This window comes from Rissa tridactyla, chromosome 9, assembly GCF_028500815.1.
Source record: "Rissa tridactyla isolate bRisTri1 chromosome 9, bRisTri1.patW.cur.20221130, whole genome shotgun sequence".
NCBI lineage: Eukaryota > Metazoa > Chordata > Aves > Charadriiformes > Laridae > Rissa > Rissa tridactyla.
This window is the reverse complement of record NC_071474.1, coordinates 19,320,002-19,464,180: the sequence shown is the minus strand read 5'-3', so window position 1 is coordinate 19,464,180 and position 144,179 is coordinate 19,320,002. Positions and strand designations below refer to the sequence as shown.

Genomic DNA, 144,179 nt, shown 5'->3' with positions numbered 1-144,179 from the left:
ATGAAACAGAAAACATTTAACGAGGAAACCGGTGATATTAAAGTACATCTTAAAACACAATTACTGACCTCCTAATTTAATGAAGCGTTGCACCTCATTGAAACTAGCAGTCTGTGCAATAGAAAAGTTTAGGAAATAAACCAAGGCCTCTTTATATGTCCCCTGAATTTAAAATGGTTCTAGAAAGGAAAAAAAAAAAAAAAAAGGCAAGGCCATACTGATGTCAAGCTAACTTTCCAGGTGAGGAGGAAAGATGGTGGAGTTGCTGATTCACGACGTGCCTTCACCCCATGATTACTTTCTCCTCTGCCCTTCCCCCTCCAGTTTCTGAGCCTCTCTATAGTGGCACCCGTAAAGTTTTGCATATTAATGACTGATAAATGTAGCAGAATTCTACTCTGTATGTGTGAGTGGGAAGCAGGCAGCCAGCCTCTGCATCCGTGCTCAGCACATATGGAAGCAGATTCATAATTTATGCTGCTGCTGAGTAAATCCAGGCACCAGTGCATTGTCATGATTAATTTAACAAAGCTTACTTAGAAATGACACTACAAGTGATAGCTAATGGCATGTTGTTTCACTCTTGTAAGTGCATATTAGATGCTACTTTTAAGGAAGAACAAAGGAATGAAAGCCTGTTTTTCTGAGTCAACCTGACAGATAAAATGGGAAGTTGCATATTTCTGACTTTTCCCACATTTGTACATAATTGCTCAGGTGTTGTGTCAGCTGCTTGAAGCAGCTTTGGCCTGCAAAGGAGGGGATAACAGCTTCCCCCCATGCAAGATCAGGGATTGAAGATCAGTACAATGTACAATTGGTATGAATGTTTACCTCATTCATGAGCCTACGGTGGGTACAGACATAGCCTAGCCAGGCTGCCAGCACCACCAAGCTTATTTGGGAAGTTTTGGAGTTACCTGCTGCATCACATCTGGGGTGCAGTATCCTGCCTCCACATGAACCCTGGTCAAATGTATTGAAGAACACTTTGCAACTCTAACTGTGTGTCTGTCAGCCACTTAATCCCATGAATTGCTGATGTTGGTGCAGCTTTGACTTACCAAACAGGTTCTTGAGGGACGATTGGCAAAACAGTTTGGTTCAGCAGCTCTGCATTTAACATGCTTCCCAGACTGCATCAAAACTGTTGGACCATTGGACCTGCCACGTAAACATATGAACCCGATATAAAACTGCTTTTAACCTGTAATTTAATGTTTTTGTGGGGGAAATTGCCGAATCCTCATTTCACATAAACAGATACATGAGTCATTACAGTTGAGTATGTTTATTGTACATGGCAGTTCTTTTCAAAACAGACATGTTTAAACAGATGGCTTATGTTGACTATTAATGCAGTTCCTGCAATTAAGTTCAGCCTGAACGAAGTAGACAGAGACTGACATTCTATTGACATCAAAGCTGGTGTATTGCATCTTCTTCTTATGAATGTTCAAATTCAGATCTGCTACTACAGCCTTACTGAAATGTCAACTGTGATAAGTCACGATGTAACTGAAGAGGAGAGATAAGGTACCTGGCATCTTGCTAATTTTACTTTTTGTCTGGGATTTACTATTTGCATATTCATGCTGTTATGTTTTAATGGTGAAAGTCCATGTTTGAGCAAATTACTATAAAGAAACATAGCAGTAGGGTAAAACTTGGCTGTCTCTATAGATGTGGTGGGCTCCAAGTACAGGCAAGCTAACTTCCACAGTACCGGGAACCCAAAGGCATGGTGGTGCCATGCTCTGCTCACCGTGCTGCTCACTGAGGCAGCTGCGTGGCCCACAAACGCTGCTGTCAGGTTATGGTCCTGCAGGCAATGCAGCTGTGCCAGAAAATAGGAATGCCCATATACCCATGTACTTCTTCTTTAGGAAGAAGTTCTTTACACTGAGGGGTGGTGAGACACTGGCACAGGTTGCCCAGGGAGGTGGGGGAGGCCCCATCCCTGGTGACATTCAAGGCCAGGCTTGATGAGGCTCTGAGCAACCTGATCTAGTTGAAGATGTCCCTGCTTACTGCAGGTGGGTTGGACTAGATGGTCTTTAGAGGTCCCTTCACACCCAACACATTCTATGATTCTATGAAAATCCAAAGCTCCTCTAGTGCAGTGTTGTATTGATGCAGGATATCACAATAGTGACTGGCGAAGAATGACTGTGAGAGCAGCTCAGGTGACACAGTCCTGACTACAGGGCTGAGGCTGGTTTGGGGCTTCCTGACCTGCAGCCCATTTCATTGTGCTTAATAGTGCCTGACAGATTTCTTCTCTACGAATGTGTCACAGAGTTTTTGGGTATTGAGGTAAACATTGATTCCTGTAGCAAAGTGTTTCATACCTTAGTTGTGTGTTATGTGAAAAAGTGTCTCCCCTTCTTTTGAACTTGCTACTAGCTTCATCTGATGATCTGCAGGTCTCGCATTGGAACAGTGAACAATTGTTCCCTATTCACTGTCTTCTTGTCACCTGTGATTTCATAAGTCTATTCTATCATCTGATGTGTTTTGCAGCCTGAGGAGCTCTATGGTATTTCTGATATGGAAGGAGTTTTGTACCTATCTTTACAACTTTTTCCTCTATTGTCTCATCAGTATTTTACTTACTTGTCTCAGTCATTTCCAGGTAAACAACTGCAGCAGGTAATGAGTTGGCCCTGAAGCTGGAGTGTCATGGCTGCGTTTCAGGAAAGAGGGTCTTCAGCCCCGTGTGACCTGTTTAGATGTTTATAGCTTCTGGAGTGATGCAGAAGAACAGGTTTTGTTAGACTTTGTGAAGTAGAGTAGCTGTTAAAACAGCTTAACAAGCATATCATGTCTATTAGGTACTGCTTACCCTTTCCTCCTTCCTTGGTACTCTCCTAAAGAAAATGTCATCTTCTGCTACTTCTTCTATTACATTCTTCACTTAAATTTAGTAGTGGAAAAAACCACCACAACATGAATTTCGCATATGTCCTTTTGTTATTCAGCAGTAACTTCCCAGACATGCATGCATGGGAGTAACTTTGTTACAGCACAAAGCTGCGTAGCAGTTATGTGACTTTGGTATCTGCTTTGGCAGGGCCTGTAACACGCATTCTTGGAAGACCTCCAAGTGTCACTGCGTGATGCTGGACAAGGCTGACGTTGAAGCAGAACAAGGTCTCTTTTATTTCCAAGTCTGGCACATCTTCAGTGTTCCAGGGCTGGCGCTGCAGGGCAGTGAAACACTGCCTCCGTGCTGAAATACCTCCGGCTGCTGGAGAAGAGAGCTCATTTTCAGTCACACTAATGCAAATACCCAGAGAGCTATATTCAACAATCTAATTAAGCCTGAACAAGAGGAGAAACTTAATACCTGCAACCTAAAAACCAACTAATCATGCCCCTTTGAATGGTCATTGCTGGAATTACAAAAACAACTTACAGCATTTCTGGGAAAGCCCTAGGAAAGCTCTTTCAGGAAAAACATGCAGTGCTTAAATTTCTTCCGATTTGTTTTTGACTAGCTTTAACAGAATTTACACAACAAGAATAAAAGGGACAACTATATCTCCCATTACAGAAAGTCTGTGAGCTTTCATTTCCGTGTAAATATTGTAGTAAATATGAACTTCATGGAGTTATTCCAGCACTCTAGAATAGTATTCTGTTAAAAAAACCCCCAACAAACCAAAACAAAAACAAACAAAAAATAATCCAAAAAACCTAACTCAAACTCAACATCCCATTCCCACCTCAAAGCCTCAAAAAACCAAACCCACCCTTTCAGAAAGGCAGCGAAATAACCCCACTATAGTAGATTTACTCTCTAAAAAGCTATAGTTAACATTTTAGTCGACACAGAGCTCCAGGAAGGAAGTCCTAGACCCAAAGGGATGAACTGCCTGGATGCTTTTCCAGTAAGGGGTAACTACAGCAACCTCCAGGCACGGCTATTAGCTTTCTGCAGAAAGACAGAAGTAAACTTAATTCATGCTGCAGCTTGATTAAATATTTGTGAAGCTGATTTAACGTCCTTTCACCAAGTGAATGTCTAATGCTTTAAACAGCTGTGTAAAAATAACCTACAAAAACAGATTCTTTTTATAACTTTTCTTGAAAAATGGCTCCAGAGCAGTCCAGGTGAAGCACAGACACCAGAAACATTAGGAAGCTGATTACAACTGTAGGTCATAACACTAGTAATTCGGATTGCTTGACACTTCCTGTCATCGGAGCTGGATTTCAGTCCTTTGTAACTTTGTCAAATTATAAGTGTTTGGCCTCATGTTTTCTAGCCTGAATGTTAACCTCAGGCTGTGTTTTAGTGAGAAACATTGATCAAAAGGCACAGCCTTCTCTAAGGAACAAGTTTAGGAATGAGATCTTGGTTTTTCATTCTTGTCTCCAAAGGCTTGGAAAAATGATTCAAATACAGCCTTGGCACGGCTCCTGCAGCAGGGAGCGACCTCTTGATGTTCTCATGCAAGCTAGAAAGCTTTGATGAATTGTAATTTGCACATGATCCGTGCAGACTTAGATCTTAGTTGCTAAAATCTCGGTATGTTTTATCTGGTTTATACATGCTCAATAAAATTAATTTTTCTTGTTTCTGATCAAGCCGTGTGTGCATGAACCCTAAAGAGTAATTAAGCCTGATTCAGCCCGTGAATACAAGTAGAGTCAGACTTCCCCCATTAAAGCTGCTCTGGTCCGGCACAGAGCTTGTCTATTTTGTGTTTACATTGTTCCTCCTGCTAGAACTTAACAGATGTATGAGAAGAAGGAGTGAAGGGCAAGGGGAGGGAGGGCTCACCGCAGGGAGCTGGCAGGACATGACAGCCCTCTGCAGCAGTGGGTAATGACACTGGTAAGATGGTGCTGGCTGGGGGGGACCAGCCCAGCTGGCCAAGGAGTCAGCGGGAAAACAGCTTAAAGAACCGGGGCTCTGAGAAGACGAAAGAAAAGAGCGGCAGGGAAGAGAGTCAATCTAGAAGAGGCAAAGCAATAGAGATTTGGGAGGGACCGTAGCTGCACTGGTCAAGGTGAGGAAACAAACAATAGCAGCAGTTTCTCAAGCAGCAGAACCAGTTTATTGGTGCTGAGGATAAAATTTCCCAGGTCAATAGAATTTTTTTATTTTTTTTAATCTGTGTTTTCTGAAAGTTAAGTTCTAAAACAAGGTATTTCAAAATAATAATATTAACCATAGCACGATTGCTGTGATAGCAGGAAGCATCCAGATCTTTTATGGAGCAGGAGGTTCCCGATTTATTTCTGAAGGATATTGGGAGAGGGAAACGGTTGGCCAAAGTGCTGGGAGCAGGTGGGAGGAGGCAGCCCGGGTAAAGCCACATTATGGCTGTCACTATTTCTTGAATTTTACCCCCTACAATGTTAAACAAATGATATAATTTTGCTGGTGCCTTATTTTCAGCTTCCTGTTTCTAAGATTATTGGCATTTCCTCGTGCCATGAAAAGGTAAAACTAATTTACCGAGAGATTATAAAGTAGTTAATGTTGGTTTAGGCAATGATTCAGCTTCTGTCTGACATTAAAGATCGATCTCTACTTCCTTTTGGTTTGTGGATAAATGTGACAAACTTTCCACAGCCACACAGGTAAGTTAAGGTAAGTTAAGGAGCCTTACAGATAAAGCAGGCAAATAAGAGTGCTACTCTTTAAAAAGTTGTATCATGCTTCAAACCAGCAGCTATCAGTCTAACCTTGTGACTGCTGGGCATCGGTGGGATTCCTGGGCTGGGATTCCATGTCCTGTGCTGCCAGCTATGAGGATGGGGTGTCTTCCTGGCACTGGCCCTAGCAAACCGGTCAGCCATAAAGCTTGATACTCAGATAGAAATAGATGGTCAATGGTGATCAGGCGTTTGTTTTGTTGTGTCATGTTTTGTTTTTTAACTTTTCCCTCAACATTTGTTACAAGTAAATAGATTTTGCTTTTTCCATCTAGTAACAATCTGTCTGCCTGTAACAAAGCACCAACATTTTTTTTTCCTTGCTTGTATGCAGGGTATGAACTGTCATTCAGAGAAAGACATCTCGTCAGGCAGCCTCTCCAAGCTGGTGGTTTTGGCATCCTGGAGGTGCCCTCTTTCTTCTCGATATCATTTGGCTTTGGCAACTCTAAGCGCATACAAAGAGACGTTGCGAGCAGGATACACACACCTTCAAGGTACAAAGCGATTATTTGTTGCCTTATGCACTCAGTTGATAGGTGGGACTAACAATTTCCCAGGCTAAGGAGAGCTGGCAGGGACCTGGCAGTGAGGGGGGGACGACCGTGGGCCTTCCTTGTTCCCTGGGACAGGCTCACCCTTGGAGTTGCTGAGTTGGCATCCTTGATTCCCTGTTTTTCCCTTAGGCCTTTATGCCTTTCCAGGAAGTGACCATCCCTATCTCAACAATCTTGCCTCTGCCTTTGACTTGTATCTTTCTTACTTTGTTCGAGTCTAGCTGATATACTGTCTCACAGGTCTTTTCCATAATTTAGTGGTTTTCTTGGAAGCCCGGCTGAGGATTATGCTGCTGTGCTGTGTAAAACAGAGCCTGAGATTATGGAGAGCTGAGCCAAAAGGAGGACGGTAACAGTGGAGGCACTGCCATGAAGTCTGCATTTCCGTGGTTGTGTCCTGAGCAGGTTGGTCTGGGGAATCCGGCATACCCCTCCCACTCTTGTGCTGGCACAGAGCTAAGAGCCCTTAGCTTAGATTAGGTATGATTGCACAGAAACCATTTTGGAGCATCGTTAGCGAAGGCCAAAATTAATTCTCTCAATTGTCTAATATTGAGACAGCCCTATTTATCAGGGTCTAAAAAAAGCCTCATACTGGACAGTTTCCGTTTGCATTAGCAAAAGAGTTATTTATAAGTATCTTCCAGGAAAGTGCAGATCCAGCATTCCTGATGGAGCAGAGAACAGAAAACTTTCATGGCTAAGCACTGCAACTTAGGGACAAACCTGAGCTCACAGAGAAGGAAAGGCGATCGGAGGATGTTACAAACCTTTTAGGTATTGATGAATACATAAGAATCTATGCCAAATACTTCAAACTCTAGTTTTATGTTATAAAAACTGGTAAGTCTTGTGGGTTTTTTAGGTTTTTTTTGTTGTTTGGTTTTTGGTGGGTTTTTTTGTGGCTTGTTTTGTTTTGTTTTTTACTGCTAAGTATGTCAGCACTGAAATCCTATGAATTGAAATGTTATGCTTGAAGTGACGGGAGCTGAGGTAATATAATCCGTCATAAAATCTGAATGGTGACCATGAAACAATAACAGATGTGAGACTGAGAAACTCGAACTGTGTGGACATATTGAGTAAATGCCATGCTGGGAACAGGACAGAGTAATTGCTTCGCTCTTCAAGTAGCCAGAGACCCACAGCACGAGAAGTCAGTCCTGACATGCTCCTGACCAGTGTGCAAGATACATAACAATGAATGAATAGTTGTGATTTGCAGTAGAGATCATCATCAAATATCAAGCTTGTAGGAGGAAAAAACAGATTCACTACACAAATTCATAAGGGCAGACGAATGAGGAGGCTTGCTGAAAGGAAATTTAACTTAAGCTGTGCAGAGAGCATTTAAAGAGCTCTTATCAGAAACTTGAATGCATGCTCCCCTATCTAACATGCTTTCAAAAAGATCAAATCACAAAGAAAGGGGTATAGCTAAACAGGAAAGGGAGCCTTGTCAAAGTGAACAAACATCCTCCAAAAAAATCACATCCAAATCACAAAACCAGAGAGGAGCATAAGCTCTGGTTTTAGAATCAAGTTCCCCAAAAAAGGAAGCCATAAGAACTAGTAAAGAAACCCAAATGCACCTAAAGTATAAAACCTGCCAGAGAGTCTATAGGATTCATTGAAGAAATGGTATATACAAGATGGCTCATGAAATAAAAGGTTATTCCAAAAAATCTTTACAAATGGGTCAGGCTGTACAGTGGAGGAGGAGGTCAAGAAGAGCTCTACATGAAGGTCTTTCTTTACAGGGACTTGGTCAGAGGAATTGTCTCAAATGCTAGTGTCCAGAGGTGCTAACGTTTGAAATGTATCTATAAACTGAACTATATGAAATTGTCAGGATCACGCAGTTCTCAGTACTCAGCTGATGACTGGAAAGACTGGAAAGCAGATTGCTTGGAATTACCATGTTCCATTTTCTGCCATGCCTCATGGCTGTTCTTTGCCTGTGCTCTTTGGCCAAAAACAATTAGACAGCACATCTGGCACTTGTGGTCATCCTTCTATATTGGAAACATGTAAAAATATCTTACTTTTAAGACTTACCACGTCAGTCATGCCAGTTAAAAATCTTACTCACAGGTTAGTCTAAACATTGCCTCTTTTTAAAGGAACTTTTTCCTTTCAGAGCAGGTGCATAAGCAGTTTCTTATCAATTGCCAGTGAAGCACAGTTCCTGCCAAGCTTTAGGTTAAGAGGATGTTCGTAAATTGCACTTATAGTATGAATTACGTCATGTTGCCGTGCACTTGAACCATTCAGGAAATATTCCCTTTCTCTCGTAAAAGCCTTTGATCTGCTTCCTGGGAAAAGAAATGTTTTTTAATTTTTCTTGGTCGCAGAGCAAGAATTTTTTATTTTTAATTCAGGTTAATTAAAAAGCATGGCAATTTATCTGGTATTTCCAGGGAAATTTATGGCTTTAACAATTGCAAATCAGAAAGGTAAATATTAATATCGCAGAAGCACATCATATAGGCTCAACTACTGTAAACTTAAAATGAACAATATTATAATCAAACCAAAATGACAGTTGAGATTAGATCATGTGTTACCAATTATATTGGCTTAGTTCACCAGTTTATGAAGCCATAAAGCTAGTACAGTGTGTAAACACAGTGTGTACCCAACAAAAAAAAGAATTTACATTTGTTAATTTTGCATCAGGTGTTTGAAAGAGGAGTTGCTTCCTTTTGGTAAAAGCCTATCTCTGATAGAGGACTTTAGCAACTTGGGGATTGCCAGTGCCAGGTTTACTGAATAAAGGACACTGCCTGGAAGAGAGGATAAAGCCTATTTAGCTAGTCTTAAGGAACTACAGAGACCTAAGCAGCCCCTTTGCAGTTTTCTGCCTCAACGCCTTCTCCTGAAAATTTCGTTGCAGTTGCAGAGCTACTCTTTGCCCTCTTTAGTTATTACTTGCCTTTACCCATATGAGCACAAAGCTTGCCAAGGGTTTTGCAACAAGGCTAATTTCTGGACCAGCCTTAGGACTAAGAATGGTAGGTCAATATGGCCTCCTTTCATGTGGCTCTTTTTTGATCTCAATTTAAACAACAGGATTATGAGCTGGGGTTTGCTTTTCAGGTAATTATGGAGTCTCTCTACAAACCAGTACCGTCTGATCTTCTGCACTGGCTCACAGTCAAGTTAGTTGTGCGCTTTGGACACAACCTGTGTGACCCAGTCCTCTTCAAGCTGGAAATCTTCAAACTTAAGTGCTGTTCAGAGCTGATCTTCATCACTCTCTGCTAAAGAAGAAAATCTCAGAAAGGATCTATCTATCATTTTTTAGGTTAAGCACTGAGAGTCATACAACTAAAAACATTTTTTTTTTATTTCATCCGAGAACATATAATAACTTACGTGACAAATGTGTTTTTCAAGATAATTCTTCTGCCTCCACTGAAGTTTTTCAATTTCTGGGTAATTTGAACACTCATTTTCTTTAATTTAAAAAAAAATAAATTCTAAAATGTTGTAAGTGTATCTTTCTAAGTTGCCTTCTCTTGTCTTTACAGTACACGAATAGGTTGTATTTTGGAGTGTGACCTATTTAGATCCTAGTCTAACATTGTATGGTTGTAATTCTTAGTGCTTCTTAAATATTCAGTAAAAAGAAGCGTTTTTCAAAATATTTCATAAGCAAAAAAAAGTATTTTTATAGAGCTTAATAGCATTAACTATGAAAGATAAAAATTGGAAAAAATTTATTTTTCCAATCACAAAAACTCATTTATGATTGAGCTGACTGATGTCATTATTAATTATAATATGCTTTTATCCTTTCCTGACTACACCAATTCCCAGAAACATTGTAAGTGGTGCTTCTGCACACAGTTTAACTCCCTAGTAAACATACCCATCTGCTCAGTGTTTTCCTTCCCACATAACTTTTACCTCAGTAGTAAAAGCAGCTGACTGAGGGCATTAGGCAAGAAGTACGTCTGTTCCTGCAGATTGTCTTGTTATAATGAAATTGGAAATCAGGTGATGTTAGTTCTATCAGGCAATACCTATGTTGACAAATGCCAGCTAGAGTTCAAGGATTTGAGTGACAGGAAGCTTCAGTGCCTACTACCTTAAGTATCTAAGTGCCAAGGAACATTTTTGTTTGCTTCTAGCTAGCTCTGCCTTGGAGAGTGTTTCAATTTAAAACAGCTTTTCTCAAAATTGTATATTCTCAAAGTAGATAAAATTTGATGTGGTTATGGGCCAAATCACTGTGTCATGGAAAGGGTTATAACTCCACTGACTTCAAATACTTTTCTTGTTCTCAAGAGAAGTAGCATCATCTTCAGATTAGACTATTTTAATGGCAGAGGTATACACAGAGTGTTCATGTGAAGTTTAGGATAGTGAAAGGATCTTTCTAAACTCTGTTAGAGACTGGAGGTGGGTTCCCTTTCATGCTGGTGACAAGTTTCAGCAGCAGGATGCTAGCAAAATTCAGCTCATCATGGCTATGTACACTCACTGGATCTGTACTTTGTACATATAAATCTCAAGCTGCCAGTTTTACCCCTGGGAATTTTCTGATAGCAGCTCTCAGTTTCACAGGCCCCACAGCCTCTGTAGGGAAGACATCTCGTTGCAGGTCAGACAATTTCAACACCACAGTCATGGTTTGCATGTTACCCTTGTGCTGTTATACTAAAATGCTGAATAGAGAACCTGATCTGCTGGTTGCTGTAATGGCAAGTATTTGTTGTGGTCATATCATATCTCTTCTCATAAAGTGAAAATGGACAAATTATGGAGAATGATATGTGTGCAATTATATGTTACTTACGAGTGCTCAACTGCCTTGATCCTTCTTGGAGAGCACTGTCTTGCCAGGGAGTTTGTCAGCTCACAAGTTGAATTTTGCTTGGAGGCTGTGCATCTCCATGCTGACTTCAGCTTCTCTAGGAGAGAGAAGATTTTTCTTCAGTTCAGAGGATCAGGAGATATCTTCCACGTTTGTCAGTCCTTGGTTTTTAAAGTGAGGACTGGCTGTTCTATTCTTACTAATTGATTCCCACTTAATGGGGAATATGCTTTTGGAACAAATGAGTGTCTAATTTAAACCCAGTGTAGATCTTACCCTGTGCATTTTAGAGGAGGGAAAATTAAAAAAAAATAATGAAATGACAAGGACTGTCTGCTTCTCAGAGTTGCATGAGAAATGTTTAGTGTTGGGACATAACACGTATCTAACCAGGACAGAACTTGGAATAATATAAAGGTGAATAAGTTGAATAAGGGCAGCATGGGCAAGCAGGTTACAAGATGTGCTGGAGATTACCATTTAGATATTTCAGCTGGAGCAAAACCATTTAGTTTGGTATTTTAAATTATTTTTAAACTGAGATGAAAGTAGAGAAAGTTTTGAACATGGGAGGTTTTCAATCTAGCAGTGGAATTCAGATGGATCCCTGTGCCCATGCAGTTAACCCATTTATGTCACTAGGATTTGGTGTAACAGGGCTCTTGATGCGTGTCTGTAGTTCAGGATTGCTACTTTGAATCGATAAAATGCATAAACCAAGAGATTTGTCATTCAAATGGTCTGATTTGCAAAGACTCCTGCAGCACAGCATATGAGTGCTTAATTCATGTACGTGTTTAATATTTAACTGAGTGCTTCTTTGTTATAGTAACAACAGGAAAAAAAGTACATATGGTTCACTGCTGTCAAAAATAAAGACGTAGAAGCACGGTAAGCAGAGGCTCTTAATTTCTATCTCATCTGCCAAGTACAACCTTTCACCTAAAAACCACAATCACCTGTAAAAGGTAGTTGCTATGCTATTATTTTTATTAGGCATTATTAAATAGCTTTTACTTCTGATAAGAGACATCTTACAATACCTACAACAACTTAAAATACAGTTTGTATCCATAAGCTTCAGCCTTTCCAAGTCATGTATGCTGAACTGTTCAGAGGGCTAATGTTTCATGAGAAAGGCAAGCTTATGAGATGAGGCTACATCTAGAGATAGTTTTATTATTGAATGCTAGTTTTTAGGGTTGTGGAATACGCCGAAAATAAAGGGGTTTGTCTCCCAATATTTTCTACAAATAGTTAAAAAATTATGTAGTCTAGGCCAGCTTGCCTTTACTGCTTCCTAAGCAGGATGCAAGAGGCTGTGGGAGAAATTCCCTTTTTACCTAAGAAGTCAGGAGCATCACAATACAGCTAGAACTGCCAAAAAATCAACTTGAATTGGATGCTGCCAAAGAACTAGATTCTTTGGGATTTCTTTCTCTCTCTTTTTACGGAAAGCTTTTTATTCGTATCGTAATGAAGGACAAGGAAAATGAAGCGGCACTAATTTGTAGGAGAGGTGTAACAAATAAGGAGCCCCTTTGCTGAGAAGGACGAAGGTAGGGAACAGAGTAGAGGAGATGGTTTCCCCGGGTTTTCTCTGACCAGGGCGATGTAGTTTGATGCTGAAGGCAAGTAATAAAGAGGAAACACGACAGCTGGCTTTGCCCCACAGCAGGGGGGGGCAGTTAATGGAGGGGAGCAGAGGCTGTTGTGTGCATGGTCTTCTTGGGACCACCGAGGCAGAGCTCAGGGAGATGCTGTCATTTGGCACGCTCTTCTTTCTCACAACAGCCACTGGGATCGGTGATGAGCACCCAGGTTAGTGCTAGTGTATTTAATAATTAAACTCTGTACAGATAGAACATCAATCTGCCTAGACTACATTGTTGTCTAATCCTTCCTGAATGATAAAGTAGCCATTGCTGGTATTGGCCATACCGTCCAGCTTTGGCTTATCTGCAAATTTCCTAAGTACCCAGGTTGTTCTGGAACTTTAGCTCTCCCTACGATTAAATATGAAGCATAGCGGACATCAACAGCAATCCATGAGGAACACTGTTATTATGAAAAACTATCATTTATGTGATGGATTCTTTTTCCATCTTTACAATTTCTCTTTGAACACAACCTGTTAAAATCTCCCCTTTATCCACTTTATCCTCATATGTGTTCTTGTCTTCTCTATTTAAAGGCAATGATTTTAAAATAATTTAAGTATTTTGAAAGTATAATCAAACTTCAAGTAATATTTAAAAAATAGTGATTTGCCACTGGGTCATGTATCAAATGCATTGCTTACATTTACCTAGATTAGGTCTACTAAATTATTCTGGTCTGTGAAGCTAGTTATCCATTCAAAGAAAGATAGCAACTGGTATGATATGATCTACTTTTGATAAATCTGTTGCAAATTATTCTACTCTGAGGACTCAGGCTTAATTTCTTTGGATATCTACACTGCATTCTCAGCCTAGAGTCTCCTCTCTAGCTCCCATTCGCTCACATCCTAAGCAAAAGCTATGTTCTAACCTAGGACCTGCCTGGCTTGTAGTGCTGGAGGGGAACAACACACCCAAGTGGGACGGAGTTTGGATTTTAATTTGATGTGGTGAGGTTATGAGAGGCAGTGCTGTTAACTACAGTTTGGGGGTTCCTCCTTGACTTTATTGCTGACTAAGCCAAGCAGATGAGTTTAACAGGAGGAGTAATTTGAAGCTAAACCAGAGAGAGAGGTGCTCAGCCAGCCAAGCACCAGTCTGTTGCAGGGAGTCACGTCACCTGACAGAGGTAAGAGCAGATGCTATTCCTCCTGCTTGAACTTGCCACACACATAATCTGGGCAACACAGAGTACAATTTGACATAACCGCTGTGAGATATTCCTTAGAGCTGTTGTCAATTCTATAGGCGTTTTACCTACTTACATCACTTTTACCCTGGCATTTTGGTGCTATACTTCTTGTTCTGAGATTCACGTTTGAACTGACAGCATAATCAAAAATCATTGCTGCAGGACTTAAATTTTTTTGTTCTGACTCTTTCAGTGTTCTGTCACAGAGATCACCAGGGACAGCTCACGTCTGGACTCCCCCTGAAAAACTGTGATTTCTGCTTCTCTGTACTTGCTGACTTAGGTAGTGTAACATTATTCTCCTGCACATCCTTATCCTTACTAAAAACTGAATTGAAGCTTTCCTTTGTAGTTTGGCCTGTATTTACATTGCCCACAGTCTCCTCCATAGCTGATCACGCCCTTCTCCAGTCCATGTCCTCTTTTTAAATGATGTCAGCTCTCGGAAGATTTAGCTACTGTAGTTCAGCTTATGATGTCTGATGGCCCTTGTATAGTGAAACATTTCCCTTGTTGACCCCAGGGCAAGGAAACAGTTTTTCTGCTTCAGTCACATTGTGCTGACATGTGGCTTGGTCACACTGTAGCTACAGATCCCTGTGTGAAGTCATCAAACAGTCTGATGAGAGGTGAAGGCAGTCTTAACAACATGTGCAGCAATAAGAGCAACTCCACCAGCTTTGGGGGATCAAAAGACAAAGCAAAGCTGTTCACAGGCGTTCGAAAGCATTTTATAAACCTTCATGTGGAATTGAGTGATTTTATTAACATGTATACCTGCAAGACAAGAATTATATTATAACTTTCACAAATGAAAACTGTTGTACCGTTTCACACACCTTTCTTCTTCTGTGGTCTCTCATTGAAGGATGCTGTTATGTTTTAATGGAAAAATGAAAGGTGGTGATAGCTTAATAACTGCAACACTCTAGTCCCACTTTCTGATTTGGCACAATTATATTACAGCATTGAAAAACTTCGGATTTAGCACCATCTGAGTGTTAAACCTGACATCTACAACAATTTTATGAACTATCGCTATTAAAGTTTCCAATGGAAATGAAGTCTAGATTTCCCTAAAACATTATCAATATTTATATGGATCTGCTATTTGGGTAGTGGCAGTGCAGGACTGTTGCATTGCCTGTGGGGAAAAAAGTTGCAATTCTTGGCTACAACTTCAAGTATCTGAATGTCAGAAGAAGCCAAAGAATACCAAATAGAGAAGAGGGGGAGGCCAAATACAAGAGTAAACGTTGCGGCAGACTTTTGCTCTTAAAATCAGGTTTCAGCTGCTCAGTATCCCTTATCAGTTGAGAAGAACTAAAAAATAAAGAATTTAAGGGCAGATATTACATGTCTGAGTTCAAATACAGTATTTGAATATGTTATATGTCGAGACCTAACCTTCAAGTGCCTTACTTGTGAGATAACTGATAACTTGCCACTTACATTCATGTACATATATACTTTCTATGTGAGAATTCTGGTATAATGAATACTCAGATTATGCATATAAAACAATAAAGTTGGAATGGTAAGCATCTTTATCTTCAATGGGTATTTAAATACGATAACCTCTGAAATTAGATAAGCTTTAAAAATGCTACTCAGAGGTTTGTTCTCATATGAATAGTTAGTCTCAACAGTGAAATGGAAATATAAATGAAGACCATGTTCTTCTGCAATGAGAGATTACAGTAACCCTCAGACTGTCTTTGCACTCCTGCTGAGATGTGTGGAAAGACGTATCTCCAAAACTAGCAACTTACCTGCTGATGAGTATGCCCTTGCAGTGCAGGGATGGATTGCCTCGCAGGGTCTGCAGAACTGATGACTCACTGGGGAGAAGTCTGCATAAGTTCAGCTTTGAATAATGGATTTTGAATCCCTTGAAGCACGCAGCCTGTGTGCAAGAGGAGCCCTGGGTCAACTTCATTATTATGTGTAAAGGAGAGAAAGAACATATTTGCATTAAGAAGCATGGATCTGCAATAATGGAAGAAACACAAAAATAAACTGGTAAAACATGCTATTGGTTCTAACAGTATTATAATTTCTTATAAGATTCCTCCCATATTGCACCTGTGCCTCAACCATTTGAAATGGCTGACATAACAAGTTGCTACCATTTATACTGAAGTTGGCACTTTCTGCAGGCTTCTGTCTGTGTCTTTCTTGCTGTTACTGTCAAAGCTTCAACCACCAGGAGCAACTAATATGGAAACCTTCTTTTTTCTTGAATGGAAATATCTTTCTTTTTTTCTACCCCACCCCTTCTCTATTCCTTGCCTGTCCTTCCTTTCCTGTTGTTAGAACTAGATCATCACACAGAAATATGGGAGATCAGGTCACATCCTTCCCCTTTTCATGTAGAATGACCTAAATGAGAATTTACTGTGTTGTGTAACTAGCACTTTTTGTTGTTATTATTGACCTAACAAATTTTTGTTGTTATTATTAACCTCTGCTTTTGAAGACATTTTGGTGAAATTTTGTGTGGTGAAATTGTGTATAAAGTACAATGAGAAATGCAGAGTCTTCTTGATATGTCTATAAATCCCTTCTGCCTCCAAGAACAGACAAGCTTTCCAGTAAACAGTCCCTTTTCAGGAGTGTCATAACGGCTAGGCTCAGTATATTTTCATGAACAAGTCATCATGGACTACATTTTCGAAATTTTGGAGGAACTTTCAACAAACAGGTATCTGAGCCCCACTTTCCACTTAATTAGTTAACATTATTAAGAAATATGATTAAAGAATTTATGTACATCGTTATGCATATGTTACAATCAATGTATGTATTAAAAATTGCTTTGCTGAATTACATTGTGGAAGAAGCAAAATCCTCCAGTAATCTCCATAACAGTCTATCAGTCTGTCTATCAACCAGTATCATCACATCTGACTGTTTGCTCTTGCTCTAAATGCTCAATATCTGTTCTTTCCTTATGGTAACTATAACGGTAACTCCTTATGTATCATTGCTCTTTTCCAGATCTACTCCTACAGGGAAAACCTTCCTTTAGCCACTTCACCAGACCTGACACCTTGCTAAGACTGTACAGACATCACGTCAGCATACTCCTATGGTACAGGGAGAAAACCCTCCCCAGGAAAAGGTGGGTCCTTGCAGCCTGGGACAGAGGGAAATTACCTGTTACCATATCTAAGTGTGAGTGGTGACTAATGGTGCAGAAGGAAGCAGAGTTCAGCATTGCATAAATAAGACACATCTCCACACACAACTGATTTTTAGAGTGAATTTGAACAAGATAGTAAATAAATAAAAACTAATCCCAAATAATATCTAACCAATGAAATTAATTATGGATGGAATGAAGTGAAGTTTCAAATGGATATAGGGAAAACTTCCACAGTGAGAATGTCAAGCGCTGGAACAAGTAACTCAGAGGCACCGTGCAATCTCTGACCTTGGAGATTTTTAAACTGAACTTAACAAGGCCTGAAGAAACCTTATTTCACTCTGAAGTTTGTCCCGCACTGAGCAGGGAGTAAGACTTTTTTGAGATCTTTTCCAACCTATGAACATTCTGTGATTCTAAGTTTTCTTTGAATGGATAAGCGAAATGGTGAAGGGCACTTGACAGGTTTCTCTTGGAATGTAGAGGAACATCTGTAAGTTTTTCTTGTGACACTAGTTTGATTGTCGCTATCAAAAAATTGTAGCAATCATTTAATTTCTGTTGATTGTCATGCTGATTTATAAAAAGCCATTTCGAATAAAATGAAAAAGATAAAGAATTCAATTCATTTCTGTTGCCAATAAACAGCTTTTTTTCTGGTTAGTGCCTAATTCTACTTCTTTTGGGGTCTGCTACTGGAAGGACAGCCTTTGCCAACTTATATCATCTGGAAGGAACACTGAGGTAAGCATCCAGGTAGTCTTACTGTGAGTGTCTCATCTTGCGTTGCAACGATGGACAGCTCTCAAAGTCTGCTGTAGTCCTGCAGAAAATAAAAAGGTAAGAACATATTTTCCTGTTAGTGCACAGCCTCTGCAGAACTTATTGCCTGCCATAGGAACGTGTTGCAAGTCCCACCTTAGTCTTGTATCCAATAATTTATCATGTCTGGCAATCTAAGCCAGGGCTTGCCACTTGCTGCAGGTGGTAATTTGAAAAAACTAAAGGTTGTAGGGTTTTTTATTCCTTGGACTTTACAAAACAGCATTGATATATCTATGCAAATGGTTAGAGTAGAGCGAAACAATTAGGGCCTTGTGGTGGGACTACTAATTTTTAGATTAATAGCAAGTGCTTTGTCCAAGATGTCTGTTACTCATGTTATCTGTATACTGCACGTAGATTTTGTGTGATAAATGTAATTCATACCATGCAATAAAGTATGAAAAGTCAGAATCTCCAAAATTTGACGTTTTCATACATTACAGATGATGCCGTATGCAAAGAAAGTAAATGTTAGAAGACAAACGTGGGATTTTCAGTGGAAGGAACAGAGCTCCACAAGGCAATCGTTTCAGACTATGATAGAGTTTATGAAAAATTGAGATCCCTTGAACTTTTTTTTAGGTATTTCCCAAGTGTACTTGTGTTAGCTCTGATAATACTGCTACCACAGCTCCCAAGCACATGCCATCTGGATATGAGTAATCCCTACTTTATACAAAAGGTATTTCTCATTAACTCTTCAGACGTTGTATTATAGACATTTTTATGTGTCCTGAAAACCTTTTCTGAAGTCTTGTGAATGGTGCAAAGGCACAGAAAATCATAGAAAAACCATAGAATGTGTTGGGTTGGAAGGGACCTTTAAAGGTCATCTAGTCCAACCCCCCTGCAGTAAGGAGGGACATCTTCAACTGGATCAGGTTGCTCAGAAACCTCAGGTTCCTCAGATCAGGTTGTTCAGGAACATACAAGAAAGGGTTTTGTTTTGCTTTGTTTGTTTTTTTGCATAATGTCAAATGAATAAAAGTTACACACCGTGTTTGTTTTTTCCTGACTCATCAATCCTAATTGATTTATGTTTTTGTCTTACACTTTTTGGTAAACATCAAGAGGTGAGAAGGATACTGTGACACACGAAATGCTGGGAATAATTCTTAATGCATGTTGGCTTTGTATATTGATTCTAACAGAGTTAATACAGTTTTAAACTTACAGAAGAGGCAAAAGAATCACATATGGTGTTTGCTTTGTTATGTAACATACATGTGTTGCCATGAGAGATAAATATTGCCAAGAAGAAACATCTGCAGACAATAGATCTTTGGAATAATACCTGCTGTTTAAGATTTATTTTGAAGGCAGGTAGCCCATCTTTATTCAGAGATCTTTTTTTTTCAGGGTTTTTCCTGTGACTTAAGTGGTGGCTTTGCTAGGTGACCTGCTGGCTGACTGTGCAGTTGGCATAATGCATTAGCAGCAAATAAGGTAACCTATATTCATGTTTTCAGCCTCTGCTAAGATTCTGAAAATTGTAGGGTATCTTATAAATAGACACTGTAAAAAGTAGGTCACAGTAAACATTTTGTATTTCCTGTTGCTTAGATGTTTTTTTTTCTTTAACTAAAAGCAACACTGTGTAGTTCAGCAATGTCTGGACTTATGTGAGAAGAAAGTAACTCTTAATATTGATTTTTTTGAGTTCATAGTAATTGGGACATTTGGAATTTTTCTTTACTGTATTATTTAAAGACTGATCTCCACATCTGGGAATTCACTAACTCTGTTAGTAAACAGTAACTGTGGAACATCCTTATTGTGTCCAGCTCTGGAGCCCTCAGCACAAGAAGGACATGGACCTGTTGGAGCAGGTCCAGAAGAGGGCCATGAAGATGATTAAAGGGCTGGAGCACCTCTCCTATGAAGAAAGGCTGAGAGAATTGGGGTTGTTCAGCCTGCAGAAGAGAAGGCTCCGGGGAGACCTTATAGCGGCCTTCCAGTACTTGAAGGGGGCCCACAGGAAAGCTGGGGAGGGGCTGTTTGCAAGGGCATGTAGTGACAGGACGAGGGGCAATGGTTTTAAACTAGAGCAGGGTGAGTTTAGATTAGACATTAGGAAGAAGTTCTTTACACTGAGGGTGGTGAGACACTGGCCCAGGTTGCCCAGAGAGGTGGTGGAGGTCCCACCCCTGGAGACATTCAAGGCCAGGCTGGATGAGTCTCGGAGCAACCTGATCTAGTTGAAGATGTCCCTGCTTACTGCAGGGGGCTTGGATTAGATGATCTTTAAAGGTCCCTTCCAACCCAACACATTCTATGATCTTACTGTTCTTAACTATTTCCAAATCAGTCTTTGGCTGATAATAAATAAGTGATTGTACTACCTTCCAGCACGCCAGTTCTTCAATATCAGTCAGTACTTTTCCAGAAAAGCCACTCAGAAAATTTATCTCAAACAATTCTATCAATCATTTATGATTTAGTAGGTTTTGCTAGAGGACTGTTCCAATGTCCAAGTGAATGTGCAAGCGACTGAAATTTTTAGCAAGTGAAATGGCTTGGCTTTGGATTAATAGATATTTACACGTGCTTTCTCAATAAACAAGTTCAAGTTCTTATCAAGTGAATGAACTTACACTTGTAATTTAAAAGCAAATGTGTTTGGTCCAGACTATATTATTTTTGCTTCCTTCCCCACTCAAAGGCAACATGTTCATTAAAACAAGTGCATTTTTATTTCAACCAATTTTCTTACATAGCTAGTGGCTTTTTCATCTTCACAGCACATCACTGAAGAAAAAAGCTACGATTCTCAGAAATACCATCAAATAAAGCCCTCATGAAAAATTAAGTTAGATTCTTCTTACGATAGAACTTAGCTGGTTTTTGAAGATTCCCTGGCTCAGGATAAAAGATAGCAATGTAATTTATATTTCAAATCTCAGTTGGTATGACATGCATATGATCAATACTGATCAGATAGACTAAGCCTCTTGGCTTAGAAATTTCATGCAGAAATTCAGATTCTAATTAATAAATCTCTTAGATGCAGATAAGGTGTAGCAGATAAAGGAAATGATTCTTCAAACCCCCTTGAAAAACACCTGCCACAGTCAGACTGTCTGCGGAGCTATCCTCATTTGTGGATACAGCATTATTTCTTACCATGTGTTATCTACACTATGCTGTCCTTGTTTTTTCTAATCACATGAAAGCCATGAAAAGCTTTGGGTCCAGGTTTTTAACAAAGAACAGTCAGTGAGAATGCTGTTTTTTCTCTAGATTTCTCTGCAAACTTGCTCACAGTAGCCAGTGAGGACAATTTTATGTAAGGTTTGTCTTGGGAAAGGGTGCACTTTTTTTTAATTTAGAAACAGATGTGGCATTTTTTATAGGGGAAAAATATAATCATTGTGTTAGAATTTAGACAACATATCTGGCTTAAAATTATCCTGAGAAACAAACCTGGGGTTTCTCCAGATGCTTGAATTTATCACTATGAATAAAGATCAACTTTGTCCCTTTGTAAAATGGCTGTGCCTTGGCGTTAGTAGCTGAAGTTAACACTGGCTTCGTATACTGTCACGCTTACATTTGTGTATCACTTGGTTCTTACATACTTGTGCCTGGGAAGCCTTTTATATTTTACTGTTCCACCACAGAGAGAGAGGACACACACTAAAACAGTATCATAGCTTTTTGCAGATGTGAGTTCTTCAAGGCTCTCCACTGAGAACTGAGAGTCTCCAGCTGTCACAGGGGAAAAGGGAAAGCAGATTGCTATGTGTCGGCATCTTCTTAGTGCTTCAGATATCTTAATATATCTTAATCTGTTGGTTTTACTTATTGCTAGTGTAATTGAGTAAGTTTTGCAAAAATTTCTAAGAATGATCTTAATAATTATTACTTAGCCATTTTCTAACTGCTAAGTAATGGCATTTATTCTAATTATTCTGCTATTCTAGTTCTTGTAATGTAATTTGGGTCGTTATTTTAGTATTTGACATAATGGTTGAGGCACCTTTTGTTTTCCATTATTTTCTGCAAATGCCTTCAGCGTTAATGAAATCTCCTGTGTGCTACTTAGAAACAAGCTCAAAAACAGTGAAAAATGAAGTTACTATAAAAATTTTAAATCAAAAAGTAAATAAAATTAAAACCACTATCAAATACTACTGTTTACACAGAACACTGAACTTTTCTTTAGAAAAGGCAATACGGCAAAATCATGAATACTGATCACTTCCATCTGTTAAATCCAAAAATATGTGCCTAAAATATATAGTTACTTATGAGACTGTAACAATCAAAAATTGCAGCAAGGGAAATTCTCAATAGGTAAAAGGAAGAGAATATCCCTCATGATCAGAGTGGGTAAGGAGCAGGTTGCTCAGAGAGGCTGTGGCATGACCAGTTTTGGAGATTTTCAAAGCTTGTCCAAATGCGGCACTTGGCAACCTGATCTAACTCATCACAAAGTCCTCTCATCTTTGTGATGAGAGTTGATTCCACATTATCTGGCTGATTTCCCAGCTGCTAATAGGCATACACTGTTTAGTGAGGTACAGTGGATAAAATTTGCCATCTGTTCACTAGCCAACAGTCAGATGGTAGGAGCTGGAGATTTTGTAATATTAATGCAGTAAAATAGGAGAAGAAAGCTTGGTTATTGAGCTATCAATCCATGTACCCACCTCAGATTAGCATTAGAATTGCTGTGACTATTACTTATTTATGCATGCAGGATTGTGTAACAGGCAACACTAAACAAGTATTTGTTGTTGCAATGTGTATTTCTATTCATGAAACCGAAGCTTTAACTGATACTTTCAGTGCAGATTTCCCCGGTTTTTTTTTAGGTTTCATTTTTTGTAAAGGCTTCCCTAAGAGGTTTGTGCAAATCTTGATGCATAAATAACAAAACCACAAAGTTAAGTGTTACAGTGTTGTATTTATGTTTTCTTTTCAGTAAATTATTATGCAGTGATGGAACCATCAAATGCTCTTATTTAATGAAGTGCTACAATAATAATACAGAAGGAGCCTCTATACATCAACGAAAATATGTTGTTTTTGATGACTTTCAGCTGAGTGAAACTACTGATTCCATTCGTATTTATCAACCCAGTCATGTCTGTTCAATGTTGGTATTTTGAAAAAATGGGCAAAATGTATGGGTTTTTCCCTGAGGCGAATGAACATTACCCGTGTATTCAATGAATGGTAAGCAAATTTTCTGTTTGTCTTTGTATCTGTTCTTCTAGATACAGAACTCATACATCATGTAACCGTGTATGAGGATTTTTTGGGGGGTTGTTGGTTTTTTTGGGGTTTGTTTTTCCCTCATTTTGGAGTGTTTACCTTTTTCATTAAGAACACACAAGGAATGGTACCTACCAACAGACAGCTGCATTAATGTCATTTTTAAGTGGCATCCTATCTACAAGGGAGGCTCAGGAAGACTAACAAAGGATTGTTTGGTAATAGAGGTGCAAAAATATGTATCTTAATTTTCAAGTAATATCTCAGTACTTAAAGTAACCACACATATGGTTGATAAAAGATCTATTAAGACTGCTGCCTTCACAGTTTTTCCATTCTTAATTCCGTTCCATTTTCTTTTTCTTAAAAAAAATCTACGTAGGTTTTACTGAAACAGGATATATGACATAGATGTGTCTTGCTGGATTCTTTTCCAGGTGAAATCCCATTACTTCAGGAGCAGTTTTTTGATTGACTAGGTCATTATTTATGTTTGTTTGGAAAGCATGTTTGTAAAGTGCAGTAGAAATTTCATTTACTCAAATATATGCTATAACAAGATGATTTTAAAAATTCATGGAGTCCTTTAAGTTTTTTAGGTAAACACTTTAGTCAATTAGGAAATTATTTAACCACATACAAACTATTTTCTTATGGTTTTCAACATCCTTTATAGTTGTGATTAACTTTTCTTTGTTTTTTGCTGTGTAGAAATCATTACGATGGTTATGAAAAACGAAGTAGAAAATGGATATATCATCCTGGTTATATTGTACAATTGTTATATGTACAACATTTAATGCCATTGATTTGAATGACTGTTCTTAAATTTAAAGACACTAAGAGCATGAGCTGCCACCGATTAGCCATTACTTTTGCTCAGATCTTAGTTATTAAGCTGTGGTTTGTGTATAAAAAAGCATAATAAGTGAAATTATTTTAAAACTTCATTAAAAAAAATCACAAATGAAAGTTTGTTACCTAACAGAATGGCAGTGGGAGCTCTGTTCACAATTTCCTGTCATGTTTTCTTGCATTGCCACTTCCCTGTGATAGGAGTGGCTTAGCACAGCCAGCACTGCACAAAAGAAGTAAACAAATAAAATATAAATTGCTGTTTTCAGTAGTCTCTATAGTATACCTAATTTGCAATTTGTCTTCTTGTCTAAAGTTAAATAGACTGTAAAATGAGAATTCAGTAATTTTTGACTAAAACTCTCTCCTTTTTCTTCAAACACTAAGATATGCAGAAATCAATTAAGTGGCAAAGGACTTGTAAGGCATTATAGAAGATAAGTTGTATTAACATGTTACTTGAGGTTAAAAAAATTGTCAGGAATGAATTTGACTTTGGAAAACAAGAAAGAATGGCATAAAAGCACTTGTTCAATAAAATTAACACTATGTTGGTCAGGTGTTGCAGGAAACACTTCTCTAAGAGAGTTGCTTTATTCTAGGAGTCAGTGCAACCTCTTCTTATAATGGAAAGAAACAAACCTTCCAATGTAAGTTTGTATCTGTGACAAACATTACTGCTAAGTCACTAGCTAGGCTATACACAGAATACAGTTAGATATGTAGAGCCCTTAGCTGTAGAGATACACATAATGGTAGTGGTCTAGGTGTTGACAGCTCTAATCGCGAGGTGAGAAATAAGGAGATTTGGGTTGATGATTTTGGTTTTCAACTCTGATTTAAAACTCTAAAAACTTTACATAACGGCTGGTCTCTTCCTATTGCATTGTTCCCACTTAGCGGGGCAAAAGTGTGCTCAATTGGCAATAAGCAACAACTCCTGTCTTCCAGTAAACAACCTGGCATTACTCCTTGGCATGCTGTCACATAGAAGCTGTGTGGGTTGGTACGTGGCATTCACAATTCCCTTCTACCCCTAACTTAATGACTTATTAGAGAGGTTCTAGTCAATGCTGCTTTTTTATATAGCTTTGTTTAAATCATTTAAAGCATGCCTCATTTTTCCATAGTTCAGATTATTTTCATGCCATCCATGAATAAAAAACCTGTAGTGTACTCTCATGTGTTAAAGTAATCATGCCAGAATCACAATGTGTTTAGTTCCAAGGTACAGAGACAGACTTATGGTCCTTGAAATCACCTCTGGGTTGCCACAGTTCTCATAAAGAACAAAAACAGCACTAACAACTCAACATAAAACCAATTTATCCACATTCGGGCATAGACCAGTTTTGCAAAAGGGCTAGAATGCACCCTGCTCAGGTGAGTTTGAGTAATACTGTGACTATTAGTAAAGCACGTGACAGTGCTTGTGCAAGAACTGCCACAGAACATGGGAGGGAAAAGGCTGCCAGTGTGCATTGGTACACGTCATAGCCCTTACTAGTGGCTGCTTACAGAAGAGCCCAAGGAGAGACTTTCCACCGAGGAACCTCCCCAGCATTTCCGTGCTTCTCCAGAGTTCAATAATATGACTTCCCCCGTCACACCTGCATCCGGACCATCGTGTTTAACAGCCACTGCAGGCCTGAACTTTGGTCTTTGTGGCATAAGGTCTGACTTATCCATTGAATCTTCGATGCTAAAAATGCTGGCTGGAAAGGTAGGCATATATATGTACGAGTAACGGGGTACAGGTATGGCATCTGCCCTTACAATGTGAAAAAAGGTGCTAAATAATGAATCTACTTGTGCTGCTTGCACGCTCTGGGCTGGATTCTATGTTTTATCACATATTTAACAAGCTGAAAATACACTTAACACTTCATTATTTGGATGAAGGTGATCTCATGTATTTGTCCCTTGTACAAATAAAGTCAAGAGATCCAAGTAGAGCTCTTTGGATTTACCACAACTGCAGCAACAGGGAGCTTGCAAGCCTAAAATGCAGGCTGTAACAGAACCAGGGAGGTTCTAACAGACCTTTCCTTTATCAGTTTACTTAAATCTTTTCCTTAAACTATTTGTGTCTTTGTAACATCTTCTTGTACTAACCTCCACAATATATTTGAATGCCACTTAAAGCAGTATTCGTCTCACCCTGTTAAGAGTCTCTCACTGATCACGTTCACGTGGTCTTCGTGTACTTTCATATATTTTTTAAGGTTGAGTCCTATTGCTAATATTAATTTCCTTTCTCTAGAACACATTTGAGACTGAAAGTGTCATTTTGAGCTTCAAAGTGTTGTTCTTCCATGAATAATGGTGCTCCTATGAGTTCAGAACCACTTCACATAACTGGTTTGAGATCAGTCTCTCCGAGATTTAAAAATTTGTTCCTGTGTTGACGTTGCTACCTGCAGGTTCACCACACAGAGCAGCACGCTCTGACTTTCTCTGCAGCGCTACTAAACCTAAAAAATCCGGGTTTTAGTCATTCTTACTCGTGTTGCCTTCTCTGTGAGTTTTCATGTGACATAACTGGATAGAATAACCGATAGTTTTCTTATGACCTGTAAGGCTGAGCCACGTTCCGCCTAATCCCAGCAAAACGGAGCAATTAGGTGTTCATCCTGGAGGCGGCATTCAGTATCCTAAATAAAGAGCGGAGTAGGAGAGATGGCACCATCGCACTGAGGCCTAGCGGCTGTATGTACACGTTACGGGGCTGTACCTCAGGGGTGACACAGCTTTTGGCGGGAATCACCTCGGGGGTGCCCAGGCCGGGCGCCCTCCCCGCGCCGCCCGCCAGTCTCCGGCCAAACCCGCCCACTTTCCCGGTGCGGAGACGGGATAGGGGTGCCGGTAAGACACAGGAGGGTTTCGGTGGCCGCCCTCAGCGTTTCGGGCCGGTCCCTGACCCGGGGGCCGCCGCGCAGCCGCTCCCCAGCCTTCCCCCGCCCGCCGCAGCGCCCGCCCTGTCACCTGACCGCCGGGGACGCGCCCGCCGCCGCTTTACGCCGCGCCCCGCCGCCCCCTCCTCTCCCGGTAGGGCCGCGGCCGGCGAGCGGTGGGGCCCGCCTCCGCCATGGTGCTGGAGTCGGTGGTGGCGGATTTGCTGAACCGCTTCTTGGGCGACTATGTGGAGAACCTGAACAAGTCTCAGCTCAAGCTGGGCATATGGGGGGGTAAGGAGCCCCTTCCCTCTCCCGCCCCGTATCCGCGGCGCTGCGGGGCCGCCGCTGTCACCGGGGGTGGGCGGGGAGCAGGTCTCGCTGGCTGCGGTCCCCTGTGGAGGGTCGGCGGGCCGTGGGACCGCCGTCCCCCCTGAGGGGCGGTCGGTCTGTGGGTTTGCGGCCCCGTGTGAGGAGAGGGTGAGCCGCGGGGCCGCGGCCCCCCCTGAGGGGCGGCTTGTCGGTCTGTGGCCGCCGACCGACCCCCCTCCCCTTCCCCGCCGTGAGGGGCGGTCGGTCTGCGGGCCGCGGCCCCCCGTGAGGGGCGGGCGGTCAGTCAGTCTGTGCCCGTGGACCCGCCTCCCCCCTCGTGGTGGGCCGTCGGTCGTTCTGTGCCCGCGGCCCTCTCTCCCTCCCTCCTTCCTCCTGAGGGGCCGCCGGTCGATCGGGTCGGTGTGTGGGGCTGCGGCTCCCCGCGGTGGCCGCGCTCCCCCGATGGCGGGCGGAGGCTACGGCTGTCGCGCCGCCCTGAGGCGAGGGTCTGCCCGTGAGGGAAGCTGGGGCGACGTCCCCGCACGGTCACAGGCTGTGGAGGGAGAAACAGCAAATTTTATTTATTTATTTAAATTCTTCTTCTCTTTCTTGAGAGGAGTACTGGGTGGAAGGACGGGTGTGCGGTGAAGCATGGGGTGGCTCATGCATGGTGGCCCCAGGAGAAGGGGAAGCCTTGGTTGGGGTGCTTGGGGAGCTACATCTTCCACCTGCTAATTTATTGTTGTAATTAATGTGTGTTAAACAGGCGTGATAGTGCAATAATGTGAAGTAGCTATTCTCAGTGAATATATCAAACATTTCGGTTAGCTACCCTGTAGGCATGTAAAAAAGCAATTGAAGTACTGCCTAGAGGAGGCTGGCTATTTTAGATGCCTTCCCGTACATAAGGGACAGGCTTTTCTCTTAATTTTGCTCTTGCTATGGTAGTAAGTATTTTAACATTTATAAATTATTAATGCCTATATTAAAAGTGGAATATAACTCTGAGGAATTTGCCATTAAAGCACTAAGAGGTATAGCATATGTGCTTTCCTCAGGTATAATTCTGTGTGCTGGCATTCCCATTGCAAATCCTATTATGTCACCTGTGTCAGGAAAGGTTAATGTGTTTGTGAAAATAGGCATGTTTTTTTGTGGCTCTATGATTGATGATTATTCTGTTATGTAAAATCATGAAAAACAAGGTACGATTTTCCTAGTCTACCCTATTTTGATAGAACTGTAATTATCATTCACAACAAAAGAATAATAGGAAAGATTTCCTATTATTGTAGGTGTATTTAATAGAGTAGAAACATGCAGATGTCTAGGTTGATGATATTTCTGTAATCTCTTCCACCATAAAATTTTGTCTGAATAATCAATGTTTAGTGACTCTTGCAAATTAGACATTTATTGTGCTATTCTGTAACTGGAATAAGGTTCTCAGATTTTATCCATGTGTACATGGGAGGGTTGTAGCTGTGTTCCTTGTTCCAACTTACATAATAGTTGAAGTCACTTGTTCTGTACTTCCCTTTTTCTTCTAAATAGGTAATGTGGCACTTGACAATTTACAGATAAAGGAGAATGCATTAGTAAGTATTCTAATGATTTTAAATTTTTTTTATGGGTCTAAAGACTAAGTCATAGGATAAAATATTTCTGTAGTCTCACGTTACATGGTATGCCTTCTTTGCTGGTTATTGGAATTTAAGTCCTTGGTTAGCTGCTTCTAATTTTCCTTGTGTTACTGGAACAGAAAGAAGAGAAGCTATGGGCGAAAAGGTAAGTGTGCTCCTTCAGAAGAGAAAAATAACTTCTGAGGAGTTAGCAGTAGGGTTTTAAAGTAAGTTTCCCAGTGTTTTAGGCATATACAACCTGTCTTAGCATTTGAGGATTGACATGATAAAACTTTAAATAATATATTGGTGTGTTTCTGTTACCATTTTGGTCATCCAGTATAACTTAAAGGATTTAATTTCTGTGTGACTGCTACTGTATAATCATACTTCTGTTAAGTCATAAGGTTTTTCCTCACTTGTATGTCCATGCAGTAGATGTTTGTATGTTTCTGAGTGATTTACTGGATCTAAAGGGTTTGCATAGGCCTACGTATTTTTTTTTTTTTTCAGCTTTGGTTTAGTAAATGGATTTTCAAGGCCTGACTTCTGCAAACTTACTGATCTCATTGAAGTATTCTGAAAGACTGTGGTTCATTTCTCAGTTGTTGGTGTGGGGATGAAGAGGGAAAAAGTTCTTCCTTCTACATCAGTTGATGGGATTGAACCTTATGTTTATGACTTTCTGTGTGAATTGGTGCTTATTTAAAACTGGCATGGAAGACATTTTTAAGATGTGTACTCTCTGAAAGGAAAAGCAGTTATCCACATGCTCTGTTCCTTTTAAAATAGGAGTGATGGAGTGAAGTAAAAACAAGAAATAACTTGCATTGAGTACCCATATTCTTGTCTAAAAAAGAAACTTGTCTGATTTTTATGTTCTTTAGCCAAGCTAATGAACACCTATACTAGTGAGAGAATCTTACTACAATCTTTAGCGTGCTTCAGACTTCACTAAAGAGAACTGTAACTCTTGTGTGAATTGAAAACGTGTTGGATCTTTGTATGACCTAATCATTTGTTTCTCTTCGTAGTTCTGAAGTTTCATATTTCACCTGGCCGTTTCATCCACTCCTGATAACTTTATTGTACTTTAAAACTCTTGATACAAGTATCTTTGTAATCTGGTAGTTAAAAAAGGAAGGAAGAGCATGTTATCTACTTTGTATGTGTCTTTTCTTCTTATGATGATGGCAACCGTTGATTACAGTTCTAGCAGTTCTGACTTAGAAAAATGCACAGTCATGTATGTGACTGACCAGAACTGCAAGAGAGCTAAGACAAATTCAAGAACTGAAAACAAGGGATGTTTCTGACTGCTTTACAGTTGCAATATGTTAGATTTCTATGCAAAAGTAATTAAAGGAAGGTTGATATTGAACACCATTTTGGGAGAACCTTTTTGAAAAAGAAGGGGTTAAAGTAATATGATATGGGCCAACTTTTTCTTTTCTAGTTTACCTGTCTTCTGTTGCCTGGATTGTTTTTGTTTTCCTCTTAAGGTTTTCCACCAGCAAATAACAAGCTTTTAATTTCTGTATACAGATACAGTACTTTTCACATGTAAGAAAAGAAAGCCCTTAGAAAAAGAGAGACGAGCAAATAGTTACTTTTAGTGTTAAGACTGCTGAGCCTATTTTTTTCCTTAGTCATAGTGAAAGAGTATTTAATTAAAATGGAAGTTTGTCAGACCTCAACCAAAACTTAGTCTTCATTTCACGCAAAATCAACTTAAGAAGACTAGTGTATGATTTCTAAAATGAATTTGTACAAAATTATTTTACAAATGAATTCTTAGGCACCTTGAAAATTTAACCATTTTTTTCCCCAAAGTATGTTAGAAAGTGAATTTGCTGACACAAAGTGCTGAAGTGTCATTTGTGAAATGTCTACTTTGATCTTTTGAGGCTGCTGTTTTGTTTTGTGTGACTTCAGCTGTAAAGATACAGAAGTATAATGGGGCAGCTGCTATTAATGTTCCTTTTTTACTTTGTTAAAAACTTGTAGTAGTGATAGTAATGAAATCTTTCTGATGGATTTCTTCAGCTTTGTCCTATTTTTCAATGATAATGAAAAATGACTGATCACAAACTATGACCTAAGCTCTTTAGCAACCTGTTACACGTTTCTCATCTTATATTGTTAGAGTCATTACCATCAAAAAGCTTGAACTCTGAGCTTCTTTACTTGTGAATTTGCATCCAGCTTGTCACAGCTCTTAATCTTCAAAGCTAATACTGCCAGTTCCTTCTCATTTATAGTGTTGAAGTATTTTCAGTAAATCATCTTTTTCATGTTAAGTTTAAACCCCAATGCTCTCATGGTTTTTGATTTTATATTAATCTGTTGCTTTTACTCAACAACTTTAAAACGTCTTGAACTTCTAGCCTTTCCTTCATTTCTCCCCCCACCTTCCCCCCACCCACACACCCCTGGAATTTAATCCTCTGAAAAATTAATTTTTCAAGGTCAAAACTCATACTCATGTCCTTTCAGCAGGCCAAACTGAGCTGTTCTCCCTTACAATTCAGCTGTGGGTTATAAATGCAGTATTAAATGAGGTGGATTTGGTTGCTGGTATTTGCTTCTATGTGACAGCTCCTGCTCTATCAAGAGCAGAGATCTTTGCTCTCATAATTTGTTTCAACCTCAATGCATGTTCTTACTACTAAAAACAAAATTTGGAGATCAAACTATTTTAAATGAGTCTATTTTCTTTTTCTTTCCTGATATATTTCAATGAAAAGTAAAAACTGAGAAGAAAGGTTTCAGCTAAGCATATTGACTAGATTTTTAACATGCAGCATCCTGCAAGAAGAAATATTCAGGAGGTGCTGAAGAGCAGTTGTCACCAGCAAGAATTTAAAGCATAAGTTTCTAGGACTACGCGGTTGTAGCCAGGAAAGGGTTAAAGTATTCCATAGCTCTTGCTTTTCAGTTGTTTCTTCGAGGTGCTAAAAACGAACAAGCCATAGAAATATTGTCACTAGTTTAGTAACTTAATTAAAGTTGGTTAATGTTAGGCTCCTAATTGAAGCTCAGAATGCTTTTTAAAAACTGTGGAAATCTGGCAGAGATGTTAATTTGCATATTAATCATCTTTTTTGGAGCAGCCCTGTTAAATGTTTTTAAGTTATTGTAAAAGTAGCGGTCAAGGTTGTTTTCTAGTACATGGGAAGAGGGAAGCAGTTAATATCTGTCTTATTTGGGAAAATGGGTTTGCTTTTCATAATCTTTGAGATTAAGGATTCTCTTCAGGTCTTTGAATTGTGGTTAACTTATTTGACAAGAATACTGAAATGGAAGACAGTTCTGGGATCTTGGTGTGTTTTTTTTTTTTTAATCTGATTTTTTAATCTTTCCTTTTATTTATTTTCTCCTACTTCCTCTTTACTTTGCCCCTCTTACGTTCATGATATTCCTGTTGTTGTATTCCTGGTTTTGCTGTACACTATATAGGAGAGATACTTCGTAAGGTTTTAACTGAGAGTAGTAATAGTTCACTTGTTACATGTTCCTCATCTTTATGAGCCTATCTTGTTCTTTATGTTTGGCAGACATTTTGCAAAGAACTTCTCAGTTCTTTAGTAGATAGAACTTCTCTATCTTTAGTAGATAGAACTATCTACTAACTATATTAGTGAGACTTTTTATATGTTTGTAAATACTAAGTGCTATTACCAAAAAGAAAATACCTATGTGGCAAACTAATAAAAATGTAATATTAAATTCTTGTATGTAGATAAAAACGTTACTTCTTAGTAATCTTTGGAGCAAGGCATTATCATATTTGTAGGAGAGGATTGCCAAAACTGTGTAAATGCTTTCTTTTAAGGCTTTCTACAAGCCTAACCATGTTTATGGATTCCTGAGTTCACACGAGTATTGCTAAATAATTAAATCTCTGTCACATGGAGAAGTGTTTCTGTTCTGGACCTTCAGTTCTGGGGAAATAGTTTTACTGGAAGTAAAAATGATAATTTTGCTGTATAAACTTGCTTATCTTTAAAATACTTGGATCTGTTTAATGCTTAATTTTTTTTTCTTCACAGAGTGAACTGGATGTACCTTTTAGAATAAAAGTTGGTCAGATAGGTAAGTTTTTGTTTCAATGTAAGTATTGAAATGGAAATTTTAGTACAGGCCTTAAGGTCAGTCCTGCCTCTGATTTTCTTTTATCAAGCTTTCTTAAGTGATCTCTGTAATTGTACTCACTGTTGAAACTAGCATAGAAGTCTAATGTGACTGCCTTGGGTAAATCATAAAATGTTATCTGGCAAATCCTGTTTGTGTTACTTTACAGGCTGGTAAGAAAAACGTGTCTGAGAGGTTCTTTCCAAATACATGGAAGGATCAAGGGATCTGTTTAGTATAGGCAGAATGCGTGTGGCTCTTTAAAGGACAGATTAGGAATATGGAGAATTTAAATAAAATTCTTGAAACTGTCAAACATGCCAAGGGTTTAGGAACTCTTAGATATATGTTTTCTTACAAATTCCTTTCCCTGGTGGTCAGCATTGCTTTTTCATGTGAAACATTTGTTGGACATGCATGCGTGTTGTAGTTCTTCTACTTCCCTGGGAAAATCACGTTCATCCCAGAGAACTGAACTGCAGTCATGATATCAGGTTTTGATCTGAAGTCTTCTGACTCAAACTGCATTATCTTGCTTAAATCTATGGCTTATATTTTCTCTGCATGCATTTTATCACTTCAAGGGCTTTATAAAATGTTTAGGCCCATATGGTTTCTCCTTCTAAGGTGTTCAGGGCATCAAGACAGAGGTCTAATGCTCTTCAGTGCCTGAGGTGTTGTTTAGACTAAGCACAGTCTAGATTTTTGTTTTGATGTAACTGTATCTACTTTGTTTAGATAAACTTACCCTGAAGATTCCTTGGAAGAATCTCTATGGCGAGGCAGTTGTTGCAACTCTAGAAGGCTTGTATCTTCTAATAGTTCCTGGAGCAAGTATGTAAACTCTTCAATAACACAGTTAAAAAATGGAAGAGAAATATATCTAATAGGAAGTAGTTCATGTAAGCTGCCGTTTTTACATTCTGTTTCCTCAGGGAAATTTCTAGACAAATACCCTCAAGTTGGTGGAAGAAGGGTGGGAGAAAATAGCACCTGTTGCTTTATGGAAGTCCTTGGTTTTGTCCGTTCCAAGTTAAATTCAGCAGCCAGGTTTCCTCCGAATTATGCTTATCCTGAAGCCACTGTTCTGGCAAGGTTTAGATCTTTTGGCTGTAGCATGATATTGTTCATCTGCTTCTAACTGACAGCAATCAAACATAGTGCATTGGAACTGTTTTTAGGGAGAGGGGAGAGGATCAGAGAATTTGATTAGTTTTCTCTGAAATCAGAACCTCTGATATGTTAAGAAAACTTGCGAGTTTCTAAGTGTTAAATATATGTGTAGTAGAACTTAAAAACCTGCTTTATATTGAACAGACCGCACTTAAGGGTCTGAATTTCCGTGGAAAGGTTCTCCTATGAAATAATGCTTAAATGTTGGTATGATCCTTTTGTGTCTTACTATGTAAAAATAACAATTTCAGAGGCTGGATGCAGCTTTCGGCTTTTGAACTGAGAATAGCCTTTATCTCCAACAAGATGTTTTGCAACGTAATGTTGACTATGGTGTTCATTGCTTGATTATGCATTTATATACTGGAAATTTAGGATTAAAGCTTTCCCAACTTGGCTTACAGGCATTAAATATGATGCAGAGAAGGAAGAAAAATACTTTCAGGATAATAAGCAAAAGGAACTGGCAAGAATTGAGGAAGCCTTGCAGAAAGCGGCAGAAAAAGGTACTGGGTTAATAATACACATCTCCATTGGAATTTGAGGATTTAGACTGTGCTGTGAAAGCAAAGTCCTGTTTTGCGATTGGCTTAATAAATTATTTTTTTTTCAAGTGTCTAGCTAATCTCACCACAGTGCTTTGGGAAGCCTTTTTTCTCTAAGACTTGAAAGAAATGTTATTTGTTGTGTTTATTATTCATTTATCCAGTCAGCTTCCATTGGAAATGGGGATTTGATAATCTGGTATGTCTTTTTCTTTTTCCTTTCTTTTTTTTTTTTCTTAAAGCTGTAGGGGAACAAGACCAAAGATAGAAATTGCATTGCATGAGGCTAACATTGCTATCTTGCTTAAAAGCTGTAGTAATAGATGTTTGATAGTGTGTTTTAGAGGTGCATGTGACAGGTTGTTCTTGTTTAAAGGGAACTTTAAGGAGAGTAGTAAGGCTTGTAAATCTTTCAGCAATAATGCCTTTGTTTCAGTTTCTGCTGTCCTTTTATGAAGGTCTGTGTTTTCACTGGTTTGGGAAATGAGACTCTATTGAGCAGCAAATAATTCATGACACAAGAAAACAATTGAACATAGGAAACATAAACTTTTGATCTAGGTCATTAAAAAATTTTAAACCTTCAATTATAGGTTAAAATAATCAATCGTTTCAGTCCAGTTAACCTGATTTGCGGTGGGTTTTTTCTTTCTCTTTTGTTGTAACAAATGTCTTTAGCAAAATTATGGTGTGAATTAGGTGTGTTTGGACAGAAGGCAAGCTCCAAACCAGATAACTACATATGATAGAGGAAAGAGTTATTACTGAAGTTTTTGTCTGAAGCGAGACCTGTTTGTGGGTGGTATGATGGTTCTTAAGATACATCTTTAGGATACCTGTAATGCTGCAAGTCATTTGCCTTGGAAAAGTTACTGAAAATTAAATGGTGCTTAGAACACTTGGAAAAAGATGGTTTAATTGTAATCTCTTTGCTTATTTAATTTTCCGGTTACAGGAGACTCTACTGCCTTGTTCTGTTTTGCTAGTTTGAGATGTACATTTGCAGTTTCCTCCAAACAGCAATCAGTTTACAGTGAAGAAAGAAGCCTTGGTTTATTTCTTGTCTTTACTATGCCAGAAACTGAATGAGAGCTAAAACAACTTAAGTGAATTCATTTTGCAGCCATTACTTCATACTGGGGCAAAGGAACGTTCATGGAGGTTTAACCTTGGTTATGTAGGACTTGGATACTGTAAAGCAGCAGTGTTTCAGCCATTATTCTTTGCACCAGTAGCAATGGGATGAAGGGTAATATAACAAGAAGAATTTAACCTAATGGGCACTGCTTGAGGAATTCCAGTTCTGGAACTTTATATAATTAAGAGTGATTCTGTGCACCTACAGCACTTGTCTCTTTTTTTTTTTTTTTAAAGAAAATTACTACATCCAGCTTTTGTAAGGCTTTTGAAGAAAAAAAAATCATAAAAAAAGATACCTCCCTCAATAGCTCAACTCCTTATATAAAGAACTAGAGTTAGATTTAGTCATGTTTTGCAGTTTAAAACTTTCAGCCTTGTAAAGGAAAAGCTAGAGGAACATTCAAATTGGATTATTTTAAACTGTAGTTATACTCTGGGTCATAGTGCACTGTGATGCGTATGGGTCCCTTCAACTTGATATATTCTATGATGCTGCGGTTGTATCCCAGCGCCAGCTATTTGTGTTTCTGGTGTAGTACTAGAATATTGTACTCAGGAGGCCCTGTGTAGTTCCTGCATGAGCAAATCCCTTGCTTTTGCTAGATATAGAAGTATAAACTTCTAAGAAATTCAGCTCTTTCTGTAGGCTTTTAAGAGCACACAATAGCTGGTGAGAATCTAGGAAATATATTGAATAGAAAGTTATCAGATCCATGAATTCTCATCTGTATTTGTTTTTCCGAATACTACTCAACTTACCTTAATGTGTTTAGAATCTTGATTCAGTACTTGCATTTACTTTAAGACTCTCTTAGCATAAAAAGTACTGTGGGTATTTTCTGTAGATATGCTATTCAGATATTGAGCAAAATGGTAATTTCACTGTGTGGTTAGTGTAGTGTGATGACACAAGCTGACATAACATTATTTTCTGTTCTCTAAAATCCGTCGGTATCAAAACTCGTATATGGAGACCAAAGCTTGCAGCTTTTGTCTTCTGCTGGTTATAAGTAAAATGAAAATTGCATAATTTGCCTATATGGACAATCTTTGAAACTAGATACTCTGAAGTGGCTCTGGCTGTCAGATACTGTAATGGAAATACTAATGTGTCATACAAGTTTTATAAACTTAACATTAAATCAGGAGCTAATTTCCTTCTTTTAAACAAAATGAATTTTTTTGATTATTTGCTGCCATGTGGACCAAGGCACTCATTCACAAGATTCCTTGTATGGGTTGGAGAGTCTAATTTACAAGGACATTAAGCCTGGTGGGTATGCATGATTACATTTTGCACATGCATGATGGGTATGTAGCTTGCACTTCTAAAAACACTCCCTCTCTCCCCGCCCCAAAGCAGCCAAATGTAGAAATGAGGAAACAATACGTGTTTGGTAAGCATCCACATATTGGTGGTTCTAGAAATAAGATTTAATGACTGTGGATTCAAATGGAAACTTGCAGTGGCTAGTTCTGTCTTAATTGAGTGGTGGTTTGAGGAGACTAAGAGACCTTTTAGAAAGATTTCCATCAGCCATGTTGAGCTCAAGCATGTTATAAAATGCTGACAACATTGTACTGTAGTTTTAAGACACTGTTTTTAGATGTTTTGAGACTAGAGGGTAATTATCCCTTGCTTAAATTGTCTGGGCTTAAGATACTGGAAGTTCAGGCTGTCTTGAAACCGTGGACAAGTAAAATGAACCATAACAGATTGAAGGCATTTAGCATGCTTTTCCCTGGTTCTGTTTATTTGGATTGCTATCAAGTTAGTCAAGGAAACAGTTTCTGTTGAAATTCAGAGGAACTGTTGTTATGTTATATCTGCTGTGCTTTTATCATCTTGAACCAGATTTTCAGAAATTTATTCTTAGCCAAAATTACTCAGTGGGTTTTTTATCTTAGCACAGGTTTAGAATGAGCTGAAAATCATACATTTAGTTTCTACGTGGTAATGGATGCAGGTAATCAAGAGGAAAATGACATTGCCTTGGTTTTGTCATACATGTGTTTGAAAGCCTGAAACCTGCAAATTCAATAGTAAGTGAAGGAAGCGGTCTTTTAAACATATCATTTATAGAAGATTACTTGTACTGTTAAAAAGAATTATCCAAAAGAAAACATTGTTTCTCTTTGGCATAGTTTTTTCTTTTTGGTATTTGCAGGGTGAGCACTGTACCTGCAAAAGACAGGTTGAAGTCTTGGCAGGCACTTTCTCCTCTTTTGTTTGAACAGGCGGGAACATTACATAAAAATAAAGTTGTTCCCCAGAGTTAAATACGCTGTTGCACTTGCTTCCTTCTTGCTTTATTGGGATACACCCTTCTCATGCTACAACCTCTTAAAGTCAAGCACAGGCAACCTCATTGCCAAGTTCTCTTCCCCTATGTGGCCAGAGAGGGGAAAGAAACAATGTAATTCACCAGACCGGTTTTCTTTAGAAAAGTGGGAAAAATATGAGAGTTAACTTAATTCATTAAATGGATGTGATTGTGTGGGTCATAATTTGCATGTAAATAATAGAATTTAATTTCATTTAAAGCTTTTAAAGAGTCATAATTTTTGTATACCTTTTTTGCAGTTACTGGTATCATTCTTTCAGATCACTTTCATACCGTATTGTTGATTAGTATGAGAATCATAATGAAAAGTGCTCTTCAGGTTTCCACCTATATCTCAAATATCTTAAGTTGAAAGTTATGGCCTTGTATGGTAGAAGCCTCTTCTGAATTTAAACTTCCATGTTTTTTTTCCCCACGTGTATATACTATTATCTGTTCAGTTACAATGATTATGCCTTCGCCTGAGAGTTCGCAGGGTTTCTAATAAGCAGCCATTGCTCTGTTTTTAGCTCTCTTTTGTACACAAGTGATCTGGAATTATGTTATACAATGCATTCATGAAGAAGTCTGGGTATGTATTGGCAGAGAAGCCTGGTGATTATTTGTAATTCCTTGAACTCTTGATGTTACATAAGGAATATATGAAAGTTGAATTAAATGCCTTGACCTTACAGTTGGCAGGACAACTGATCCAGTAGAAATTTGGATACTTAATCTAAAGTTTTTACTAGCTACTTATTTTACTTGGGCTTTGAACTTCAGTGACTTTAAAAAAAAAAAAAAAAAGGTCAGCAAGGCTTCAGTTGCTTCCCTAAAAGTGAATTTAGGTATACATAAATTATGAAAAATAAGTCTCTGTGCCATGACAAGTAGCTGATTGCTTCCTTAACAGATATTAAGTTCTTTAAAAACTTTTAATGAGACCTTACTAAGGCATTCTGCTTTAAGGCAAGCTAAACTTTCTTCCATTCTTTCTTATGCTTTCTTAGATTTCTGATTTACTAACATGATTTTTATCCTTTTCCCAAAAAATTGCTTGCACTGAAAAAGGACGTAAGCGTAAAAAGTATAAAAAGCATTTTAAGAGACCCTTTAAAGGTCATGGTCACTCAAAAGGTGGGTAAAAGTTATGGCTTTTAACTTTTTTTAAAGTCTTTTTCTCTCTGTTTGGATTAGTTTTTCTTAGTCCTAGCTATGCACTGATACCCTTTTTTCTCTTGTTTGAAAGAGAGGATCTGAGTTGGCGGGAGCTCTCCTTTGCTGTTGATCCAATAAGGCTCAAGAGAGTCCTTGTTTCTCTCTACTTGCATAGTTGTGCCTGTTTCTTCATCTGTGCCTGAGCTATCTGTCTGTAGCATTTCCAACAAAAATGTATGCATTTGGTAGGCTGATAAGTGGCACTTCACTGTGACTGTTGGAAAAACCGCATGTGGAAGAGATATCTGTTTGTCTAATTTTTGTAATATTCCAGTAGCAGCTAAGTAAAGTAAATCTGATACTCTACTGATGATATAGTGGTAAACAGTCTTTCAGCAGCTTTTAGCTTCTGTTCTAAATAGATGGACTGGTGTTATGACTGATGTTTTGATAGCAATGAATTTGATGGTTTATCCCCAAGAGGATAATCATTGTCCATCCCTACCAAACTGTGTAGGTCTCCAGTATTAGCATGTGACTAAGAATGGGTTGCCGTATCCCTTGTGATTGTATTGTTACATATTTGATCTTGGAGGAAGCTGCAGTGTAGACTTGTAATTGGCATAAAAACTTTGTGGGGACCCTAGATAAGCTTTGTAAGGTATCTAACTTCTATTGCTGCTGGTAGCTGCATCTGGCTCAAAAAATGTTAATGGGTTGCCTGCTTGTACTTGAAGGTCATGAAGCTTTGATAAGTACTTCTGCCCTCTTTTTTTCTGTATCAGTATTGTGTTGGTTTCTGTTAATAGGGAGTGGCAGTTGTGAAGAAATGATTAGTAGGACAAAATGTGAGCTGCATGTAAAAATAGCATAATATTTAGGTTTCTTCTGCGTTCCTGACTAATTTTTTTACTTGAAATCAAATTCTCTCTTGATTAAAATAGTGTCATATTATGTTCAATAGTGAAGTCTTTTAATTTTTAAAGGCATTTTCTGAATCTCTTAGACTTTTTTTTAAATTGTCCTAATTTTTATAGCAAGAAGTAAAAAGTTATATATCTGTGGTGTTTAGCGTGCATTGCATATTTAAAAAGGTACAGTTAAAGTAAGCCAAGAAGTCAAACTCAGAGGGCAACCCTGAACTTAGTCAAAACCTGTAGTCCTTCTTTCTCTCTGCTTGAACAGCCATGACTGTTTCTTCAACTTGAGCGATCTGTAGCATTTCCAACAAAAATGTACAAGCGTGGTAGGCTGATTAGTGGCACTTCACCGGGATAGCCACTTTGTAAGGTGGATACTGAACAAGACAAGGTAGCCTGTAAAGACAGGCAGAGAACAAGCAGCTCATCAAGGCATATTTTAGGTAAAATGCTAAGACACTCAGACCGAGATAATGTTTTTAGAGTTCTGTCATTAAATAATGAGGGATTGTAAATAACCCCCCTGGCCTCAGCATGTGTCCGTTTGTCCTGGGTGTAATGATGAACTTCTGTGAGTGTGCAACTTCTGCTACTTTATCTTGTTCAGCGTAAGTTCACGTCTCACTATGTGGCATAGCAAAATGGCCACAGTAGAAGTCTAGTATGGAAGAAACGGAATATTTCAGAGTAATTGTTTTCAATTATGGTATACCAGCTTTTTAGTTTTCTGAGGCAGCCTTGTATGAAAGACTCTAATGGACTGGTCTGTTGTTGTGCAAGTATCATCTTCATCTGGTTATTCTTACCTATTTGCTTGTTGAAGTCCCTAGTTAATTGCTGAGGGACTCTTAGGAAGAGAACCTTTTACCTTGGAAGGAGTGCGGATAAGTATATTAAACAGTATCTTGCTGTAAGCTAAACTCTTTTGACTGAAACTTAGACATAAATTTTCTTATGGTTGTGTTGCGCACACACAACTAACATCACACCTTCAGAATATAGATGTACAGAAAAGGAAAAAAATGTGAATATGTAATCTAAACAAGTGAAAACTTAAGTGTTAAGTATTCGCGTTAGAGTGAACATTAAATTTACATTAGTATAGCCGTTGGTGTGGTTAAGCTCAAGATGCAAGTACTATACTGAATGCTGACTTTTAAAAAATTATTGTTTTAGACAAACCAAAGGAGGAGAAGAAAGATACTTTCTTGGAAAAGCTTGCAACTCAAGTTATAAAAAATGTGCAAGTCAAAATCACAGGCATTCATGTTAGATATGAAGATGATGTAAGTATCTGGAATATATTCTCTTCATTTTAAATTGGACTCCAGTTCAGTCATGATTGTCTAGTCCATAGAGAGAAACTATTATCTGCCACCTTGAAAAAGTTGCTGTGGTTTCTTCTGCACCACTTCAAATAGAGTACCCCACGAATGACTGAAAGACAGAAATATTTTGTATAAGTGAAATAGATATCCTCTCTTTTGCCTGGTCCCGTGGTGCCTTGTTCACTAAATGTGGATGGTGGCTGTTTGTTGTGTGTGCAGCTGGTGTACAGAATTTTTTAGTGTCCTGGGTAAAGTCCAGAATGGCAGAAACTGGTGTGGTTACAGATGAGTCGAAGGCAAATAGTTGAAAGCACTTAATTTATAAATGAAAAGGTTTGTGTGAACCAAACCAGTGTGAACTGGTATTATTCTCTACACTTTCCAGCCTCCTTTAGGAAAATGATAACACAGTTTGTGATGAGATGATTGAATGTAAAAGAAAAGCATTGGATATAGAGTATTTCTCAAACCTATTTTGGGACTATTTTCAGAGACTCTAAATTTAAAAAGGTGAGAGGAATGGCAGTCATAAAATAATATAGCTGACTGTGATGTGGCACTTTGTAGTTTTTAGTTCTTTCCTGTATGAAGATTGTAGAAGCCAAAAGGAAATTTTCAACTTGAAGTCCTGAGTCTTTACACTACAGCCATATTAGTTTTGGCCCAATTTAGGGAGTTCCAAGAATGCATCAACTAGAATAATTAAGGAGAGGAAGATCCTCAAAACAACTGAGGGTTTCAATCAACTTTAAATGATACATTTCTGTTTGCAGCAAGAGAAATAAATAGCTGTTATTTTTATATTTTTGTAGATCACAGATCCACAGTGTCCAGTTTCCTTGGGAATGACGTTGAGCGAGCTTAGCTTACTGGTAATGTGTGTGTGCATGCATGTTCTTATGTTCTTGATTTATTTGTCTTTGGAGTAACAGAAAGGAAAAGTAACATATTAAGATGATATAATGAAAATATGCATACAGCTGGAAGCAAAGATAATCTTTTCTTTATGCAAATAGTACTTGAAGTTTGTGCAAGCAGAAGGGAAGACAATTGAGGAACATCACACTTTCTGAAACTAGTGATTTGTTCTTATGATCCAAGTGGTCTTTAAAACTGAATATGTTTATTCTCATAGGGCAGGTTAATTCCAGGCCTAATAAATAAATTAGGGCAAACTTTACATCATGACAATAAAGAATGTGCTATTTTGCCAGGTCTTTTGAGAAATGGGGGAAAAAAATTTCAGCTAACCCCTGTTTTCCTTAGATATTAGGGATTTTGTGGATAGGATAAGAAGTTGAAAATCAAAATAAACTGACGAATTTTAGATTGGATTTTGACTTGTGTGTATGCAATCTAGAGAAACTGGCTTCTGTAATCAAGCAGCACCAAAATGATGCATTCTGTGCTTGAAAGTATAGGATAAAACTCCAAATGTGTTAAATAGGATGCACAGAATGACTTTTATCACTTTGAACCTTTAGACGACAAACGAGAACTGGACACCTTCTATTCTGAATGAAGCTGCAAAAATAATATACAAGGTAATGTGTTGCTTTATTTTTCTACACAAGTGAAGAGAGCGACCGACCTTGCAGAGAAATAATCTGGGGTGCTAAGTAAAAATTGGAAAAATAGTTTCCTTTGCGAGTTCTCCTGTTTGTTTTTTTTGGTTTTTTGTGGGTTTTTTTGTTGTTTTTTTTTTTTTTTTTAATTTTGCTATGTGTTTTAAACAGAAGTAGAGCACAAATTACTGACTTTAGGTAAGGCATAACTTTCAACTCCACGATTTAAATGATTTCCCTTAAATGCAAACACTGATCCCCTCATTAAATGCATTATGCAGCAAGTCTGCATGGTAACTATGTTTTCAAATAGTTTCAAATTGACGTTTCCTACTGTAGTTTGTGTGCCTGATATAATTGGGATTCTGGTAGCTAAGCCGTCTCTCTGTTCTCCCTGCTACCCAACCACATGCTGAAAGGAGTATGCAAAGATCTAAGAAATTACAGGAATGATATAAAAAGGGTTTAATAGTCCTGGCTTCTTTATTAGGCCAAATGTTGGTTTTGTGCACCCTTGCCCCTGCAATCCAGAGTCGTATTTAACAAATGTGTGTAAACTTGCATGCTTTAAGAACTTGCTTTTTAGCAATTCAATTTTCACTTCAAAAATAGTATTAGAAGATTAAATACATCTCAATGCTGTGGGTTTGCTGTCTAGTTTGCTTTCATTTGTTTTCTCCTTCCACAAATGGAAACCTAAGTTCATAGAATGGGTTGAATACTGAGTATGAAATCTGTTGAATGTTTTCTTTCCTGTGCAGCTCTTGTGCCTGGACAGCCTCAGTGCTTATTGGAACATACACAGCAAAATGTATTATCGTGGCTCCCGTGAACAAATACTGGTAATGTAGAAGAAAATGCATTGAACAGTACTATATTATATAGCTGTTCTAGTATTCAAAAGTACATCATACTAATTTCCACCCTCCTCCTCACACTCTTATGGTCAACTGTATTCTGATGCCAGGATCATATATTAATCCATTGCATCATTGATAGCTATTTTCTTTTTTGTGAAATTCATATGTTATCAACCCTATAGGTTTTAGAAAAGGTCAGAAACTGCGTCTGTAAAATCACATTCTATTGGCATATTGATCTTGAGTTCATGCTGTTTGCCCAGTACTGTTTACTAAATATATGGGCTATATGAGCTATTACGTAGCTACTATAATGAAAAAGACGATATTGAGATAGTAAACGAGCATAGAATTAATAAAAATTCAGAATATTAGATCTTTATCAGAACAGGAAGTTATATCACACATTATCCAGATTACCTAAGCTGCATGACTGAAATTAGCCAATAGAGTGAAGCCAGACAGAAAAACGAGGTGTTAAAACAAAAAGGTTTTTTAACTTTTTAATGAATCAAAACTTAGGTAAGTAGGTATCCATTGTCAGACCTAAACAAAGAAAGAAAAAATTGCAGAGGGGCTAATGTAGTAGTTCTTCAAGATAGCTTCCCTTATTATAGGAAGTAGTTTTGGCAAAATCTTGAAGAGCTTTAGTAGAATAAGTTATACAGCTGGGTGAATGAACGTCCTATGCTTGAAAGACAGAAGAGAGTCACAGCTTTAAATGTGGAATATGCAGTAGGACTGAATTATGAAGACTTTTGAAATTGAGGTTGGATGGAACATAATTAAGGTAGACTGTATGGAAAAGGTGGTGCTGGAAATACTTCACTCAACTTCATGAAGCTAAGTCAGGTGGTGTAGAGACTAGAGAACTAGATGAAGGTGCTCCAGTGCAGAAGATGAGGCAGCATGAGGGCAGTGAGGGTAAATCAAGACAGAATGAGACGCAGATATCTTAAAATGCTAATTACAGAGAAAGAATAAAATAAAATTTGTGTGTGTGGGCTTCCTGGAGGCTACGTCTAGTTTTTTCTGTTCGATTCATGTTTTGAGTTGCTGTTAGCTAGATGAGTAGTGGAATACTGCAACTCATAATATTGTAAGTGTGTGAAGTAATTGTTTTGCTTTCATTTCATTGCTGTGTTATTCTCTAAGTCTTACTTCCCAGAAGAAAAACTGGGAACTTTGTCAGTATGAATAGGGCAGTTACATAGACATAAATTGTGGCTGAGGGCACGCATCCTCTTTCTGTGTGACAGCTGAGGACTTCTGAGTTGCAAAAGCACCATTACTGTTAAGTTTGTTTCAGATGTGGTTAAAAGAGTTCATTTTTAGGTAATGAGAAACAGCTAGTTACTCTAGCAACCTTTGGGTAGTACATCGCTGAATATCTTAGGTTCTGAAAGTAAACTTTAAAATGGGTTATGAAAACAAGGCACTTTGCTTGGAATAGTGGACATCTGATTACTGTTGTTGGTTTGTTTGAATCTCATTTTACTGTGGAGAAGATCAGATGTGCTGTGTATGCTGTCTGTATATCTGCATTTTATTTCTGGTGTGAATATATGTTCTCTGCAAAAATGGTACATTTTTGACCTATTATCTTTATAAAGGTTATACAGGTGTTCCCTGTGTCCTGTACAATACTACTTGTTTCCTTTTTTCTTTTGTGCTCATCTTTTACAGCTATTTTTATTTTTGTTTTATTCTCTCCTTAATAAAATATACCCTTAACCTAACGAGCTTGGTACTAGTATGGAAGGTTAAATCAAAACTGTGAAGTGCTTAAAACCAGCCAGTTGTTTAATGTTCTTTGAATCTTGTCTGTTACATGGAACTTGAAACCCAAGTCCTTTAATTTTTGTTCTGATTCCCCTTGTAGGGCACTGTTTATTGTCTCAAAATTTAGGTGTGAATTCACTGTATGTAGAAGACATCATGAATACGTTAATTTCTCTTCCTATCTACAATCTTTTGCGTTGTTTTTTAAAGAGCTAAGTTTCCTCAGAGCACTTCCACTTCTTCTTTTTCAGTTTAGCAGAAATGCATACATATTCTTAATAATAACCAAGTTACTTTAGCTATGGGAGTCTTCAGAATTACCTGTCTGTGCATGTTTGCTGTTGTATCTCAGTCTGAAGTGAAATGTAAACCCAAACCAATACACAGTTTGAATTGACAGCAGCAAAAGTCTTAGCGCTTCATCTATCTGTGTCATTCCAGCGCTGTCGGTAAGATCCTTTGTGAATCAGTCCGTGAGGTGCTTGTGGACGGATGGCTTTGTGGGCTTACCTGACATGTCTGGCAGCTTAGATCTCATTCCTTTTCAAGGAGACTTCAATGTACTATCAATTAAGCTGCAAGTGAAGATGCTGGTGTGGTTTTGTTGACCTTAACTTTTATGTATCAGGAAGTACCACTTTCTATCCCATCATCAAGCAAGTTTTTAACAGGTTCTTTCTGAAATAATTGGGAATTTGCCCTCCATCACTGTGAAATGGAGTTGCCTGTTTCCAAAGTCTGCAGCATGTCCACGTCCTGCTGTAATGTAAACTTCTCTTTGAATGCTGAGGCAGAGCAATTCCACTGCAGCAAATAGTATCCAGTATTCTGACCACCTATTAACTTAAAGCATCTCACCACTTGTAGTTTTTCCAGTTCTTGAAATCCTTAGCGATTTTGGTGCTGTATTCTAGTATCACGTTGCATCCTGGCATCGTTTCCATTATTTGGGTTTTTTTTTTTGCATCTTTTGACTGATGACTTCTGTTAGTTTAAATTTGTCAATTATGATTAGTCATCTTTGAGTCCTCGCATGTAAAAGAGGAAGAGTGGGAGAGCAGGAATAAGATCAGAACACATCTGAGAACACTTGGGGAAGAACAGAATTCATCATGGGCATAAGATTAGTTGTGTAAATCTTCTTTACCGCTTGTGAAGTCCTCTCTCCTTCAGAATTTTAAAACCAATACAGGAACTGAACAAATAGCAAATAACATGTCTTGTTTAGTAACATTATCTGTAGTAAATACCCGAGTACATGTTATATGTAACTTTTAGTGTAGCTTGTTTCCTGGAAAGCTAGGTCTCCCATCCAGACAGGCTTTTTTGGTCTTAATTTTAAGCAGTATTATCAGGAAATCAGATTTATCGTAGTAGCTAATCGGTCTATGTTGTAGTCAAAATAAGCTGCATAATCTGTAGCAATCTGTTACTTTCGTACCACAGTCTTCCTATTTCAATAACATGAGTATGTGGCTGGTTGTGACATTAGCTGTTTTATACTTAATCTCATTGAAATTTATCTATTATTAATATAGACCAGCAAACAGGATATAGGTTGAAATACAAATATTTTAAATGAGAAATTGCACCTTTTATAAAATACAAACCAGTTTTTAAATAAGGAACTCGGAAAAACATTAGGTTGAAGAAATTTGTGGTTACAAAATATTTTCTTTGTGAAAACAACTCTTAATATTGATAGTCTTTATAAAATAAAATGGGGACAAGCACTTCATCTGCCTTGATGTAATAGCTAATATGTACATCTTCCTAAAAGCAGCCCTCTCGCTTTAACTGATTGTGCCATTGCAATTCTGAAACTAGATAAAATGTTTGGGCTCGAATATAGCATTCTCAATAAATTCCTGAAGAATTATAGCATCAGACAGACCTCATTTTGAATTAAGACTTGGTTCTAGCATGATATTTCTCAGGCCTCTTGGGCTGTTCTGTTATTTTCCTGCCTTCTTTCTGTCTTTAATTCCTCTTGTACCTGCAGAATACCAGAAGGCTCAAGTGGCCTCCTTACGCGCTAAAAATGCGGAAGGGTAGAATGCGAGTAGATACTCCTGGTACCCTTAAGGAGTTTAAAAACAAATGTTTGATCTATTATGCCACATGTTTGAGTGTACACATGAGCTATATGTTTCTAAATTAACATACACTAGTTGTTATTGCAAGATTTAGACAGAAGCTGAATAAAACTTCTACTAACCTTTCACTTGATATGAGAAACTTAGATAAACTTTTTAATCTGATGTATTTAAACCCTTCACTCTTAAGTGCTTCTGCTATCTTAGCTTTCCCATTTAGGGGGAGGAGGCCCTTGCAAAATACATGGGAACTTAAGTTGGTCTACTCAAAGTTTAGAGAACTGTAAACAAGTGATGCTCTTCAGCAATTGCTAGACAGTGTCATATTCCTTTACAGGATCAGCTGAAAAGAGGAATTCCATGTAGTGGTAACAAGCCTCGAGACTACGAGTACAGTAAGTAAGCTAGGAATGAGTGAATATAAACTGTTCTGAGCATGTTAGTATACAACAGCCTGACCTAATCATGCAGGCATGCCCAGACTAACTTTATTTTGCAAAAACCTAAACATAATAGAACGTATGAGCTTGTATGCTTTTTGACTACTGCTGGGTAACCTAATTTTTGGTGAGAATTACGTCCTGATTTTGTGGGTCTTGAGTGTATACATTATCAGTACAAAGTGGCTGATATATCAGGGAGTGGAAATAAGTACTTTAATTGTAAACATAAAATTAATCTCAATTTTTTTATCAAGTTTTTAGACCAGTATCAGCCTCTGCAAGACTGTATATCAACCCATATGCAGAAGTAGAACTAAAAACTCCCAAGATTGATTGTAATGTGGAAGTACAGAGAATTGTCATTGAATTCACTAAGCCACAGGTAAGTTGTCTTGGTATCCGTATCACCTATTTCGGTGTTTGTGATGAACTGTAGGATTTTTTTGTTGGACAACATTCTTTGGTAATTTTATGGTTATACGTGAGTAGACTGTCTAAACTGTTTAGCAGTAGCTGTGGGAAAAGTGTTTTCCCTTTGCATAACAGTCAATTCCAGGTGCTAGATCCCGACACTCTGACCCTGTTATCTGTGGACCCTCTGATCTGTATTCATCCAAGATACAAGCAAAGGAACGAATGGAGTATATTGGCTTTGGCAACAAAGACTGCTGAAGTAGCAAGGAACTCCCCAGCAATGCTAGTGATGATTTTCATTTAGTCAGTGATAATTTACAGTTGGTTTGCTAGATAGCTTTTTAGCTCTTATTGATGTCAGAGTGTAATCTGAGTTCAGAACAATACCAATAAGGTTAACTAATGCAAAGGCAGTTCTAAAATTGGGGAGGTTGTGTATTGACAAACAAAGAGAGTATAGTTGGTTTGAGAAAGCACGAGCCTTTGTACTGAGCAGGGTAAGAGAAATGCCAATTGTTTTTCTCCAAGGAAACCAGAAGTTCATACGGTGGTGTGCTTTGAGAGCAATGGGTGTAGTTGATCCACTTTTACATACTGATGAAAATGCATAGGCTTAAATTTCTGTATGGTTCCGGGAATACTGAAGACCATAGTATACATGTACTTTAAGCACTGCTTGCCACAAAATCTGAACCTCTGCTAAGAAACATGTTTTTGTGTGTTTAGTACCTCAGTGTGATAGACCTTCTGGAGTCCATAGATTACATGGTTCGCAATACACCATACAGAAGATTTAGGCCAAATGTACCTCTCCATAAAAATGCTAGACAATGGTAAGCTCTGTACGTTTGTGCATTCTTTGGGAGATGCTGGAGTCCTCTCCGGTCTCTTCATTCTCCATTGTGGTTAAATGTAGTTTTAAAACTAGATTGCATATATTGTTATGACTTCCACAGACCTTTGCTTAGCCAAGTAGAAAAGGCTTGCAGAAGAGAACATGTGAAAGAACAAAGTAATGAAAATCTGACTTGCAAAGCTAACCCTGGTCCTCAGAATCTGTGAACTAAATACCAATGCTGTCTCTGGAGATTAGAAAGTAATTTTAGAAAGACTAAAGAAAAAGAATTACCAAATGTATTACAATGGAAACATGTACTTTTTAAAGTTTTTAGTTTAAATTTTAGTTTAGTTTAAATGTTTAAAGCCAACCGTAATTTTTAAAGTTTTAAGTTGATAGACATTATTGTGGGTTTTTTTCTAAGTACTAACTGATGCTAATTATCCAAGTACTTTACTTAAGTGTACATAATGCCGTTACAGCCCAAATTCGCAAACATGCAGAATTCAATAGAGAATGTAGATTATAGTTCTTCAGGCATTAAATACAAGCCCTCAGTCAATTTTTGAAAAGTGATGTTGAAACCATTAAAATGTTCATAAAAAAGGTCACTCAAATGGCAAGTAATGAACAAAGTGTTTGCATATTGATAAGCTGCTTCTGCAAATTTTAAGTTGTAATGCACAAATGAAATGAAGTTACTCACAAGCGTGGAATCATTGTAGGTGGAAATACGCAGGTAACAGTGTTCTTGAAGTTCACATTAAAAGACATTCTCAAATGTGGTCATGGAGTAACATAAAACAGCATAGGCAGCTTCTGAAGAGTTACAAAAATATGTACAAGAACAAGCTGACACAAAGTAAACTGTCAGAAGAAACACAGAAGCAAATTCAGGTATGTGTTGTTTTTTTCTTTGGAGAAAGTATGTTTTGGTGCCTTTATTAAATCTTTAAATATACATGACCGTAATCAAGGTTGGTGGTTGCACAAGGGTTCTGTGACAATACCACTTTAATCTAAAGTTCAGTGTAACCTGTTGTGGAAAGAAAAAAAAAAACTAGTAAGGTGCCATTTAAATAAACCCTTTTTGGTTGTGGATTAATGAACTTGGACATTTAATGAAGTGCAAGGTTAATCTTAAAAAACAAACAAACAAAACAAAAAAAAACCCACAAAAAAACCCAAACCAAAACAAAAAAAAACAACCCCAAAACACAACACATTAGATTGCCTAAAATAAGGTTTCATCTACTAGTGAGCTTCTGGGGGAGGGCAGGTATACCCTTGAAAGAAAGAAGCAGGTCTAGAAAGAAATTGGAGTGTAAATACAAAGGAGCTGGTAGAGAATTTGTAGTAGTGAGCCTTTCCTAAATGTGTTTGAGGGAAATGATTTAATCATACATTTTTACAGGACCTGGAAAGAAAGCTTGATGTTTTCAATATAGTCTTAGCAAGACAACAAGCACAAGTTGAGGTAAGAAATAGTTTTTGTTCGTTAATATTGTAACGCTTCAAATGGGATGTTTTTGTCATGATGGTATCTTGAAAAAATTTGTGCTGAGTATGATTGGACAGGGAGGTGGAAAGGCAAGTTTCCTATCCTTTCAGGACAAGAATAAGTAAATCAATTTCTGAACTAGAAACCAGTTCCAAAAACCTACCAGCGTGTGTGCACAGTGTTATGCTACCCATGTTGTACCATTCAGGCAATTGTCTAATGATGATGATTTAATGATTCTTTTTCTCCTTTGACTTCTGTTATTTCAGGGCTGGTTCTGCAGCTGTTCAAGATCAAACATGTGCAGCTGTTTCCATCCTACCTTTATATACTCTCTTTTTAGGGTACAGCCAATCTAGTTAAAAAACAACTCAGAGAATTGTTAAAAGGTAGATGAAGTCTCTAGCTGCATTTTATTTTTGAAATAATTTGTGACGCTTAACAAGGAGTTGCATGTTATATCATTTTGAAAAGTGTGTTACATGCAGTTAAGAACAAAACCACCTGGCATACAGAAGGCAAGCTCAGAATAGTCGTCTTGTGAGAAGCATGCTACTAGTAGCTATTTTCCTAACATGAAAATTAACCTCTGTTGTTGCATCGTATAATTACTGTTCATGCCGACGTAGCCTCTGTTATATACATCTAGAATGTATGTAAAATGAAGATGAAAAAATAATACTGATGTTTCTTATTTTTGAGGTGTTTGTGGTTAGACCTTGATTTTTAAAATGCAAAATGAAAGCCTGAGTACAAATTAGAAGTTTTGAATACATGGTATGGTAATGGTACAGGATCAGCGTTCAGGTTTGTTACTACTGGATTTCAGGAATGTGATTGCTTCCTGTATCCTGTTAAATACTGTCTTTTCATGTGGTTCCTGGTTTTTTGTAGTCTAAATCCTAGTGAAATTTGTAGAAAAAGGCTGCCCAAAGTGAAAGTGATACATGGTTGTTTACACACACATGAGTGTGCACACACACACCCCACCTCCACCCCCACCTCTGATCCTCTTTTTGCTTCTGTCTGGTGAGTGAAAGTGCTCTTATTCCCTTGCAGGGTGGTGTTGCTGTCCATCAGTTAAATGTCTGTTGAACATGCATACATACGTGTATTATTTACAGAAAAACAAAATAGGTAGTAACTTTTAATTATCTGTTTTAATGTCTGGTTTGTAGACAATAAGATCAGGACAAAAACTACTGAAGAAGAAAACCACTGAAGCAGAAAAAAAAAGCGGAGGATGGTTTAGTGGTTTCTGGGGTAAAAGAGAATCTAGGAAAAAGGAAGATGAAGAATCACTAGTTCCTGAAAGTAGGTGTAGACTGTAATGCACGAACTTATATAGAAACTTTAAATTTTTATATACGTTAAGAAGAAAGTTATAGTATGTTTTGCTTTCTATTAAACAAAATGAGAGAGCATGGCATAAACAGTGCAATGCAGTATTGAGCCATTTTATAGTATTACTTACTGTTATGAATATTGAGCTGGCAAATAAGGTATACTTCTGAAATGGCCGTAAGCATTTAGGAATCTTGGTAAGGAGAAGAGTATGGAGTTTATAGCTGTAGGGTAGTACCTGACGATTGGAATACTGTATTCTGGTGATTTGCTGTGTGGACCAGAGTTTTGTTGTAATAGTATTCCTCAAAGCTATTTTTGTCATTGAGAATTATGTGTAGTCTTGTAACATAAATTGTATTGATTTCTGTGCTACCTATGAAATGCCATATACGAAGACTGCTTCTGTGTAAATTTTTACAATATGGAACTTAGTGCACTATGAAGAGTCAAAGAAATGTGTCAGCAGAACTTAAGTACAATAGAAAACAAATGGGAGGAAAAATGCTTATTGTTACTAATTAAAGTGCAAATTTTTGTGTGTTTTTGTTTTTTAGCGATTGATGAAATAATGACACCAGAAGAGAAAGCTAAGCTTTTTACTGCTATTGGATATAGTGACAGCTCCCATCACCTTTCCTTACCAAAGCAGGTAAGCAACTTCTTATGGAGATGGTTGAAAAACAAACAAACCAAAACACCTTTCTGATGCATAGAATCATGGAATCATAGAATGGTTTGAGTTGGAAGGGACCTTCAGGGTTATCTATTTTCAACCGCCTGAAACAGGCAGGGGCACCTCCCACTAGACCAGGTTGCCCAAAGCCCCGTCCAGCCTGGCCTTGAACACCTCCAGGGATGGGGCATCCACAGCTTCTCTGGGCAACGGGGGACAGTGTCTCACCACCCTCACGGTAAAGAATTTCTTCCTAATATCTAATCTAAATCTCCCCTCTTTCAGTTTAAAACCGTTGCTCCACTCCCTGATAAGAGTCCCTCCCAGCTTTCCTGTAGGCCCACTCTAAGTACTAAAAGACTACTATAAGGTCTCCCCAGAGCCTTCTCTTCTCCAGGCATGTTAGCCTTGAGATTAGCAGTAGAATGTGTGTCAGTGCAAGTCAAATCTATGTCGAACGTACAAAGAAGATTAAAAAAAAAAAGGTTTATTCAGAAAACACATAGAACGTCTAATGTTTTCTTTGATGTTCTGCTTTGTGCACAGCCCTAATCTGGAGAGATTTACAAGTGACAGTAATTAGATGATAGATGCCTATTTACTACTTGGAAGAGAATGAAAAAAGCTAACTGTAAATGAAAAAAGATTCTATGTTAGCTTTTTCATTGCATCTATTTCGTGCTACCTCTTGTGGTGAAAACTCAATTACTCTGTATGGTCTTTTTGGTGATGTTTTTTTGGTTGGTGTGTTTTTGTTTTGATTTTTTTTTTTAAATCCAAATCCAAAGTCAGTTTGATTTTGATAATTGAATAGTTGTTGTTTATATAAACGTGAACATTATCATCTGATTATTTCTTGTTTGACCCAATGTTTGTAACTTTCAGGGATGCTTTTGTTAGAAGAATCATGTTATGTTTCTATTAAAACATTTTTCCTAATGATTAAAATTAGGAGATTTCAGTTGTACTTTTTTCTACTACACAAAGGAAAGCATAAAATGAAAAAAAAGGTTCGTGACAGATATTTTTTGGCAAAGGAATAAAAGATGAATCTTTACAGGTATAGTATTCTTGAGAGGGTTTATAGGAAGAAAGCTAGAAAGTAGACAACTAAAAAGTGAAATGGTAAGGTTTCTCTCAGTATAAATTTCTCAAGCTTACATGTGCCTCAAACAGGGAAGCTCAGAACTGTTTGAGTGGCAACATGGAGGCCTTGTACTTTTCTATGAACTTTTGTTCCTGTCAAACTGAAAAGAGTAGAGCAGCAGCAAGCATCTCTTGCCAACAAAGAGGAGACGCATCTCAAACAATGCCTAGTACTGGTCGTCTTTTTTTTTTTTTTTTTTCCCCTTTGTTTCACGCTTTCCTTGCTTACCTTTGTAGAAAAACTTCTGTTTTTAATTTGGCCAAATTAAATGTAAAGGTGCTTTCATCTCTTTCAATACCCTGAAGAAAGATGCAGCCTTCAAATTCAGATAAGAAGTATTTGATTCTTCCGAAGTTGCTGATTGACAAGTCATAAAATGGTACATGTGTCAAGAAGCCAAAACCCTTTCCTTTCTTGACAAGGTCGAGAGATGATATTCATCAGCAAGAATGACAAAGGCATATATGCAATGTCTTCTAAAATGTAGTTACTTGATGGGGTTATGATGATTTTGTTTGTTGATCTTGCTAGCTCTCTACTGAGCGTAGTTTAGCTATGCTTGCTTTCATGGTTTAAAAAAACTTGCCTGAATCCTGAAAAGCAATACAGAATATATATGCTCTGCATTTGTTGAGATACACTGTTTTATGTTAAAGAAATGACTGATAAAGGTTAAAAGAAGATAAAGACTCTGTGTTTCGCTTCCTACATAAGGATAGTTTGGTTTCCAGAAAAAAACTGGAATAGCTTTAAATACCACATTTCATTAGATTGGTTGAAATTAGGAGTTCAGAAAAATTGTTCATATCAAGGTGACTAATTTCAATTTTCTCTGTCCTTCTCACTAGTATGTTGCCCATGTTGTGACACTGAAGCTGTTAAGCACTTCTCTTATAATTAAAGAAGACAGAAATGTGGCAGAAACTCTTAAAGTACAGATAATTGATCTGAGTACCAAAATATCACAGCGCCCAGGAGCACAAGCCATTAAGTAATTGGATTGGTATTTTCTTCCTCTCCCCACTCCTCCCCAACTCCCCCTGCCTCCCCCACTGTTTATATCTTTTCTTGGGTAGTGCATTATGTTTTATATTGACTTTTAAATTTATGGACATAATAAATAACGTAGAATGAAGTGAAGAAAGGAATACTATTTGTTAGTCTTCATAAACAATAATAAGCTCTTTCTTGAATCCAGATGTTAAAGTGCAGAATATTACTTTTGGGAAGTGATACCTAAGCAGTATGAAATGCTCTGGGTAACACACTCCAGCCAAGCTACTGAATGTGTTACTTACTTCCTAGAGAGACAAAAAGCTGTGTCTGTGTATTGTGGGTAGGAGATTGACCAGCATGTAGGAAATGGAGTCCTTCCTGTGTTTTAAGAGAAGGCACACCAGAAATATTGCACACAAATTAGTGGATTATGCAGTCAATGAATAAGATTTTCAGTGTCTGGAAAATGAGTCTGTGTGATTTTCATGCTTTCATTTGCAGTTCCTTCATCTTCTGACATTATGCATAAGATCACCAGCTCAGCTGCTGACTCTTGAAATATTTTTGCTCAAAAACATTTTGGGGAATGTTAAACGTGCAGCCTGAACGCTGCACAAAAATAAAAAGAGTTTTGAGAATGTTTTACGTGAATGCATGCCATGTAATTTAGTTGATTTTCAGTTTCTGGAAAAATGTAATTCTCAGTGGAGCCAAGCTTGTGGTACTGAATATGCCCAAACTGTGTTGCCTCCCAAAGTCAGGGTTTCTGATGGTGGATATCCAGGACCCAAAAATCAGTTTTGTATTTAATAGGTATTTCTAAGGACTAATGAAGTTTGTGTGGTTTGGTGATGTTCACATGGTGTTCTTTCAGAGACGTTTTTCTGCTGACTCCACTTAACGCTGTTGTCAGGAAAGCTGTCAGTAAAGAATACCCATTTGCACCAAAACAAGCCCGTAACTGATTTTTGAAATCAATATGTAATAGTTAAATCTTAGTTATCTCCTTTTCACCTGTAGCATAAATATTCTGCATTTCTTTTCTCTTGCAACTGATTCTCTTAATAAACATGAACTGAAAGTTATATTCACTCCACCTTGCAGATAAAAGAAGGTAAAAAGGAAATACCACAGTTGTATCGCTGTGAACAACTTGCCTTCTATTTATTTTTCCAATATATCAGTGTAACAATTTCTTAACTATGTGCTATGTTAGTCCTATGAAGCTAGTCATGTTTGGCTTTATCAAAGGCTTTCTCATCTTGCTTGTCTTTCCTAGATGGAGCTCTTCTGTATTCTAATTAAGTATATTCAACTATTCATCATCTTTAGGGTTGAAGCAAAGCTTGAAAACTGGTATGTTACAGGCCTGAGACAAGAAAACATTGTACCATCTCTTGTGGCTTCCATAGGGGATAGCAAGTCTTCTCTACTTCAGATAGAGTTTAACATTAACCCAGAGGATAGTACTGCTGACCAGAGTCTTGCTATTGAATCACAGCCTGTGGAAATAAAATATGATGCAGTGAGTAGTAACCAAACATCTTACCTCTTTTTCTGATTCTCCTTTCTCTGCCATTTTTCTCTTTGCTCTGTCAAGATCTATTTTTAGGTTTTTACTGAGTGACTTCTGTGTATATTGATAATTCTCGTTTGTCTTTTTCTGAAAAGAGAACAATAAATGCGATGGTAGAATTCTTTCAGACAAGTAAGGGAATGGATCTTGAAAGATTAACATCAGCCACATTAATGAAGCTTGAAGAAATCAAGGAAAGAACTGCTACAGGTAAGATAATAACAAATCTCTCCTGAGGTGAGCCCCTGAATGTCTTAAAATGTTTCAATATAATTTTCTAAACACTTTGCTTATGTTTTGATTGCTGGCCAAATAGTATGATTGGGTTTTTAACTTGAGTTTTTGACTTGGAGGATTAGTGGATGTTTTGTAGGGGGGAGCATTGAGTTTAGTTGAGAAATAAGTAGAATATTATAGAAGTAAAGCTTTACTCAAGATGCATTATCTTTCAGATAGATAGCATTTCTTTATATGTTGACTGGCACAAATGTTTCACTTGTGAATAGTGTTTCAGTTTTAATGTCCCTTCCTTTTTATTTAAGGATTAGCTCATATTATTGAGATGCGGAAAGTCCTTGACTTGAAGATTAATCTGAAACCTTCCTACCTTGTGGTTCCACAGACGGGTTTTTACCATGAAAAATCAGATTTACTGATTTTGGACTTTGGTACATTTCAGGTATATAAATGACCTCTCTTATGAGCTCAGAGGAAGAAAATATTCTTTTCTCTTAACATAGCTGTCATTTGAAACTGTCTTGTTTTCAGAAGGCAAAGATGATCGTCTGTATGACTGTGTTTTAACTTACTGTGTTTCTTAACAAATAGATTTGGGTCAGCAATTTGGTCAATGTTCAGGGCTGTTAAATTGTCTTTGGTATACTTGTACTAGCTGATCTCCCCAGGAAACACTGTCATTTTGTAATCATGATTGTAATAGCTTATCATTTAATATCTTTAATTTCTTCAGCAAAACATATGAACTTTTTTCCTTTTTTGTGAAATGATAGCTTTTTATTAATAAAAGAGAATATAATTTTTCTCTTGGTGTTGAAAGTTGATTTCCTTGTTCCTATAAAATTGAAAGATTACAATAATTTAACTGATTTTAGCTGACTGATTAAATATTTATTTTAGTTGTACTCCAGCAGTAGACTTGTAAACTAAAAAGAAAAATTCTTTTTGCATAACTTGAATTGAGTGGATTGATAGAAGTGACAAAAATAAAATCTACTTATTCTGGATAAGTGTAAAATGAATTAAGATCTCTTCTCTGTAAGAGTCCAAACGTCAATCATAAACTCCTATGAGTCATCTTTTTCATCTTCACTAGAATTAACAGCACATGTATGTAAGTTTTAGACTTAACTTTATCTTGTCCTTTCTGTGTTTAGCTGAACAGCATAAATCAAGGCAGTGGTCAAGCTTCTAGCTTTTCATCTTTAGAGGAGATTATGGACAAAGCTTATGACAAGTTTGATGTGGAAATAAAAAATGTGCAACTTCTTTTTGGAAGAGCAGGTAACAAAACAACATGGTTACTGTTTACTCAAGAGATTGATAAAGGCTACCTATTTGTAATAAGTAAATATGTTTTTTTAAAGAAAAAAGGCAAACCAAACCCAGTAGTTAACTAAAAGATAGATGTATGGTATTAAACTGTGGAAAAAAATTAGTTAGTTTCTCTTCAAACAGCTGCTTACTCTTTGTTTGGACTTGTGTGTCACCCCTTTACTTTGATGCCAGAAAGCAAGGATGCATAGAACTATTGTGTTTTCTGTCATATGCAGGAAAACACAAGTAAAATTTGCCTTGATACTTCATTTGGATATGAGTTTGTGCCGTCAACAAAATGCTAACTTACTGTTTTATATTTATCTATCCATATATTTATCTATCTAGCTATCTATTCTTTTTTTTTTTTAGGGTTCTATATTTAAATGCATTTTTTAGTGTAGAATTGGGCTTAAGGCTGCTAAGGCAATATATTTTTAAGAACTAGTGAAAATAGATTCAAAAGCTCTTAAAATGCTTTACCCAAATTGTTCTAAGTTTTTCTACTTTGTGAATGGGTTCTTTATCCTTTCCTAGTGATGCCATTTGATTACTTTAATGATACCTTAATTAAATCAATTAGGAAGCGATGGTTTTTTTTATCTAAATTTACTGAACATTTTTAGGTGAAGACTGGAAGAAGGCTCGTTTTCAACATCCATCAACTTTGCACGTATTACAGCCTATGGATATTCATGTACAGTTGGCAAAATCGATGGTGGAGAGAGATATCAGGATGGCAAAGTAATATATTAATGTTGAAATTACTTCTTTTTAATTACTGTGTACTTACAGAAAATAAAATTCTATTTTCCCCAAAGGTTCAGTTACGCTTTATAATTTGAAGGTATTAACTTAAGAAATAGAAGTAGCTTACTACTTTTTGCAAAACCTTTTTTTTGTCTAGTAGTTCCCTGCTCACCTTCACTGGTTACTAAGTGTACTGTTTAAACTGCATCCAAAACCTGTTTTTAATGCAGAATCACTAGCTTTACTGTGATGTGATCTTTATATAGAAGTATAGGTATTGGTAAGAATTAAATCAAGAATTGGTATGTGCTTTTTTGTCATGGAGTTTAATCAATTTTTTTTTAAAAAAGGTTTAAAGTGTCAGGAGGACTTCCTTTGGTGCACGTCAGACTTTCTGACCAGAAAATCAAGGCAATTTTTGATCTGATTGATAGCATTCCATTGCCTCAGAAGTCATCTGTGTCAATTCCAAGCACAAAGGTAAACTGACTATAACTAATAAAATTGAATTAAAAAACCCCGACATCACTAAAGTGATCACTGTAAGCAAGAATTCCTACTAATGTCTGTGATATTTTTCACTTGAAATAAGAGATCTGCTGCCAAGCTGAGTTAGGCAAAGTGTCTTCATTATGACTTGCCATCAGAAAATGCTGGGCTTATTCAAACAAGGCTAGCTTAACCTTTGTCATTGTCCTGCTGGTTTCAATATAAGTACCAGCAAAACTGACCTTTCTAATATAGGGGAGGCAAGGTGGAACATGCATCATCATCAGAACATATGACTGAACATGCGAAGTTATACGAACTTTAAAATAGTGATTTACTTTTTTTCTTTTTTTCCTCCCTCTAGGTACAAGCTATTCCCACAATTCCTGTTGTTAGTAAAGGATTACTTAATACACCCCAGTTGTTAGCAGAAATAGTGTCAGGTAAGAAGCTACAGATATGCTTTGTAAAAGAAGGCCATAACTTAGGGAATAGTTAACATTTTCAAGCTGCTATTGATCTTAAAACGTGTTATAAGGACAGTAGAGATAAGTATGATTGATCATCTCTAACTTCAAGTGCACAAGATGATTTGATTAAGATGTTGATGCTACCTCAGAATAAACAACTTGCTTTTTTAAAAAAGAAAAAAAACTTTATTGGGGATTAATTAATATTATGCATAAGCAACCTCTTCAAATGCGAACCATTAATAACAACTGTATGAGGATGTCATGAGACATCTTTTAGCAGAGAGTATTGAGGAACCTGTTGTTTCAGAATTGACTAAAATCTAAAAATGGATTTAGCCAAATATGAATCATCTGCTGCTGCTGCCACTTCAGGCCACATACTTTGCAGTGGGCACATAAAAAGGTAACATGTCTAAAGGATGTGTACACTTGCATTAAGCAGCCAACATGTGGCAAAAGCAGACTGTTACAAACAACATGTGTATTGTCCTGAGTGTTTTGCATTAGCAAAGCTCTCCATTTTCTGAAAATGCAGAACTGGAATAACAAATGGCACGTTACTGTATTGATGCTGCGGATTTGAGCATTTACTTCTGTGGTTGTTCTAGAGAAGAACTTTCTTATAGTGGAACCTGGGGAACTTGTTTCCTGGAGCTTACTTTTTAACTGGTTTTCCTTATATGTGTTTTTGAATGTCTAATGATGCAGCTAAACTCTAGTGCTTTCCTAAATAGGGCTTTAATTTTCTTCACTTTTCATCCAAGGGGTAAGAAAGGAGTATAGATCTAAAAAGTATACTTTGTCAGATTAGGTTTTAACTGCTCATACAGTTTAAAATCCCATTGGAATGGGAAAGAGAGTGTGGGATATTTACCCCTGTTTCTGGAAGGAGTTTACTGAGGAGGAAATAATTTGTTTTGTAGACTCTGAAGAAGAATATTTTGATTTTGAGGAAAGTTCTGAACCAACTGACAGGTCACTTGTTAAAGGAGAAGAAATAACAAATAAGGAACTTGCTAAAGAGGAACTGACAGATCTTCAGTTGAAGTTTGAAATTAAAGAGGTATGTCTCTTTAATTCTATTTTTATCTTTTACATAAAGAATATTTAAAAAAAAAATCCAGTATTCTATTACTAGTGTTCTCCAGATGTAGTGGATGCAAAAACATAGCCACCAAACAAAAAAATACACATGTACATGCATACCTATTTCTATGTTTCAGTAATTCATATATGGTATGTGTATGATTTCTTTTATATGTGGTATATGTATAAATAAAACATGTAAACACAGATAAAGTATGTAAATATATTAAAATCAGCAAAAAAGCCCCTTATTGGAGTATTTTTGGTAGAAAATAATAGTACCAAGTTATAATTTGGGGGTGGGGTGTGGAAAATTTGCACTGGAAGAACAAGGTAAATACCCAGGCAGGTCACTTGCAAAGAGCAAATCCAAAATATTTCTATGATACTTATATCTCTCAACATCAAACAATCACTGTTTTTTTTTCTATTTTTACACTTTAACTCTGTAATAAAAATAATACTTCCAGTAAAGCAGACAAGGCATTAATTTTGTGCTTTTCTCATTGTTGGTTTGAATGGTGAGAATATGACATGTGAAAAGATGGTATAACTGTGTATTGTTCCTGCAGGTTTTGGTAGAACTCACCAGGCAAAAAAAGTCTGAGGAAACGATACTTGTATTTGATGTGATGCATCTTGGGACAGAAGCTACTGTCAGAACCTATAATTTAGCAGCAGTGTCTTATTTAAAGAAAATAAGCTTGGATTACTATGAAATTGGAGGTAATAAGCAATGAAAGAGAAGTATACTAGTGTGTGTACATATATAGCAGTTAGTCTGAAACTGTGGCTCTCCTGTTTCATGTGCTCACTGAAATCCAAACCTTGTTCTAGTTTTCCAGTTACAGTACTTAGTATGCAGCTGTACATCGGCAGTGCTTGTCCCACTGGTACAGGTGATAAGCTCTAGACTCCCACTGTAATGCTTATTAGATAAATAGCTTAGTGCTCAATCTTTGGATGGAGAAGGGGTACAGACTTGCTGTTTTGGACTTAACAAAGAGAAACCAGGGATTCATATTGGGTGGTGTTATGTATTTTAACAAATGGTGTTGAAAGTTAAACCCTATGTTAAAGGCACAAATTCTTTGGTTCTCTGAAAGAACAGAAATTACCCTAACTCTTGTGTATTTCATGTGGTATGTTACAGGTAAAAAAGCACCCATTCATCTAATTAGTTCCTCGGATAAACCTGGCTTAGACCTTCTGAAGGTGGAATATACCAAGGTATACATAAAGCTTTTAAAATTTATTTTTAAAGCGCTTTTAAATATTATAAAGTCTTAAACCTACTATTCAGAGCTAGTGGGTTGTTTTATGTCTTCTGAAAAGCACAGTGACTGGTTGGAATTAATATTAACCTTCATGTGAATCATTATTTTCAGGCTGACAGAAATGGGCCACACTTTCAGACAAATTTTGACAACACTGAACAGATGATTCAAGTGAGTCCTTGCTGGTTTTATTACTTATTTTCTTTTGGTTCGCTTGCTTAGAAGGGAGGAATAATAAGGGTTTTTTGGCTTTCCTGTTTCCCTCCAACCATGACCTTGCAGCAGGGAAATTTAAAGAGTTAAAACATAGTTGGAAGTTTTTCTAAAATTTAATATACGGCCAGTATGTTAGTCCTAACTATGACAAAAAAAATCTGTTATCTAGCGCATGTGAATAAAATTCAAAATAGCATAAGAATGGATCTTCTCATGCATGAGATCATGAAGTTCAAATGCCCAGTATGGGAAAATGGAGTGAGGTCTAGAATTCTTCCCCTTTCCTGTCAAATTGTTTTTATTGTGAGCACGACATAATCAGCACTCTGCTAAATTTACTAAGAAGTCTAAATCCATTTATGAGTGTGTAGGGGTGTTTTTGTTTGGTGGTTGTTTTTTTTTTTTTTTTTTTTTTTCTGGTAGGGGGAGGGTGAAGGGGAGTATGTTCTAATTCCTCACCCTGATATATGACTCAGAAGCTTCTTGTCATACTGTGTTTTCCTCTCTGTTACTTTTGTCACAGACTCTAGAATGAGTATTTGATCTGTTAAAAACTATCGCAATATAGGGAAATGTTTTTAGACATCAAGTACCGAACTTCTTAAGTTCTGACTGTTGTACTAATGGTGCATTTTTAAGTCAGAGATTTCAATCTAAGGAACAACTGTGTCTTGAGGAGTTATCAAAACGAACTACAAAGGGCTGTCAGTTTTCTGTGATAGGTACTTACCTCCCTTTATAACTTTATGGCATTATTTTGCTTGCCATTTTTGGTGTGAGGACTGAAATATTTCACTTCCCACCTAACAGTTTTAGAGTACCTATAGATTTCATCAGGGAAGTCTAGTTAATACTGGAATCTTTTTGCCAATAAAAGGTTCCTGAAGCCACAGCAAGTAATGACAGTTCTACTACTCCAATGCTACTGAGGTGGATACACGTACTGAGTTGACTGACTTCACGCTATGGGATAGTGCTGATGTTAAGAGAACTCAACTTTCTGTACATCATCAGGTGTTGCCTTGCAACTCATCAATAGGACTTCTGTGTCTGGAAGAATTGCATTTGGGCTCTCTTTCCAATTTCAAGCCCATTCAAGTGGATACTAAACTACAAGGCAGGCACTTCACCTTTCGGACTCCCTTAGTGGATTTGTTGAGAAATACCTTTATACTGAGTATCTATATACTAATTATCTACATGGCAGTCACCTGCCGCTTACCCGTACGTGTAGTATTGTGTTATTGCAGGAGCATTCAAGAGTGAGTCTGTGTTTGACAGAGCATATTGCTTGAGAAGACTGAATCCTCATTTAGGTTACACTACCTTACTCCATGTGTATCTCTCTTAGTCATCTAACTAAGTTTTCCATTTTTTTTAATGCACTTCTCCACAATGAGTTTTTCACTCATTTAGTGCTTCTAAGATAATTTTGTATCACTTTGCTTTTGTACTGAGAAGGTTATAGGTTAACAGTCACAGCTGTTGTGTTGTTGTTAGGTTTTCTTATTTTCTAAGCTTACCACTGTTCTGCTTCGCAGAAAGCTTTTTTCCTTTATGATCTGTTGCTGGTAACGCATGCAGCTTTTCTGTTTCTAAGAAATTGTTATATTCCATTGGGTGCTTTTGTACTTCAGTCCAATTCTTGTAAGTAATTTTTTTGTCTCACGGAGTCTTGTGTTTTCAACAGGTAGCTTTTTCATCATTGAACCTTCTACTGCATACAGAGGCCCTTATGTCTGCTGTCAGTTTTCTAACAGCTATTAGTCCATCAGGCAGTGAAAGTAGTGGAGAGACACCAACTAAAGATGAAAAGCAAGAAGATGACACTAGATTGAAGAAAGGTACGGTTATGTTTGTCAAAATGATGATTTTGAAAGGATTTGTCCGATGCTGGCAGAATGATCAAATCCAGAGAAACCTGATTAGCTTTGTAGTGTGGGGTGAAGATCAAAGGTCATGTGACTGGCTCACCAGTCTGGAGGACTGATTTAAAAAAAAGATAAATACATGAAACAATGATTATGATCATAAATGTTGTCTTCAGGTGAGCTTTCTATTCTCGTGTTCTGTTGCCATTTCACGACTTGAATTTGAGAGGGCTCAAACAGTAGCATGATCTTAGTGTTCGTGGTAAAATAAAGGAGATAAATAGTACTTTGATTATGCTATGTTATTGATCTAGGTAATTTAAATATACTTTCAAAAATGTAGTCGAGTCCTTTGCTAGCCTAATGAAAATCTTGCTGTTCCTGTAGCCCTGAAATAAAAAATGAATTTATATCAAAGTAGGCTCAGAGGGGAGCAGCCGCACTGTTTTTCATACTAAGTGCAAAACTCAAGCGCTTATCGGGTAAGCTGGAAATGAGGTGTCTAGTGAAGAATCTTCAGAATTACTAATAATTTTAAATGGCCTGGGTTTCAATCTGCAAGCTGAAAAAGAAGCTGCTGCTGTGTACAGTTTAACAAAGCCTATAAACATTTGAATACTTGGGTTAACGCTTTGCTGCTCTTGGTTAGTGAAGGTGCAGACCATCAGTGAGGCCTGATGGTTTCTGGTCTTCCCCCATAGATAGTTTCTGACCCATGTGTGTGACTTCACCTTATTCTCCTCAGCCTTAACACTTGCTTGTGTAAAACCTGTGTGTTGGCTGCCTGAAATAGGCTTCCAAGGTTTGCCATTTCTTATGAGCTTGACAGTTAAGAGAAAACTTCCTATATTAGGATCTTGGAATAAGAAATATTAGATGACCTGAAAAAAACACTACCGTGAACCTATTGAGTTATTGACTTAATGTTAAAAATAAATAGACTGAGCAATTTAAAGAAACTATAGGAAACAACTAAGTTATCTGAATGCCAAAAAAAACCCTCCTGGACCGAAACAACCCCCAAATACTCTCAGGAGTTTAAGTGAAAATATGAATTATAAGCATTTTGAAAATCCCTCCCTCTCTCATTTATAGTGGCTAGACCTTCCAAGGATAAGGACGTCTTTGACTTCAAGCTTTTTGCCAAGCTGGATGCCTTCTGTTTAAATATTTGTGATGAAAAAAAGAACATTGCAGAGATCAAGATACAAGGTATGAAATTACTTGTTAGTAGTAACTGATCTGGTAGTTTAGTTACAAAGCAGCTGCTAATACTTCGACTAAAAGGTATTTAAGGTGTGTATTTTCAGCATCTGACTTTTTTTTTTATTGTTATCTGTTTTCAAAGTCAGTCTTCTAGTGTGTCATAATGTTTTGGCTTCCAGCTAGAAAAGCATGATATATTATTCTTCAGGTAATTAGGTTCATTTTTTGAAGGAGTTTGGTTATGGGTGGCTTTTCATGTTGTACTAAGCTTTGGATATTTTTCTGCTGTATCTGAATCATTTAGGATAAAAAAAAAAATCAAAACACAAACACCTTAAAACTGCTTTCTTTGGTTTTGAACTCTTAGAATTTGTTTGGATTTATTGTTTTGGTTTTGTTTTCTTGATTCTTTTTTACCCTTCAAAGGGGCTGTCAAAATTCGGGTGGAGGGAGTTTGACTTCCAAGTTTGTTAATAGCTGCTAAAACTCTCAATTAGTATGAATATTTAAGAATGTGTGATATACAAGATAATGCAGTACAGTTCATAAAAAGCGTTTTGCTTGTGCCCGTCTCTAAATCATATAATGTATTCTCACAAGATTTTGTATGCAAAAGTGTTGTATTCAAATACAGTATAGTAACACTTTTTGATAGGGAATTTTAGTAAACTAACTCAGGAGCTTTGTTATTAAGAGATGGATTATTGTTTGAGTATTTTTCTATTAATAGTAGCTCATTTCTTTTCAGAGGTGATTGGTATTGAGCAATTAGAATTTTTTCTCTTATGTTTTGTTCAAAGCTGTAGTATGGTCACATTCTCAAAGCTTAGTAACAGATAGAATAGTATATGGACTTGGGTTTGAACTGTAGACAATATACTTATCTTCTGTGTCTGACTCATAACACGCAAAAAGTCTATTTCCAGAACTTACAATACTTTTTTTTTTTTTAGAAGTTATGGTAGTTGAGGCATTACTTCTAATTAGTCTGATTTGGATACAGGGAGACTAATATGCCTTGGATTGAATAGAGCTCTTTTATTACAGTCCCTTCAGCAAGGGATGTGGTAACTGACTTATTTCATTTGGAAACAGAAGTGAGAATCAAGTATGTTCGGGTATTTTTTGTGGGCATTTTAAATATTTATTGAATTTAGCAAACTATTAACAAAATAATTGTTTGTTGGAATGTATAATTTCGGCAGCTTTTCTCATCTGCCCTACTGGTGTCCTCTGTTCCCACCCTGAAAGCAAGTGTTAAGTTCTGTTATGCAATACTACTGTTTCTCTCTTTATACTTTACAGGTCTTGACTCATCTCTTCTCCTTCAGCGAAGTCACACTGTATTCTTTGCCCGACTTAAAGACATAGTTGTCACAGATGTTGATTCAAGGACCCTTCACAAAAAAGTACTCAACTACAAGATTTTAAGTTTTACTTGATTCTTGGTTAGTTTTGTGTGTATAGAAGTGAAATGTAATACATATTCTTAATCTACTCTTTAAAAAATATTTTATTTGTCATGAATACCTCTTTTTCAAATGAGATACATGGTAAAGTGTAGTTTTCATATTAGATTTATGGATGTCCAAAAAGATATATATATATATAATTTAAAGAAAATAAATCTAACTTGTACATCTGATAGGCTGACAATATATTTAGTTGTTCTTTGTGTTAAGTACCTTTTGTACCTTTTTAGAAGCTGCTGATGGCTGGTGGTACTCTTTCTTTCTTTCTAGGCTGTGTCTATAGTAGGAGATGAAGTTTTCAGTTTCAATCTGACATTAGATCCATATGCTACTGAGGGGGAAGCCTACACTGACATGTCAAAAGTGGATGGTACCGTGTCTTTGAAAGTAGGCTGTATTCAAATAGTATACCTTCACAAATTTCTCATGTCTCTTCTGGTAAGTCTTTTTTTCCTTCCTGTGTTTCTGCTGCCTTCTCAAATTAGTCTTCCTTGTTTGTGTCCTCCGTACAAGGGATAACTTAAGTTTCTGAAAGAGAAAGGATAGGCTTAATTTTTCATGTGTGCTATAGAAAAACTTTAAGGCTTAACTGGCTTGAATTTCAAAAAACTAAGACAATGCAAGTGGGTCACTTCCCACCCTCTGCTTTGGAAACAGAAAAGGTCGGTGCTATTAAGGTATTTTGGGTTTTTGTGTTCGCTGCACTTTCCACTCTCGCAAAAACCTGAGTTCATTGCAAACATGTCTGAGCTAACATTAGAGGCAAAACTTTCTGCAAGGTTAGATGCTAGGAGGACTGCAAATTAATCCCTGTAAATATTTGTGCCTTTGTCGAGTACCCTAATGTTGGCGTTTTCAATAAAGCACTAGTGGGATTTCTGTCATTCAGTGCTGGCCTTAATGGGAATTTGTATTCACTGGGGGCAAAGACGGGGTCTAAAAATAATGCGTCCCCAAAAGCTAGTGAGGTAAAAGAATCTTGTATGAATAAAGGAAGGAATGTAATGAAGGAAGGAAAACTAGAGATGGGTTTAAAATGAGTGGATCGTACTGGTTAGTACATTTTTCACCCTCTATTAGAGGTCATCACAGAAAGCACTCAGTTATCTTTTCCCAGGAAAAATTTTACACAGTAGGCAGCATAACTGGTGTTTGATGTTGTAAAGTGAGAGAGTAATTTAGATTAAAAACCTGTTTACAGACATTTCTCTTTTCTCTTCAACTGCTTATTCTAGACTTTCCTGAACAACTTTCAGACAGCTAAGGAGGCACTGAGTGCTGCTACAGTCCAAGCTGCAGAAAAGGCTGCTACCAGTGTAAAAGATCTGGCTCAACGGAGTTTTCGACTTGCAATGGACATTCACTTGAAAGCACCAGTTATTGTCATTCCTCAGTCCTCGGTTTCCCCCAACGCTATAGTAATAGATCTTGGCTTGATTAAGGTTCAGAACCAGTTTAGTTTGGTGTCTCTGGAAGGCAGTTCGCTCCCTCCAGTCATTGACAAAATGGATGTGCAGCTGACAAAGCTGAAACTGTCTAGGTAAAGTGCACTTTACTAAGTAACGCCTTAGCTAATTCATAATATTAAAAATCTATAGGATATGAATCTACTTGCTTAGAAACCGTGGTTGGTGACAGTGTCAAATATTTGGTGTTAAAATACTTTTATTTTATTATTTATTTTTTATTTATATTTATTATTTATAACAGTATAAATACTGTTATTTTAAGGGCAAATAAATCAGTAGTAAAATAAGATACTGTTCTGCTCAGGAAGCCATTTAAGCCTAAAGAGATATTACATTTGAGACATTAAGATGTTACTTTGAAAGTGTAACTTATGACTTAACTTCTAACTTCCCCACCATGTGTTTTGTTTTGTTTTTTCCCCTTTGTTTTAAGGACCACTATGGAGACAGGTTTGCCGCATCCAGACATTCAGATACTTCATCCTATTAATTTAAGCCTGTCTGTGAAACGAAATCTGTCTGCAGCTTGGTTTCACAAATTACCAGTATTGGAGATCACGGGGTATCTGGATACGATGAATGTAAGTCCTGTGAAAAGAAGGTGGTGAGAAGCTGGTGATAATATTAATGCAAAACTAACCTTTACGTTATTTCTGGACACAAAGATGCAACAAGCTGCAAATGTTTAGTAGCTGTGGAGTGAGTTTCAGGGATGTCAACAGGGTTTAACCTACCTGTGTAAATGTAGAGGTTTGAAAGTGTCATATAAAACACCCAAACTGCTATGTACGTTCAATTTGTTTTTTCTGAGAACTGTGATGTGCAATTTTGCAGGTTGTGTTAAGTCAAGAGGATTTGAGTGTCTTTCTCAAAGTGTTGACGGAAAACCTTGGTGAAGCAGAAGAAAAACAAACTCACGCAAAATCAGCACTGCAAAAGGAAGGTCAGAGATGAAATTTGTTTGTCATGAATATTAAGTATGTTAGCTTTCAGGAGTAATGAAAAGCATTTATTATCTGGAAAGCAAGCTTAGATCTGAGAGTATGATGTGTAAGTGATAAACTTAATTTTGCAAGGACAGTGTTCATACTTTAATATGTCAAAAAAGTGAAAACATCAGAAGAAAATTTGGTAATCACGTTAGCTATATTTTCACAGAACTAGCGAGGTATTGAATTGTCAGAGTCATCTTGTTGCCAGAACATGTTTCTATTTCCTTTGCATGCTTGGAAGTTAAAGGCTCTGCTTGTGGAAATGTTGTTAGTTTATTTTAGGTGAATGTAAGCCATCTAAATGAATAAAAGAATTGGATATGTTTTTTAAGCTTAAACAAATGGTGGCAACTTCAAAATCTAACCAATTTATTGAACGCTTCAGGTAAAATCAAAGAAATGGAGAAATCATTTTTGACACAGGATAAGAGTGTTCCAGAAGGAATGCTGTCTGAGAAGGGAAAAGGAACATTAAATGAAGATGTAATCAATATACTACTTAACTTTGAAATCAAAGAGGTATGTACCCATCTGTAAAACTTATTGTTACTGCATACGGTACTCGAGTCTGTTTCTTAAAAGTAGTGGGCTATGAAGTCCATTTTAACTGTTTCAAGAAGATGGTACCTAGCAACAAAAAGAAAACAAACAAAAAACCCCTCAGAACCCAGATTCTTTAGCTGTTTTATTTTCTCTGTATTATGTGAGATTGTATTTATAGAATATTTAACATACATCATACATCTAACAGGGAAAACTAAACTACTTTTAGATGTTCTGTGTTCACCTAGCCTTAATCCTTCATAATGCTGCATATGATTCTCTTAGTAACAAACCAGCTGGAATAGTTAAGCCAGAACTAGTATTTTTCCTTTAGAGATACTGAGTCTGAAGGTTAGATTGTAGGTGAAGTATTGGGAAAATGCACAAACAATCACTTAACAAAGCTACTTATGCATAAGAAATCGTCCAAGCATGTTTTTTTTTTCTCTGAACATGTCTGTGATACTTAAATGTGAAGAGCTCAGCATGGCCTTTCATTTTTTTTCAAGAATCAGACCAAGTGGCTTAGGTATGCAGGTTACTTTAAGTAACTGGTTTTGTTTTTTGTTGGGTTTTCTTGTGTGTGTAATTTTTGTTTCACAAAATCTCTGTGATGTTTTTGTCAATACAAGATTTGGGTTCCTATTTTTAAGACAGGAAAAAAACCACCTTCAAACCCAAAATTATTCTATTACCGAGCAACAGTTGCGTTCAAAGACTAGAAACTTCCTCCTATCCCCAGCCACCAGGAGAACATATTCTGTGTGTGTGATATGAAATCATATAAGAAAACTTAGTTTCAAGGACACTAAAAATATTTGTCCCACTGCTGAAGTGTAGAGGGGTAGCAAGTTGACACCATTCCAGGTTTGGGGTTTTCTCAGCTTTTGCAGAACTACAGCTGCAATTGGCTGATGAGGTACCAGTTGACAAACAGCACGTAGTTATCCAACATGTGTCTCTAGTACCTTTGGCAGCTTCTAACTTTCAGATTTGCTGTCTTGGCTGTGAAGAATTTTTGTAATGGTAGGACTGACGCATATTACAGACTAGCCTGTAGTGCTCTGTTTTCTTATTTCATATATGAACAATTCATATGAACAATTTTGTCTTACTTAATACAGTGTTACACATGCTTCAAATGGACATTTTTACTAAGGTAGTGGCCACGTTGTCTTTGGACTGTATATGGTGGGTGATTAATGATAAAATGCTAATTTGTTAGTGTATAAAGAGTATGCCGCATAATGGAGCAGACAAAGTATTGACAAACTTGAATTCTGTAAATTCCTTGTGTGACAAATGGTTAGGTTGAGGCACTATTTTTAGTTCCCAAGAATGGAAGATAATTGCCTCATGAAATAACCGCATTGAAATTGACATTGTTCATTAATAACTATGTCTAGTTCTTCTACTTTAATTTTAAGCTACATTTAGAAGCACAAGTTTTTTTCTCATTTTCAAGATTCTAATCAGTGTAATGCTTAAAATCTTCTATACATGAAGAATTGTAATGTTGAAACATTTCGGTGTCCTTAATTATTATTTGCATAGCATCAGATATTCAAAGATTGATTCACGTTGCTATCTGTTCTCTACTGCCCTTCCTTCCAGAACAGTATGATTTATAGTAACTGTTTTTTCCATGTTCAGACACTGTGTAGTGTCTGACTATGAAACTAAAGCATAGCTTGACAAGGTAAAGATATGCTGCTAGGCTAACAAAATTAAATTATAGCCGATTTAATAGACTTAAGATTTTTGTTTTGTTGTTGAAGGGTTTAAGATGTGATTGGTTGTTTGACTGAGAGGAACAGCGAGGAAAGGAGGGAAACACTGGTGTAATTTCTCTTTGTAAAAAGGCAAAATGTCTAGATTAATACTGCTTTTGAAGCTTAGCTGAGGAGATAATGCCCAGTTATAACTGCATGCCATAATATCTGGACCGCTTTACTGAAATAGTGAATTTATTTCCCTTTCTGTATTCAAGGTTGTAATAACCTTGATGAAGCAGGTTCAGAAGGAGAGATATCCGTTACATATTCTAACTGTGCTACAGCTTGGAACTGAAACCAAAATTAGAAATCATGAATTGACTGCAGCAGCATATCTGAAAAAAATTATTATGAGATGCACTGAAATAAGTGGTAAGTCTTCGAGAAAACTGGTAATGCAGTCAGTACAGTGTGTGCAGTCAGCTTTTGTAGCAAGAGGATAGCGTGGTCAAAAATAATAATAATTAGCAGGAAAAAAAAAAGGCCAGGAGGTTACATGCCAAATTCACTTAATGGTGCACTTAATTAATCTGTTTTACCTGATACCAAGTTCTACTCCTGTTGCTAGAGATAGCTTGAGTTAATTTATTTGACTTAGTTGCCTACTTTGAGTAGAATGGTCATTCCTGAGAAGTACTTTATCTGTTTTGGGTGTTCTGATGAGCTTCTGAATCTGTGCTTTATGACCAGTTCTGGCAGCACTGGAAATCCAGTGTGCTTCCTTGATTGGTCGGGTAACAATTCAAAGGGGTGATGAAGTAACAACTGAAATAGCCATGTATTCAAAGTAGAAAAGTATGGTTTTGAATACAAAAACCTAAAGATAGGAGTGCAAAACTAATTACAGGAATGCAAATAACTTCCCCATTTTGAATCTTCTTTCGGGGACAAGATAAGTTAATTTTGATTAGTTTAACTAGAAAAAAAAAAGAATACAGGTTTTCACAAAGTAATGCTTAGTCTGCAGCTTCTCACTATTTCAGTATATAATATATATATATAAAAAATATGTATAGTATATAATTAGTATATAATTGAGAATTATCATGGGGGCATTCCATAGGTGGGCTAAAGCTTGTGAGCAGAAATGCTTTACAGTTTTATTTCTTTATTTGCAGACTCAAAAGGAGATCCTCTTTGCATTATTAATTCTTCAAGTGAAACAGATGACCATCTTCTGAAAATGGAATACATCAAGGTTTCAATACCTTTTAACTAAGATTATATGTTGAGTAAAATCAGGCTTCCATACTTAGTCTGTATTAAATTTCTTTTTTTTTTTTGCTTGTTTTAAAACCTGTAGGATTTGTATCTAAAACTTGTCTAAGTCTTCTCCCAAATACCTGTTTTTCAACTTATCATTTCATTTCACTCTCAACTGCTTCTATATAGGGCTTGCTTCATAAGTCAACACAATTGCTGAAATCACGGGTGAAGGCAAATGTTTGTAAGCGTTTTTCTCTGAAAAATGCAGATTAGTATTTTTGTGAAACTTAATAGGTGAGATAGTCTTTGCCTACGTAAGTGATAGGTGGCTCTCTATAGGTGGTAAAACTAGCATTTGAGGAGTGGTATGTTGGTACTTCTTGAGCTTTTGTTAAAAAAAAAAAAGCACCCTTCAAAAGCTGCACAAATACTTGTGAATCTGGTAGGTTGTAGAACCAGTGGACTACTCATACTCTTATCTATAAGGACATAATTTTTATAGAGGAAAAACAAGTTAATTTGTTCTGACGAAGTACTATGCATATATTGATCCAGTGTAAATAAATCCTAGGTAAAAGAAAGTTTTGTAACTGGCCAGTTGAACTTTCACAAAATATGTGTTATAAAATGTCACTGAGCAGAGCATAGCGAGTACCCCATTCTTGCTGCCGTGATCATGTGCTTTATTTAGAGAACTTGTTTCTTCAGGCTTCACCATTTTCCTTTGTTTTCTTTTGCAACGGGAATAATCTTTGCGTGTGTGGTAAATTCAATTAATTCAGTAAATTCAGTTAATGAATGTAGTTAATTCAATAGAGACTGACTGTGTGCTTGGGCTTTTTTTGTCTTTAGGCTGATGCTGATGGACCAGATTTTGTTACTACTTACAAAAGCACCAAGCAAAACGTCAATGTAAGTATTGGATGTATTTAATTTTTTTTTTCAGCTTCTCAAATAGTAACAGTTATGTAAACTTGTTAGTTGCCCATTCTTTCTCTTCTCATTGAAGAGGAAAAAACACCGCAAAAAAAACCCCAAACCCAAACCTCTGACTCTCTCATCATTAAAGCTTACTGCTTTATATTTTTACAGAAGTATTTAATGTATTAATTTTTTTAACTAGAAGCTGTACACTTTTAGCTAGTTAAAATTTGTAAGGACGTATTTCTAACTGAGGCCTATAGGATGTGTTTTATTTCTGGAGGGAGACACTTAGCAGCATGTGAAATGAAGGCCTTGTGTTTCAGAGCTTGAAAGTTCATAACAGTGAAATTGAAGTGTGAGGTGAAATGTCAAACAAGGATTCTCAGAGGTGTTGTGTTCAATCACTCCTTTTTCTAGTTCTCCAGAAAGCAACTGCTCGTGTAGTTTTTCATGGCTTCAGTGACTTCTGAAGTAAGCAGGTCATTTTGCTTTTAAAATGTTTCCTTTAAAGTAGTAATGGTGGGTGGAACTTGCTTCTTGACAGCAACATGCGGAATTTAAAGTGGCTGGACTACTTTAGAGTCAAGAAAGCTGACATCCCTTAATGCGGCAGTAAAACCAGCATTTAGCAGGAGTTGCTTTAGGCTAGGAAAAGTTGACTAGATGGTGCTAGGTTTCACTAAGTAATATTGGCTCAAACAGTTGCTACTTATTTACTTTCTGTTCTGATTGAAATTTTTTAATCTTATTTTGTTGTGTCATACCTACTAAAATATCTCTGTACATGGTTCTGAAGATGTAAACCAAAGTGCTCAATAGTCCACAATGAAATGCGGCAGAATGAAGAGAGCTTACTGAAAAAGCATAACCACATAAAGTATCGATATTTAGATTGGCACAGTTCCTCTGTAGCTGTTTTAAACTTCCCTTCCATAGCTCCCTTATCTGTTCTGGAGCTTGTGTGGTGTTAAGTTGAAGGAGATACAAGGGTGAGATACTTGTGAAATTGAGCAAGGCACTTTTTTCTCAGTGCTGTGACAGTAGATCTGAGTTGTTATGCAAAGGACTGCTACTAAATAACAACGTGGCTTTGTCTCCTTGCCCTCCTTTTAGGTCATCTTTTCATGTTTGGATATAGTACTTCACACAGAGGCTTTGCTTTCCATCATGAGTTTTCTCACATTCAGTGTTCCATCAGGTGGTCTTCCTAGTACTGATAAAGCATCAGACCAAAAGCCTCAAATAAAAGAACAAGAAAAAGGAAGTACTCTTAGACCAGGTAATGCAGTATTGGAAAGGCCATACTTCTGTTGCTTAACAGCATCTAGCCTTTGGTTTCAAAGGATACCATTTCAGGTGACAACATTGCAGTCTATTTGGTGGAAAAACAAGGCATCTCATTTAAAAAAAAGGCAGATATTTTTGTTGCTGCTTAATTTTACAAATTCTCCTTACTCAATGTAACTTCTTCCTAGCTAGTGGTCTGACTGTTATAATAAAAGTCAAATAAATGATGTTGCAGTGAACAGTACCAAAGCCTATCCAAAGCATCAGTGTCACAACTTTGTTGCTTTCCAGTCTGAAGGCTCTAAAGAGTGCTTACATTGTTGAAAATAAACATTCTCGAGCCCTGGGGAGGCAAAGAGAAGTGCTGAACTGGAAGGGTTTTGTGCTTATTTTAATAATTGGTATCTGTAACCTTGAAATAATATGAGGTTTGTATGGAAGCTCCTTAAGAATGTTTCACCAGGTCCTGTGTGGTTGGTGCTTGTGTTTGTAGTGTTGTTTGTGAAATCCAAAGTTTTCTAATCCTAAATCTATTGGGACTGAGTTTACAGTGGCTGGCTGTTATATTTTGTGTCCTGCCATCTTCAGTTTTGTGGCAGAAACTTTTTTTACCTAATATGCCTAAATTTGCCTTGCTGCTCTGTACAGAAAGGGGCATTCCTCATGTGAGATAGTGTTTCAGATAATGAAATGTACAATGTATTGGGCATACTGTTGCATGAAAACTAGATATCAATGAGAAAAAACATCTTGATTGCAGTTTGCCTGTGTTAGTCAGTGACTGTTCTTGTGCCAGAAGAAAACTGTGTTAATAAAAGACTTATTTTATGTCTTGACTAATAACTACCAGTAAGTTTTAGGGGATAACTGCAGGTTGCTTTCTGAACAGTTCATATATGTACAAAATGAATAATCTAACATTTGTTTTTAAAAAAATGACTTATAATGAAGTTCTTGTATGTCTCTCGTTTCCTATCCAGTGTCTAGTAATGCAGCCCATGATGATATCTATGAATTAAAGCTCACTGCAAAGCTAAATGCATTCAATATTGCAGTCTGTGATCAGACCTGTAGCATTGCAGACATTAGAATACAAGGTAAGGGGTTTAATTTAAATATTAGATTAGTTGATTGTAGCAAGAAGTATGTTGTTCCCCTCCATTCACTTCTGAAAGGCTAGAGTGTGCACTGTAGATATTTCTGTGACGTATATTTGGATACTATTGTGGATATTAATTGTGTGATATGGTTGCGGTTATGTATTTTAATAGCCAAAATATCTGCAAGGGAAGGAAATGTTTGACTTGGAAAAAGAAGGCAATTAATTTGTAAGTGGAGTAAAATTAAAAGAAACAAAGGCACTATGTTATAAATAACACAAGCTTCCATTTTTTAATATCCTAGATAGATCTGGGAATTTTTACTCTAGCCTTAGAATCAATTTATGTTGGCAAATTTGTCATGTGTAGTAAGGTCACGACTTCTGTATTGGGCTTAGAATTGGTTGTTACGTAGTAGAATGCTGGATTCCAAGATAGTTTTATTCTTACTATTCAGTAATAAATAATGCTTCTTTTTTAAAAAGTGTTTTCTTAGCAATTTGTTGAAGTGCATTTATTATCTTCTTCCTTTTCTCTCAAATCAGGAATGGATGCATCCATAGCTATGAAAACTAAAAAGATTAAAGTGTTCTCCAGACTTGAGGACATTGTAATTACAAATGTTGATCCAAAAACAATCCATAAAAAGGTGATGTGTTGTGCAGATTGTAAACAAAAAAGACCTAGTTCTTTTAAGTTGTTCAATGACAGCACTGTAGTTGATTTGCTGTGTTGTATAACGCTAAGTACGATGTAATGCACCAAATATTAAGCAAAACTTCATTGTTAACTTCCTTTATCTGAGGGAAGCAAAATATGCTTCCATTCAGTATTTAATTCTTTTTAATTGTGTTTGTATTGATGTATTTAATTCTGAGTAGCATGGGTTAAATATAAAATGGACTATAGATAACCAATTGAGAAGAGACATACCATAAAATAGCTGATTCAGTTTCCTTTTGTGCCTAGCATATATCTGTCCAAGTATTGATGATAAGTTGCAGCTGATCTTCTTGTGAAGTATTTCTTGTTTGATAACTTAAGCAGTAATTCTATCACAGATTACAGACTGGGAATTTTAACTATATCGACTTAATCTTCTAGGCTGTCTCCATAATGGGAGATGAAGTGTTTAGATTTCACATGGCACTTTATCCAGATGCTACTGCAGGGGAAGCCTACACTGATATGTCAAGGGTGGACGGTAAAATGTCTCTGAAAGTGGGCTGCATCCAAATAATTTACCTACATACATTCTTTATGTCTCTCTTGGTAAGACATTAGTTTCAGTTCTTTTCTTGTCATTAAAAGGTTTTTAATAAAATGTAATCAGCTCTTTGAGCTGTACCTGGTGGTGAGCTTATGCGCAAACATAGAAATATTTTGCTGAAGAAGTGTCACTTAAGTTGCATTGCTTTATAGAAGAATGACAAGTAAGGAGAAGGATGACAAAAAAAGTAATTAATAGAGTTGATAGCTTTAACAATATCTTAAAAATTAAATAGGTAAGCAGTGTCTTAGCTTGTGCATGACTTTAACCTATTTCTCTTTTGAAACTTGCATGATTTAATTAGAACTTCCATGTTTCTGTGACACCTGTACTATTTTTTCTAAAATTCACATTCTGTCTGGGGCTTGCCTTTTTTTTGAGGCTTATTTTTGCTCTCGTAAAACTCTTACGTTTTTCACTATCTATCAATAGAACTTCCTAAACAATTTCCAAACGGCACAAGAAGCCCTGACTGCAGTCACTGTCCAGGCAGCAGAAATGGCTGCTTCCAGCATGAAAGACTTTGCTAAAAAGAGCTTCCGCCTCTTAATGGATGTCAACTTGAAAGCTCCAGTTATAGTTGTTCCTGAATCTTCAACTTCAAATAATGCTTTGGTAGCTGATCTTGGCTTAATCAGAGTTCAGAATGAATTCAAGCTGGTGTCTTCAGATGAATCTTCTCTTCCTCCAGTCATTGACAACATGGATGTGCAGCTAACTCATTTGAAATTATCAAGGTACACATGAAATTCTCCTGAGTTGAAAAGTGTTCATAAAGAAAACAGGTCTGTGTTCCATATGCAGCATTGTTCTATTATTTAAAGATGATAAGCAATGAAAAAGTACTAAAACCAAACAAAAAAATGCCCCTCAAGTAAGTTTAGGAGTGCTTTTAGATAGGGACATATGTCCACAATCTCTCAAACTTCTTGTAAAAAAGGAACAATAGAACAGTAACCGAGTTCATCTTAAGTGCATACCTATGTATAAGTGCATGTAAGCACACATTATTATCGATTTAAAAATAAAACGTGCCCATAATTCTGCTAGATTAGCATGGTATTATTTGGGATTCTGCAACTGCTAAATATTTTTCCTCTGCTGCTTCCACTGTCTTTTGTAGGTGCATTATATCCACAGATTCTCAACCAGATTCTGAAATTCTGCGTCCTGTCAGTTTGACTTTACTGGTCCAGAGAAACTTAGCAGCAACTTGGTATCATAAAACCCCAACAATTGGTATCAAAGGAGACCTAAAACCAATGCAGGTAATATCATGGCAAGTCAGAGCTACATCAGAAGTAACATATATTCTCAGAATAGTACTTAGCCTAGTTAAGGGGCTTGTAAACTCTTTGCAATTTGTATTTTTTGACAGAATGTTAAGACTTCCATCTTTACTGCCTAGTTTATAGATCTGTTAGAGTTTTGATATTGTACAAGGAATAGTTCTTGTGTATTGCTATCTGGTTATATTTCTGGATTACTGAATTGTTAAGAAGTGCTTACGATCATCGTTTACTTGTATTTTTAGTAGGCAAAGAACCTTTACAAGACTAGAAAGTTTATCATGCAGAGTGTTAGTTCTTGTTGTAACTCCTGCTCATAACAAGTAACAAATGATATTTTAGGAAAAATGGGCAAATTACTCTGGGTGTTTTGGCCAGGATCATTTTGACTAGACAGCTTGTTTATGGTGGAAGCAGCATGTTTTTTCTGCTCAACATTTGCACACTATTGATAAAGATAGGGGTCTGTGTTGGAAAGAAATTCTGTCACCAAAAATGAAGTTGTGGGTTTATCACTTTACAGATTGCACTCAGTGAAGATGATCTAAATGTTGTTATGAAAATTTTACTTGAAAACCTTGGAGCGGCTTCTTCCCAGCCAAATGCTGTGCAGGAGAACATTGAAGATACGCAGATACTTAAAAAAGGGAAAGTTCCAAATGAATCTGATCTCTGTGAGGGTATGTTCATGCAAAAGCCGAGTATGTTTAGGCAGAGGGCTAAGTGCAAATTCAAACATCATGTTTATCTGAAGCACTTCAATGTGCGTAAATAAATTGTTTTTCTGAATTTTGCTACATATGTATTGTGTACATGAAAAGTTATAAATAAGAATTTATGCACATACCAAAAAATTCTAGCATGCATTGAACAGAACACAGTGATACTGAGTAAAAAAAAAAAGGCATTATTCTGAGTACTCTTCCTGATTCAGAGAGTTCCTCTTTTTGTGACTTTCTGATCTTAATTTAAAAAACAACAAACAAAAAAAAAAAGAAAAAAAAAAAAGCCAACAAAAAACGCCAAATCCAGAAAAGCACCCCCAAGCCCAGTGTTCTAAAGAAATATAAAATTATTTTCTTTTCACTGACAGGTCCTCTTCTTGCATTTGGAGAAAAAAATGTTTCTACACCTCAGTCTTCTGTGGAATGTTATACAACGCTTAAATTTGACTTTAATTTTGAGTCACTTTCAGTAACTCTCTACAATAGTGATACGAATCAGGTTTGTGACAAATATTTTACCATGGGGTGAGGAAGTTAGGCTTCTCACATGGACAGAACTCAGGGTAGTAAAATGAAGAGTTTTGTCAGTTGTGTTGTCTTTGTAATGCTTGCCTTACAGAGCTGTCATAGTTTAACCCCAGCCAGCAATTAGGACCATGCAGTGGCTCACTCACTTCTGCCCCCTGCCCCGTGATTAGGGAGAAGAGAGAGAAAAGAAGGAGGGGAAAAAAACAAACGAACTCATGGATTGAGATAAAGATAGTTTAATAGAATAAGGGAAAAGGAAAATGCACTATGTATGGTGCCTGTATAGTTAGTAAGCAGATCCAAGGTGTACATGACCCGTATTTCCCTCTTACGTATCCCTGAGTGTGAGCAATAATGAACATCCTTCCTGTGCTGAAAACAGAAGAGAAAGATGTGCAATGTTGCCTTGTTTTTAGACTTAATATGCTTTGTCCACATGTGAAGGTGCTTGTTCTGGAAGTCTTGGTATATAGTGAACACGTGGTAGCTTTGCATTTAAAATAACTATAATGCAGGAATTTGTGGTGCTTTTTGTATGAGGGATGTATTATTTAAAAAAGTTCATGTGAGTTGAGTATCACAGGGAAGAAACACGCTGTAATGGGATTTTACTTTAATTTCTTCTTGATATCCATTCTGCTTATTGCTGAGGTCCTCACTGAATTAGTGTGATGGGAGCAGAGGGATCCTCTGGTAGGAGGTTCAGAATTCAGATGGATTAGCCTTCGGCCATGCATTTTGAACAACCACTAGAAATGTTGAAGAAACAACTTTAGTACAACCCAACTTGTTTCTTCTGTTTTCTCAGTGAGTTTCTTGGACTAATTTGTATGATTGGAGGACTGATGACAGCAACGGGCTAATCAGATCCTTCAATTCATGGATCAAAATGCATGTGGCTAGCAGCAAGGGAAACGTGCTTATGACTTTGTTCTGTGGTAACCAGTCCTACTATTTCTTATTATGTAGAAGCATCTGATTTCACTGCATAGTAACAAATTACGCCTTGGTGAACTCCGACTTCATCTCATGGTATCATCAGTGAAGATGTTTTCAGATGGCTCAATGGATATCAATGTTAAACTCAAGGCATGTACCCTGGATGATCTCAGAGAAGGAATTCAGAATGTGACTGCAAGGTAAGTTTGAGTGCATCAGAAATTAAAAAACTCCGTGGAGCCTGTGAGGAAGACTGTTTCCTTGTTCTATACTCTGCTTCACGTGGGATTGCTAGAACTTAGTAGGACTGTCAGTTGTTACCTGTCACACTGTGGCACAAAACCAACGAATGATGTGATTTTTTTAATGTTAAGCAAATTTCTTTTATATGTTGATTTCCATGTTATCCAAAACAAAAAAAAAATTACCCGAGAATCTTGAATATTACAGTAAACTGTGTAGAACAGCTGAGTAGAGAGCAACCAGCCTCAGCTAGAGAGTTCTATGCGCTGAAATGTTAGTCTGATTGTTACATGCTATGTACATGCTGCATAGTTCCAAAACTAGCACAGAAATTCTAGATTGATATTACTCTTCTGGAGGAAACACTTGATTGCTTATGTTGTAATTCTTATTTATAAATGGCACGAGGAGAAAAAATGGCACTGCTTATGCATCCTTGTTTTTCCAGATCTATGCGTTCTGATGTTTTAAGTGTTTCTTCTTAAACTTGTTTTCCAGAATGATAGACAAGAAAGAGGACACAAATGATAGTTCTATGATAGATATAAGCTACAAGCAGGATAAAAATGGAATTGAAGTCATTGCTGTCCTTGACAAGTTGTACGTATGTGCCAGTATGGAGTTTTTGTTGACAGTAGCAGACTTTTTCATTAAGTCAATGCCGGCATCTTCAGCTGGAAGATCTGCACAGTTCCAATTAAAGCATGGTGCTTCTGGAAAATCCAAGCCAGAAACAGGTCTGTAAAACTGATTTCCACTCCCCTCCTTTACAGACTTCATACTGAAAATAAATAATCAAAAATTTTTTCAAGATGCTATCTTGCTATCAGACTTAAGAAATTAGTTTATTCTTCACAATGCGTAAATTGGCCACTGATATCATAGATTGTTGTAAGCAGTAGAAGTTCTAAAACTGCTGTGTTAAACAGTGGAGTTGTGCTCTCCAGCAGAGCTAAATATTGAAAATCAGTCATGCTAAACAGGATTTTTACACGTGTAATATATTGCAAAGGAAGCATCCTTAGGGTAAAAAGCGCCATGTGGATAGTAGGAAGGCAGGCAGATAAGGAAGGAAAAAGAACAACTTACTCTTTAAAGATGAATGGTGAAGATTCCTTTACACTATGGAAACTGTTTCTTCAAAAGAAAACTTCTGATTCGTTTGCTGCTGATTGTTGGACCCCGTGTGATATTCAGTTTCAGCAAAGTATTCCTGTAAAAATTGAGACATTATTTGTTAAATTTGTACCTCTAAAATTATGTAGCAATTTTCATGCATGGTTTAGGTATTATGAACAAAATAATGTCTTCAAAACTTTTATATTCAAGGGTTTTGTTACTTATTTTCACAGAAATATCTGTACGTCCAAATATGACAGTAAAAGCTGTGATCATGGATCCAGAAATTGTGTTTGTTGCTAATTTGACCAATGCTGACGCCCCTGCCTTAAAAGTTTCCTTCCAATGTGACTTTTCTCTGACATCTGGAAAGCTTGCACAAAGGATGACCGCTCAAGTGAAGGGTTTCAAAGTGTTGGCCTGTGCCTTTCTCAAAGAAAAACAGGACAAGAGTGTTACTACGGTAAGAAAACTTCTTTTTCATAACAAAAAAAGTAATGAGAACTGTTGACAGGCCTGTCCTTTAGTTGGCATATACATAGCACTCAGAAAATTCATTTTTTATATCATTGGTTATTATGAAGATAGGAAGGAACTGTGCATCTGTGGTATGCCATTTAAAGGTGAATTTTTTATCAGTAGGTGCAAGACTCTAAAACCTGTGTCGTGCATTTGTAAATTAAAGTAAAAGTTTCTTGGTGAAGAAATTGTGTGGTTTTGAAGACTAAGAGTACCTCTTTACAGCTTTGTTTACTGCCTATCAGTTTACTTGTTGCAGTAGAGTACTCGGGTCAGCGTGTTGTCTGGAACTTCATCTACTCAGTCCTGGAAGGGAGCATTGAGTCACAAAGATGGCCTGTATGGTTCATCTCCCACATGGTATCTTTTCCTTATGCATTTAGTTTTCTTAAGGATTCAGGATATTTTTGACTATACCATTGATCTATTTGTGTGTTGGGTTTTTGTTTTGTCCGTTTTTTAAGCCTTATGTCAAAAGCTTTTATTTCACTAATTTTTAACCTTCCAGTACAAAATTGCTCTTGTGCAAATTTGGATACTTGTGCTCTTGTGCAAATCTGGAATGAAGCACAGTAATGCTATGGAAAGATTGAATATGTTGTTGTTTTTATGGGATCAGCAGCCCTTTGGCCTATGAGATTAAAAAATGCAAGACCATTTGAAAAGGTTAGATTCCAGGAGTTATCTTAATAATCAAATTATATTTCACACTCAGGTGTTACGGCCATGTTCTTTAGTCATGGAAAATATGATGCATGTCTCGGGGTTACAAACTGTGGTAGTAACAATAGAAGAACTTACTATAAAGGTAAGATCTTTGGAAGAACAGGTGTGTTTCTTAAGCTGTAGCTTGTGATTTTTTTTTTTAATTTTACATATTGCTATTTAAAACTTCCATTCCCCATTAAATTTAATTCTAAAAATAAGCATTTGTCCTTTTTAGAGCTGATCTGTGTTGGAAAAAATCATTACATGTTCCTTGCTTTGGCAATCTCTTGTCAAAAAAGGATTAATTTAAATACTTCGGATACTAGGATTCCTTCTACCATTTTCTTCCAAATTTATGGAACAGCCCTTCCCCCTGCTGCTACCACCACTATTTTTCTCTTCAGAGAGACTTATAAGTAGTGCATGTAAATTTAAGGCTCTTAACATGATTTCCAGAATGATATACAATGTGTAATACCTTGTTCTTAATAGGTAAATTAATATTTGGGTCTATAGTAAAGGTCTTTCTGAATGGAATTTGCTATTTCTCCTATAAAAAGTTCACAAATTTGCGTTTGTGATCTGAAAAGGTGTCAGTGGTGAAGTTTTAAGCTGTAAGCAGTAGTACATTATTCCAAAAGCATAAAGCTTTCAACGGATGTACTGTACTGCTAATTGAAATGGTGGTGTACATAACTCTGAAAATGTGCTTTTCTGAATACCTCGAAGATCTTAAAAATAAATCCATGTTTTACAGTGTAGTGGGGGAAAAGGTTGATATTGACTGCTGTTATGGGAGTACCACGTGTGGGTAAAAGTGAAATTCCAATCTGAGATTTTTTTTCTTGAGCCTGTGAGATTGCGAGGGAGGAACTGGGAAACTTTGTAGAAAAGGAAAATAAGAGGAGCTCCGTTAATGGATTCTGTTCCTTTATCTTAGAATTTAAGTTGCATCACTTATTAGAGCCTTTAGTGCTATGTACCTGTACAAGGAACCCAAGAGTTATTTGCCATTTCCATTTATCATATATTTTGTATATTAATGAGTTTTAAAATGTTTTAAGCTATAAATGATTTTTTTTTTGTTCAAGATCTCACCAATAATTCTGAATACTGTGGTGACTATTATGGCTGCCATAAAACCCAAAACAACAGAGGAGGATTCTAGAGGACCAATTGAAGTTTCTGAGAACTTGTGGCAAGTGAAGCCTATAGATGAGTGCAGTGCTTGGTTTCTTGGTGTTGATGTAGCCACGGAAGCAACAGAAACTTTTAAGGACCGTGAACATATTCTGAAACAAGAGAAATTTGATGTAGTAGTGAAATCCGTACAGATCACCTTGGAATGTGGTCTGGGACATCGAACTGTCCCTTTATTGTTAGTAGAATCTGTGTTTTCAGGTGTCCTTAAAAACTGGTCCTCGCTGATGGAGGTCTCTGCTGATATGTCACTGGAGGTATGTAGAAGCAAATTGTTAGCAGTTCAAAACAATTCTGCACATTTCATAATGTTCAAGTAACTTCTTAGTACACTTTCTATGTGCTGAATTAATAATAAGTTTAAAATGTAATGCTCTTAGGGGTTCTTTAGTAATCCAGCAAGTATGACTAAGCATAAAGTGGTTTTTACAGATACTTTGCAATCAATAATAGATTTTAATAGCAATTACTACTGTGGAATAATCTAGTCCTCTCTGTTCCTCTGTTCTTGCATATTCACTTTTTGCTATATGAACAATGAGCTTGGCTTAGTTGAATATTCATATTTAACTCATATTGGCCACCTTTTTTTTTGTTTCTCTAGCCTTGCGTTTATTGGTAAGATAGAAGTTACACTGTTTTCTCAAAATCTTCTCTGCATCTTGGATTGTAATCACACCATGTTTGTTTTGCCAGTTATTGCAGCTCTTTTCCCCAAGATATGGTAAACTCCGAGATGGTATAAGTCTCTTATAGAGGCAGCATGTTAAAATTTCATACAACCAGATGTGCAGCTGCTCTGTGCAATAGGTTAACTACCTCTTAGTTATATTTTGTCAGTTTACCAAATACGCCTCATCCTCCATTCTGTACTGGATACACAAGCAGTCTTCTTTCACTGCTAGATGTGGATATCGTAAGAGAGCGTGGAAGATACACGCCTAATCGTGTACAACTAGGGGAAGCCCCGGTGGTTCCTGAAGTGGGGAGGGATGAGGAAGATAGCTGAAAGGGAACGTCCAGAACAACTTGGTCCAAAACTTCCGTTCAGATTTGCAGTGGCTGAAGGGAAGTAAAAACTTGGTGTAGACTGTGAGTTAGATTAATTGTTCCACTGGATCGGATTGAGACTAAAGTTTGCTCAGACTAATTGTTATTTCATAATGCAATGAAGTTCTTGCGGCATGGAAGTTTTTGATCTCAAAGTTATTGTTTCAAACAGTGTAGGAGAGCATAGAGACTGCATTATGTTAAGCGAAGGCGTTAAAAAGATAGGAAGTTACCAGGCTGTCTGGTTGCTTTACAAGCAAACCAGGTAGTCAGTTCTTCAAAAACGTTGTTGGTTTTGAAAAATGTATGATCTATTACACTTCTGTGTGTTAATTTTTGAAGCCATTAAAAATTAGTGCTAGATGTCCAAAATGTGAAATGAAAATTGATTGTTTTCTTATTTATGTTTTTCACACTAAATGCTGTTGGAAGGAACAAAGTCCTTCATTTTCAGATGCCTTATTTAATTTTAATTCTTTCTTTAGATTCATTATTACAATGAAACCTATGCAGTGTGGGAGCCGCTTATTGAACGAGTTGAAGGAGGAAAAAAGCAATGGAGTTTAAAGCTGGAAGTATGTAAACACACTTGAAACTATGTGAAATAGTTTGTATTTCTTAAAAGTTTTGTGTGACAGAACGTTGACTCTCTGAATGCTGTTGTTTTGGAGGAGCAATTTCACACAAAAAACCCATGAGTCTTTAGACACATTAAATTTTTTCTGAATAATGCTAATTGTCCGTTACATGGGCAAAATGTAGTGTGTAACCACACATACAGAGAGGAAAGAAATTAACTTGCCTTCAATGTTTGGTATAAAATTTCTGTGTTTGCCTAAGGTGTCTGAAATATGCAAGGTGAAGTAGGTTTTCTTCTGCTTGGCGAAATTGTCGAGTCTAGGTCAAGCTTCTTCCTGTTGTAATATAGGAGAAAGTAATCCATGTGTTCATAACTGCTTAATAACATTTTTGTTTTAGATGAAGACTAACCCCGTTCAAGAGAGAAGTTTGATGCCTGGAGATGATTTCATTGTTCTTCCTGAGCCACAAACTGCAGTTAACATCTCTTCGAAGGATACAATGAATATAACAATATCCAAATGCTGTCTTGCTGTTTTCAGTAATTTAGCCAAGGTAGTCCTAACAGGCAAAGGTGACAAATTATGTGGTTCTGTAGGAAGTTCTGAAATTTTTTTTTATTAAAAAGAACTTTCTGTGCTGCCAGTCACAAGCCAATGACTATTATCTAGCAGTGCTGAGGAGTTTTACTCTGATTAGTCCTTTAGGGTTAACAAAAAGGTGGTGCAGGCTTTTGAAATAAGCAATTTCTATGTTAGAAGAACAAATGTGCTTATGCAGGACTTAAGGAACAGCCCTCCAAGCAGGCTTAATGGAAGTAAAGCCCTGCAACAGCACAACTATTTCCTACAAACCTTTTTCTGAAATATTAAAAGAGAAATTTACTTCCCTTTTGTCTTTTCTCCTTAATAGAATACTACTAAAAGTGTGCATTTTAGGATTGGCTTTCAAACTGTAGAAGTAGAATTTCCAGGGTGTTAAAAATATTTTTTTCCCAATTTTTCTCATGATAGTTGGTGTGCTTATGAATGTCCTAAGCTTTTTCCCCCCCCCCCCCCTGCTTTTTATCGGGGGAAGAAATTTTGGTTACTAAATCAACCTGTTTTTACAGAAGGTGACTTAAGACTGTTTATTATTTTAATTCTAAATGAGCAACAGTTCTCTAAGTTAGTACTTGCTTACACTTCAAGTCTATATTGACAATCAGTTACCATGGCTTTTGTGTAATGAAACAAAGGTTTGTAAGCATAAGTTGTGGCTGAATATGAAGTATGTACATGGTGAATGTGCTTGGGACTTCTGCGTCTCAGATCTTACTGTAAAAAAAATTCTGTAGGAGAAGCATGGATGCTAATTGTAGCATCAACATTTGCTGCAAATCACAGAATAATAATGAAATTTTTTGGAAGTAGCCTTTACTTCCCTGAAATACTACTGTACAAAGCATAGGTATTGCTATATATATTTTTCATTATTTTTTTCTTTAAAATGGTAGTTGCTGGGAACTGTCTAAAACCTTTATATATGTGTTACTGTGGCTATTTATGTATGATGTGTAATATGTTGTTAATTACAGGCATTTTCAGAAGGGACTGCATCCACATTTGACTATTCCTTCAAAGAGACAGCACCTTTCATCGTGAAAAACGCCCTAGGTGTTCCTCTCAAAGTGCTTCCTAGCTCCAATTTTCGGATAGTTGGTTCAGTTGAAAAAGAAAATATGAATGATGTAGAAATTGGTCAGAACATGGAACTGGAATATTCTGTTTTTGAAACGCCCCAACGAGGAAAGTTGTCTGCATTGCACCGGCAAGAAAGCTCTGTCTTCTCTTTAAATTTAGGTATTATGCTAAGGAATCCTGTGTGTTATGACATGGGAATAATGGGAACATGAATGGGAAGATGTGGGAGTGAACATGTTTGAATTCAATGTGATCAAAATTCATGTGAAGAACATTGTGTTGAAACTACATTTGAATACTGATGGCAATTAAAAAAAATAGTGGAGTCATTGATAGACCATCTTACAGGCCCCTGAGACATAGGCCTGTGGGTTCCAACTCCTGTTAAACAGGATCTTCATTTCACATATCCCTACTACCGTTTGGCTTTCCGTAGTTACACAGTTACTTGAGAGGAGTTACGATTTTTCCGTGTTTTGAGCTTTGCCAGAAAATAGTCCTAGAAGAATAGGATATAATATCTACTAATACATTATCTTCTGGTTTTTACCTTTCCGACCCATCCAGTATGAAGGTACTCAGCCATGATACAAAGATCGTGTTCTGTATTGCATTTTAACTCACGCAACAAATACCTTTGGTGTATTTATTGTGCTATGTATAAATCATATTCTAAAGTTGTGGTCTTCAAGAGTATTCTGATCTTAAAGCTGTCCTTCAGCGGTGCTCAAATACCATGTCAAGGTGCTTTTGCCAGAGAGTGCTTTGATCTTGGTTGTTGATGAGTTTAGAGAAGCTTAAGTATAGTTCAAATAGAAAATGGTGATGTGATTTGACTTGCCTAATTAAGACTTTTGAATATTTTTATGAATTAGAACTTCAAGGATATAAGGAAGTGGTAAACGTTCCCATAGCCAAACCAGGTCGACGACTGTACAACATAAGAAACGTTCTTGGTGATCGTTCAGACTCGATCATTGTACAGATAGATGCTACAGAAGGAAATAAGGTTATTACTCTACGATCTCCTCTGCAGGTAAAAAAACCAACCAACCCAAAAGCCTGAAAGAAATGGTGTTCTCTGAGTGACTCTTTTCTTCCTTAGTTCCTTCCTTACTGCATTTTTTTGAGATCATACTTTTCCAAAAAGTTACAAAAGTTATGCAAATTATTATCTATGTTATGAATTTTTATCTGTACTCTGGTATGTGTGTCTTCCTGATAAATGAAAAATTTGGTTTTTACTTTTAACTTTTGGCTTTCTAATATCCTCAACGTTGAGGTTGGAATATGTACTTTTTATGTCACTTGGCATTTTAAGCATGTTTGTCAGTTCATGGAACTTAAAAGTAGCGTAGTTTTCTGATACACTTGCATATTGTTTTCCTTCAGAATTTTATTTCTTACTAAGATGCATAGAAGTCTGTTTTCCAGAGGAGTTTAGTTAAATCTACTAATGTTTTTCCTTGTTGCTATTAATCATTTTTCCTTTAGAAATTTGTACCATAGAAGTGTAATGAAAATTATGTATTTTGATCCTAGATCAAGAACCATTTCTCAATCCCATTTATAATCTATAAACTGGCTAGAGACTGCAAGTCGCTGAAGCCAATTGGTATATCCAAACCAGAACAGGAATTTCATGTTCCTTTGCATTCATACAGGTACGCTATTTCTGTTCTGTAATCTTTGTGAGACTGATGCACAAATAAAGCATTAGTGTGGAAGCTTAAATTTGCAGTTGGAACTCTTCCTGACTGGGCCAAAAAAACCAAAATGCTACTTTTATTAGGTAATTAGTGTGCTGCAAAAGCTCCTCACGTTAGCAATTGCTTTAAAATGGGTGAAGTTAGCTGTCGATGGAAAGCTATTGTGTACCGTTATCTGTCGTCTTCCCATAGGTGTCATCTATATATTCGACCAACAGGAATGTTAGAGGGTCAGTTTAAAGAGTCCACAACTTACATTGCCTGGAGGGAAGAGCTACATAGGAGCAATGAAGTAAAGTGCTTGTTACAGTGCCCAGCCATCGAAACAAATTTCTTGCCTCTAATAATCAGCTCAACAGCTGTACCTGATGAACTAAATTTTATTTCAACTTACGGAGAGGAGTGGGATCCTGCCTACATTATCCACCTTTACCCTACACTGACTGTGAGGAACCTTTTACCGTACTCCTTGAGATATTTACTTGAGGTAAGTTATTTTATGGTTTTATTTGTAAATCCTTTACTTGATGATAAGTAAGGCTATATTTACTTAGAAGTGGAAGATACTGAATGTTGGTTTTTGTGTTTCCTATTGTAAATGAGTGAGTCAGCTGATGGACTGATTCTATTTTTTAATTTGGGTATACCTGGCCAGTTCTGCCTTGCTTCTTAAATTTGAATCCTTTCCTGGATTGGTCTTTCTTTTTTACTTTCTTCTGAGATCCTGTTTGTGTTTTGCAAGATACCTTTTGTTTCACAGGGAGAGGTGTGAGAAAAAGCATCTGAAATTTCTGGAGCTTTTCTTCTGTGTAGAAAACAACTTCTCTCTATTCTGACACTGATTCTTTATTGAGGACTTTTGTGAGGTCTCCCTTGCACAAATTGGAAGATTTCTGTGCAGGATGCTATGCAGACCTTTTTCCTCTTCTTTCAGTATTTTCAGTAGCTAGTATTTCTTCATGAAAGCTGAGTAACTTTCAGTAAATAGAAAAGGTGTGAGGATTTAGAACTATCATCCTAGTTTGTTCTGTTTTGTCCTACTCGCATAACTGGCTGTGGCATTCATTTAGATCTTTGTTTCACTTCTGTCCAACATCCTAATGGCACTATTTCCACTTTTCCTTACCTTCACTGTACTTCAGTACTCAGGATCACTCTGAGTTTCTACTCAGCACATAGAGTGCCATTGCCTTGACCGAGGAGGTAGAAACTAGTAATTCAAATCTATTTCTTAAGTCACTGTACCTGTAGATGGTTATGTGCTTATTATCTTCACATCCCTCAACTAATCAAGCCTGGCCACTGTTCAGTACAGTAAAATACACTGTTTCTCAGTCAAAAATTGGAAAGCTATTGCTGTGTAATGCTACTCTTGAGGAAAGCTGTGCTACTAAACAGTATGGCATAGCTGCCACTTTCTGCCTTGGGTGTTCTTCAATGTGAAAAGTCGTGGCTGTACATCTGCAGCACAGTCCAGTTCAGTGTTGCACCTGGTACTGTACGTATATGAATAAGAACTCACTGCCAAAATCCATTGGAAATTATGGGGGGAGAGGGAACAGAGACAGGGGATGCATTGGAACTAGTTTGCCTTGCTGAAATCCAGCATTAAGCAGTCTTTACTGTCCTGCAAGAAAAGTACAATTGATCTCAAATTATTCATAGGATCAGCCTCAAATGATCCTATGGTGGTTGGAGTTTGGGACATGTGGTACCTGAGATATCTGAAACGTGTGCATCCTGCAAGAGGAGGAAAAAAAAATGCTGTTTTTTGAATACCTAAATTTTAATATATTAAAAACTTAATACACCCCTTTTAATTTTGCTACAGGGAACAGCAGAAGCCCGTGAATTGACAGAAGGGAGTGCAGCAGATGTTTTTCATTCAAGAATCAATGGAGAAATAATGGAGCTTGTGTTGATAAAATACCAAGGCAAAGACTGGAATGGGCATCTTAAAATTCGTGATGGGATGCCTGAATTTTTTTCTGTGTCTTTCACGTGCCATTCTGCAGCAGTGATGACAGTGGATATTTACATACATACTAGGCGAATTGGAAGTCGTATGATCTTGTCTGTGTTCAGTCCTTATTGGATAATCAACAAGACTTCCCGTATTCTCCAGTATCGAGCTGAAGACACTCATGTGAAGCATCCAGCAGACTACAGAGATATTGTTTTGTTCTCCTTTAAAAAGAAAAATATTTTTAGTAAAAATAAGGTATGCTTATTGTAGGTGGTGGTTGTGCTGATGGTGTTTCAAAATCCTGCTCTAAGAGGGAAAAACCCCCCACACACGCATATTTTGTCTAAGGATTTTTTTTTTGGGAGTGTTTAAATCTATAGGCTTTCATTTGGCTGCTGCTTTCTTCTTGTTAATTACACTTTTTGGACTAAGTAGAAGAGAAGATAGGTAGACAAAAAGTCTGTTGCAACTTTTTCCGTGTCTTGCACAGCATCCCATTACCTAGCTTTGATCCTGACCAGAAGCTGGCTGCTGGTATAGAGTGGTTAGGTCCCGAAAACTCAGTGGGTACGCTACCAGGAAACTGTTTCCTTGGGAGAGGAATTTAGTGGAGATACGCAAATGAAGAGCAAGGACTCCCGTTATACTCAAAAAGGTGGCTGCTCTGAATCTTCCTGTGGAGGCATTTTCCACTGAGTAAAGAGGAATCACAGGCTTGTGTTTTACTCAACTAGGTACTTTGACATTTAAAATGCACAATGTAAATATTTTGTCCTATGTTAAACATATTTCTTTTGTTTTGATGTGATATTTGCATGGTGAAATGAGGAGTACTGTAGTAGAGGATTTTTTTCTGAAGTGGCCCTTCTTTCCTTTTAAATATTTTTTTTTCACCCAACAAAGTTGAAGAAATGGTTGAAGAATGGTTTGGCAAGATGTTCTTTTGATTATTTCTTCCCACCCTCTTCGAAGTTTGTGAAGCACCACAGAACTGTAGCTTTTTTTCCCATCTGTGTGTGTGCTGTCATGAACATGAGTCAATGAGGACTCCTCTATTTTTCTACCTTTTACTGTAACATCTTTCCCAGAACTCAGTCACAGACTGATAAATCAGAATATGAAGAGTGATACTACATGCTTAAGCTTATCTTAACTTATAGAAGGTTTTAAAAACACTTAAATGTTGTCTTTATACTGCTACATGTGATATAATTGCACTCCATAATGCATGAACTATAAAATAAAAATTAATTTATTGAAGTACTTCCCATGTTCTTTTTTGTCTGTAGATCCAGTTATGTATTTCAACTAGCACTTGGTCCAGTAGCTTTTCCCTTGATACTGTAGGAAGCTACGGATGTGTCAGGTGTTCAGCCAATAACATGGACTATCTGGTAAGATAGGTTTCTGTGTTTTGTGGAGCTTTCTTGGGGTTCTTTTGGCTTGACTTCTTTTTCTGCTTAAGGCCTTTGTTTCACTACTTATGCCGCTTTTTAAATCATGGAATTATTTAACATCTAGGGGGGTGATTTTTATGCCTCAGCTATTCAGGTCTGCACCTGGCAACAAGTAGTTTCTAACAGAACACCAAAACTTCTAGCCAGCTTCCAGTGTTATTTGTAAATGTGGTTTATATAACAAATGTGTAGTACTAGGCAGTTCGAAAATACAATAGTGAACTCGCATAGTGGAGATAAGAGTTCACATTCAAAATTCATAATTGTTTGCAAGTGTTTAGATCTTCACTCAGCAGCCTTGTCTAAGACTGCATTTCCACAACCAAGCAAAGAATACAATTTATAATAATATGCAGATATCGGGGAGTCATTTTTCCATATACTCGTTAACTGATATCTGATGGTAAGATCATTTTAGGTTGTCTTGATTTACTGTAACAGGATTCCTGTTGGATTTTTCCCTGCAAATGCTACAGCTACAAAATGCTACAGCTAAAACTCTCTTTAGCATTGCGTTAATTGTTTTGCATAGTTTGCTGGTTCGGTTTTTTTATTACAGATGTTCAGAACAGGAGTGTTGCGTGCTAGCCTTTGTAATTACAGTAATGTTTCCTTTTCTTTTTTTCCATCCTGACTTTTCTCTTAAGTTTGTAGTTGATTGTTTGCTGAAATTGTCCTTGTTCAACAGGTTGGAGTTAGCATCAAAATGAGCAGTTTTAACCTTACCAGGATAGTTACCTTCACTCCATTCTACACAATAGCAAATAAATCTTCTCTGGAACTAGAAGTTGGAGAAATTGGTCCTAATGGCTCGCTTCCAACTAATAAATGGAATTATATCTCAGCTTCAGAGGTAACGTGTCTGTTTTTTTCCTTTGGATGTTCTGGTAGATAAACAACTGGTCTCTAGCTGTCACTTAAGGAAAAAGCAGTTCTCCTATAGAAGCCCTGTAATGTCTGTTGGCAAGACATGGATACTTCACATCTCAGGGCAACTTGAACAGCACAGGTTGCATACATTGGTAAATCAGTCAAGTCTTTCAGTTTAGATAACTTACTAAATGTAGATGAAACGTTCATCAGTAGATACTGGGGTAAGAACCAAGGCATTTGAAATAGTTTTAGTCACGCGAGACTGTGTTAGTGCTGACTTACTATATTGAACATATATGAACTGTTGAAGTCATGCATATTTCTTGTTTTACAGTGTCTTCCATTTTGGCCTGAAAACTCATCTGGTGAACTTTGTGTAAGAGTAGTTGGCTATGAAAGCTCATCCAAACCATTCCTTTATAAAGCCCAGGATAACGGTACTCTGCTGAGGCTGGAAGAATTGGTGAGACTGACTTTGTGTGATGTGTTCTTAATACTCCATTTTAGCTGTATGGTATTAAACTTAGGAAAGTTCGACTCCCCAAGATCATCAAGATTGAAACCTTGTGCCCTACGGTGTTGGTGCACTGCACTTCAATTCTGTTGCATAAAAAAGGTTATGAATCAAGATTGCAACGTTGTTAATCTTTTCTTAGCTGCGTGATGTGGTCAAGTTGGTTTAGTTTTGACAAGTTTATAGGAAGCTGAACAGCTCTATTGCTATTAAATTAAAAACGGTGTACTACACCTCTAACATCCGTTCTTTTGCAGAGGGTATTTCTTAGGTGCCTCCAGTTAGTTTAAATAGTTATCCGAAAATAGGATGTATTTTTTGTTTTCTTGATAAGCTAATATGTGTTGGAGACAGTTAATGGCTAAAACAATTTATGATTCAATTAGTAGAATCTTAATTATTTCAGAACTCACCCTAGCCTAGCATTAGGGAATGTGCATATAAATGTCGCATGTTCAGACAAGTTTTTGCAGATAATACTTATCATAATTAGCTGAAATACAAGTGACCGTGAGGATAATTTAGCTCTCCAAGTTTGTTAAAGCAGTTTGAAAAAATGTTTTTGGAACAAGATGTCATCAGTGATCTGGTGTTATGTTGGTGCACTTAATTAGAATAGTGGGGTTTTTTTCCCCACACTGTTCTAAGATATTAGATGGCTCAGCTTTACAAGACAATCCTTTCTGGTCTTCTATGTAGTGAGGTTTTACTACTACTGCGTAAAGTGCTAAATATGATTTCTTGCATCCCTCTGATGTGAGCTGGAGAATTTAGGATCATCTTTTTCAAAGGTAGCTATGTCCCCTCCCATCTCTTCTCCAGACCTTAGAGCATAGCAAAACCATCAATTTATCTTGCTAGACAAGTATTCAAGAAAACTATCTGAAGATATTATCTAAAAGGGAAAGCATGTGGTACCTCCTTTGTATAAGCAAATGAGAAAAATTGTGCTTTATATATCTCAGAAAGATCTTGCAAATATATTGGAAGAAATATCTTGAAAGGCATTAGAAGAAAGACTAATGCTAATACAGTAGTAGTGTATTTGTCATACCTTTAGAAACTTCAGTGCATTTGTCTAGAGTAGCCTTTCAGATTTTTAAGGAGTATGCAGGAAATTGCAGTCTTTATAACTTTAAGTTTTGTAACAAAGTGAAGGTAATGCTTGCCTACACTTTTTACTGAAGTTAAGCAAATAAATTCTTAATGTTATAGTTTGAATATAATTTTTCAATTAAATTAAATCAACAAATAGTTTGTGGATGCTACTGATGTCTGACTTAAGCCAGTGACCGATGTGTTTGAGTTTACTGTTACTAGATAATGCAGAGTTCCTTTTTTTGTTTGTAAGAGGCCGGTGAAAGACTGATCCAAAAATAACAATTTAGTCTGTTCTAACTTGAATTTATGCATAGAACAAATACTGAACTCTCTAACTGTCTCTCCAGAATGGGGGCTTACTGGTAGATGTGAACATTTCTGAGCATTCTACTGTCATAAGCTTTTCGGATTACCATGAGGGAGCTGCTCCAGCTCTCATTGTTAACCACACTCCATGGGACTCTCTCAGATATAAGCAGAGGTATGTGAAAGAAGCAATTCACCATTGTTTTTTTAACAAGGGGGTATCCTTTGTGAAGAAAGTAGTTCTCTTTTACCAGTACAGTACCTTGAAAAACAGGAAAAAAAACCCTTTTCTATATCATATTATTTTACCGAATTATTTTATCTACTTTAAGCAGTCTTCATAGTGGAGACAATAAAGTGGGAGTTTAGATCTTAGTTCCGCAAGAGCTGGAGTACCTACAGCTGGAGTAGTTTGGAGTGGAGAACATAGGCCCTTCACACCTCACCCCAGGAGGCTGGAGGGGTGGAGTATGTAGCACTGATCTGCTTGCACCGCTTCAATCAGTGGTCTTAACCAGAGAAAGCTGTCATTTTGCTCCTTATCTTTTAACCTGCAGTGGCTTACAAGAGGAAATGGAGTTGAAACCAAACCAAGTATGCCTGTTTGCATGGACAGATCCAACTAAAACAAGAAAATTGACTTGGGGCTACTCGCAAAATTTTGGTGAACATGACCTACTTAAGGTAAATTTCAGAAGGGGAGAAGAAAATGCTGAACCAATCTGTAAACTGTAAAAAGATTAAAATTATCTGGGAGAAAGCTTCTTCAGTAACTTTGCATCTGTAAGAGACTTTTGAGCCTACTCTCAAGTAGCAACATTTTAGATTAATATAATTGGAGGATTGGACACAAACTCCAGCCTGTACTTTATCCGTGGTTTCCTTGGATATGAAAGAAGGAGGATAAAGTGTATGAGCTGCGGACATAACTAAATAGTACAGAGGATGAATAATTCACTGATTTTTTTTTTTTTTTTTTCTAGCAGTGTTGCACTGGGCTTAAGTACTTCCCTAAGGATAGAGAAAACCCCTGACTGTTGTGACTCTTGCTTCCTATGGGAAATGCTTGCATGGAGCAGAAAATTCTGAGTTGCTCACTAAGAGTTATTTCTGTGTTTGTAACTCATGCAATGTTAAAATAGGAAAATGTGTGCTGTGGGAGCAAAATAACAATGATCAAGACGGAAAATGAGCGGGGGAAAGAGGGAACCTACAACTAGGGGCAGAGGCAAATCTAGGAAAAGACCAGGCAAGAATTTTCTTAAAGAATGGGGAAGCAAGCATTGATGGAGGAAGAGTTTTCTCACCTAACTGGAACATAGGCTAAACAAAAGTTCTACATGTCTGCCTCTAAATAGCAGCCCTCTTGCACCTTTTAGTAAACTCTGGATTCTTCAGAGATAGCTTGGTTTTTCTGTTGATTAGACAGAGAGCTAAGAAAAGAAAACAGAAAATATTAGTACCTAACAGTAGCGACAGGAAAGCAAGTTTGTTTTTTGGTTATACTGGGAGTGGATTTAGTTTCTCAGAGCTGGACTCTGGCAATTAACCAATTACAGTGTGTTTTACTGTATAAGCACTTCCTTGGGTCACATTTTTTTACACTTAAAAATGTTTTTAGTTTGAAACTGATTTCCTTAGTATAAAATTATGGTTACATTCATGATTATTTTGGGCTTTTGAGAAAAGGGCTTTAACTATCTCGGTTTTGCCTCAAAAATTCACAAATAAGAAATAACAAATAAGAGCAGAGACCTTAATCATTGTCTGCTTTTACTCTTTCGTGGTATATGATTTAATGCTTCCCCCATCACCTATGATTCTAAATCTTTTCTTTTGCTGGTAAGGCCTTTGTTTCCTTATAATTTCCAATATTATTCTCACCCACAAATATTTCTGGAATGCCTACTTTTCAAAAGGAAAAAAAAATCCCAACCCTCAACTTCTTTCCTATGTTGGGATACGAGATGCCACCAAAGCCGTATGATGCAGTAAACTGAACAAACATGAAGAATGCTGAGTTCTAGTTTCTGTGTGTGCCAGTAAACTTGCTTGCTTATAAACACATAGCAATATCATGGATTTACTCCTGTAATATAATTATATACCCTTTTTCCCCCCCCCAATACAGGATGAATGTGGCCAATTCCCTTACAATGCAAATACTCAAATACACTGGGTGTCTTTCCTGGATGGACGCCAACGAGTGCTACTTTTCACAGATGACGTTGCATTAGTTTCTAAAGCACGACAAGCAGAGGAGCTGGAGCAACCTGATCAAGAAATAAACTTGTCAATCCATAGTCTTGGACTTTCTCTTGTTAACAATGAAAATAAAAAAGAAATCTCTTATATAGGAATTACTAGGTAATGCACATGGAAACCTAAATATTCCTTTGAATAATCAAAATTTGATTTAATTTTAATAATAATTTTAGCAATACAGTTGAGTTGAAGGGGACATCTTTCAAATTAAATTAATATAAGTGAAACCTTTTTAAGTAAAACTAAGTTCTGCCTTTATTCCTGTTGTGCAATTTCAATAAGTAGGATTTAATTGCTTCCTTTCTTAGCTTCTATTAAAAAAAAAGTAAACAATGGGTTTTCTTGAGATGATGTCTTTTTATATCAGTTGCAGGAATAAGAAAGGTTTAAGTACTTTTAAATTGTTAACTTTGTTATTTGTCTTGCAGTTCTGGTGTTGTTTGGGAATTCAAACCGAGGCAAAAGTGGAAACCATTTAATCAAAAGCAAATAAACCTGTTGGAACAAGCCTATCAAAAGTATCTTTCTAAGAGTGCTTTCCAAGCTCCAGGCTGGCATAAACTAGATGGCAATACTGAGGTAGGTTTTGAGGTTTCAGTGTTTAAATGATTGGAGAACATAGGCAACAGTTAAAACAGCCTTCTGTTTTGCTGAGTAAAGATAGATGCTTTGTTAAGAGAAACAAACAAAAAGCAAGTTGTTTTTTTTAATAGTTTCACATTTTATGCAGTAGAATATTTGTGTATTGAAATAATACTGAGGCAGTATTGAAGTATTTTCCAGACTTGTATTATGAAGTAAGAATCTCAAAAAATTTTACTTTTGTGTGGTAGAAAAGATTGCTCAGTATCTGCACGTTAGTAATGAACTTACATTCTCATTGATGTAACTTTAAATTCTTTGCAGAAATCTTGGTTTTAACTTTTTAGTAAGCTGCAGGTCCCGTGACTTGATATGAAAAAGGATCCTGTAGCATTCAAAGGCTCTTGAAATTAATTCACTTACCTGAGCTTTTTCAGACAGTAATTATACATACCTGTATTCCACACAGACATTTCAATACATTAAATTTATAAGTAAAACATAGGCATTTTATAGTACAATTATCAGGCTTCTTTTCTATATCATCGTTTCATTTGAAAAACACATATACCCTCAGTTGTAAGAATATTTAGGTATTGTACATTGCAGTAGTGCATTTAAAGTACGTGATATCAAAACCTTGTATCTGTAAGTCATTACATTTGACTCAGAATTAAGGAAAGCTTTTTCCTTTTGCTTCTCCTAACTTAAATGTTTCAGGTTAAGGGTAAAAGCATCAGCTGGGAAAGAATCACCTGCATGTAAATATCTTTAATTATGCCAGTGTATTACACTGGCATATAACTTATGAAGAAAGAGTTACTAATATGACACAGAAGTTCCCACTTGGGACAACTGAAGTTGGAGTGTAATGTGTTTATCAGACTAACTTGTGGTTTTCATTACTTTACATGCGGGTACATAACATTTTATTATTTCTCTAATTAAGCTGTATGGTAGCTCTGCTTTCCTATATTTCCAGGTGAATTTTAGTAAGGTTCCAATGGAAATGCGTCTCCCAGTCAGATGCAACATCCGACGCAACTTCCTGTCAGGAATTCAGGTTGAATTCAAACAGTCACCTCACCAAAGAAGCTTACGGGCTCAATTGTATTGGCTGCAGGTACCATCTTTCATTGTGTTCTATAAACTAAACGGACACTTTAAGGCTTTCATTTTATTCAATTATATGAAGAAGTATCTCCAAATCTTATATATGTGGTGCTCTGCTCACTACGTGAGAGTAGCAGAAGAGCTATGAATGCTCCATTGATGGAAGAGTACTACAGAACTGCCATCCCAGGATTTTGCGAGTGGTATGGGGAAAAAGTCCACAAAATTGTGGGTTAATGTAGAGCAGTGTACTATGATGGAAAGTTTATTTCTAAGGAGAGGTGGTTTAAAACAAACAAAAACCTCAACTTTTTCAAAATTTGTTTACCGTTGTTTGTATACAGTCATGTAACGTATTATTCTAGAGACTGTATCTAGAGGTTCAGAGTTCTTTAGTACAAAAACTACCTGTCTAATGGGAAGTAGATATTAGACATATAAAAACTCAAAAATAGTACGCAATAATATATCTGCGGGAAAGTTTAACACTGAATTAATATGCAACACTTGCACCTGATTAGCATACTCCAGTCAGTACTAATAGTGTTGCTAAATTAACCAATAGAGCGCTTGAGCAGGTACTAGTGAGAAGCGTTTAGTACTAGAGGGAAATGATGGTGAGGAATCATCATCGTTGCTATCTTCATCTCCATTTGCTGTGGTTCAGAGTCCCCCAGGGGAGGGCACTCATTGAGGACCTTGTTGATGCTTTGCCTGACCAGCTGGTGGGGTAGAGTTTTTTCCTCTTTCCTTTTATCTTTCACGTTTTGTTTTTATTTTTGCCTGAAAGTAGTTTTCACTATTACAGTCAATGTAGGCCATCAGCTGCAGATCCTCTAAATGGATCTTTGTGAGTGTGAACCTGTGTAGGCATCCCTTGTGCAACACTTCCAACCGTCTGACCTTCTATAACTAAATAGATAACATTCCAAAATCATATCAGAGTAATCCTCTTCCTCTTTTCTCCTTTGCCCAAAATAAGAATTATGTTGTTCTTGAACACTATCTATAAAGAAGTTTCTCAAGCCTTCTAAAATGAAAATGGTCTTTGATTATAGTGTCATTAAAATATTCCTGCAATTATGCAATAATCTTTTAGGTTGATAATCAGTTACCAGGATCGATGTTTCCTGTTGTATTTCACCCTGTAGCCCCTCCCAAGTCGATTGCTTTGGATTCAGGTAAGAGAAAACCTTTAGCGATATCAGATTTATTCAGCCTTGAAAGTGGTAACTTTGCAATTTATCTTTTTACATATGCTTAGATTTTTTTTAATTTATTTTTTATTTAGAACCTAAACCCTTCATTGACATCAGCATTATCACTAGATTCAACGAATACAGCAAAGTACTGCAGTTCAAGTGAGTTTTAACAGCGTGGTGTAATACAATTTTAGAGATTTAATGCATTTTAGAAGTGAACCTTTATTTTAAAGTTCATGTTTTCTTATCCAAACAGCTCTTGACTTTGGATTGAGGTTTTTAAATATCTCCAGTGAAAAACCATCATTCTAAAAGAAACTTAATTTTAGAAAGTAAGGACTGACCGCATGAAGGGACAGTTATGCATATTCCTTAGTAATCAGAATTACTTCCGTCTTGTACTACAATATCAGAGTTGCATTTCTGCCTGTTTGCTCTACAGTGCTGGATTTATTTGGTGCTCTAACAACAGACAGTTCATGTATTGTGACATGTATGTTCTTTAGTTAATACGTCCGTGTCTTGAGGTTGTGTACTAAAAATGGGACAAAACCGTTACACTGATGGTTTCTAATGCAAGTACCAGTACCCAACTAGTGTGTATATAATCCTTGAGAATGGTGAATTTTAATAAAATAAATCTCCAGTAATATGCCTTTTGGAGAGAGGCAGCTGGGTAATAGGAAGAAAGAAGTTGTTTGGGTAACATTATCCATGGTGCACATGGAATCATAATGTATAGAATATAAGAAATAATTGGTGCTGGTTAATATTTCTAGGTAAATTTTGGAAGTGTTAAGATATGAATAATCACTAGTAATGTAATGTATAGCTTTGTGAGGCTGGCAAGCCCTTCTAACTGTAAATAGGGAGTTGATATTGTAGATCGTCTTAAATCTTAATATGTAACATTGCATAACAAAACTTGAATTATGTAGGGTAAGCATGTGATATTGAAGTTAAACTTCTACAAGCATACACTGTTTGATTTTCCTATTTAGATACTTCATGGTTCTAATCCAGGAAATGGCACTGAAAATTGATCAAGGATTTTTAGGAGCACTTAGTGAACTTTTCACTCCATCTACAGACCCAGAAGCTGAAAGACAAAGGGTAACGTATGAAAGAAACTGATTTTTGCCTGAACAGGGCCTTTATGGTAACAGTGTTGAGATTTTCTCAATGTTTCCATTTAAATGAGTGAATATTGCATTGACAACAGTGAATAAAGGGACATGATAAGATAATTTTCAGTGAATCATTGATATTTCTGTTAAATATTGGCTGTGAGCGTTACTAATTGACAAGCTTGAGTTACTGATACTTGGGTTTGTGTGACTTTTCTGCTCTCTTAGTGTTTCATTGATGACACGATTGTTTCAACTGTGGGTACAAACTTAAGGGTGGTAGATGAAATAAGGTTAGGGTTTATAGAGTGGACTTCTAACTGTCTGTTAGTCTACAGCGTCTTGTCTTTAGAGAACAGAAGGAACAAATTTTCATGGCTCTAAATTAGGTGGATAGTATTCAGAAAGGTGATGTTTGGTTCTAGTATGTGTAGGAGAGTCATACTTACAAGTTGCTTTTTCTTAGACATTATATCTTCAGATGTACTATATAAAAATTCTCATTTTGTGAGGAAATGCAAAACTGAAAAGAACCTCAAGAAGTTAGTTATTTTACTAATATTTCTAAATTAATTTGGAAGTGATATCTTAAGTAATAGAGGAATATAAGGGAATATCAAGTGATATAGCATAAAATGGAAAAGTCACACAAATTGTTGTGTGTTTTGTGTTTGGGGTTTGTTTTGTTTTGTGGTGGTGTTTTGGGTTTTTTGTGTTTTGTTTGGTTTTGTTTTTTTTTTTTTTTTACCCTGGATTATAGAAATGTATTAGCACAGTTATAATGTGTTATACAAAAGTAATTGGTCTGTTTTCAGTTTTGGAGGTGCTAGTTAGTTAACTGTTTTATTATTTTTGTCTGTGTTTATTATTTGTGCTGTTTATTTAATGTATATATTTTTTACCTGTATTTATATATAATATTATTAATTATATTACATATATGCTGATTAGATAAACTTCTGTTCTATTTTTTCTTTTTTTTTTTTTAACAAAACCAGACTAAATTAATTCAGCAAGATGTGGATGCACTTAACACTGAGCTAATGGAGGCTTCCCTAACAGACCTGTCAATGCTCAGCTTCTTTGAGCATTTTCATATTTCTCCAATTAAGGTATGTAATGGAGATACTTTTGGTTAATAAACCACTTGATATCAATGATCTCTTAATTCCTTATAGTAAATACATCCTCAGATCAGCCTTCTGGGTAACTGAGGTCTTTATGCTGTCTTCCTAATGGGGATTTTTTTTTTTAAGTGTTCTCTAGAGCTTAATACTTTGTTGGAAAACTTTCTTAGTTGCCCATCTTGCCTGTGAGTGCAAACAGACCCTTAACCATTGCTAAGTGGGAAGACTCAATGGGTGGAATAATGAAGAGAGCTAGATAAAATGCTGGCCTGAAGGTACCCAAGTAATGGATGATAAATTGTAATAAACACATTTTCATGGGCATGTCTTCATGTCTCTCTTGAATCAGTTAGATTTTTCAGAGCAAGGGAATAAAGACCATCAGTAATTATACATTATTCTGAATCAACAGGCTGCTCCCCTAAGGCTATCAGACTGAAAAAGAATTTGTAGGAGAAAAATTGCTTACTTGTCTTTTTTCACTAAATGTATAAAAGACAGGCATAAAATCCCAATACAGATGCTTAAGTTCTGGCACTTTTTTCAACTTTTTATGTATTTCTCAAGATATCTGTTAGGGTACACTTAGAAAAAAGAAATAACATCTGAGAACCTAATATGCTTGTGCTTATAAACTTATAGGAGTATGAAGCCAGGGAAGACACAAGAGGAACAAGACACTATTGTAATATTTGAACACGATCCTCTAGCTAGTCTAGTTAAAGTTGTTGAAGAAACCGTTACAATTTTAAGTCTCTTGCATCTTTATTTGAAATGCTTAGATGTGCTGTCTGTTCAGTACAGGAAGGGGCGCTTCTTTCCCGTTTTTTTACCTTACTTCAGTGACTCAACTAAATATTCTAAACCACTGGGTAGTGGGAAGACATGAAAATGGCTGTGAGGCTTTTTGAAAAAAAACAGAAAATTGGGACTCTTGAAAAAGTCAAATCATACAGGTTAATTGCTATTACTGCCCTCTTTTAAGCAAGTGGAAGGGAGCAATGTTGGTTATGGTGGTGAACAAGGGAAAAGGAAATTAAGCTCCACCTACTTAACATGTTATTTCTCTCATTGTTTACACTGAAGTTCACAGATGTAAATATAACAAAAGTTAGGGCAATTTGACACTTCTGTATATGGTAATATAAATAAATACATAAGCTAACAAACAAATGCCACTGTGTTCAAGCATGCTTGTTGAAATTGTACAATTCCTCAAAGTGAATAAAAATATGCTTATCACTGTTTTACCACTGGTTTGTTTACATATGCAACACACAACCTGTCTGGTGTGTGTCTCTTTTTTTTTGGGGGGTCTTGATTTGTCTTGTTTACTAATTCTGTCTTGACAGTTGCATTTGAGTCTATCTCTGGCTTCTGGTGGAGAAGCATCAGATAAGGGGGAAGAAATGATAGCTATCCATTCTCTGAATTTGCTGTTGAAGAGTATTGGAGCTACTCTAACAGATGTGGATGATCTTATTTTCAAGTAAGCTAATTAAGATATTTTTAACAAAAAATATTTTTGATAAAGCTACTATACATTTAATGCTTTGGTCCATGGTAAACTTTGCTGACTGACTCTAGTATAAACGTGTACAGCCTTTGGGGAAAAGGAGGAATGGAGGGAAGATGAGATTCGGGCTCCTTTTTAAGAGAATAGGGCTTCGTGACTATCATCTGAAGGAAAAAAAGAACTATTTAGAAGGAGGAAGTCTGTCTATAACTAATATGTGATTACTTGTCTTTCAGACTTGCTTTCTTTGAAATTAAATATCAGTTCTACAAGAGAGACCAACTGATGAAGAGAGCTGTTAGACATTATAGTGAACAAGTAAGCTTATTTAGTCTAGCCTTCGTGTAAAATTCGGAGTATCTAAAAGCTACTAATTTTTTATTTTGTGGCACTGAATCTGGTGGCACATTATGAAAACGTAAATACAAAAGTGTCTTGAAAATGTGTTTTAAGAATTTTAAGTGATTGCTTCTGTTCTTTTTATTTATATTTTTCTTCACCGAAGTATTCTAATGGTTATCCATACATAGACTGAGGCAAAAGATGCAGTTTGTCTTCCTTCTAGTAGGAATACTTAGTTGAGTACCCTTACACCTTACTTAGGTAGTAAATAAAAAAATTTACCAGCCTTGGGTTTTAACATGGAACTATGCATAACAACAGCTAGTAATGCTGTTTTTGTTTTTTTTCTCCCTCCACTCCTTTTTTAGCTCCTGAAACAGATGTATGTTCTTGTGCTTGGGTTAGATGTTCTCGGAAATCCGTTTGGCTTAATCAGAGGCTTGTCTGAGGGAGTTGAGGCTTTCTTCTATGAGCCGTTCCAGGTATGACTTCCTGATTCTTCAACAGTGTATGAGTAGTAGGCTGATTGAATATACTGGTAGGGTTGTAGTTTTGCTGTCACTGTACTCTATACCCTGAACAGTTAAGAAATCAGTAATTTTTTATGTTAACTTTAAAGAAATAACATATTCAAATGGCCTTACTTACATCAATGTAAAGGAATTGCTAATTTTTCTTGAAATAGGTGCATAAACTTATAGTTTTATGCTATTTACAATAAGCTTCATTTTTAGGGGGCTGTTCAAGGACCTGAAGAATTTGCTGAGGGCTTTGTAATTGGTGTCAAAAGTCTTCTTGGACACACAGTGGGTATGTGTCATATCATTACTGTTTTAATAAATTAGGTTAGCTCATGGATTGCATTGAGTTTTTTTTATTATTATTATTATTTTGAGGGAAAAGTTATAGTTTTAAAATATCTACATGGTAATTTTTTGACAAGTATTCAAGTTTGTCAGATGCTGCTGTCAGTATTCATGATACAAATCATTCCTACCTAACTTATTTTGTAGTCTGAGCAATCAAACTGAGACACATTGCATGTATAACCGAATTTGTAACATGCTGTGGATGAATAAGGAAAATCATTGTAATGGTCCTAAAGCGTCTGGAGAAGCCTGAGAGGTGTTCTTAGGACCAGTCACTGTTCCAGTTACCTTAGATTTTTTTTTTTTAACTGTGTGTCACAGTAATTAGAGAGAATATGATTCCATCCAGTATGCTAGATAACACGTACTGAAGCCATTTAACAGGTACATTTTGCTGTATTTATTAAGTTCAGGCCAGATTCCGGAGTCTTCTCATGGAGACAACATGTGGTATTTACTCTGTGTAAATTCACAATATCTAAACTGAATATGAAGGGAAATCACTATGAACTTTGTGGCTTCTTGTGTGTTGTCTGCTGTTAAATTGTGAAAGAACAGTAACTTTTGGTTTCTGCTCTGTTCCATCAGGTGGTGCAGCAGGGGTGGTGTCTAGGATCACTGGTTCTGTTGGAAAAGGCTTGGCTGCCATTACTATGGATAAAGAATTTCAGCAGAAACGGAGAGAGGAAATGGGTCGGCAGCCAAAAGACTTTGGTGACAGCCTGGCCAAAGGAGGAAAAGGCTTGTTACGGGTATGGATTTGAAGTTGAGGGTATGATGTGCCAACTCCTAATCCATGCTTGAAAATTATATGCAAGCAAGTTTATCTTCTTTATCAGTTCATGAACTAAACAAAAGAGACAGACATGCAGTCACTTTATAGGAGACTCAGTAGAGTGGATCAGATTCAGTGTTTAAGGTCGTGTTTTTGGCCAACCTGAGTAATTGAAGGTAAGGTCTCAGAAAGGAAAAATGTAGGAACTAACACAAATTTCTGCTGTGAATTATGTAAATAAACAAATGCTCGTGTTCAACAAATGTGTTATGAAGTGAAAGTATCCGGGCCCTTATTTTACCTCGCAGTCAATTCTGTCATTAAAGTACTACATCAGATTTGAGAGATTTTTCTGAAATGAAAAATCAGGAACGTTTTCTGGTTGCTGAAAGATCACATCTACTTCTAGTTAAAGTGCTAAGTATGAGACAAACCTCGTGTAAACAAGTACTGAGTCATCTATATTAACTGAATGCAGATTATGTCATCTAATAAATTCTATCACTTTCCATTGAAAATAAAAACAGTGAACACATTTCTAAGTAATTGTAAGTAATAAACTTTGTGGGGTTTTTTCTGATACCATTTGCTGAAAATTTGGAAGTTACCTCAGTGGATTTTTATTGCTCTGCCTTGGTGCCATTAAACTACTTGTCCTTTAAAGTCTTTCAGAATGTCATTTGATATTAATTTATCTTGAATACTTGGTATCACTCAGTCATGACTGAATTTTGGAAGCTTCCTGTTAGTACTGAAAGTGAAATAGTGACTTTCTTAATTATTACAGGACTGATTACTGTATAAAAGACTTTTTTGCCTGTATATACATGTATACTGTCTTGCCAGTATAAATGTTTCTTCAGCTATTTTAAGTTTTCCCCCACTTTTCTTTCCCTCAGTTATGATTTTCTTAAAAATTTTTAAAAAAGCAAATTTAAAAAAAAAACAAAAAAACAACAACAAAAAAAACCAACCAAACAAAAAACCATCCAAACAAAAAACCCCAGTGAAACAGTGTTTCCAATATTGAATTTCATTATAAAGTTTTAAAATGAAGGATGAGAGGCAACGTGTTGCCCAGCTGGACTATAGCATTCCTCTTTCTAAGTAGGAACTTAATTATCTTCTTCATTTTAGGGTGTTGTTGGAGGTGTGACGGGCATAATCACGAAACCTGTAGAAGGTAAGCACTAAGGTTGCACAGCAATACTTAAATGGCTTCCCAATACTTTGCAGTTTACTTCGTAATTTTAAGAAATATCAATCTAAATGTGGTGATGCTAAGGCGTAGCAAGATTATTTTTATCTTTCTAATTGAAATGTGACCCTATATGATGATTTACTCAAATATATTTATAGCTGTTATTGACTTACCACATTTTCAGCCTTTGTATAAATTAAGGAATGTTTGTCTTTGTGGCGTATTTTGTTAAGCCTGCTGTAGTACCCAATTAATTGTTTAAAGCCAGAATAAAGATACTAAAAGTAATAAATTAAAAAGTACCAAATTAAAAAGTTTTTGGGACTCCAAAGGTTGGAGAAATCTTAAAAAGCAAGTTTGGTTTTATGCCTGAGATCAGTATTTATTTTTGTGAAGACTGTCACTTTATCAGTATGATAGAGGATGAAAAAATCCAAGACAAAATGCCTCTTATTAAAATTCATGTGAAAGTGATTTAAATGTTGGAAGTTGTTACTGTGTTGTATTTTATAGGTTATTGGCAGATATTTTGAGGTGTAGTCTCTCATTGATGGATGAACACACGTGCTTCTAAACACTGTCTTGGCTCTTGTGTAGTTATGTATCACCAGAAACATGTAATTTTGAGATAGAAATAGTTAATTTCCATTATACTTGTGCATCTTAGAGTCTTCAGATTACTTTGTTATTACTATAAACCTATCAAAACTGATATATTGGCCTACAGTCTAGAAGGAGAGTCTAGTTAACATCTTAGGCTGGTAAGGTGCTAAGTGAACTGCAACATGTCTGAACAGACGGAGAAACAACCTGTGACTTTTCATAGAGAACTTTTTTTTTTTTTAATAAGTGGATTGTACGTAATCTATTTTTGTGGGCTGTTTCCAATACAAAACAGTTCTAATGCAGCCTGGAGCATTAATAGTTTAATTCTGTGTTTTAGTGTCTTCAAGTAAGTCATTAAAACTCTTTCCTTTTCTATTCCCTTTCTTTTAAAGGGGCTAAAAAAGAAGGTGCAGCTGGATTTTTTAAAGGAATTGGAAAGGGGCTTGTAGGAGTGGTGGCCCGCCCAACTGGTGGCATCGTAGATATGGCAAGCAGTACCTTCCAGGGAATTCAAAGGTAAAATGTCAAGAGGAAGTATCGCAATACTCTCTGTATGTTGCATACCAGGTGGTAAAATGGTCCAGTAGTGACACACAGCTATCTGTGTTAAATACAGTATGGAGTAGGATATATGGGCCTGAGAGATGCCTAGTTGCCTGTAAAGAAATCAGTGTATTTTATGATGATCTCTGGAAATTGTTGCTTCAGAATAGATCTTGCAGCGTTGTAGTTCAGGTAAACGATAACTAGTACATTTTCTCCTTTCACTCCCCTGATCAGAAAGTAATTAAAAGATCATGTGTAAATTTGACTTTTGAGGTATGTTTGTGTACTGCTGAATGCAAATATTTAAATGTCATTTAAACTTACTGTAAAAAATAGACCACTGAAATTGTCAGAGAAAAAATTCCCAGTTTGAAATTCAGTTAGCAGTGCACATCGGGGGCTTCTTGTGTTTTAAGGGGACCTTTGGAAGGTGTGTTAATAAACGTGAAAACCTTAGTAAATTATCCATGGATGGGAGTAGACTTCTCCAAGTTATTCTTGTAGCTGTCGAATTGGCTGATGTTACTTTGGATTTATTACTAGCAGTCTGTCTTTACTGTTTACGTCTGTAGGGAACCCTGTGAGTCTAAGTGGGATATGTGGCAAGTGAAAGGGTGACTTTTTAAAGATATACTGGTGAAACTCAGAATTGTAGTAAGCTTACCAGAATACTGTACCACTGTCTATGGCAGGGTGGCAGAATCAACTGAAGAAGTATCTAATCTCCGTCCTCCACGTTTCATTCACGAAGATGGCATCATCCGACCATACGATAGGGTGGAAGCTGAGGGTTATGATTTATTTGAGGTATGACTTGCATTGTAATACAGTTTAAATTCTCTAATCTACTGGGTTCCATAAAGGATTATATTACAAAAAAACTGCCAGGGATCCATGGCAGTTGTCATCTGTCATAAAAGTTTGCCGCAGCCTATTACATAAGGCAAGCATGTAGAGCAGAGAAGACCCAGTGCTTGTAGTAAGCTGAACGTGACAAGGAAACTACAGCATTGCTGTTAAATGATCTTCTGCACATCATGTTCTGTAATTGCTTATCTCATGCTCTGGAAGGAGGTAGTAGGATTAAGAATTATTAGGATTGAGATTTGAATATGTGAAAACAAGAAAAAAATTTTGATGCTCAGTTCTAATGTTTTGCTTAATAACAAAACTGAGGCTGTTTTACAAATTAAGCAACTTCTAAATAGGATGAATAGAGCTTGAATTGTTTGACATGTAATACAACTACTGAAATTCCTTTTTTTTTTGTGGCTGGTGTCTGCGCTTGAAAAAACTGCATGAATTCTCAAAATACCACCTTTTGGTGTTTATTTATATTGTTCTTAATAGCAATGTCATAGCTACCAGCATTGTGTGGAGATTTAGCCTGCGTAAATCTGTGTGTGGCTAACATATGGAGGATGAGTAACAATTATTTTCAAGTCCTAGATTAATCGGAATCCAGTTTAATTTGTATTCCAGCCTTTACATTCTTAAATTTTAACTTAAAATGCTTCTTCTGTTGCTAAAAAGTTAGAGTAATATAATTGTCTGCATTAACATTTCAAGACCAAAACTTGCGTATTTGCTACTTCCTTCTAGATGTTCATCTAACCCTTATTTCCTATTCTATTTCTAATGGTTCTCTTCTTTCTCTTTCTCCCCTTGCATACGCAGCAAGAACTGGAATAACGGAGTAACATTTTCCATATTTCTTCTCTATTTCTGTCACGGTCTTTTATCTGCCTTAAGTATTTAGATTAAGGGCATGATTGCATTTAAATGTCCTCTCCCCATCTTTTCTGTGTAGCAGTTGAATAAAACAGTAGTTCGTGTTGCCCAGGCTAAGAAAACAAACTAACTAACTTGAATAACCATCTTCAGTAAGATTAGATCAATGAATAAGATGAGAAAGACGGGGAGGGTTTGTTTCCTGTATATTTGTTTTTCTAAGGATGCTTAGCTCCTTATTAATGGCAACAACAGAAAGCACTTGGGGGGGGGGGGCGTTGAAATTCATGGTAGGGCAGATACTGAGTTCATTCATTCATTAACGTTCTCTTAGAGCTGGGGCTGTGGATGAAGGGAGAAAGCAACATTTTGATACTTCTGCAAAATTTAAAATATTGATATTGAATGGAATTTTCTTCTGTGAAAATACTTATTGATAATTTCGTGATACAGAAATACTGTTTCTGTATAAATGCGAAGAGAACTTGTATTTGTGGTTTCTATACTTATATTTCACTTATACATCTGCTGAGCCACTATCACTTCAGGTTACCACTACTACTACTTTATGAAATTTTTATCAATTAAAAAATATAACTAGTTCAGTTGACCCTGATCTCATTCACAGAGTCTTCTGGGGCTTTGCTGTTCAACATACGTGAACATACATGCTGTTCAAACTTTCAGCTGTTAACATGAATTTACATATATATATATAAAAAAATGAAATTATATATATTTCTAAATTAAGTAATGCTATAAACTTCATTTCTAATACAATATCTCATAAGTTAACAAGCTAAGCTTAACGAGCTGTTCTCAGCAAGCTGCCTATCATACATGGAAAAAAAAACATTGAGCAGAGACATCTCTGCTGCTAATGCCTTTTTAGAATTTAGTGGTCAATAGTCAGCTGATTTAATTTAAAATTGTTAAAAAAATAAAACGTTTAGTGAATTTTTATTTTAGCTAATCAAGTGAAATTAAGTTCTTGTGATAAGCAAACCAAATTTCTTCATGTAATGAATACAGGGGTTTGGGTTTTTGTTTGTGTTATTTTTGATTTTGTTTGTTTTTTTAACTAACTGATTTTGATTATTATGCTAGAGGTTAGTATGGGGAAAGTTTTGTTTTCTAATGTAAATTACAAGCAAGAGGGGGACAGTGTCTTTACAGGAAATAGGATATTCAACAAGGAAGATGAGTCAGAAAGTGAGTTTTATATGCATTTACAAATTTAATCACAAATGAACCAACTTGGAGGTACTACTGCTGTTCATTTTGACCCAACGTTACAAGTAGCTTAACCAGAATCCTCACCCTCTCATCTGTTTTAACTAACTTTAATGCATGTGTCCCTTTAAAACAAATACACGGTTACAAGGTTGAAACCTTGTAAAGTTGCCTTAAGGAATGGATGCCTCAATACTATCCAGTGGTTGGACAAAAACATGTTTTGCTTAAATACTCACTTGTACGTGAAATATAGACAATGGTAGACATTAGAGCTCAGCTTAGGAGAAGCATGTATGTAGGTCTTAAGACAAGCTACTTTTTTCCACCCAGAAGGTGTTTTTTTGGTGCAGAATGAGGACAGTAGCTAGATGGAGTAGATTGGTTCACTTGGGTAAAGTTGTTTACACATTGCGTTTTCCCAGAAGTGCTGGATCTAATGTATATGGGCTATACAGGGAACTGTTCAGTCAATCCAAAACCTGGAAAGTGAGATTCGATGTCTTGCAGGCCATGTCTCCAGCTCATGCAGTGAGGCTTAGGAGTACAGAATGTGTTTTGTTAAACAAAAACACACAGTACGTATAGCTGGAGAAATCAAAGAGCAAATAGGGCAGCTCTAGGAGAACTGCTTTCCAAGGAATAAGTTCTCGTGAGTTTTAATCTTTGTATGAGTGTTTGTAGTTGATGAGATTTGCTAGAGCAGGTAATGAATGCCTTTGGCCTTGTTAGTCTTTGTCTCTTAATATGCAGGTGTTGCTGCCTGCTCTGGTGAGGAGACTGTCTTCTAACCCCAGCACTTAGGGTCTGACATGATGCAATTCATACATTATTCAGTGTCTATGGCTTTACTTTGTTTCATTTCAGAGTTAAAGCATGGAGCTTTATAAAGAATGCAGAACGCTTCATGAATAATTAAGACATGGTGGTGAGACAGTGTGTGGCAGAGAGAATACTATGCTAGGTTTCAAGAAGCTGCAGATTCTAATTCTGGTTGAGTCACTGTTCTGCTGTGTAAATTTGCACTGGTTCTTTCATTTCCATGTAAAATAAGAATGAGCTGAACTTTAAAGTGCTCTAGTATTCTCATAAAAAGAAAAGCTTTTGATAAAGATGCCTGAATTTTAAGAGTGTGCAGATCATGGAGCAATTTGCATCAAGAGCAACCCCCTTTTTGCATAATGCTACCACCATTGTGCTGACATCTATCAGGTGTATTGAGAATAGCTCTGAGAAATACTGCATCTCTTAGGCACAGAGCTCGGTAGGAACCCTTACTTTAGTAACATATTGCCTGTAAAATCTAAAAATACTATCAGGGTTGTTTCTGAAGTCATGAGAAACAGGCTTTCTCTCGAAAGCTTTGAGTATACATAGAGGAACATGCTTATGAATAAATCTGTTTAAATATGTGGCATGTCTCATTTCTGCATATTCAACAAAAGGATTCAGAATATGGATTGCAGCCTTTGAATTGCAGTCTTACATGGTGGTGGGTTTTGTAATTCTAGAATTTGTACTTGTTTTTAAAATAGCTATGGTTCTGGTATAAAACGTGAGTTCATATTTTGATTTTAGTCCTATGCTGCCATCTTTCTTCTGATGTTTTGAAGAGACTTTGAGATAAGCTAGTCTTTCTGGCATTTTTCTTCCTTTCATGTGTGTTTAACGGTTTCAGAAATTTTTAAGATGGTCAGAAAGTGTTATTTTTTTATAGAAGATGTGGAACATATATTTTTGGCTGGTGGAAAATACTGAATTAAAATGTTTTTCAAAACATCACCTCACTAGGGAGCAAATTTAGGAAAACACTATGCTATTGATTTAAACTCTTGAATATTAATCCACTTTTGATCTTAAAGGGGTTTTGGGGTCATTTACAATGTATTATGATGCTTTAAGACCTTTGTTGAACTTCTTAAATATATGAAAATAAAATGCAAATATAAATAAATGTTGGAGCATCTTACAGTTGATTCTAATGTAGGTTGAGTTGACAAAAGATCTTTCCATTTTGGTTGCTTAAACGATATAGAGTTCTTAGCCTGCGCGGATGATCATAGACAGATAAATGTGGAGTCAAGTTTAGCTTCTCTTATCATCTTATCAGTTTTATAGATCCAGCTGTGGAAATACAGAAGTAAATGTATCTTTACAAGGAATTACTAAAAACATACTGAATTTTTAGTCCTTCCTCCTTAATTTGTTCTCGTTAGTTTGTCAGAAACAACTTGAGAAACTTGCTGTTATACACGGGCTCAATTCCACAGTAACAGCCATAAAATGAACTGAAGGTCATCTTATTTTGTGATGAAGAACATCAAACCAATTTTGGAGTATCCAGTTGCAGGCACTCTGAGGTGCATGTGTTCTGCCTCCAGACAGAGCGTGTGTGGCCTTCGTTCTTCCTTATGTTTCTTCACATTCCTACACAGGAGCTGCACATTTTCCATTAAAACAGATTGTATGATAAAAAAGATGGTTGTACTGGCTTAGAGAGTACAAAGTTAACATGCATGGACGTTATGCCTATATAACTGTCTTTGTTCATTTTTGCAAAGTAAACATTATTTACAAGTGGAATGTGTATTTTATAAAGACCTTTTGCACTGATTTAACATTCTTAGTGGCAGAAGGGAGAGTAGATGTTTGAGGTGCACGTACTGTAGATTGAATTTCAGCATCTCAGTTGACTTCTCTGTGGTGATAGTGGAAAGCTCTTGATCTTAGCAATAAATGGTAAGTTTTATTTTGTGACGTAGGAAGACTGTAGTAATTGGACTTTCTGTAAAATCCTGTGTTGATGACTGTTGATGCACATCCTCTTTCCAACACTTATTTCCAAGGTTCAGACAATATATAATCCAACTGCTCTACTCTTACCAGTATTGCTGGGTTCTGAACATTGTCTAGTTGCTTATGAATAACTGCACAGAATTACAACATCAGTGGCACTTTGATTTGCAGGTTCAGAGACATGAGGTGATTGCAGTATAGGAATGTATGTACTGCATATTACAACTATAATTAGCTTTGCAGTCCAAAATAAATGCAGAACTAGCTTTAAACCTAATGTGTATATTCCTCATTTCACTTTTTTTCGTGCTAAGAGTTTTCATCTTTAAATGTAACAACGTACGGCCTCCTCCCCAAAGAGAACGGTAGGCATGGGTATTGTAGGGGCTTCCCATTAGAGTGGGAGCTGGTAGCTGGTTTTAGGTAAATATGTACAGGGTTATAACAGAAAACATGTATTTAATTCTAGCAGACTGCTTCTGTCCTGAAAACTAACATTCATTCAACTGAGTAACTCAACTACCTTTACCTGTAACACATAGTTAATGTGTTGTTAATCAAGCAGGGGGCTAAGTAGGACGAACAGAAGCAGATTGCCTGCTTTCTGACAAATTCAGAGCAGGAGAACCAGTAGTTGGCACAGATTTATTCTCGTAACTAGTTTCGGGTTGGCTTCCCTTTGGTATTACATTATTCTTTTCACAATTTTGTCTTTTTGTACATGATGTTTTGATGTGTATCCACTTCCCATAAATACTTTGATGTGTTGCTCTGAATTTTGTTGCCTTTAAGCCAGTGTTGCTGTGAGCTTGATTTAGGGATGACTGTGAGACTGTCTTCCATGCTGCTCTTTGGAGTTGATGGAATATTGTGAACCTGGTGACATGCTCTAGAAAATGTTGTTATACTTCAGTTAAACAGCATGTACAGAATAGGAAATCTGAAAAATATGTTACAAAAAAATTAATGAAGAACCCGGGGGGGTGGGGGAGCTAGTAAACACTTCAGTACTTCATTTTGAAACTTTTTTTAACCTCTGTATTCATAGTTTGTCACTTGAGTTGTAGTTGTCTAACAGAAATGTGTTGAGTAATTTGATCTACCCTTTCATATACCTTATTATTTAGAATATTGAATGGGCACATTCAATGCTTCAGAAGCCTGACCTTGAGGTGCCTTGAGTATTTGTAACTTGATAGTTATTTCTAAGGGTCTGGGTCATGTGCTGCCACTGTCAAAGGTACTGTTGCAGGATTTTCACTCTTAAACCAAATCTGCAGCATGGGGCGTAACAGAATGAGCATTACTAAACAATTATTAGCACAGAAAGGAAATTAAAGCTGAAGAAATAGTATGATACTGCAGTGTCAGTGTTCCACCTCTTGAGTGGAACAGATCAGACCTTTCAGTGTCTCAGCTTCAGGAGTGAGAACACTGTGAGAACCTGCCTTTAAAGCACTAGCTCAACAAGGTAACTTTTTAAAAGGCTTTTGAATTGAAAAACACTGCTTTGAGTTTTTTTTCTTTTTACAGCCCCAAAATTACTTCCTATTTCTTTTTCAGAAATTGCACATCAGAAAGCTGGAAAATGAGAGCTATCAATATCACTGTGCACTTCCAAGAGGCAGAAGAGCAAACCTTATTGTTACCAATAGGTATTCAGTTTTGAAGGCTTGCTAAGGGCTTATCTTGATTTCAACTTGGGGATTAGACATCTGGCTAAATCTAACCTGATTGCTGTTCTCTGCACATGTGCTTTCCTTATACATTTTCTTCTTGATTTTTTTTATAATTTATTTTATTTCCTTTATGGAAAATGTAATATGGTAATGATGTCAATACCAAACACTAATTTAGAAAGACAGTATACTCTGAGGTCAGTGACCCTTTCATCATACTGGAGGGAAATATTCTTTTTTTTCCTCTTTGTTTCTAATTTTTCCAATGAGCCTGTGAAAAGTGTTTGCAGTCAAACCAACGTTTTGATAATGCACATGTTTACAATCTTGTTAATTACAGGATACTCTAAATGGAGTCTTAAGGTTTCTTTGAGTGTGAAAATTGATATTAAACTCATCAGACAATTTTTAGAATGCAAGATGTTGCTAGTCTTGGATACACAATTTGAGAACTCAAAAATTTCTAAATACATTTAGATAATGAAAAGGCACCCATGGATCTCCATATCCCAAAAGTCACCAATTTCCGCCTTGCCTGAACGTATGAGAGGGGCTTATCCATAATGACGCTATGGGAGGCATCCCACTGTGTTTGTTTTATAATGACTAGCACACCTCAAAATTCATACTGCAGCTGAACAAGCTTTTTCAAGATACTGATAAAGTACTGATAGATGATTTAGTTCTTTGCACATTCAGATAAGTGTGTACTTCTTATCCCAATTCTTCTCCACATGCATTAAAGTTCTAGTTTAACTTGATTGAAAACTGCGACCTGTTTTTTTCCTTAGTGTGCTAGCTAACATTGGAGCTAGCTCACAACTGTAAGCAGTAATAACTGATCATCTGTCAGTCTAGTAGTAATTGTGTCACTGTGTAGCTGGTGTGTAGCTTGTTTGACTGCCTTCACCTGGTAGAGGCTGACTCTGAGGAACTGGTTTGAATTAACTGATGACCCTCTAGTATCCAATTCTAGCAAAATGTTTGGATTTGGAGGGCTGGGTGCGTTTTGCTTAAATTGGCCTGTGTATACTATGCAATATCATAGGTCATCTATGAGTCTTAAGGACAAAGTGATTATCTCAGAATATATATTAAGGCAATATGGTTCCACTGTGACTGAGTGGATACTTTTAATCCACGTAGAAAATGCCTTCTCAAACAAATCTCTCTTCTTAATTCGCTTCACTTTTCTGGCAAAGTTACAGTCCCAGGGAGAAATTGAATGTTAACTTTTTTCTTCTGAACAGGAGAGTGATATATGTAAAAGAAGTGGAAATCTTAGGCCATTTAACAACAGAGTGGGATTACTTATTTGAAGACTTTACACGCTGTCCCTCCTACGAAGGAAATGTTCTAAAAATAACTGGTTTGGTAAGAATAGCTTGAAAACTTTTTTTATTTAACACTATTTAGAGGTCCAAACATGCTCTTAACGTATTTTTTGTTCGAACTGCTAACTATGGGACTATGAGACAGCATTACTCAAGATTTCTTGAAAGTGTGAGTTGGGTTGGACAGAGGCCACACTGAAATCTAACCTGAAGTGGACATACAAGCCATCTAAGTATCAGATCCTGCGTCCTTGTTTTGTGAGTCACCTGAAGTACATTTTTGTTCCCCTCTGCAACAGGATCAAAGGATGTTCCAAAGGAAGGACAGTACAGGTCATGAATGTGTAAGGACAGTTCAGCTTCAGGATGAAACTACAGCAAGGGTATATTCTTTTTTTTTATTTTCTTTCATCATCTTTCCTTACGATATTGTTAACAGTTGCTGAAACTCAGCATGTAAGAAAGATGGTAATATTCAGAGACCCATTCTATAATAAGCTGCTGTGCCTGAGGACCACTTACCACACTTTCATGTTGAAAAATGGGTTTAACCAGGAGAATGATGAGACAAGATAGTCTAAAGCATACAAGAGACAATACATAACAATAACTTAAGGTTGAAATTGCATAGTTTTATACTTTGTATATTAAAACTCATTAAAGGAAAGGAATTCACGTACCTAAAGTACTAGGTTAAGTTCATTATAGTCTCCAGGATTTAACATACCTCTGAATTTTGCTGCTTTCTCATTATTTCAACATCACTGGACTTGCAAAGTTTGTTGAATTAACTGGCTTTAGTAGCAATTTATGGAAGAAAACTGCAGATTGCGTGCTTTAATTTTCTCTCTTTCAATATGTTGCTTTACAGAGGATTTGTTGTGCCATTCAGGAAGCCCAGGCAACAAGGAAACAACAGAAGCTGGTGAAACAAGCATCGTTGCAGTTGAAGAAACCACAAATGCTATCTTGATAATGACAGGATTTGTAATGTTTGACCTTTGGTATGCAGTTTTATCCCTAAAATTGAATAGAAGTAGCACATGGAAACATCATGCAGAAAGTAAAGATAAAATATCTGAGGGCTTCCTTCAAAGTTAACAGCCATAAACTCTTTATTTCAAGAAGCTATGCCTCTTTCTAAAACTGCGATTTTATTATCCTAAAATACATATTTAAGTCTAAAAATGGCAACTTTTGCTAAAATGTTTTCCCACTCTGAGATTTTCTTTTCTGCCCTTTTTCATGTCAGGAGTTTTTGTAAATGGATTCTAAAATAAAGTGGTTATCTGGTTTGCAGTCAAAGTTTATGGTTTACAGACAGGTTGTAGTAATTGTGGTTCTAGCGTTTTGCAAAATGAAGTCCTTATGTTACTGATTGAAACTGATTAAAACCTCCTATTTTAGGCAGCATTCTCTTTAAATTAAGAAAGAAGTGTACACAATTTATCTAGTCTAATTTCGTCCTAATGTCTGTTCAGTATTAGAAAATACTGCACTGGAGCAACATATGAATGAATATGTATGAAACAAATAGGCTGTTTTTGCTTGGAAATGCTTACTTTGGAATGTTGTTGTTTATATCGTAAATGAAAATCTGCACTTTAAAAATGGAAAATGTTATTCACCTGTCATATGCATGTATGTGGTTTTAGTTGTATTGCTGTAGCTTAAGGACTTCTCCAGGAGGAACAGCATGCTCGTTTTAGACAGCATTGTATGTCAAAAGCTTAAATCAAAGTAATTAGCTTTCCATATTTCAGTTTATAGTGGAAGAGTGCCATCTCATTAAGCTAAAAGTCACTTCTGATAAAATATTTTTGTTGCAGTTTCTCTTCCTGAAGACTGTTAGCCTGCCGTTTAGCAAGATATTTAAGCACATTTAAAGTATGTGCCTAGTTCTTAATGGTACGAGTAATCCCACAGACGTCATTGAGACAAGTTCCATTCTTAACACTAGGTACATACATGAGTAACTCTTTGGGTCAAGGAATACATGAGCAAACAGATTTAAGTTCGGTGATCAGTAAACTAAGAGCTCTTGCTGTCAGTCTTTGGCTCTCGAATAAGATATAAAGTGTCCTTGCAAATAGAAACTTGTGGAAAATTTGCTCTTTCCAACTGACTTCACTTAAAAAGAATGATTTCTGGGTTTTGGGGGTTTGTTTTGTTGGTGGGGTTTTTTTTTTGTACTAGATATGTACTATAGATATGAACTCAGTGAATAAAAATGGCAATGTCCCTGCACAGATCTATTCAGTAAGCAGAGCAATCGTGAGAACTAGGCCTGGATTTTTAAACTTCTATACTGAAGGGCTGGTGGATACTATAAATGTACTCTTCACCTGTACCTATGATCTCACCAAAACTAGAAAGCTTAAGATACTTGAAAGTAAGCTGCCAAACACAGACCTTTTAGAGAGCATCTGCAGTCATAATTTTACTGCTATTGTATGCACATGGCTATTAATCTGATTTGCTACAATGGAAAAAAATGTGGTACAACCTTTAATGCTGTGATATCGCCTATTTTCTAGCAAGCTCTGTTCAACATTAGCTAAATTAGCTGTCTAGGTTGTATATATTTCAAGCCTGTCTTTAAAAAAAAAAAAGACAATAAATTTTTATATGCAATTATGTGTGCTATGATTTTAAGTGTTGCTTCTAAAATTCATTATAAGCTGTTGGTTTTCTACGTGTCACTGGCACTACATGGAAAAAATTAGTGGAGTGCTAGTGTACTGCAGAAGAGCTTTCTACAGCCCGGTGTTTCCTTCAGTTTGGTTTCTGGCATGTAAGGGATGGTTGTATCTGTACAGCCTCTTTATTCATAGTTGAAAATAGATTTCACTTTAGTCTACTCTCAGTGCATGTTTAAACAGTACCATGTGCCTATATTAAGGTGGAGAATTGGTGCTTAAAACAGTTTTGACACTTTTCTGACTTCAGTCTTCTGCTTGATTCAGTTCTGTACTTCCTCATTTTTATTTGTAAGCTTTCTGCCTTGAATTGTAAACAGATATTTTATTTTCTCACTTTATATGTGATTTAGGTGCAATGAAGTAGCTTCCTATTTAAAATAGCCTGAAGAAGCAGTAGGCTCCTATGGAACAATTTTGTTTATTTTGAAATGCATGTCTCTGCAGTTTGGGTTGCTAGCTGAATTTGAGCTGGTAGATGGCACTAAAAATTCCATCTGAAGAAGTAATGAACTACCTTCTTCACCACTTGGATCAAGCACTCAAGAGGACGTGAGAGAGCATTTGCTAAGGCATTCAATTTCTTGCTTAAATGAAGATTGGTTTGGGACCAATAGGTTTCCAGTGCTTTCCCGTGCCTTTTCTCAAGTTCCATTCCATTTTACCATGTGTCTTTGCTCTTGGTTTTTATCCAGCCTTTTGCATTGCTGCATTCTCTCCAGTTGCAGATGCTGTTGGCTGCACCTAGGCTTTGCTCTCTGACTTTGGCAAATTTCTTTTCCTGTTCCCTTTCTGCTCTTTTCCTTAACCTGGTGTATCTTGAAGGGCTGGCTGAGGGAGTTAAGGGACAAGGAGGGTCTCTTGTCTAGTCCCTGAGTATATGTCCAGCGTAAGAACAGCTCTGGAATTAAACCCTCTTTAGATGATCTGTAGATGAGGCGTTGTTGGGGTAGAGTGCATTTTCCAGCAGTCTTTAGTGATGATTTTCAACCAGGTGCTGCAATGCAAAGTGAAAGATCTTTTCAAAGGTTTTGGCTTTTGGGTTTTGGTTTGGGTTTTTTTGTTTGTTTGTAAATTGTCTGGCAACGAAGTGATTTCCCGTGCCTTTAAGATTTTATGTTTCTGTAAAGCTCTAGAGTTTCAGTTTTACTGAGCACACAGGTTGGCTAAACTGTTGAGATCTTCCTAGACTTTTCCTTACAATGAGCTCCCAGAAGTTTTTGCTGTTTCAAAAGCCAAGTTTTACTGAATATAAGGCATGAAATACTAGCTTGTTAATTAGGACTTTAACCACTTAGGTCGGGCCTGGGTCCTTGCTTTGCTTCAGTTACTCTGTTGCTTTCTGGCTCACCATAGCTTTCTCTGGCTCTTCAGAAGCATTTTTAATTTTTTTTTCTTTTTTTTAACAAGGTCGGGATGTTTAGTCCTTGCAACAGTTTTCTCACTTGCTTGAGCTGTAGCCTCCTGTCTGAAACTTTCCCAGTCCTTTCTGTCATGCCCTCCCTCCCTCCGCACGCTCGCTTGCTTCCTAGGTAGAGAACAATATATCCTTTCTCAATGCAGATCTGTCTCAACCTAATAAAATCAAACTGTTTCATGTAAAACCATGTTAATATGTTTTTGCTTATGATTTTAGAACCATCTAATGCTTAAAAAAAAATAAGAGAAAGACATTGAGAACTTTTGGAATAGATAATGGGTATATGTCACAGGGTGGTGCTAACAATTCCGCTTAACTGTGGACTTCTTTTAGGGAGTATTTGACTTTGATAATTTTCATTGAGTTACCGTCCAATCTGGAGACTAGTAAGTATTCACATGCAGAAATGTTGTATTTTGAAAATACAATCAGCTTCTTTACTAATTTATTACACGAGCCTGGTCCATTTTGCATTAACTGTTCATAGGGGTTTTTAGGATCTCTTTCAATGGGAATTTTAATTGGATTTAATTCAGACTTTTTCCTCTTAAAAGGACCCTAATTAATTAAGTTTACACTACCAGTCATTCTATACAGAATTACAATAAGCCAACCACTTAAAACTACTTAAGTCAACTTTTAAAAGCAGCGAACGCCACCACCATCCAACACTCTTAAAAACATTCAGATTGTGAAATCTCCATCCTTGTTGATATGAACAACCTGACATGGTCCTGGACAACCTGCTGTAGCTGACTGTGGTTGGACTGTGCAATCTCAAGAGATAGCTTCCAACCCCAGCTGTTCTGTGATTCTTTCACAATAAGAAATCTGGAATACTTCCCTCTCCCCCAAAAAAGAAAGAAAAACCCCAACGTTGTGAGGTTTTGTGTTTCCTGGGTTAATTTAAACTATGCCCATCAAACTATGCCCATCAAAGCAACATTACACCTTTCACCATCATGTTTAACCATTTTCTCAACACTTGAGGAGTCTGGAAGAATGTTTGGTTATTATAGACACCGAATAGAGAGTGTTTTAGTAGTAAGAGATTAAATAGTTTTAGAGGGGATTAATTATGAAGTAGAAGGAGGGGATAAATTAAGTAATTAATCTTAACAATTAAGGTGCCAGTATTTTTATTTCATTGCTGGCAGTAAATATGCTTTTGTTGTAGTAGAGTAACGTAGTGATTACACTAGGTATATCCTAATCTTGGTCTTTGGTTGACAACAGGGATTATTCATACAAGGGGTCACTCAGAGTACATAAAAATTAAAAAAAAAAAAAAAGATTTAGTTTTAAAAGTGAAAACTAGCTTATGAAACCTTTTGAAACCAGTTAGCATCTGTTTGACAAAATAATTCTTTCAACAGCTTTATAAAGTTGCATTTAGTCAGACCTGAGCATGAAGACCTTATTTGGAATAGATGCCAGTGGACTGACCACTTCAAGAGAAATCTTAATCTAAGAAACAAGTGGAGGGATTTGAGAATCAACGAACACAACACCAGGTTCCATTGGAAAATTCAAAGCTTTAGTCTCAGTTTCCTCAACAAAGGGATGCTTTTGAGGCAGTTAGCAGTTAAACATATGATGCCACACAGCACATGAAGGGCAGATTGAAGGGAAAAAGAAAGATTATTAGGCATCTAGATGTAAAATAAAATTTGTTCCAAGAATATTAATGTTGTTCAGTTTACTAATGCAATTGCCTCCCTTGGGTTATGGATCTCATATGCATAATCACTAGGTAACTATGATGCAAATACACAGATCTTCAGACTTTAGCATTTGTTATCTCTGCTGCAATTTGCTCTTGTTTTGGAGTTTTTAAGATGTTTGTCGGCAACTAAGATGGTAGCTTAATCTAGTCACCTGACTTGTCTGAAGGAGAAAAGCTTAAGTATGAAAGGAGAAATAACTCTAAAAAAGAAAGAGTTGATCTATCAAAAGGAACATGTGAATTTAATGTGATTCGGGTCATTGCATCCTTGCCCTTCCTACAGGTCAACAAGTAAACTTCTACGTTGAAGTTATTTTATATTCTTTGTTATTTATTTTAGAGTGAGACTGTTCATCATCTATCCTGATCTAGTCTTCAGATTGCAGGGGGGAGAGGGAAGTGGGAGGAACCCTGTAATATTGGCATGGTAGGTTGGGAGTGAAGGAGAGTGAAAGCAGGATGGCGATAAATCTGTAAAATGGATAACTCTGGGGTAAAAAATTGGTAAAAAGCTAATTTGATATATTGAAATCCTGCCACAAATTCCTTTTACGTTAATAACTGGGAAAATACCTCATCTAGTTATGAAGACAAACTGTGCTACTTGAAAACAATAACTGCATTGAATTTTAACAAGGAGAAGAATTTTTTGTTTGGATTTCAGTCAGGGAGGCAGAACCATTACCAGGCACTTCACTTTACTGGAGTCAACAGATGGAGCACTGCAAACTCTCTTTATTGGTAATTTGACAACGCTCACATTCCACTGTTCATCTTGAGTGTGAGCCACGTTGTTTCTAGACTCTGCTGTTTATCAAAGGTAAGCGCAGTAAGGATGTATAATTCTAAAAAATGCTTGTCCAAAACAAAGACTTGAAAAATAGGGAAGCTGCTTGTACACTGTATAATGTAGTGTACTTCTAGGGCTTTGAAATGTTTCCCCATCAGGTATGACATACATTCCTCTCATATATAATCAAAGCTTTATAGGTAAATCACTCAGCTGTGCAGGTACTAGCCTCTGCTCTGATAAATGTGGCCCTGAATCTGCCCTTGACTTAGTTGATGTATGAGGACTGTATTGTGCTTATAAAGCTTCCCCTGGCTGTGCTTTCCATTTCCCTGCTGGAAAGAAATTTGCTGTTGACTTTTAAAGACTTACGATATTGGGCTAAGGTGCTCTTAAGGAGTCCAAAAAGACTTCTGCAGATGATCCCATGGGATTGTTGCAGGTTAATTACCAGTAAAAACAGCACAGCAAGCATCATGACTTACACGTAAGTCAGTAACTTACACGTAAGCAACCTAGCTTTAGACCTCATCCTTCCTTCAAAGGTATATAATCAAGTAATAAGAAAAAATGAAAGTTTAGTGCAATGACATTCTGACAAAGATATTGGGGAGCAATTATATAATTGTTTTAAATTTAGAATAGTATCAGGATGGTTGTCACGGGGACAGTCCTGGAGAAACTTTTCTTTTAAATTTAGACCCTGGTTAGCTAACTTTTTTCCGTACACTGTTAAGACATTCTTCACACTCTAACAGAGCACACCATCTTTGAATAATTGATTACTGATTCTGATAAGCGTCAAAAGAGTAGACATGCTCTAAGTTTTTGTGGAACTTTAAAAATAAAACAGAGCATATTACTTCAACTTTGAGTTAACTGCAAAGATTTTTTTAAGTTTGACTCACTGTGGTATAGCAGAAATCTATGTGTGAAATTTGATGAATATGTGTCTAGGTTGCAAATGATGAGATGCTACTGTAAATTGTTGTTTCAGTAGTTACCCACAAGGTGGGGGAATGAATCTTTGTATTTTACTGCTGTTGTCTTACAGCTTTCCTGCTCACCCTCCTTCTGCCTGGATACCATACTGCTAAAATCATCTAGTTGATATGGTCAATGCAGAGCATAGAGCTATAAATCAGAGGCTGTCAAAAGCTTTAAAAACTGTAGATCCCAGCCTGCAGTTTTAAAAGTGTTGGAGAAAATATACTACGATGATTGTTCACATGTTATTTCTTGCGTGTACATAGTGTTATAGGAATCGGTGCAGATTTCCATGTGTACACATTTCTTACAAATGTTTTAGAGTAAAAGCCTTTCCATGTGTTTTTTACTCAAGTGCTGATTCTGTTAATGCTACTGTTGAATTGCAGAAATTGATCTGAGGATGGCTGTGTAACAGACCATGTGATATATGGTATGTCCTGTTTTTCTTCTGTGTATCTAATAGATTCAGAGAGATCTAAGGTGGCTCAAGAAGCCATTGCAGAACTGTTTAATGGGATTGCATACTTTTTCTTTGTGCTGTTTAGCTGAAGTTAATAAAAAGCTAATTTTTCTAATCAGGAGAGATTACGTATCACACCTGTTTCAAATAGTACTTAAAATCTATCTAAGACTAATACTTACAAACAAAGCAAAAATTAAAAAATAAGCAATACTATTCTATATTTGGGTCATGACTGCCACTTCTTACTTTAGAGACTGCAACTATGAGCTGCTGCTAAAGAGAACTAGTCTTCACTCAACTTACAAATCCATGACGAATTATGGATAGCCTCTCATTTCTTTCTAGTAATTTCTGTGGAGCCTGCTTGACTAATTTAGAGTTATTTGAAAGATTTAGGAGCTTAGAACAAAGGACGAATGGGGAATAAAAAGTGGAATGGAGAAACCTGGATAGGCCAGGAAACTTGAGAGTCATGTTCTGACTCCAGTAGTTGCTCCCTGTGATCTGTACTCACAAAGTTTAAAACCCTTATGTAACTTAGCTGTCATAACACTTATGTTTGACTAGTAAGAAGTGCTTTAAAAGTTTTCTTAGACTGGGATAACACTACTTTTTGTCATAGATAAGAGTACATGGAGAAATTTCTTGAAGTTTCCTCTGTAGATGTCTCATAATATGTTTCTTTTCTATTTGCAAATTTGCGATTTTAAATGTAAATTGTACCTGTATATAGGGCACACATTCTTGGTGTTGCAGATTATCTGTCTGAAGTCTTTGGAATTCTATGCACATGTCTTTGAAAATAGATATAACATATAATAATACATGGAAGTACTCACAGGACTACTAACATGATTGGGTTTGGGGTTTTTCGGTGAGCACAAAACTTCATTTCCAGAGCTAACCATCTATTCGCTTGTATGCCATCTTATATGGAGACATGTGTGGAGCTGTCCCTAATCTAAGGATTTAAGCAAGCTTGTAGACCTGGAAAATACATAAATTTGCTGAAAGCTCATTTAGGGCTGTGTTTGCAAATAATAAGCATTAAACAAAATGGCTAAAGTGGTATTAAAGACAGTTAGGCAGCCAGTCTTACCAGTGCTGCAGTTGTGGCAAGGAGGCACTGATATTCGTCATGGGTCTGCCTTAGTCTTTGTTTTGGTCCTTTTGTGGGCCATGGCACATGGAACAGGCCATTGTGTGACAATATGGAGCGTTTAGCAACAATATTGGTTTGTGCAGTTGAAAGGCAGTCGAAGCCATTCCTTCCCGTTTCTGTGCCATGCCCTCAGTTGAGTAAATCCAACTGTCCGTCAAACCAAACTCTAAATCAGATCAGGAAACCCATGTGGCTCAACACCAGTGCAACCTGTCAGTGGTGGAACGGAGCGGTCAGAAGAAGTAGCGAGATTGACACCAAATGATTTGTAGCGTCAAACCACAAACTTACTTAAGTAGCACTTGTTTTGTGCTTACTCTTCTGATATGTCATGCTTATGTGCATCAGAATGAGAATTTGGAGTTTTTAAAGGCTATTTCTGTTCTTAAGCACAAGGTATACACAACTTATCTATCCTGCTACGTCTTACGGGGAAACCACTCAATTACCCATATACTTGAGGATTTTGGTTACTGCAATTCAGTAGTTAAGTCAACAACGCGCTGACAACCTTCCTTCACTGTTTTGATCATTCACAGCATTCAAATCATCTGTGTACCAAATGATTGCTTTTCTCAGTTTTGGTTCGGCAAAATAGAACGCAGCCTTACATTTTTCACCTTGGCAAAAGTTGCACCAAAATTCATATATTACTCTATGGTATACGTGTATAGTGTATACTGCTGCATGGTTACAATCCAGTAGACATTAGAATGCTTGACACAGCCTATATTTGATTAATCAGAGGACAACTGTGGAAGACTCTTGTGCTTTAGCTGTTCTTCAGCTTCTTGTAGCCTGTAGGGAACATAGATGTTGTTTGTTCAAATACAGACTGCTTGTAAATTCAAATGAGCAGAGTGATTTAATGTTGGGAAGAAGGTAAAGTGGTACTAATTGTCTTAACTTTGAGATCAAACAAACAATGGAAGGGTGGGAAATATACATGTTAAATATTACTCTCCACCTATATATGAAGTACTGTGATACCAATACTCAAAAAAATTCTGTGGCATGGATTAGTTTACTAAGGGCATATTTCACTTTTCCTGTGCTGGATGAATTTTCTGCCAGGTTAACAGTCAGCTGAGTACCTAGAGAGGGGAAGGAAATGGAAAGAAGGGGAGTAAATGTTCCCTTTGGATGATGACAAGCTGTTAGGTTGGCTCAGCTTCATCCCAAAAGTTAGCAGTGCTGACGAATTAGTTGAAATTTTTCAAATGAAGCTGCACATTAAAGATGTAGAGTTTCATTTGAACTAAGCTTTTCATTGAAAGAGGACAGCTCTCCACAGTGTTTCCATTTTTGTTGTCATTGAAGAATTGAGTACTAGAAAAGAAATTTTTTTAAAAATATTTCAGCTTCCAACTGAAATATGCTGGGTTTGGAGTCTTTGAGTGTTGTCTGATAGGAGGTGTTACTGTTCGTGTGGCTTTGTCACCTCTGTTCTCTTCTACATGTTGAGGTTTGTGACCTTTTTCTGGAGCAGATGAGCAATGCTCACGTTGGTAGAGTGGAGTCAACAAAATGCCCCAAAACCAGTGGCACAAAGCAAAGCAGAGAGTGTGAAACTCTAGCAGAGAGGCTGTTGGCAGGCAGGCAATTGATTAATCCACCAACAGATACACAAGTGTGTGACATCTTCAAAGGCCTGTGCCAGATGAGCAACAAGTAGACAGTTAAACCACCAAATCCTTCCAATGACATTAGTCAAACAGATGCCAGTGTGCAATAAATAGGGCATGATTTAGGATCCAGTCACCAGCGTACCTAGTGAAGATAAATTGAAATAAAAGCTTTGCAGGATGAAGTCCATCAAAGGTGTGAGCATACCTACACGCTTGGGATCAGGGCAGCTATCCACTTGCCACAAGGTTATAGTGCTTTCCAAGGAGTTTTGGGAAGAAAGACCTCTTAACATTTCAAGTTTATAAATATACAAGGAAAATGGTGTGAGAGCACAGCATGTATCTGAACTGGGGCCACCTGAATTTCTAGCAGTTCAGTCAAGAGACTTATTGTGCATTTTCAGCGGAACCTGAAATAGATTCAGTTCAGGAGATACAAAGCAATACAGGGCAGAAATGCATTGCCCTTTCAACACGGATGAATGTTTCTACTATCAGTTTTTCTTAAGAAAACATGCTTCTTTTTAAATATCCAGGTAGAGATCATAGCATAAGTGAATGCATGCATAATATATTATTGAACTGTTCCACCAGCCCTTTTCTATTACAGGTGATAAGGGCTTGAAAATAAAGTCTTCAGGGGGAATGCATTTCCATTTCAGAAAAACCTTTATAATTAAGATGATTACAAACCCCGTATTCACTCTGGACTAAAACTGGGGAGGGGGGAGAAAGCCCAATATAGTCTTGCATATTTCTTCAATAAAGTTACAATAAGTCTTGTAAGGGTGGATCATAGGGGAAATTACTTTTATGTTGAAATGTTTGAATGTTAAAATATCATTTGTGTGAGTGATGAAGGTGCTATATGCTAGTGAGTATGACTTTGTATGGTCTGTATTAGAATATAGTGACAAGACTATGAAATTAAGAGGTTTATGTCTTTTACAGTCCTATCAGCTTGTACAAGCTAAGTGACATACAGGATGAGTTAGCTGAGATCTCCAAAGAAGTGCTGAAAAGAATAGCCTATTATGGAGCATAAAAGACACTCTCCTCTTGGAACATGGGAATGCCGTGAGAATAGCAGACTTCCGCAACAAAACATATGGAAGTGATGGAAGTTTAAAGGTATCTTAGCCACTTTGTAAGCAATACTGTGTACACTGATCAAAATAACTTACAGTTCCCTTTCACAGCTGGTTCACTGAGGCATTTCCTTTTCACTGAGAAAGGATGAGCTGGGGATTGCAACGCCAGTTTGGGATTATTGTGCAGTTACTAACACTGTCCCAGACTTCTAGTGTGTCTTGCAGTAGAGTTCTTATGTGCTCACTCTTAAACACACCAGTTTCCCATCTGGCAAAAAGGACTGCAGTTCTTTTGTAACTGACTGGTATTTGATGTCTAAAATTGTCGAGTAATCAAATATAATTATGTAGATACCATTAACTGAAGTTAAATCTCTGTTTGAGTGATTCTGTGCGCTGACAGTGCAAGTGTGTCAGTAACAAAATGTGATAGATATTTGGTGGTCCTTTGATGTTTTGTAAACATTAGAAAATACGAATCCCTTTATACACATTAATTTTGGCTAATGCTTGTAAACTAAAGCAAGCCAAGTAAATTCTATCTTTGTACACCTTGCCTTTCACTTCTGTAACAATTACTGGGAGAGTTCTCGTGCGACACTGGAAAATACAATAAGAATTGCTGAACCATATTATAATCAAAATATATGGACTCACTTAAATCTTTAAAATGGTTGCATTATGTCAAGCATGACTTATTTTTTTACTTTTATTTTCTTTAGAAGAAATGGGTCTAGAGACAGACTTAATCCTTTGCTATCCAGACCTCCTACTTGTTACTTGATGAGATCTAGTTCCCTATTACAGCAGCATGCAAATCTTGAAAATGTTTTTTGAAATATTTTCAATCCTACTGAAAACAAATGTTTAAAACTTAAGAATTTCTTGCACAATGGAATGAATGCGTTGAGCCAAAACTCAGAGAGAGCACACAAATTAAACACACTGTCTTGTTAGCTTTCTGGATAAAGTTATGCAAAAAAGTTTAGGAAAGAGAGTTATTGTTGAATTTTCATAAATGGAATATTTTGTTAATGGGAGGGAAAGCTGATTAATTAAAAACATAAATATGTTGACACACACTGACTTGAAGGAGAGTTGCTCAGATTTGGTTAAAAACTGAAATCAAAACAAGAGAGTTCTCTCTCCCTCCTCTTCCCTCAGCTAAGAAAAGTCTCCCACATTCCAGGTAATCATATGCTGATGAAACTTTTTCCTTTAATTGGTTGTATCATGAAACCTTCAAAACTTAGTGGCTTTGTCCTAATGGGTGATGAAGGAAAAAGTGGAAAAGGTGCTAGCGGAACAGGAAATCACATTTTTCTCATACCTGTGAATCTGAGCTGGATTTTAAATTCAACTTGGTTACCGTTATGTTGTCCTATTAAGCTTTAGAAAAAAATTGTCTGCTGAGTACATCAGACCTCTCATGATACTGTGGAATGGAGAACACAAGACAATGCTGACTTCTCCTCAAGATACCAGTACTCTAGAGAGGCTGGAGCTATATTTCTCCTATGTGGGTGTTTGAGCATTTGAATTGGCCATCTGTAGGGGCAGCAAACTGCTTAACTTTGTTTTCTGCTCTGCGAGATGTTTCTATGACAGCCTGAGAATTAAACTAGAGTTCTCATCTACAGAGGAAATTCAGATGGCTAGCCGTTTCTCCCTACAAAAGATATAATGCTTATCCAGAGAATTTTCCTAAGAACTTACTTTATGAGGTTTATAAATAAAAGAAGTGGATATTTTTTAGATTATATTTAAATACAGAAGTATTTACTTTGTGCATTCTGAAGTCTACATTGAGTTAGTTAAAATGCTAGCTCTAACATAATAAGTAAATTCCTCAAAGATTTTCCCCAAAGTTTAGAAAAGCCTTAAACTTTGAAAAACAAATATTAGCTGATCTGTGTGTTTTACTTGTTTCTATCTTCACTAGTGTCAGTGCTGAACCAGTGAGCACTGTTTATAATATCACTAATCTGATTCTACTTGCTGAAATTCACTTCCTAAGGCATTTATTTCATATATGCTATAACAAAACTGGCTTTTGCTCTGATTAGGCATAGATTTCCAAAGACTCTTATTTCTGGTTCACGATGAAGTTTATAGCATTTGTCTTGTGTAGGGTTTCTACAGGTATGTGCTCATTAGTGACTTGTCATGATGTTTAAAAGCTCAATAACTTGCATAGCCCCTGGTTGACTTCCAAGTTTTCGTGAAAGACCCTCTATTACAAAGCTCTCTGCTTTTGACAGTTCAGTATCTATCTCAATTTTCTCTTTCTTTCCAAAGAGACAATGATTTAAGATTCACTCTAAACATAAGGTAAATGATCGATGGCAGCTGACAGTTGCCATTGTTTGTTTGTCCAAACAGGTTATATGTGCAGCAAAGTCTGAACAATTAGTCCCGGGTTCAACTCCCCTTTGAGCTGAAGCTAATTTTGTACACAGTGTTTATTTTTCTTATTGACCACACAGAAAGGTGTTTTTCAGTGGTTTAGAATCTAGCAAGTACCAGCACTGACAGTTCTAAGAAAGAAGTTGTACTATAAAGTTGTAATTACCTTGCAACAAATGAAAACTTTCTCACCCAAAACAAGCCTATGGAGGGGCTGATACTGTTAACGATACCTGCTAATAAATTACTTTAAAAAAAAAGTTTTCCTTGGTTTGGTGTTAAATTCCTACAGACAAGATCCTTGTATTCTATTTGTATTCTACTCTAGACCACATTGTCTTGGCAGTGGCTCGTTTAAGGAAATCCAGAAACATTGAGAAAGCACACAGCTGTCTTTCCTTCTGGTCTATCTTTATTTAAAATTTAAGTACCAGAGAGAAGCAACTGCTGAGCAGTTATTTTTGCCATAGTGGTTCTGATGAGAAAATGTGTTCCTTAGAATGTAAATTCTATGTATTTGAAGACAGCAACTGAGCAGAGGAACAAACACATAGATCGTTTTATATAAATGTTTGAGATCAGTTGTTCTCCAAGACTTCTGAAAACCAGGTTTCTAAGCCTATAGAACTAAAGAGGAGGTCTGTGCCAATACCTGGAAGCTTCTATTTCTCATCTGAAGAGGATGTTCGCTACTTGTTTCTTAAACCCTTAATTTATGTGTCTTTTTTAATTATATGTAGGTTTTGGCCTTGAAATTTTGAATTTCATCTCACTTTTTTCCTTTTTCTGCCTAATAATTAGATCAAGATCATTGGTACCACTATAATAAGGCAGTTTGGGTGGGTTTTTTTCTTTCAGAAACGCACACGCACTCAAACAAAAAAAACCCAACCCAAACCAAAAAAACTCCCCCAACTGCCTAGCCTGAAGCAGTAAGAGATGGATAACGATTATGTTTAACGTACAGGTGTTTCTTTTCATGGAAAACATTGTTTACAGACCGTAATGAAAAAATGAGGCTATTTCTTGAGGTTGTTTGCAGTGGCCCCGTTTTATCTGCTTTTCTTTCATTCCTCTTCTGTTTATCTGCCATTACATTAACTCTTTCTCTGCTAGTGAACGTTCTGTAGAAAGATGAAGTAGAACTTCTATTGCCGTTATTATGACAATGCCTACAGACTTTGGTAAAAGGCCTGGATTGCTGTTACAACCTGTCATTTCTTGCACTATTCTCTAAATATCTAGTTGAAATCCTAAAGATTTCTGTGACTGTGAGAGGATGTTAACACACAGTTGCGTGATTGTTTTAGTTTTAGCCTGACAGTCAAAATGAATATTTTGAAAAGTTAATATCCTCATTCTCCAAGTGATTTATATCAGTTGTTTTAACATGGTGACAAGTCACGCACTGACCAATTCTAGCGCATAGGAAGTCAGAGTCTCAGGAGAAAAAGAACGCATGCTGCAGTTTCTAAGGGCATGACACACATTTATATATTGTACAGGCCTGGTAGTAACACAATGCATCCAAAAACAGTTGAGTCTGCATAGTTTCAAAGAGCTAATGGGGTAAATGCAATGGCATAGTTCTCGAAGACGGAGGTTAGCAACTGCTTTGGCACTCAGTGTCCATAAAGCGTACAAAAGCCAGATATAAGTATTGACAATTGTTTGGAGAGGAAATCTTGCTTTCTTGTGTTGAGGCCTATGCGTGTCCGTTGCATTAATGAATGCTGCAGGAAGCATTTGTCATCGATAATGCAGTACTGACCTGGATAAAGGCTGCCGGCCTCACCTAGCTCTGTGCTGATCTGATGATGGGCCCTTCAGGGGTAGAAAGGAGCATTGTTATGTGACGCTTGTGATATTTCACGTGTGTGGGTGAGCACACTCTGGGTAAATGAGTGAATGGTCATGGAATACCTGGAAAAGGCCCACGTCTCTATTGAAAATAAAAATAATTTAATTTGGTCATCGAGTCCCTATAGTGTGTGACCTTTTCTGAAGAACATTATTTCATGACAAATATCCACTTTAAAATGAACAAAAACCGTTTCTTGTCAGAACTTCTTTGTTGGTGAGAATTCAAGTAAGAGCATTTAAATAAAGAATAGATATATAACTCTATTGCCTGCATTCTGGTTAGGTAAATGTTGGATTGAAGGAGAGATTTCCTGCTTTCTTGCTAATACTAATGTTCTCAATACTACCTGTTAGCAACACTGCCACCTGCAGTGGGTTTTAAATGAAGATACAGTAAACGCTCCCAGCTTAATTCTAGAGAATTAATTCCTGGGAACGCTTTAGGACTGCTGTATTGTTGGCGTACTCTGTTTATGCTTACATGGCCATTCTTCATTTCTTTCTTAAAGCGTACTTAAATGTCCCTCTTTTTGACTCTTAGGCCTATTTTATTACTGCTTATTAGCCCAGTTAACAATTTCTGCAGTTTGTTGTCCAGCAGTAATGTCAGAGAGGCGGATGCCCAGTAGCTTTCAAGCTGGGGAACACAACTAAGCTGCTTATATAAATTTAACTTTATTGAAGAGGCTGGTTTTTTTTAAATTGAGCTCTATTTTTTTTTTTCTCGGATGTTTCTGTTACTCAATTTATAGCAAAATTCTTTAGAAAAAATATTTTAACTTGGCTGTTCTGGAATTTACCTGGAGAAGATGGCTAATAAAGCCTCTTATTCAAATCACAGCAAACTTAATTAATCCTTCATTACGCTACAGCAGAAACAATAGCTTTCATGCAATCTCACTTGCTGAAAATTTTGAGATGCTGTATGCTTTACACAGACCTTTTGAGGAGAATGGCTTGTACTGAGTTTGCTACAGTAAAATCCCTTATCCTATATTATTCTATGAGTATGGTGCATTTGGCTGACACTTTGAATTTAGGCAAAGCACTACATAGCTGGTTTAAGAAATATTTGTGGTCATTTTATGTGACGTGAAATACAGTGCAATTTGTAAAGGTCCGCAATTGGGTTGAGTATAAGCAGCAAGAATGCAAGCTGTCTTAGGGAGGCAATGTTCTATGTGGAACGATCTGTTTGTAGAAAATATCTTCTAGGCTGGATCCTGCATTAGCCTCAGGAGAGGAGCTAGCAATAAGTGCCATTTACAGGGATTAAGGAATTAAATTCTGTTTTTGTTGATTGTTCTGGGGTTTGTGGTTTTTTGTTTAGTTTTTTTTTGTTTTGTTTTTTTTTAATGTTCATGTTTATTTCACGGAGCCCAATTAGTAGCCTGTAACAACTTGATCTCGGCGAAATGAATAGTTAATTTTATAGCAAATCTATGAAAGCAGGACTACGTACTGACTGGGCTCATATGAATATGAGCTTTTGAAAACCCATAAAGAATTTCCCTATTCCAAGAGCCAGTTCTGTGAGAATGGCTTATAAACCATTTTTTGTTACAGTGGTGGCAGCTGAATTTTGTAGAATAGAGGCACTGCGCTGGTTGGGAGATTTCCTTACTTAAAATGGAGGATAAGAGCACTGCACTGGTTTGGAGATTTCATTACTTAAAATGGAGGTGAACTTTAAAAACACTTTTCTTTGTGAATAATTGCTCTGTTTCTGGTGATCAAGACATACTGATAGTTTAAAAAAAAAAAAAAAAGAGAAATCTTTCTAGGAAGACAGCAAGCCCTGCATGTACAGCAAGCACATCAGAGCCGTGACACTGCAGCAGGCGAGGTATGAGTATACATTCATCACTGTGCAAATCATTACAAGTCACCTCAGAAATGTGACTGAAGTGTTAAGCTAAATAGTAAAGCAAATGCACTACTTAAATTTCATAAAAGGTTTCAGTATTAGCTGATGCTTAATCTGTTTCAGAAAGAACTTCTGAATTTTCTGCTATATTGCAGCTGAGAAAAGCAAATGGTCCGAATTTTCAGTGGTTTTGAGTACCTCCAAACCACTTGTATGGGAGACATTAAAATGCCAGGTTCCACATTTGTGACATGTTGGACTTTCACCCAATATGTTTATGGCTTCACGCGAAAAATAGTCATGGGTTTGGATAAACATGAAAAGGGGTGCTATAGCTTCGATGCAGTTTCCAGAATGATCTCATCAATTATGAAGGGATGTGTAGATGTATGTTCAATGGCTGACTGAACTTGAACTTCCCTCAGTGCTGCTGAAGCCCTTGAAGGTTGTTGAACTAAATGCAAACGCCCTTTTTTCCCACCATGCTGACCCCCATCAATTGAGCTACCATAAGCTGATCTAAGTCTGAGATCTGAAACTGTGCTACTAGTGTTGTTTTCGTGGTAGAGAGGAAGGGTGTAAGTCGGGCATAATGTTTAACTGGAATCTTGATGCTGTTGTTATAGGTGAGAACCCAAATTTCAAAATTCACAGCAGCTTTAGTGTCAGTAATGGATCAGTATGGGTTGGGTCAGCATGTGCTTTGTACTTGTATAATTATAAAGAATCATCTTTCCTTGGTCCTTGCAGGCTGCTTTTGCTGCACATTTCTCCTGCTTTCTATTCATAATCTTGTCACTTCTCTACTTCCCGCTGTCCTCCTTGGACATTGCTTCATTCTCAGCTTCACCAGTATCCACTATCTATTTTGCTAGTTGTCAGAGGCAGTAATACACTAAAAAAAACCCTAGTGACTTTGCAGTAAAGTTTGAATTGATAGCAGATACCTGGCAGTTACCAAATGTGCCAGTCACTGGTATGTGAAGGACTATGTGAGTTAACACTAGGATTGCTTCAGTGATTATCCTGCTGCTGATGCTAGCTGAATGTTTTCCCACATTATTCATTTGGTTGTGGCAGCACCACTGTTTATGCAGCTATGCTTGTGAACAAAGTAAGTAAATGTTAAAAAGAAATACATACTTTTTAACCTGGGTCAGTTTTCTTATTGGATTCACAATCTGGCCTTGCAGACAGTTGTATCAGCACAACCAAATGGGCAGCCTCAGGGCAGAAGCAAGCAGCCAGTTGGAACCCCGTTAAGTCAGAACAAGCATGAAGGTGGTATCTGGAAGCATACTCTGAACAAGACCAGTTACAATGTTTTGGTTTGTGAGCAAAGGTACTCTCTAGTATGCGATGAGCTGTTTTCCTAATCAGCCATGACTAAGAACACAGTTTATATATTTTCTGTAAGTGATGTCATACATTGCGGAAGTACCAGATTTGCTCTTGTTGTCTCCTAGCAAGACCCCCAAAATTATTTAAAGCAAGAAGCCAGAGAAAAGAGCCAAAAAAATATGTCTGGAAACTTAAGGATCTAGTCAATGAACTGAAAGAATTTCAGTAGATACAGACACACCAGAGAAGCCAAACCATGGTGTTTCTACCCACAAAAAAATACTGCATATTGCAGTGTGAAAATTTGCAATATGTTACACCTTTTGTGGCAAAGAAATACGAATTTTGCCCCTGCAAATTGATGCATTCCTGTACAAGTTGAGATGAATATGCATTAACGTAAATAATAAGATAGGCAGAACTTGCCATGAATTGTTGGTTTTTTGCGTAAACTTGAAGTATGCCATAAATATCATAGTCGACAGTATTGACAATTCCAGTAAGTTCAAACCGACTGCAAACAAAAGCTGAAGAGCACCAATGCTGAACGTCTCCTAACTGGTCTGGAAGGTAAGACAGAAGATGATATAACTGTTGACTGGATGGAGGAATGTAAGATGACAGTAGGATGAAGACTAATCAGCTGCGGTCACAACACACACTGTCCAACACACAGTTTCTTGTAGGAAACTTGCCATGGATGATTTTTAGGAGCGGTTTCCTCACTCTGATGCGGGAACTGGCGAGAGACGTGTCTGATTTCTGATTAAAACAAAAATACATATTTGAAATATATGTTTAAATTAGATTGATAGGATGACAGAGGTGAATATCTTGGAAACAGTGTGATTTGTAGCAATGGTATCTATTGCTTAACTCATATTCCAGATTCTTGAGAAACTATTTGTGTGTACGCAGAATTGACACATGTAGTGAAGGTGTTAGGCAATGGTATGATCCCAATAACTTTTAGCCTTGCTGACTCGCAATGTGGTCATATCTGTGCTGTAATTCATGTTTGGCTATCTACTGAAAAAGCAAGACTGAAGTTTATGTCTGCGTTAAGCAGCAAATCAAACTCAGATGTCTGTAGCTGTTCCTGTCATCAGTTGTCCTCTCTGCTCCTTTTCTGCTCGTCATCACATGCACCAAAAAGCCTGCTGAAGGTGTAGGGTAAACATTCTTCTACCTTCTCTCTTTAAAAGTTATTTCATTAATGGGGTTTTATAGTAATATGTCAGATGCTAAGTATCTGTTAGGCTGACAAGGGCTGTTTTCAGCTGTCCTTGTTGGTCTGTGGTTTAGATGCTGGTGAGAGAGCAAGCAAACTGACACATTTTGTTTTCAGAGACTAGCAGGGTGATGTTGGTGAGCGGTACTTTACCAAATGAGAATTGATTTTGTTGCTGTGACAGAAACCTGTGGCAGATGTAGTTTTAGTCACCTGACCTCAATCCACCCCCAGTGGAAGTAATTACCCTATGGGCATACTGAATGGTATGAATTTGTCATGGTGACTAGAGACAGTTACAAACAAGGAACAACCATCCCCTACCAAAAGGTATTGAAGGGAATGACTTATTTCACAGCTAATATCCTGTAAATTTGGTGATGCAAAGCTTTAAGCAAAGCCCCTTGAAGGTGACACTTAGGAGAATAAACTTATAAAGATATGTATTAAAAATGTGAGACCAAATACGTTACTGTGGCAGAGAGCTGGTAATCTATTTATGGTCTTTCTGGGAATAAATGATGTCATCTTATGTACCAGGCAACACCAAGATTAAACCTTAACTAGCCACATAGTGCTTTAGCATCTTGTCAGTGTGCATGCATGTGCTCTCAATTACCTCTAATAGGAGTTATATGAAAAATCAAGAAAGGCTGGAAAACATAGTTGTTCTGGTGTCTTAGTGCTCACACACAAGCTAATCTTTTAAACCTAGTTTGGAGCCCAAACTCAATTCTGTTTCTCTGCATGTGTATGAAGGAAGCAGACTTGGATACAGAGAGGTCAGTGGAAGGAATAGACATGTCCTTGCCTTTGCACTCCATGTAGCTTTACAAGATGTTCCCTTTTCTGAAAAGAAACAGGGACATAGAACACAAGGGGAAGGCTGCTTGCGCAGATCTGCGGTATGTGTCGTGAGGCTTTCCCTTCTTTCTCTTCCCAGATGGAGATTTAAGAAGAATGTAGTCTCTCTTTGTGCTTCTGATGAGCAAGACAAATTAGCAATGCTGTCAGACATTTCTTTGATATTTGTTTACAAATAACATATACAATCCTACGTGCTTGAGCAAAGGAATCCAATTCAGTAAGGACTCCATGCACCATCGACAGGTACAAATACTGGTGCGATGGCCCAGTATATTCTTTTTACGTTAAAATACGTTCAATGAATTATTATGACAAGCTAGATGATATTTGAAGAAAATAAGGTGTTATAAATGCAGTATTTCTTAGTGACTGCTAATACAGTGTTCTTCCAAACACCATTTGAAAGGTGTCTCTTATTTCGATTGCACAACTGGAGGGCAAAAAACGGTTTCTGGAAGTGGATGAGGGAAGAGCGCACTGTGTCCTAGCGCCTGGATTTTTCTCATAGTTGCGCCAGTCTTAAAAGCAAAGCAGCAAAGTTCCTGAGGAACTGCGCTGGCCTGATAAGGATATTGAAGTGAACTCAGCTGTCTATGAGGGATGTTGCAATTCATACACAGACAAACCAGTGATTCAATTGAACTAAAAGCTGAAGTACGAGGTGATACTACTTGCTGCGTTCTCATGCACATTGGTATTAACCCGCACTGCAAAATTGCATGCTAGAGGTAGAGAGCATCATATGAAACTCTTAACCTTTGCTGTTTTGAATTTAGAGACGTCCTTTTTTCTAAACTGTCGGAGTTGCTCCTGGCTGTTCCCTGTCATACGGCAGACAGCTGTAGGATGCATTTGCTGCAGTAATACCGCTGATCCAGGAGGTGTTGCTAGGAGCCCTGGGGAGGGAGGAATCTCTCTTCCTACCGCCAGAAACACTGTCCCAAGTAGAAGTTACTGTGTACGTGCATCGTGCAGACACACTGCGGGGGCGTATTTGCCAGGTACAGCGAAGCGACAAGAAACAGAAGATGGCCTGAGCCCGGAAGTGTCTGTAAGGTATGTCAAATGTTGTCACTATTGTAGCTGCAAAAAATATGAATGAGAATTAACACAGAAAGTAATTTTTAAGTCGTCCTCCAACATCACCACTTTCAGGGAAGGTCACTAGTCAAGAATAGTAATTTGGAGCTGAGACGAATCAACCCTCCATGTTGTTACTTCTTTCTTTTATGTTTAACTGAAATAAAAATTCTTGCAGCCTGGTTACAGGAATCTCTTCACAGGCAAATTACCTGTAGGTTGTTTTATTATAAAAAGATCTTGGACTGAGATTGAAAAATCAATCTAATACATTAATATTTTTACGATCTAGCAATGTATTACTTGGATTTCTGGGGTGTTTGTTAAGCCAACAATTCTCTGTATAAATCTGTATTTATATTTTAAAAGTGAATGAAAGTATGATCAGATATCAAAACTGAAGAAGTTTCAGTCCTCACTTGATCAATTATAATTCTAATAATGACAGTTCTTCGAAGAAAAGCATTTATTTGGCTTGGATTCAAAGTGGATTCATATATTAAATGTCATTCTCTAATGCGGGGGACTGGTGGTGTAAAAATGGAGTAAAATGGAAAAACTTTTAATTTACTATGTGGCTTTGAATTTTTAGCTTGCAAGTAGCCTAACGTTCTGAGCAAGAGTTATCATTGGTTTGTTTCAAGAAATATTGTTAACGAGTGAAAATATACAGGATATATGAGGAGTTTTAAAACTTTTAATTTCTTATCTCACCAGTTGTCTCTTTATGTAGAATACCCAGAAGCCTTTTCTGTGCTGTATGATGGCAGTATATAAAGTTGCATGGAAAAGGGGAACAGCTTACCTAGGCTTTATGCTTCATGACCGAGAATCTTAGATAAAAATACTCTTGGTGACTTCGGTCACTATTTTGTAATCATTACTGTACAGTTTTCTCCCAGATATATTCTGAATTTTCAGATGCAATAAATTAAACATCTATTATACTTTGGTTTTAAGAAAAGCTGTAAATCTGTATTAAATAATGCCCACAGCAAATTTATTTGCCTTTGGCTTAGCCTCTAGCTTGAAGACTGTCCAAAATTTGCTGTTGCTCAAGGAGCGTGGTTTTCAAGGGTTTTGCCATGTTAATGCTAAAACATTTATGTACACCGTGTTTGGGCTTTTTATAAACTTTTAATTGTTTGTGACTATCCTAAACAGTGAATTTTCCTAGTGATGCTGAAATGGATTTCCCAATCAATGAGGCTGCATGCTTACTATAAGGGATGCACAGCCTGACTGGTGTGTCATTTGCATAGGTATTTCTGACTTGCGATATTTTATTTACCTCTGTGTCAGCTGCCTGACATCAACAACCTGAGTGAGAGTTTCTTCTGTGGAAAGCTAAATTAGCAGGTATTGTCCAGTGGTGTTGATCAACAAAGCTCAAAACAAAACCCCACTTCCCCTCCCCCAAAAAACCCCAAACCAACACTGATTTCCTAACTTGGGCTGTTGTGTTGGACTCTGCCATATTGAGTCATCTGGCATCTGCCTTTTAATCACAGTAACAGGGGAAGTTTTCGTCTGAGCTGTGTTTCACACGTTTTTAGCAGTGGTTGCTAACTGTGATACTGAGTTGACATTTCGTCTTAACTTTGGCATCTTATGACTACATTCCAAATCTCTCTGTCCCAACTACTTTCATTCGTTTGTCGAAAATTTGGCTTATTTTCACAAATGGGCATAATGATAGTCATTAGTTTTGGCGAGACTCAGCAGCTGTAGGTTTCCTTAGAGCAAAGCCCCTACTAATGCTGGCTATTTTTCCAGTAGAGTGTGACCTTCATTAATGCAAGGTCATTGCCATTCCTTCTTTCATTTTTCCCCATCCCACTGCATCCCTCAGCAGGTCAACTTAAATAAATAAACTAAATTAAATAAATGATCTTTCCTTTTCAGCTGGACTTAATGTGCCATGTTGCTACACAATTTTAAAAGTGCTTGTTTCTAAGTGATGGCTGCAAACAGCAGGGAATCCTAATGCAAGGTCATCTCTGCCTACATTTCTTTTTAAAGGCCTATCCTGAAGTCTGTTCTCTTACAGCATACCAGCCAAAGTCGTCTTTCTGGTGAAGCTGGAGAATGGGTGTGCGTGTCACAGTGTGTTCTGCAGGCTAACAAATATGGTTTCCATTGAGCCAATGCAAAGATATTTATGGAGGTATTCACAAAGGCTGTTTAGGCTTGAGAAGCTGTCTCCTTAGGTTTCTTTTATAGCTGATGAAGAGATCCATCTGATAGTGATGCAAAGAAGGAAAGCAGCTGTTCTTCAAGGGTGTGTTGTCCTTCAGTACCATTCAACTTTGGCAGGACCTGTGACATCCTTGCAGAAAGGTTTTGGAGCTGGAGCGTGCTGTGTTCTACAGGCTGTGAGCCTGGGGAGGGAGGACTGTCTAGTGATCCACAGCCTAGTGGTGGGCTCGGGGCAGAAGGGGCAGCTGTGAAAAGGAGCAGGCTCTCTGCGGGTAGATTTTGACAGATAGTGAAGACCTAGGTGTCATTTCAGCTACTTGGTCCTACTGAATTGGACCAACTGTATCGATTGTAACCTGCTGGCCCCAGAAAGGAACTGTGCCAATTACAAAAGTGACATTAGGTAGATAATGCCCCCTTGGCTGAAGTTAGACTGCTTAAGTACTTTTCTGAGTTACAAATTAGATATCTTCTTGGTAGAAAATGTTGAGTCGCTATGTGGGTCAGTGCTGTCCAAGCGCGTGGGCAGTCATCAGGGTAGCAGTGGCACAAAGAATTTCTGCTTTAGAAGTTCAACAGTAACTTAAAAATGCATCTTTGCATTGTAGTTAAAAGGTGCAAGGCATGGCATATTGGTCATGTACATTAACCTGCAAGGTGCCTGAACTACTATTATCAGCTGTGTACTGTGTTAAAATACTCTTCCAGCTTGTTTTGAGGAATAGCATATGGAAGCAGGCTCACTTTAATAATGGTAGCAATAGCATCCAAAAGCCAAAAAATAGTACCATATCCAGATTTTAAAATAGTGGTATGCAAGAGGGGGCAGTTCCCTAACAATGCATTCAGTTGTCTCTCTTCAAGTTAATACCAAGTTGCCTCTCAGCCTTTCTCTTCTATTTGCTGTTGCAGTCTGATGCAGGAGATGCTCTTCACCTCTCCAGTTGATTAGAGAAAGAGGTAAAACTAGGAATTGTAGACACTTGGGCTGTCAGCTGTCACTCAGCCTCCTGATGCTTTGGTATACCACTTAAGCAAGAGAGGGGACTAAAACAGACTTCTGTGGCATCCAGTCTAGGAGAGGCTTTATTGCAGAAGAGCAGCCAG

At 37.0% G+C, this 144,179-nt stretch overlaps 1 protein-coding gene across 3 annotated transcripts; it reads left to right on the top strand.

The window, feature by feature from the left end:
• The first annotated feature begins 26,950 nt into the window (after positions 1-26,950).
• VPS13C (vacuolar protein sorting 13 homolog C) lies at positions 26,951-130,232 on the top strand. 3 transcript variants are annotated; one of them, XM_054214145.1, is made up of 84 exons: positions 26,951-27,138; positions 28,711-28,754; positions 32,831-32,873; positions 33,651-33,746; positions 34,490-34,591; positions 41,349-41,458; positions 42,313-42,372; positions 42,985-43,044; positions 43,827-43,907; positions 48,141-48,198; positions 48,501-48,628; positions 49,387-49,493; positions 50,224-50,395; positions 50,913-50,975; positions 52,178-52,313; positions 52,901-52,995; positions 55,015-55,157; positions 56,495-56,687; positions 56,834-56,948; positions 57,281-57,417; positions 58,133-58,259; positions 58,919-59,036; positions 59,393-59,522; positions 59,896-59,974; positions 60,928-61,067; positions 61,663-61,816; positions 62,244-62,320; positions 62,479-62,538; positions 64,274-64,427; positions 65,550-65,666; positions 66,966-67,069; positions 67,403-67,570; positions 68,368-68,672; positions 69,035-69,182; positions 69,436-69,544; positions 69,979-70,112; positions 72,127-72,283; positions 73,030-73,109; positions 73,970-74,029; positions 75,155-75,320; positions 76,309-76,425; positions 76,974-77,077; positions 77,533-77,700; positions 78,131-78,435; positions 78,822-78,966; positions 79,511-79,667; positions 80,081-80,211; positions 81,210-81,379; positions 81,921-82,159; positions 82,775-83,004; positions 83,776-83,868; positions 84,860-85,225; positions 86,504-86,593; positions 86,997-87,152; positions 88,174-88,438; positions 89,155-89,315; positions 89,822-89,943; positions 90,181-90,475; positions 91,820-92,209; positions 93,244-93,348; positions 94,100-94,264; positions 94,619-94,747; positions 96,247-96,380; positions 96,763-96,889; positions 98,337-98,572; positions 98,899-99,049; positions 100,035-100,175; positions 101,265-101,346; positions 101,457-101,526; positions 102,369-102,480; positions 103,493-103,606; positions 104,974-105,110; positions 105,374-105,455; positions 105,848-105,961; positions 106,214-106,289; positions 106,937-107,100; positions 108,261-108,306; positions 109,323-109,446; positions 110,169-110,283; positions 116,800-116,891; positions 118,166-118,289; positions 118,549-118,632; positions 119,121-119,253; positions 130,079-130,232. In XM_054214145.1, exons 1-83 carry the CDS (start codon positions 27,039-27,041, stop codon positions 119,220-119,222), a joined length of 11,160 nt encoding a protein of 3,719 aa, XP_054070120.1. In that variant the 5' UTR covers positions 26,951-27,038; the 3' UTR covers positions 119,223-119,253; positions 130,079-130,232. The 3 variants fall into 3 exon arrangements, with proteins under 3 accessions (XP_054070120.1, XP_054070118.1, XP_054070117.1); XM_054214143.1 differs by lacking the exon at positions 130,079-130,232 and adding an exon at positions 121,396-122,594; XM_054214142.1 differs by lacking the exon at positions 130,079-130,232 and having other exon boundaries at positions 119,121-121,367.
• The last annotated feature ends 13,947 nt before the right edge of the window (positions 130,233-144,179 follow it).

Coding starts and splice junctions, on each gene's coding strand:
- VPS13C (XM_054214145.1), top strand. CDS start 27,039: ATGGTGCTGGAGTCGGTGGTGGCGGATTTGCTGAACCGCTTCTTGGGC. Junction 48,199..48,500: donor GCCTCGAGACTACGAGTACA/GTAAGTAAGCTA, acceptor TTTTTTATCAAG/TTTTTAGACCAGTATCAGCC. Junction 50,396..50,912: donor AAACACAGAAGCAAATTCAG/GTATGTGTTGTT, acceptor ACATTTTTACAG/GACCTGGAAAGAAAGCTTGA.